The sequence below is a fragment of the Drosophila eugracilis genome, unplaced genomic scaffold (genome assembly GCF_018153835.1).
Source record: "Drosophila eugracilis isolate 14026-0451.02 unplaced genomic scaffold, ASM1815383v1 contig_415, whole genome shotgun sequence".
NCBI lineage: Eukaryota > Metazoa > Arthropoda > Insecta > Diptera > Drosophilidae > Drosophila > Drosophila eugracilis.
In genome coordinates, this window is record NW_024573278.1 from 2,161,218 (window position 1) to 2,300,765 (window position 139,548).

The 139,548-nt window shown below is 39.5% G+C and overlaps 22 protein-coding genes, 1 long non-coding RNA gene, 1 other non-coding gene and 1 pseudogene across 28 annotated transcripts; 9 read left to right on the top strand and 16 right to left on the bottom strand.

The window, feature by feature from the left end:
• Window positions 1-2,648: 2,648 nt before the first annotated feature.
• LOC108116954 lies at window positions 2,649-8,165 on the bottom strand. Of its 2 annotated transcripts, none has more exons than XM_017229109.2 (2): window positions 8,010-8,165; window positions 2,649-3,490 (listed from the first exon to the last, which is right to left on the bottom strand). In XM_017229109.2, the coding sequence occupies exon 2, from the start codon at window positions 3,466-3,468 to the stop codon at window positions 2,713-2,715; it is 756 nt and encodes a 251-aa protein (XP_017084598.1). In that variant the 5' UTR covers window positions 3,469-3,490; window positions 8,010-8,165; the 3' UTR covers window positions 2,649-2,712. The 2 variants fall into 2 exon arrangements, with proteins under 2 accessions (XP_017084598.1, XP_017084599.1); XM_017229110.2 differs by lacking the exon at window positions 8,010-8,165 and adding an exon at window positions 4,986-5,112.
• Window positions 4,044-4,117, bottom strand: Trnai-aau. Its single transcript has one exon. It is a non-coding gene; the product is annotated as a tRNA-Ile (tRNA).
• On the top strand, window positions 5,973-10,500 carry LOC108116953 (mitochondrial dicarboxylate carrier). Its single transcript, XM_017229107.2, is given in 4 exon segments — window positions 5,973-6,288; window positions 8,709-9,132; window positions 9,456-9,732; window positions 9,735-10,500. Coding segments are annotated over 3 exon segments (846 nt in total). The 5' UTR covers window positions 5,973-6,288; window positions 8,709-8,731; the 3' UTR covers window positions 9,903-10,500.
• A 737-nt stretch (window positions 10,501-11,237) lies between these two features.
• LOC108116846 lies at window positions 11,238-11,894 on the top strand. Its single transcript, XM_017228901.2, has 2 exons — window positions 11,238-11,517; window positions 11,579-11,894. Exons 1-2 carry the CDS (start codon window positions 11,287-11,289, stop codon window positions 11,888-11,890), a joined length of 543 nt encoding a protein of 180 aa, XP_017084390.2. The 5' UTR covers window positions 11,238-11,286; the 3' UTR covers window positions 11,891-11,894.
• Window positions 11,895-12,728: 834 nt separating this feature from the next.
• On the top strand, window positions 12,729-13,530 carry LOC108116828. Its single transcript, XM_017228879.2, has 2 exons — window positions 12,729-13,025; window positions 13,142-13,530. The coding sequence occupies exons 1-2, from the start codon at window positions 12,795-12,797 to the stop codon at window positions 13,451-13,453; spliced, it is 543 nt and encodes a 180-aa protein (XP_017084368.2). The 5' UTR covers window positions 12,729-12,794; the 3' UTR covers window positions 13,454-13,530.
• Window positions 13,504-14,797, bottom strand: LOC108116827 (lipase 3). Its single transcript, XM_017228878.2, has 3 exons — window positions 14,714-14,797; window positions 13,940-14,659; window positions 13,504-13,884 (listed from the first exon to the last, which is right to left on the bottom strand). Exons 1-3 carry the CDS (start codon window positions 14,795-14,797, stop codon window positions 13,504-13,506), a joined length of 1,185 nt encoding a protein of 394 aa, XP_017084367.1.
• An 847-nt stretch (window positions 14,798-15,644) lies between these two features.
• On the top strand, window positions 15,645-16,135 carry LOC108116975. The gene is made up of 2 exons (XM_017229135.2): window positions 15,645-15,777; window positions 15,904-16,135. The coding sequence occupies exons 1-2, from the start codon at window positions 15,683-15,685 to the stop codon at window positions 16,115-16,117; spliced, it is 309 nt and encodes a 102-aa protein (XP_017084624.1). The 5' UTR covers window positions 15,645-15,682; the 3' UTR covers window positions 16,118-16,135.
• A 13-nt stretch (window positions 16,136-16,148) lies between these two features.
• Window positions 16,149-21,100, bottom strand: LOC108116973 (mucin-5AC). Its single transcript, XM_017229133.2, is given in 9 exon segments — window positions 16,149-17,130; window positions 17,208-17,337; window positions 17,394-17,485; window positions 17,547-17,877; window positions 19,243-19,371; window positions 19,751-20,137; window positions 20,257-20,642; window positions 21,012-21,069; window positions 21,071-21,100. Coding segments are annotated over 9 exon segments (1,662 nt in total). The 3' UTR covers window positions 16,149-17,011.
• A 1,823-nt stretch (window positions 21,101-22,923) lies between these two features.
• Window positions 22,924-23,411, bottom strand: LOC108116935 (28S ribosomal protein S21, mitochondrial). Its single transcript, XM_017229081.2, has 2 exons — window positions 23,155-23,411; window positions 22,924-23,096 (listed from the first exon to the last, which is right to left on the bottom strand). The coding sequence occupies exons 1-2, from the start codon at window positions 23,299-23,301 to the stop codon at window positions 22,980-22,982; spliced, it is 264 nt and encodes an 87-aa protein (XP_017084570.1). The 5' UTR covers window positions 23,302-23,411; the 3' UTR covers window positions 22,924-22,979.
• A 271-nt stretch (window positions 23,412-23,682) lies between these two features.
• On the top strand, window positions 23,683-27,104 carry LOC108116934 (dnaJ homolog subfamily A member 4). The gene is made up of 3 exons (XM_017229079.2): window positions 23,683-23,838; window positions 25,040-26,155; window positions 26,467-27,104. Exons 2-3 carry the CDS (start codon window positions 25,055-25,057, stop codon window positions 26,575-26,577), a joined length of 1,212 nt encoding a protein of 403 aa, XP_017084568.1. The 5' UTR covers window positions 23,683-23,838; window positions 25,040-25,054; the 3' UTR covers window positions 26,578-27,104.
• Window positions 27,105-27,465: 361 nt separating this feature from the next.
• On the bottom strand, window positions 27,466-30,539 carry LOC108116933 (WD repeat-containing protein 36). Its single transcript, XM_017229078.2, has 3 exons — window positions 29,279-30,539; window positions 28,783-29,214; window positions 27,466-28,717 (listed from the first exon to the last, which is right to left on the bottom strand). The coding sequence occupies exons 1-3, from the start codon at window positions 30,435-30,437 to the stop codon at window positions 27,540-27,542; spliced, it is 2,769 nt and encodes a 922-aa protein (XP_017084567.1). The 5' UTR covers window positions 30,438-30,539; the 3' UTR covers window positions 27,466-27,539.
• A 2,373-nt stretch (window positions 30,540-32,912) lies between these two features.
• LOC108117006 (neuropeptide CCHamide-2) lies at window positions 32,913-37,844 on the bottom strand. The gene is given in 6 exon segments (XM_017229174.2): window positions 32,913-33,254; window positions 33,305-34,619; window positions 34,790-34,849; window positions 34,851-35,023; window positions 36,698-36,778; window positions 37,585-37,844. Coding segments are annotated over 4 exon segments (396 nt in total). The 5' UTR covers window positions 36,774-36,778; window positions 37,585-37,844; the 3' UTR covers window positions 32,913-33,254; window positions 33,305-34,532.
• Window positions 37,845-41,754: 3,910 nt separating this feature from the next.
• LOC108116848 (cuticle protein 16.5-like) lies at window positions 41,755-42,172 on the bottom strand. The gene has a single exon (XM_017228903.2). It carries the CDS (start codon window positions 42,143-42,145, stop codon window positions 41,819-41,821), a length of 327 nt encoding a protein of 108 aa, XP_017084392.2. The 5' UTR covers window positions 42,146-42,172; the 3' UTR covers window positions 41,755-41,818.
• Window positions 42,173-42,908: 736 nt separating this feature from the next.
• Window positions 42,909-43,339, top strand: LOC108116852 (annotated as a pseudogene).
• A 386-nt stretch (window positions 43,340-43,725) lies between these two features.
• LOC108116960 (GILT-like protein 1) lies at window positions 43,726-46,975 on the bottom strand. The gene is made up of 4 exons (XM_017229116.2): window positions 46,755-46,975; window positions 44,675-44,809; window positions 44,239-44,598; window positions 43,726-44,173 (listed from the first exon to the last, which is right to left on the bottom strand). The coding sequence occupies exons 1-4, from the start codon at window positions 46,824-46,826 to the stop codon at window positions 43,988-43,990; spliced, it is 753 nt and encodes a 250-aa protein (XP_017084605.2). The 5' UTR covers window positions 46,827-46,975; the 3' UTR covers window positions 43,726-43,987.
• An 848-nt stretch (window positions 46,976-47,823) lies between these two features.
• LOC108116961 (dolichol-phosphate mannosyltransferase subunit 3) lies at window positions 47,824-48,347 on the bottom strand. The gene is made up of 2 exons (XM_017229117.2): window positions 48,107-48,347; window positions 47,824-48,040 (listed from the first exon to the last, which is right to left on the bottom strand). The coding sequence occupies exons 1-2, from the start codon at window positions 48,254-48,256 to the stop codon at window positions 47,906-47,908; spliced, it is 285 nt and encodes a 94-aa protein (XP_017084606.1). The 5' UTR covers window positions 48,257-48,347; the 3' UTR covers window positions 47,824-47,905.
• Window positions 48,348-48,434: 87 nt separating this feature from the next.
• On the bottom strand, window positions 48,435-50,072 carry LOC108116959 (protein yellow). Its single transcript, XM_017229115.2, has 3 exons — window positions 49,677-50,072; window positions 49,229-49,622; window positions 48,435-49,161 (listed from the first exon to the last, which is right to left on the bottom strand). The coding sequence occupies exons 1-3, from the start codon at window positions 50,022-50,024 to the stop codon at window positions 48,671-48,673; spliced, it is 1,233 nt and encodes a 410-aa protein (XP_017084604.2). The 5' UTR covers window positions 50,025-50,072; the 3' UTR covers window positions 48,435-48,670.
• Window positions 50,073-50,352: 280 nt separating this feature from the next.
• Window positions 50,353-52,144, bottom strand: LOC108116977 (protein yellow). The gene is given in 4 exon segments (XM_017229138.2): window positions 50,353-51,507; window positions 51,784-51,931; window positions 51,933-52,035; window positions 52,099-52,144. Coding segments are annotated over 4 exon segments (1,308 nt in total). The 5' UTR covers window positions 52,101-52,144; the 3' UTR covers window positions 50,353-50,452.
• A 3,110-nt stretch (window positions 52,145-55,254) lies between these two features.
• On the bottom strand, window positions 55,255-61,462 carry LOC108116976 (major royal jelly protein 1). 2 transcript variants are annotated; one of them, XM_017229137.2, is made up of 3 exons: window positions 61,340-61,462; window positions 56,706-57,529; window positions 55,255-56,121 (listed from the first exon to the last, which is right to left on the bottom strand). In XM_017229137.2, exons 2-3 carry the CDS (start codon window positions 57,515-57,517, stop codon window positions 55,341-55,343), a joined length of 1,593 nt encoding a protein of 530 aa, XP_017084626.2. In that variant the 5' UTR covers window positions 57,518-57,529; window positions 61,340-61,462; the 3' UTR covers window positions 55,255-55,340. The 2 variants fall into 2 exon arrangements, with proteins under 2 accessions (XP_017084626.2, XP_017084625.2); XM_017229136.2 differs by lacking the exon at window positions 61,340-61,462 and adding an exon at window positions 61,051-61,264.
• A 5,308-nt stretch (window positions 61,463-66,770) lies between these two features.
• On the top strand, window positions 66,771-69,725 carry LOC108116798. Its single transcript, XM_041818955.1, is given in 5 exon segments — window positions 66,771-67,062; window positions 67,065-67,499; window positions 67,630-68,524; window positions 68,592-69,114; window positions 69,212-69,725. Coding segments are annotated over 5 exon segments (2,658 nt in total). The 3' UTR covers window position 69,725.
• Window positions 69,726-69,857: 132 nt separating this feature from the next.
• Window positions 69,858-70,463, bottom strand: LOC108116823 (C-type lectin 37Db-like). The gene has a single exon (XM_017228873.2). It carries the CDS (start codon window positions 70,461-70,463, stop codon window positions 69,858-69,860), a length of 606 nt encoding a protein of 201 aa, XP_017084362.2.
• A 3,347-nt stretch (window positions 70,464-73,810) lies between these two features.
• On the top strand, window positions 73,811-76,054 carry LOC108116882 (actin-87E). The gene is made up of 2 exons (XM_017228979.2): window positions 73,811-73,906; window positions 74,514-76,054. The coding sequence occupies exon 2, from the start codon at window positions 74,535-74,537 to the stop codon at window positions 75,663-75,665; it is 1,131 nt and encodes a 376-aa protein (XP_017084468.1). The 5' UTR covers window positions 73,811-73,906; window positions 74,514-74,534; the 3' UTR covers window positions 75,666-76,054.
• Window positions 76,055-76,868: 814 nt separating this feature from the next.
• LOC108116881 (mucin-5AC) lies at window positions 76,869-83,102 on the bottom strand. Its single transcript, XM_017228976.2, is given in 11 exon segments — window positions 76,869-77,795; window positions 78,211-78,768; window positions 78,942-79,135; window positions 79,239-79,393; window positions 79,453-79,572; window positions 79,706-79,840; window positions 79,905-80,110; window positions 80,112-80,974; window positions 81,051-81,227; window positions 81,294-81,441; window positions 82,155-83,102. Coding segments are annotated over 11 exon segments (2,952 nt in total). The 5' UTR covers window positions 82,380-83,102; the 3' UTR covers window positions 76,869-77,624.
• A 16,634-nt stretch (window positions 83,103-99,736) lies between these two features.
• On the top strand, window positions 99,737-114,072 carry LOC108116927 (hemicentin-1). Of its 3 annotated transcripts, none has more exons than XM_017229071.2 (18): window positions 99,737-100,194; window positions 101,597-101,836; window positions 105,696-106,215; window positions 106,636-106,955; window positions 107,406-107,609; window positions 107,667-107,818; window positions 108,070-108,214; window positions 108,296-108,426; window positions 108,784-108,943; window positions 109,753-109,922; window positions 110,003-110,126; window positions 110,208-110,368; window positions 111,000-111,141; window positions 111,228-111,351; window positions 111,420-111,781; window positions 112,125-112,336; window positions 112,673-112,897; window positions 113,564-114,072. In XM_017229071.2, the coding sequence occupies exons 3-18, from the start codon at window positions 105,842-105,844 to the stop codon at window positions 113,615-113,617; spliced, it is 3,060 nt and encodes a 1,019-aa protein (XP_017084560.2). In that variant the 5' UTR covers window positions 99,737-100,194; window positions 101,597-101,836; window positions 105,696-105,841; the 3' UTR covers window positions 113,618-114,072. The 3 variants fall into 3 exon arrangements, with proteins under 3 accessions (XP_017084560.2, XP_017084561.2, XP_017084562.2); XM_017229072.2 differs by having other exon boundaries at window positions 99,737-99,994; XM_017229073.2 differs by lacking the exon at window positions 113,564-114,072 and having other exon boundaries at window positions 112,673-113,055.
• LOC108116928 lies at window positions 113,859-117,014 on the bottom strand. The gene is made up of 3 exons (XR_001772868.2): window positions 116,056-117,014; window positions 114,560-114,616; window positions 113,859-113,965 (listed from the first exon to the last, which is right to left on the bottom strand). It is a non-coding gene; the product is annotated as an uncharacterized LOC108116928 (long non-coding RNA).
• Between the last annotated feature and the right edge of the window lie 22,534 nt (window positions 117,015-139,548).

A 139,548-nucleotide genomic window follows, 5' to 3' on the forward strand; every position in this document is an offset into this window, starting at 1 on the left:
TAAAATTGCATGCATTTTCTGCTGCGCTCTGCCGAACGAGATGAAATTCAACTAAAATGTGGCCACACGACTGTGCAGAAATTTAATTCGACAAAAGCTTCGAATTTAGCACTTTATTTTTTGCATTTCATTGAAAGAAACCATTCCAAGGATGCCTGAAAAGTTCTTTTTTGTTTTTACAAATGGAGTTTAAACATTTTAATGTCTTAAAACTGTAAAATTTAAAAACAATAAAATTCCATTTTAAAAGATAAATATTTAATTCTATGAAATTTGATATTAAAGCCACATAAACCGAGTCTGCCTTAACCTTAACTTTGATATATTATTTATAACCCTCGTTGGTTGGTCGTGTTGTCTTTGGCAATACTTTTAAACAACGTTCCATAATCCTTCTGGAAAAGAGAGTTCGCGTTGTCACAGGCAGCTAAAAGCATCTTCAAGTTTCCACGCTTAAAGCAAAAGTGTGTGCGTGTGTCAGTGGTTGTTAAATAAATATTACACATACGCCCTGTGCGGCAGTAGCAAAAATAAGATGATGGCAAGAGCATGGCTGCTGATAATTCAGCTCGCGATACAATGGCGATGAAAATCGGAAGATATGGCATCATATCAAACTCTAAAAAATGTACTCTCTCCTTTTTTTGGGGCGTTGAGAAGGGTGAATATTTTCGGGCATTAACGGGGTACTGAGGGCATGGAAGGCTAAGGATGACGTAGGTGTCTGTGTTCTTTTTCTTTGGTCATTGTACTCGATTCGCTGGCCATCCAATTTTTTTTCAGCCTGGACCGCACAAAAATGCGACGTTATTATCATTGATGAAAGGACAGCCTGGCGAGCCGAATTTATGTTTATGACGCTCCTATGTGAATAAATTATGGCCTGTGCAACCATTTTCTTTTTTTTTTATATACGCTTTCTGTCTGTTGTCATCAATTCATACATAAATATACGTATACATATGTGCAGACGGCTGCATATTTGGGCAAACACTCATTTCCGGCTTTTTCCCAAAAAGTATGCAACAAAATTCGTATATTGCGTATACGGCACTGTCATTAACAGAGGGACAAGTTCGTAAAGGGGCGTGTCCTAAGCACTCTCGATGTAACATCCTTTCGTACTTCATGCGAGAATACACTTCCTTTACCCCATCATTATTTTCAGTTACCGCTTTTTGCGTTTGCTTCTGTCGCTGTGAAGGACAAACCGGCAATTGGATTTTCCCGTTTCCCCACCAGGAATTTTGGCACTTTAAAAAAATATTTTTGCCATTTATGAACATTAAATTAAAAATTAAGATTCTTTAATGATAGATTTTTAATTCTTTCAGCTAATATATGTTTATAAAGTCCAAAACTACTGAGATGAAGACTTTGAAATTCAACTTCATGTGCCCATCCAAGTATAATATTTAAAAATTCTTTCTGCATCTTCTTTGTGATTTCAAGGAGAAATCAACAAAAATGCACCTGAGTGTATAAATGTTTAGAAACATTTCCGGCTTAGCCTTCCTCCAGTGTATATATTGATAACCTTCCGTTTCGACAGGCGTTTGGATCTTTTCCTTTTTTAAATTTCTTCACTTTTAAGGCACATCCTGCGATTGGCCTCGATATCCTGGCGCTTCGCAACGCGATAACTTTCAATAAGCGACATTTAGCGCTCGGGTGCACAAAAAGCATTTGCGTAATTAATTAAGTCATCTGCTGGGTTTGTTTAGGGGCCATATCTTGAAGATTGTGCGGCACCGCCAAATGCAATTCCCCGTTTACGCCTGGCTTGGTCTACGCATTTCGAGAATTTGCGATGTGAATGCCAAATGAGCAAATACAAATTTGTGGCTCACAACATGGGCATTTAACACTTGCCAAAGTGTTCCAAAAGGAAAGCCACAAAAATTACAGGCATTTAAATAGAATCCCCATTAATCAAGGACAAGACATTAACTCGTCATCTTGTATACCATTAAATATCAAATTTCCTTCTGGGCATTTCTATCAAAGTCTGTCATAAAGTGTGTTTGTATGTGTGTGGGGGGATAGGAAAATTTCGAGTAATTAACAAACTGGAAAGCCATTATCCCGGGCGGTAAAACACAATCCAATTCGAGGACAACACAGATATAAATAAATCTTCTTGGGACTGGACCCCAAAAAGTCTTTGCCACCGAAGCACATTTTTGGCCTGCGACTCAGTCGTAGTTAATCAACTTCTTTTTTTTTTGCTTTTCGGTTTGGAAAAATTCAATTGCTTGCTTTTATTGTCGGCGACGTCGTTTAGCGTTTATGTGGGCCTACGAGTTGGGGCCAAAAACTTTTCTGGCGCTGACTTGGGTTACCGCCGCCTCAAATCATTTATACTGGCTCCTTATTGATCGTGACCAGACATAAATTCATCAATATTTCGACTCGAAGGATGACGTCAACAGATGCTACCAGATAAAACATGGACAAAGGCAATTAGATTGAATGGCGCATTGGCTATTGAGGGAAGATGACTCTTTGGCTCTAACCAATACCAGTTCATCCTTTAAATATACAAAATATTTCTTAAACCTTGAATTATTTCTTATCTTACAAACATATTTTCTGAGTATAACAGATGCCGTTAAATTCCTACGAAAAATGAAACCTTTGACTGGCAATTCTCAGAATATACAAAAAATGGCTTTATTAAAATTCATATAATTATTAGAGTTCTCTCCACCTCTACACCTTCACCCCAATTTCGCCCGGTGTAAAGACCTTGACATTGCGATCGTTGACCTTATAGAGAACCTCCTTACGCGTCTCCTCGCACGCATAGCTGCCCACGTCCAAAACCCGTTCGATTAAGAGCTTGCCATCGACCTCGCGGAACACACCGCTCTTCAAACGCAAAACCTGGATGCGAACCTGACCGAGCTTGGCCACATTGTTATCCGTTAGCTGGTAGATGTCGCTGTTGCTGAGCTTGGTGATCACCGTCAGGTTTTCCCGCTCCTTGGCAAGGGCAGCCAGATCTTGGCAGAACTGCTGGACCTGCAACTTGCTCGCTCCCAGATTGAACAATATGGACAAATTATCAATCAAAACAGTGTAAGAATTTCGACTGGCATAATTGCTCTCCACCTGGGCACGAATGTCATCCATAAGCTGCTCAGTTAATGTCTGACCCTCGGAACTACGCAGCCACTTGGAGGCCAAACCCTCGCCGGCCATGTCGCTCAGAACATCGATAACAGCCAGGGTTTTACCCTGGAAAATGTTGGTGTTGTAGCCCAATCTCATGCCAGCATTGAAGTAATGTTGATAGTGATGCTGCAGGCAGACCAGTAGGGTTCCAGCGTTCGAGATGCGTAATCTCTGACCCAAGATGCAGCTGATCAGGAAGCTGCCATCCACATTGGACTCCTCGCTAATGTGCACGAATCCTGGCAGTTTCTGCTCATTGAGTCCACAGGCTAGCAGCACTGAGGTGGCCATTATTTCGTCTGGGCGTGCGAATCTAAAATAGCATGAAAAAGAACAACCATGAGTCAATTTGTAAATGTCATCTGCGGAGTTCAATTAATTAAGTGCGCAGTATTTTTGTTCGTTTTTTTTTTTGTTGCTAGCACGGGTCACGTGGGGACCAAACCGATGAGGTTAAAAACACTTGAGCGGGGCCAACAACTTGAAATTTATTGGCCAAAAATTGTGGAGGGAAAATGAATAAGAAGGGTATTTCCATCTTGTCACTTCATCATTGCTGTCAGCGGCACACGTGGCTACCATTCAAGAAATTGTACTTAATATACAAAAAAGTAAATATACCGAGCTATAATAAATTGTAAAGTATTAATAAAAAGTGAAAAATAAATGCACGTTTTGCTTTTGCTAAGGCTATCTTTGCTTAACATCTTGTAAAAGAATAATTTCTAACTTGCGTTTAATATTATTCATCATATTTTAGGTGCTAAAATACTGTAGATATTCAATAATTGAATTAATACAAAGATTTAAAGGAAAACCTCTTACTACAAAATCAAAATTAAGTGAAAAATAAAAAAAAATTATTCTGGCCCATGAGGGGATCGAACCCGCGACCTTCGCGTTATTAGCACGACGCTCTAACCAACTGAGCTAATGGGCCGTTGTTTCAAGTCCCGACAAATGCCCACTTAAGCCCCAAAGCTCTTAGGATTCCCCAACGTGAAAAGGAAAAGCTTTCTAAAGAAGCTTTCCTAGGTTATTTTTGAAAAACAATTGCTTCGCAGTTCTTTTCCACAGTATTTAATCAAAATTTAACACTAGGGATAAAGTTGCTAAAATAGCTGGGAGATACTAAAAGCGTTAATGGCGGGACATGCTAGAAAAACGTGCACAAAATATTTAAATAAGGTTTAAGCATGCTGTTAATAATAGTTGGTAAAAATATTTGCCTTTTCATTCTCGTTATAATTCCTTATCACGACAATATCCCGGACCAAGATTACAGGCTAAGCAACAGATTTTCCGCTTAGAAGCGCTAACTATTTGCAGTACAGACAAACAGAAAACATTCTAATTAAACCTTGACTCCGAAGTGCATTACACAAAACGACTTAAAAGAAATCGAGCTGTGTTTGTAATGCCCATAGAAACTATTTAATTAGGCATAAAATTAAAATGTTATGACAATTAGATGACTGAAAGGCAGTCTCATGATTAATGTGTTTTGGCGGGCACACGCCTGGATTTTCTTGCAATTACATAAATGTTTGACAAGTGGAAAAATTGAGTCATTTCCACATGGCATTTTCATGATCACACCATAATGACCGAATGGAAAATGAGATAGTGAATGGGTTTACCAGCTATTCCTGGTAATATATTACAAAAGCTCACGATTACACCGTAATAGCCATGTATTATGAGTTCTTATGTGAAACGATACCATCATCATAACACACACACACTCACACACCCCCAAAGTTTGGAGAGCCAACGCGTTGCGTTGTCAATAAAAAAAAAGCTCTCACCACTTTTGTTTGATGTTGACTCTCGATTCGATCAGTGTAGTGTACCGCTTGTCGTACCGCTTTCTCTCGCTCTCTCACTCTCTCGCAGTGTCGCCCTGCTGACCGCCAACCACCGACTAACTAACCACGTCGATCCCGCTCCGACATCGGGAATTCGAATCCCCAGATCCCGGTGACTGTCCCAGTACCAGAACACTTCCGACATGCTCGCCTTGACCGCGCGATAAATCGGACCTGAGTCAAATCCAGAGCGCACGAGGGACACTCGAAAAAAATATTTACATTTTCTGAATATTGAATTCAAGAACGTTTGGAGAAAGTCATATTGTAGTTTCTTTCTAAATATTATTTTAGTACTTAAGTACTTTTTTATACCATTTACACTCAAAGCTATAACAAAATTTGATATTGGAAATATTAGCTTATATAATTATTTAAGTTTTGTTAATGTGGGTATTCTAATTAACATTTTAACCCATCATATATTGCATATTTTTCTAAATTGTATGAATTTTTATTAAGTTATTATATACACACTATAATGTGCGATTATATCCGATTTATGTGTCAGCTACTTAAAAACTTAAAAACATTTAAGTTACTGATTGACAGGTTGAGTACTTTAAACTAAATTGTGATTGACAGATAATTGTTTTTGAACAAATATTTAAATGCATGGCTGTGAAAGCAAGTTCATAAAATTCAGTACTTATTGATCTTTAAAGATTGTTTGTAATTTATATGGATAAATAATAAAAAAGAGGAAAATATCTATTAGCGAACGTTTTAGTAGAGGTTTTATAAAACTTTGCCAACCATACTCCAACCACAACTCCATGATTTATTAACTTTAACCCTTAAAAATGTTTATAAAATATATAGGTAGAAATATTATTGAGTTTCTAGGTTTGCTTTCAGCTCTCTATTTTTTCTAGTGTAGTGGTTGACTGTTGCCGGCTGTTGTGTGGGATATGGCGCGCTGCTGTTGGCGGCGATCAGTCCGCTTTCGGTGCTCAAGCATTGCGTTTCGTTCGCCTCCAGCAGCAGCTAACATACCCCTGACCAATCCCATTTCCCGAAACCCAGACCAGACCAGTTTGTGTGACCAGCGATGACGTACTGAGGTCTCTCGATCTCTCCTCTCTCTCTCACTGTCTGCTTGGTTCTCCCTCTCTCTATCGCGCTCTCCTGGTGTGCCAAAATACAAATTATAAACTTATTAAATAGTTTTCTTTGCGGAAAGAAGACAACAAAAAGCCATCAACACCAGGAAAAGCAGAGGCAGCAGCGTTTCTTGTTCAAGGTAAATACGCCATCAGCTGTGGCCGCTTTTCCACATGTACATTTTTTTTATGTTTTATTAGCAATTTAGCAATTGCAATTGCAATTGCAGTGTCAGTTTATTTGTTATTCAATTTGCAAGGCAAACATGCGGCTTCGAAATGGGCAAACACCCGTAGAGATAGTGTTTCAGACGGATTAGTGAATTATCATGCGATGTTTCGCGCCCCGAAAGGTTATAGAACGATCGGAAAAGTTTAGTTTTGTCCCCCCAAAAAAATCAGCTGTTTTGAAGTAGTAAAATCCATTATCAGCTTGACTTTTTTGGGGGCTCGATTAAGAGCGAAAACAACTTTTAAGAATACCAAAAACTGATCATGTGATATTTGTTATTAATTCGACTTTGACCATTGCCACTCATTTTTATATTCAGATAAAATTCAGTCAAAAAAAAAAACGAAAATAAAACAAAACAAGAAGAGAATGGCGGCTTATTCTCTGCATATAATTTATGAAGCAATCGATGCACGTGTATGTTCCCAAAACAAAAATAGTAATTGAATAAATAAATAAAAGCGGATGGGCCGGGAAAAACAGAAATACAGAATCTAACACATGCTGGCAATAATGTTGTGTACCGGGATTTCAATCGATGATAAAAATGTTATCTATCTATAAACACGACCCGGTTACCGGGTCCAACTAAAGGTTGATAAGGCAGGGACATCAAACGGGTCTATAAAGATTGTTACTCCCGGGTTTCGGGTTCATAAATAGCAGCAAAAAAAATTAGAAAAAACAATTTGTCGATATGGATACCAACTGAACACACACATATATTATAGCTGAAGATAATGTGCCCTTGAATTTGGTTTAAGCCAAAGTAAACTACTACTTTAACAATGGGTTAAACATAAAGAGGTTGAGACTCGAATTATACGAGGTAGTACCTCAAGAAGTTTGGATAAATATGTACAGATAACTCTATTTAAACAATCTTTTGTTTGCCTGAATATTCATCAAAAAACATAAAATTCTATAAAATGATCAAAATGAACATCTTTATTTTGTATCACTATTGAATTATTTGTAATAAATTTAATAGACATACGAATTGTAAATCTCTGTTGTTTTATATGATCACATTACTTTTATTTTTATTTAACTAAAATCGGAAAACTATATATCCTCCTATATAACCATGATCAGCAGGACAAACTTGACATAAGAACGTTGGTATTAGCCACCAAATTACAGTCTACCTGATTCTAACCAATTTTGATACGAATTTATCGTAGAATGAATACTCAGTCCTGAATAATTTAATATTTTAGCTGAATAGCTTTTAGCTGAAATAGTTTTTAGCCCATTAGTTAGCCAAAATTGTTTATCAAGAACCTAAAAATTACGTATAAAAACAAATCACTTGAACTCTTCGATAGGGCCATTTTGCAAAGTAGAGTATAGACAACAGATAAGCCAAAATTTTGCAGCCCTTCCTCTCCACTTTTGTTCCCATTCTGATGGCCTGCATTTATAGATTTTTTATCTCAGTCCAAATATAAAACCATGACCGATGTTAGTAGCAAACTTTGTCAAATGTGCAATTCCAAAATGTAAACAACGTTTGCGACGATCAAAAACAAATTAAAATAGCCAAATCGCAAATTGAATGACGCTGCCCGGCAATGGCGACTTGTTGCGCAAGTTTGTGGGCGCCCAAATATCGGGTCAATTACTTACTCGTGGATATAGTGGGCTGGCGAATATTAAAAACTCTTCACTGCTGCCTGGGAAAACACTTTTTCTGTTTAGTTTACGAAACAAATATACAAATTTGACATGAAAAACATGTTGTAGGTACTAGTATGACCATAATTAGCAACGATCAGATGTTTTCCAGGGCTGGCAATGCAAAACGGGTGCTGTAAAACGCAGAACAAATGGTGTTACAGTTAACAGAATGTTAAATGCATAGTAACGGCTGTACATTCAAGTTTTGATTTGACTTTTAAAATTCATTGTTTTCTATTTAGTTAATAAACTAGTTTTTTAACTATAAATGTTTTTAGTTTACTTTTACTTTAATTAATTTATAAATCGAAATGTCCTTATGGACAGTTAAATATTTCCCTTTCGTAAGAACCCTATGATAAATATTTTGGGCTACGCCCTCAGATAACAGTTACCACTTTTTGCCAAAGCTTTCAAGCTAAGCTTTCGCGCAACCGCCCAGCTGTTATCGCAGTGTTTGTGGGTCCTTAAATTCCGCCAGTTCCTTATACATCAGCCCACCGGCATGACATAACACAACCAACCCACTGAAAATGCCGCCCCTCAAAAGGGATTATATTTAGGCGCCGTACCAAACTTTTATACATAGGTATAGGAAAGATATCCAATTAAGAGTTTGAATAAAATATAATTTTTATCGACTTTCAGTTGATCGAACAGTCGACCATAAAATGGCCAAACAAGAGAGGAAATCGAAGTGGTTCTTCGGCGGATTGGCGAGCGTTGGAGCCGCAATGGTTACCCACCCACTCGACCTCATCAAGGTCACGCTGCAGACGCAACAAGGACACCTGTCGGTGGCCCAGTTGATCCCGAAACTAGCCCGTGAACAGGGAATATTGGTTTTCTACAACGGCCTCTCCGCCTCGATGCTCCGACAAATGACCTATTCCACGGCACGATTTGGGGTCTACGAAGTTGGAAAGGACTACGTCAGGACGGACACCTTCTCCGGCAAGGTGGCCCTGGCTGGACTATCGGGCCTCGTCGGTGGAATCGTGGGAACTCCAGCGGACATGGTCAACGTGCGGATGCAGAACGACGTAAAATTGCCCAAGGAACAGCGACGCAAGTGGGTTTTTAACCTTTAAACAGATTTACGAAACTTTCCATTTGGGTATTTCCTATTTGTATAATAGTTTACACTATAAAGCAATCAACCAATTTTTAATTTTTATTTATGTTTTTATAACACGCGATTATTGAATATGAGTAGAATTTACAAATCACGCGATTGATTAATTTATTCAGTTAATGATATGAATTTGAAGTGCAGCTCGTTACTAACCACAATCTAGTTAGTTTAAAAATAATTTAGCAAATTACTCTTTCGAAAATTTGTATTTCTGCAACCTTAAAAACAATACTTAAATCTTCGATTTTCTTAAATTTCAGCTATAAGAACGCCTTCGATGGACTGTTCAGGGTGTATCGGCAGGAGGGATTCGCGCGACTCTTCTCTGGCGCCACCACAGCGACTGCCCGTGGAATCCTGATGACCATCGGCCAGATTGCTTTCTATGACCAGACGAAGATCTACCTGTTGGCAACACCTTATTTCCAAGACAACCTGGTAACGCACTTCACCGCCTCTCTGGTCGCTGGAACGATAGCCACCACTCTGACCCAACCGTTGGATGTACTAAAAACGAGATCAATGAACGCGAAACCCGGGGAGAATATGCTGGACTTTGGGATGTGGTCAAGCATACGGCCAAATTGGGACCTCTTGGTTTCTTCAAGGGCTATGTACCGGCCTTTGTGCGTTTGGGTCCTCATACGATCATCACGTTTGTGTTCTTGGAGCAACTGCGTCTGAACTTTGGCACCAAACAAAGCTAGCCGGGATCCTGAACTTGATTCGACAAATAGGCAATAATTCTCCCATGGCTGGCTGGCAGATTCCCTTGAGCAATGCTAACATTCCAGCTGCAATTCGTTCACTACAGTATCGAACATAACTTAAGTATAGACAGTTCCAATTGTTAACCAAGATGCTTTTATGATAGCAAAATATTTGTTGTTAAGCCTTTCATGACCGTCTATATCCCGAAACATGTTTGCTTTACCTACAGGACTTGATACATTTTTAAACATATTTTTCCTTATTTGCTTACAATTCGTCATGAATATTAATTTATAGTTGAAATATATACTTTAGATTTTTGGTAATTCGTTGCTTATAAAACTACTTTTTCACAAAGGACTAAAATATTTTTTCCGGAACCTGAACAAACTTTCGGTTATTATAAAAATAAGGGCATGAAAGGTCTAAGTTAAGCTCGATCGTACTTCATCGTCATTGCCGTTAGCCGCTGTTAGCAATTAACTATAATCTGAGCATTTGCTTGTTGTTGCTTTATGTGTTAAGACTGCCATGCAATAATTTAATAAAAACAAACGCAAAAAAGTATTTTGTTTTGAGCAGTAGTTATCAAATCTTACCTTAACAAATGGTTCTAAAAAAGAATTATTAAAATATTAACTATTTCGTTGGGCTAAAATTATCATACATGGTAACTTATCATCAGTGCCGTGATGTTACCAATTAAATATAACTCCTTATCAATGGCTGACCATCAGCTTGATGTAGTTGAAAAGCAGTGAAAAGCGTCATGCAAAAATTACAACAAAATCAAACGAATTTTAACCTGATATCAATTTTAGTTTTTACGGCAATTTGATTGTTGGGTCTCTCCGGTCTAGATACTTATAAGCCCTCGGAATTGATGATTAATAATTGAGCATCTTTCCCCAGAGCCGTTTTTTTTTGATTCAAAGGAGCATCTGTTGGTGCTAGGAGTTATTTTACTGACCACTAATCTTCTAGCGGTTAAAGCAGAAAAGGTATGGTCTCGAAAGATTGAAGATACCAATTATTTGGAGAGTCTCGTAGTTATCGACCAACCCCAATAATAGAGTTAGACTTAAGAATCGCAAATCCATTTAAGACCTCGTCGTACCTGGCCTCAGTGCCGTGCTATTAGCAGTTAAATATATTTCATCACCAAAGCTTAGCTGATTGTAGTTCTATTGGTTAAAACCGTCAACAATTATACAAAACGAAATCAAACAGATTTTATCCCGATATTAATTACACCACGTACGGCAATGCCCTGATAATTTCCGGTACATGCTATAATGGGATTTGTGGACCACGTCCAGTTCAGAAACTTATAAGCCCTCGGAATCAGTTGATTGAAACTCAGCCCTCAAAGCCGTTAAAATGGGTTTCTCTTCTGGCTCAGCTCAGCATTTTGTGGTGGTGCTGGGAATCATTTTACTGACCACCAATCCTTTGGTTCAAGCAAGAGAGCTAAGACTTCGCAAGTTTGAGAAGAGGAACGAGGATACCGAGTATCTGGAATGCCTAGTAGGTGTCGCCAGGTCCGAGATAAACTTATTGGAAGTTTATGGAGAACTCAAACTTCATCATCATATCGACAACGATTGGACGGCATGGATAAATACTTACTTACTTAAATATATAATATTTATAATATATCATCCCTTTACAGATTGAATTTATTATTTTACGAGCCGACGAAAGCGATGGCGAATACGACAGTTTACTTCAGATTGAATTGCCAGTGTGTGACTTTATGGAGAGCTACTATAAAATATTCTACGAACAAATCAAGGATTACTCGAATGCTCCGGAACCAGGCACATGCCCCTTACCGAAGGGGAAGTATCGCTTAAGGGACTATCCGTTAAACGTTCATCTGCTAAAGAAATTTATTGCTCCTGGTCACTATCGTCTTAAGTATAAACTAAAAAAAGATGACTCCCCAAAATTATATTATAGGATGGAAATAAAGTTAGACTAAAGAATCCCCAATTGTTTTTGTCTGTTCCATTAATTTCGGATTTAAAAAAACCTATTCGTTGGATATCATCTGGTTCAAGACCTCGTCGTACACATATTATATTTCCTGGTTTAGTGCCGTGCTGTTGGCAATTAAATATTATACATCACCAATGGCCTGGCCGTTACACGTAGAGTAAAAGGGTATATTGTATTCGTTGAAAAGTATGTGTTGGTCCCAAAGTTGGGATTAAGCATACAGATTCCTGAGGTGCCCACGCAGCGCAAGTTTATTTCACTATCCTGCCATGTCCATAAATCACGAGAACCTAAAATCGGTGATATCTCTGGAGCACTAAGAGCTAGAAGGTCGGTGGTGGATTATCCGCCCAGGAACCACTATTTCGGACACCAAGCCCAAAAAATGGGTTCCGCTTTTTTAGGAACGCTGAGATCTCGATAACTATAATTGATAGAAAATTAGGATTAAGCATGCAGTTTCCAATGATGCCACAACAGCTTAATTTTACTGCATCTGGCCACTCATAATCTATCGCCGACAAAACGAGGAAAACCAAAAAAGACCTCGGAAACTCTAAAAATGACTTAACCATCACTTATTAAACAGCTTTTTCTGACAAAAGGTGGCGCTGCGTTTTTAAATTGAAAAAGGCAGTAACGGGTATCTTATTGTCGCAGCCCTCAACAAAAGCCTCTCCTCTTGTTATATTTTTGGTTAAATCAGTCAACAATTAAATAAAACAAAATAAAACGGATTTTATCCCGTTACTAATTATACCATTTACGGCAAAAACATGAACATTTCCGGTAGGTGTTATAGTTTGATCTGTTAGGGGGTCCCCAGTCCAGATACATATAAGCCCTCGGCATCAGGTAATTTAGCATCAGTCATCAAAGCCGTTCAAATGGGTTTCTCTTCTGCTTCAGCTCAGCATTTTGTGGTGGTGCTGGGAATCATTCTACTGACCACCAATCCTTGGGTCCAAGCAGGAAAGCTAAAGATTAGCCAGTTTGAGAAGAGGATCGAGGACACCGATTATGTGGATAGCCTAGTAACTATCGCCGAGGCCGAGACAAATGTGTTGGATGTTAGCGGACAACTCAAACTTCATCATCACGTCGACAACGATTGGACGGTATGGAATATATATTTACATATTATTTTTATCCCTTACAAATTGAATTTATTTACACATATCTGATGTATTTTATGATATGTATGATAAATAAATATCAATATTTCTCCCTACAGATTGAATTTATTGTCTTACGAGCCGACGAAAGCGATGGCGAATACGACAATATACTTAAGATTGAATTGCCAGTTTGCGACTTTATGGAGAGCTACTATAAAATATTCTACGAAAAAATCAAGGATTACTCGAATGCTCCGGAACCCGGAACCTGCCCCCTGCCGAAGGGGAAGTATCGCTTGAGGGACTATCCGTTGAACGTTCATCTGTTAAAGAAATTTATGGCTCCTGGTCACTATCGTATTAAGTATAAACTTAACAAAGACGACTCCCCAAAATTATATTACAGGATGGAAATGGAGATAGACTAAAGAATCGTGCTCTTTTCTTGTATGTTCCATTTATTGTGGTAGAAATAAACCTATTCGTAGGATATCATCTGCTTTAAGACCTCGTCGTACACGTATTTCCTAGCCTCAGTGCCCCAAATGAAATCCAAATGAGCCCACTTCTCGAAGGGAACCAGATAATCCAGAGCCATGTTGGGCAGTTCATCTCTCAACTTGCGAACATCACTCACGTCACACATCCAGTCATTGGCTCCATAGTACAATAGAACAGGTGCCTTGGCATTCTTTAGCTTGTAATCCGGAGGGAAGTAGCTGCCGTACTCATAGGGGTTTCGCAGAACAGTGTAATCAAATTTACGGAACTTGCCGGAGTTGTATTCCTGGCAGAAGTGAAGGTTTTGGTTTACAGAGGCGCCCGCCGGAGAAGTGGCTTTGATATGTTCCAACAGAGCCTATATAATTTCAATATATAAGAAATGATTCTAGCAATAATATGTAAATACTCACATAGTCCAATTGCTCGGAATCGTAGCCTCCAATTAGGAAAATCTCATTGGCGCACATATCAGCATAGGGTGAAGTTGCCTGGCACATCTCAATGCCCATATCCTGCTTGAATTTGTTGCTCGGCATGAACTCCATGGATCCACAGAGCTCGACGATGGCATTGGGTTGACCCAGTATGGGTGCAAAGGCTCGGGTCATCGGGCTCTTCATGTTGCCCATGTAAGCGGCGGGTCCGAGGAGATGGGCGGACTTGATCTTGTCATTGTACTCGGGTCTTTCGGATACCATTACCAAATAGACCGTGGTTCCCTGGGAGTGACCCACATATTGCACCTTCTGCTGACCAGTCTCCGCCAGAACATAATCAATCATAGCCGGCACATCGTACATTCCAATCTCATTCCAGCTGAAATTCCAGAAGATTTGCCAGTATGTTGGCCAGAACTTGTGAGCCTTGGAATAAGTGTTGCCTCGGGCATTGCCCATCCACACATCATAACCAGCATCAGCCAGCATATAAGCCAAGGATCTCTCCGGACCCATAAGCACCCAATCGGAAGAAGAGCTCAGCATTCCGTGCATGAGGAAGGCCACTGGGCGATTTTCTGAATCACCAGTTTTGGGTGAGTATGGGATTCGGTGCATGGTCAGAATGTAGCTGTCACTAGTGGTCACCACGTGGCGCTCCATCGGATAGCCATCGTCCTCAATCCGTTCACCCTAAAAAATAAGGTTTAAAGTGTATTGAAAAGATATGATATTATTTATACTAACGCAATCGGAAATTGGACGCGTACCGGCCAAAACCAGGCCCAAACCGAACAGTAAAATTGTTAGCTTTAACGTTCCTCCTTTCATAGCTCTTACTATGTTCCTAATGGTGTGGGATTTTAGCTTTTATAGTCTTTTGACCCATTATCTGTCTTTTGATAGTCCCCCGCAATCAGATTTATTGGCTAGAACGTTCGAAGACCCCCAAGAAATCAGTGAAATATATATGGGATATAGATACACCTGGCCTAATCAGCTTCTTGCTATGATAGCAATCGCCCAAATTTACAATCTAAGGAACCCCCAGCAAACCTTTTGATTTCTTTATCGCTTTTCAATTATTTTGTTACCTACTAAGCATACAGGGAGAAAAGGGATATTCCATTTTGATAGCTTATGAGTCTCTTTACTGTGGTTTAAACCTTCTTAGTCAATTTTTCATCCCATTTAATAACTAGAGGAAATAAATTTCAAAAACGTTTAAAATAAACAAGACTTAATATATTTGTAACCATCTAAGTAAATAAGAAATAGCCAGGGTATCTTGAAGTCCTTTCCATTCAATAAGCCAAATCATTCTTACTAATATTTTCAAATACGTAGTTTATAAAAGATAACTTTTAAAGATAGAAAGTGCGATTGCAAATGAAAACAATAAAATGACTGAAATCATACAAGCAACATGTTGCTGCAACAATTATCTATCAATATTGTCTTGTTAGCTAGTTAGCTCCTCTTCATAGCCCTGTCATTAAATCAGGCCGAGTGTAATATCGATTTATAGAAGTCACATATGATTGGTCTGACGGCTGGTCTATAATACACGTATCTTTTTAGACGGCTGCCCATGACGACGAGGCCACAACATTACCAAGTTAAGTCCAAATGGATATGCCCATATCACACTTATGACAGTTTAAGCCATAATTCAGTCTCGAGTGGAGCTAATCTTTAAGGGAGCGAATTTCCAAAATGAAGCACCAACAAGTTACAGTGGACTATTGGACCATGTTCAAGACATCCGGAATGTGCCTGCTTTTGGCCATTTGTGGATTTGTACTTCTCAAGTATGTATATAATTTATAGTTAAGATCAAGAAAACTTATTTTGCAGGTGAAAATATACCAAAATGAAATGATAATGTTAGATAATTCCCTGACAAGCTATATTATTTTACATATTATATTTCTTAGAATGGTGCAGACTGCTTTCTGGTTACCGGGTCACCTGAAGAAAAACCAGCAGCGTCTTGAGGATCTGGCCAAGCTATATGCCAAGGATATGAACGAAGACGAACGGGCCGAGATTGAGAAACTCTTCAATAGCAAGGAGCCATTGACAGAGGAAAACATTAACAAGCTGCTGGACAAGCCAGAATCATCATCTGTGCCCAAGAAGGAGCAATAGTCACAAGAATACATATTTAACATATTTTATATATATATATATAATTATTTATTGATGTATATTGAGTGTATAATCGATAATTTGTTGATACAGGTTTCTAGTTCTTATTTGCATATCGTATATGTAACTCGCAACACAATCAATCATTTAACCAATCCATCAATAATGCAATAATGCAATGCTCAATTATTCGGGGGAGAACATATAATATATGGTAGAGTAATAACTATTTACGACATTCGCTTCGTCTGTGGAGCGTTTATAACCATATTAGCTACTGATATAGACGGACTCAGAGCCCATTCCTGCTTCAATCGGTCGTCCCATGGCGGCCCATCGATTTTGCCAACCAAAGCGACCTCTCTTTAACCTCAACCTCTCAATGTATCTAACTAACAAACTCATATCAAATATAAGCAAGTGTGCCAATTCGTATGCATACAGTGGACATAGTACATACACATAATAGATAGTCTATTTTTTTAATTTTTAAAAGCTCAAAGGGGCGCAAGTCTCTCTCATCAGTTTTGGTTCGGTTACTTTTATTTATATATTTTTTTGATTTTCTTATCGTACCGTAAGTGTAAATGGTTCGTTCTCTGAATCTTGCATCTTGCATTCTGCACCTTGCACTTGCATCTGATCAGAAAATATCACGAGAGTATTTTGCTATATTACACGTAGGCTAATCCGTTAACCAAAGTGAAAAATGCCAATAGATCGGGTGAACTTAGGGCCATATTATGAATTCAAGTTCCGAGAGAGCGCCTCCCCAGAGTAGCGCCGATCAGTGGATATATGCCATTTAGCTGATGCGGATTATGCGTGTTAACATATATATATATATATATAGGGACTTGTTTTAATCTGAGATAGCCGTCCAATATATTATCTCTATTGGCTGGGTGTATGCATTGGAAGCCTGTAAAATGGGTTGGCCAGATTAACCCGCGCCGCCGGCAGCAACTCTGGATGTTCGGTCAGAGTGTCCGACAATGCACTGAGCAGCACTTCTAAAATTAATCAAAGAAATTTATAAATTAATTTATTTTTAAGAATTCAAAGATATATCTCTCTTCCCCATACTTACTTAAAACTTTCTTCTGCAAGTCAATGGGTATAACACCCATGTTGCCCTCGCGTTCCAGAAACTCGGTAAGCTTTTGCAGCTCCATTTGAGCCTCATCGGAACCATGTGATAGCGATTGGGCAAACATTACCTAAAAGTTAAATGCAATAAAAACTAAATTTTGGTAGTTTTAGTTAAGTAAATTACCTTTGCCAGCTTGTAGAGGATCTCCTCTAGGGAGTACTCATTATACAAGTACTCCACAATCTTAGCCCGTCCTTCGTCATAGTCATTTAAATCTAAGGATTTCAATCATTTTATTTTATATGATATATATATTATGTAATATCATCTTCCCACCTTGCTGTGCCTCGCTGTCCAAAACTTTTAGTTTATTCCAGAAGGTGAAGCTATCGAAGCTCTTCGCGGGCAAGACTCCTGAACCTCTTTCGTTTCCTGATACGAAACCGGATTCGTGGACTTCGGGAAATGGCTTTTCTGTGGTTGTACTTGTAGTTGTTGTTGTAGTTGTGGTGGATGTAGTTGGAGGCGTGGTAATAGGGGGGCTGTGGCGCTTTAGCTGATTCTGGCGAACCTCCTCAGGAAAAATTCGATTGGCGTAGGATCGCTGCAAGAACTCGATTCCCAGCCGAATGTCTTGCAGGAACTTCAAAGCGCTCTCTCGGGTGATCTACAAAAGCAAATAAAGCGTATAGTTATTTATTAATTCCAATTATATTATATAATATAAATAATACATAACGAAAATCTAAGCGTAGCTAAGTTCTGAAAGAACTTTATTTAACAAAGCCATTTTACTGTTCCCACCATGAATCTTGTCCAATATCACCTATCATCTCTGATTTGTAAAACATATCAGCGTTTTTGTTTATAGTAATAAAATACTTCCAACGCCTAATCTTAGTAGCCCTTAAACTGAACCACTAAACCGTCACAGGCAAACCGGTTGCCTAAAAATAAAACAATATTGCTCATAGCAATTTCATATGGATCTTGTAGTATTTCTATTACTACCTTTAACTAATCTCAAACGTAAACATAGGAAAAATACGAATATAAACAATAGAATTACTAACACCATTGGCATCATGAAGAATGTAAATGACAAGGCAGAAAGAGAAGAGAAGGAGAGAAAGACTACACAAAAATAGCGTAATATTTCCAGTCATGAATGAAATTCTGAAGTCTGATATTTAAAAGTATTTAATAATAAAAGTATACTATTCTATTAGTAATTACACCAAAATATTGGAATATTTCTAACTCTTATAAAGCTTGAATAAATGTCCGATAAGACAATGCAATGAAAAATAATCTAATCGCTGAATGTTTGCCCCGTGAGAGTTGTTTTGGCCAGCGGAATATAAAAGCTTTGGCTTTAACAGTGCCAAATCAGTTCGCTACCAACAACCAAACAGAGAAGTTCTCTGAGGCAAAACGAAAAAACAGCTTATTAACAAAAATAATAAAAAATAAAATGGTAAAAAATCCGACAAATATGGAAGCTCCACAAGAAAATCGCAAATTTGGAAAGTTCCACTGTGGCCATCATCAGGAGAAGCACCATGAACATCATGGTCACCATGGACATCATGGACACCATGGACATCATGGTCATCATTGGCACTTTGGACATCCTTGGAGTCATCATGGAAATCATCACCACCATCATCGTGGACCACCGTTTGGCTGCCACCACCACCACCAGCACGGACCTCCTCAATATTTTGGACCTCCGATCATGAAGTCCCACGGATTCAGTCAATTTTATTACAAGGCAATGAAAGACTAAATATAATAATGAAACTTGACCAAGAAATCTAGGCAGACGCGAAAAACCTTTTATGTCAACAGACCACAAACAAAAAACGCAAAACTGAAAATCGGCCCCTTGCCTATTAGTCAGCTGATGTGATCTCTTCTTGAGAAAAATTCTTATAACAAAATATAAAAAAATTAAAAAATTTTAAAAACAAATTCAAATAAACTGTTTTACTTCATTTTAATGGAATTATTAAAATTTGGTCTAACTTACCACCTTTCCCTCTACCAGTTCCTCTACAGCTTTCACCACAGCTGTCTCATCTCCAGTCCAGAAAATATATTGTGCCATGTCAAAGGAAGAGTACTGACCATTGGGACTTCGCAGCAAGCTATTGGCTGTCTGAAAAATTTAAAAACAAAAGTCTTTCTAATAACATTGACTAATAAGTCTTAAAAATAATGAGTATATATGAAGAAAGTACTAATTTAAATTAAAGTTATAAACAATTTGTTTTCGATTTTGCCATGTGAGTAAAAAATTTTAGTTTGCCAATTTTCTGAGAACCACAGTTTTTGTTGCAATTCGTTCTAAAAGAATTTGATTTTCATGTTTAAACAATGTCTAAAATTTTAATTTTTCCATGATATAACCAGTCCATTGCCAATAAAAAAAACTTATTTTTAGAATTTCTGAGTGTCCAATCATTGAATTTTCTTTTTATCGACCAATTAATCAGTCCGAATGTTTGGATGAGTTATCAGTAATTAGTTATAAGAACCTTGGCCGTGATCTTAGGCGAACTGGATCTTCGCTCCGTGGTTCGGGCCACCACATCAAAGACGATGTCCCCAATAGTCTCCTTATTCGATTCGTGGTGATTCTGCTTGGTTTTTGGGGGATTCAGGGCAGTCAATTCAGTTTCGGCCACTTCGCCTATGGGATCCTCCGCCTCAACTGGTTCGCCAGCCACGTCTGGAGCTTTTTCCGTATCCGTATTCTCTGATTCTTTATCCACCTGTTCGGCAGGTGCCTGGGAATCAGCTTCTGGCTCGGCTTCAGCTGCTGGCGCTGCCGTCGTAGTCGTTGTAGTTGTGGTTGTGGTCGTGGTCGTTGGTAGTACCTCTGGATTTTGGCCAAAAGCTAGACGAGCCGCCCCGTAAAATGCCTGTTGATTTTTGGGTGGTTTCGTAGATATACACTTGGATTTGGCAAAAAAGGAGTTTTGGAGTTTACCAAGCGGTCTAAAGAGGGATTTTGGCTGGGATTTTGGGTTGATTCACTTACCTTGGCATGGGCCGTCGGTTCCACTACAGTTTTGATCTGTGTCTTCGGCTCTTCCAGCTGTGATCGCTCACCCTCCTCCTTGGATGTCGCCGTAGTGGTGGTGGCCGAAGTGCTTGTGGTTGTAGTGGTCGAAATAAGAGGCGTGGCCACTTCCAACTGTCGTTCCAAATCGGGAAGGATATTTGCATTTGAATTGGAATTAGGTTCCGGAGCAGCAGCCACATCCTCGACGCTTTCCTTGGTGGTTGTAGTGGTACGGGCGGTACTGCCGTCGTGCTGCCTCTTGGCCACCACCGCTCCCGGTTCATTTCGCAGCTGGTCCAGCTCACTCACATCGTCTTCGATTTGGGGGAAAGTCGAATCACTGTTGCTTCGCTTGGAAGGATCTGATTTGGGAAATGGTAAATTATTATTGTGGGTTTTTCTTTTAAGCTATGTGGTGAATTATCCATTATCCTATTAATTATCTATAAATATAAATGACACATTTAATATGCGCATCAGATAAAGTGCAAAACTGAATAATAATCCTTTTGCATCAGAATTTAAAACACTCTTAATAAAAACTAACAAAACAAGAACGGAACTTTTAACTAAATCGCATAATTTATCTTATGACTCTGCAAGGGTATTAAAACTTCGACTAATTCTGTTTTGCTTAAAATCAAGTTCGTTGCAGAATGCAAATTAGCTTTTAGAGAGTCAGAGAGGAAGGGAAACAATAGAGGTTGCGAAAAGAAGAAGGCGGTACTCACTGTAGATGTAGGGCAATAAAGCCGGATATGCCTGGGCCATGCAGATGGTGGCCAAAAAAGAGGATGGCCCAAAGATTCCTCGCAGCCATGTTGTTTAAGCCCGAAGTACTGAAAGTGACACAAGACGTAATTCATTTGATTAGCAGCCAAGATTCGATTACACCAAAAAGCCCACACACCAACACAAGCCTAAAAAGGAAACCGAAAAAGGAAGTGCAAAAACAAGCACAAACAACATGGACACACACAAATACAGAGAGAGGAATAAAGCACGCACATACATACATATGCAAATCACGCTAAAAATAACACAAGAAATCGATAACACAACAACAAAAGCAGGCACAGTAAAGCAGTGGAAAATAATAAAAACGCCAAGAAGCAGGCAACACAAAATAGCACGCCAACTTTGCGAATACGGACCACACACACACATGTCTATCTATATATATAGGATATGGACTCAAGTGTAAATTGAGTAAATTGGCCGCATGAGCGAATTATCGATGCATTCGGGGAACACTTAAGCACGTTTGGGAATCCATCGAATTAAAGGGCCACCGGAAAATAACTCAAGTATCTGCACTTGCCACTTTCACGCACACATTAACACTCACACAAAGCTATGCACTATTGGGAAAGTTCCAAAAAAAACTGTAATAACTTTTCCTATACTATAAAAATCACGACTTCAAAAATTGACAAAACTTGTGAGACTAGGAACTTAGTTTTACCTTTTAGATTTCTAGATTGTAAGAAATAGAAAACGCGTCTGCCGCGCTTGAGGAAAGAAAGTGTTCTAAGTCAAATACCGTTTGAAATCGGTGCCCACATAACCAAAAGCTCTCTCCTGTTTTTGCTCTCTTTGTCTTGCTTAAAAAAGCTGTCAGAGCTCGTCTCTTAAAGAGAGGAATCGGACCTTGTTTACCGTTATTATTTCGAATTTCTTTATTTTGAAAGTAGACTTAAAAAACAACTTAAAAACAAAATTTTCAGTAATCAATTAATGCTCTAGGCATTTCCAATTTGATAAATTAAATATTTTAATATATTCAAGTAGACACAATTTTTTAATAATTTTTATCATTTCAATACTATAGCTACACAGTTCTTTAAAAACGTTCGTTTGATATGATCGAGGTGGAAGAGATTATGATGTATGAGGAACTCGAAGTGAAATATCAATATCATCGACCTACTGCGACTCAAAACTTACGTAATGTAAGTAATGATTTCATTTTTGATATAATTAAGAATAGGGATTTACCACCTTTACCCTCAGTATAATGATCCGGTTTCATATGATAACTAAGCTCAGTATTTATTTTATTTATTGTTTTTTTGATTCTGTCCAAACAATAACAGTGATTTCCGCTTGGAAAATTGGCACATGTTCCGGCGGTCCCCTGATGACCACCATGATTCTGGGAAATCAGTAAGTTGCATTTGTTACTGGAATCATCTCATTTGGGTATTATATGTATCTGCAAGAAGGAAACAACCCAGGGTATTATACAAAAATTTCATTTTTTCGGTTGAATAAACTCGAAACGCCATTGGACAAAAAATTGGACAACAACCATATAATAGACTTTTTAAAAATTAAAGTTTTCTGAGATTACATTTCGTTTTTCCAAGGCATAATCATATAATTTTAAATATTCGAGTCGGTGGTATGGTATTTTTACTTTATGTAAGCTATGTATAACTGTGTTGTAGGGCGTAAGACATTCAGGTTAAGACATTTTCAGGAAAGAATCCAAAAAATGAATCAATATTGTATGCATTCTTTTTTTTTTAGATTTAAAAAATTACAAAGAATGTTCGTTCTCTGGGACAGCAATCGAATATTACTGTCAAAAATCTGAATTAAATTTGAAAATATTAAAAAATAAACACAACACAAAAAAAATTTTTTTTCCTTTTTCTTTTTTTTTTTATTGACACAATAACGATTTAACAAAGCAACTAACTGCATCCAGGAAAAGGTTCGGTGCGATTTTTTCGCAGTACAAACTGAATTTTTCGGTTCATATCCTCGTTATAAATAGCCTTGCACTTTTCAAAGTTGATGCGGCGTCGCACCTAAAAAAAAGATAATAGTTAATAATAAAAATCATCAATAATTATTTAAAATACACACCTGATAAGGCTTTTCGTAGAATCGCGTGCGGCGAAATTGGTCCAAAAGTTCCTCTTTTCCCAACACACGGTTTAACAGGCGACACGCCTCCTCTACATTGTTGTTTTGGACCAGAACGGTGCGGGCCAAAAATTGTACGTGTCTCATTTGGGCGGTCTATTTATTTTACTTTTATTTCATAAAATTGTATGAAATGTTTATTAAATAACCAAAGCAATGTGACCATCCACAAATCAAGACAGCTGATAAACACAGTGAGCTCCGCACAGGGTTGTCAGCACTTGAAAAGTTTTCTATGTTATTAAATCCTACTTATTAAGTATCGTTAATACTCTTTTTCAATAAATATAAATATGTATAAAGACAGGGAGATATAATACGTGAGAAGGCAAAAACATTATTTGAGATATAAATTTTATTGAATAGATCGTTTCCACTGGCTCTTGCGGTGCTGCCAGGTAATTTCACTTTGTATGGATTTTTAAGGCAATTATTGGCTGGTGGTATTTTGGGGATGTTGCAGCCTGGTAACTTCATTATAGTTTCTTCCTAGCGTGGCGGCCATAGTAAGCTGTTGAAAAGTATTCGACGTGAATTAAATTTGTTGTAAAAGTGTAACCTCAAGCAACCCGGCTGCAAAAGGTTCCAATTTAATTTCAGACACGACAAAACACAAATAAAAAGGTAAGTTCCACTTCATAGGGTTAGTTTCCACATTTTGCACATTTCTTTTCCCATTGTGAATATGAGTGTGTTTGTGTGTGTACTTGGTAGACACTTCATTTCGCTTTGATTTTCTTTACCGTTAAGTAATCAGCGGTAATTATTTTTTGCTAGACATTCCTCTTACATTTTTGACCATAGTTTTGCAAAATCGATGGCTCTCTTGGGTTTTTGTCTCTTTGTTCAATCAAATTATTCTGACGCAGCGTCTTGCGCCGCACATGTTGGGACCCATACAGGCGCATCTTTGCATATATCTGTGTTTGCTAGTTTCTACGGTAAAAATATAATTGATTTTTCTTCAAAATCAATGTCAGTTTCTTGTATCTTTTTCTTCCGTTTTTATTTTCGACAGTTGCCCTTTCCCCTTTGTCCCTGTGTTTAGTTCTTTTTCCCGTTTTCCCATCACATTATCACGCTCTTCGCTTTGCGGTCGCCGTTCTTAAAACCAGGGCTGCATTGTGCTGACGAAATTTTCTAGAAACTGTGTGTATGTGTGAGTGCTTGTAAACGATGAAGAGAGGGGGGAAGGAGGGAAAGAGAGCGTCAGCTGCTCGTCGTATTGAAATACGAAAAAGTTCTAGAAATCGGCCAGAAAACGTCGCACTTATTTTCGCAAACACATGGCGGCGGTACGACCTTGAAACCCGGGCTCTGGCTTCCGGCATTGCCTCCCTCGTACTTTCCATCAGTCGGTAGCTCCCCTTCTGCACTGAGAAAAAAGCGTGTTAAAATCAAGAAAGAGCTGTAGAAATCAATAAACAAGTGTTTAAGTGCTTCAGCAACAACAAAAATATATGTGTGTATGTGTATTTTCTAGAATCATGAAACAAAATTACAAAAATCTTTATGTATATATGCACAAAATCACGCTATCAAAAGTGATCTATAAAAGCGATGAATAATATAATTATATATCAGTTCATATTATAAGTAAATGCGTGTATGCGAAAAATATAACTTCATTGTTTATCATTTTAGTTAGTTACACATTTTCAACAACCCTCTTAACTATATAGTGGAAAGTCTAAGGACGTGTTTGGTAATAATTTGGATAGTAAACTTACTGTCATAGAAACGATCTAACAAAATCCGAATATAAAAATTGAATATATTTTCGACTGCCAGGTAGTAATACTCCCACGCCTTCCTTTCTTTTCAGTAAACAGCCTACAATATGGTCAAGGAGACTGGATACTATGATCTGCTGGGTGTCAAGCCTAATGCCACGCCCGACGAGCTGAAGAAGGCGTACCGAAAGCTGGCTCTAAAGTACCATCCCGACAAGAATCCCAACGAGGGCGAGAAATTCAAGGCCATCTCGCAAGCATATGAGGTGCTGTCCGATGCCGATAAGCGTCAGGTGTACGACGATGGCGGCGAGGCGGCCATCAAGAAGGGTGGTGCCGATTCCGGTGACTTCCGCAATCCTATGGACTTCTTCGAGAAGTTCTTTGGCGCCGGATTCGGTGGTGGCGGCGGTGGACGTCGGCGCGAGAGGCGTGGAAAGGATGTGGTGCACCAGATGTCCGTACAGCTAGAAGAGCTGTATAACGGTGCAACACGGAAATTGCAGCTCCAGAAGAATGTAATCTGCGACAAGTGCGAGGGCCGCGGCGGCAAAAAGGGCAGCATCGAGAAGTGTATGCAGTGCCGGGGCAACGGTGTGGAGACCAGGGTGCAGCAGATCGCCCCTGGTATCATGCAGCACATTGAGCAGGTGTGCCGCAAGTGCTCGGGAACTGGTGAAACCATTCAGGAGAAAGATCGGTGCAAGAACTGCAGTGGCCGGAAAACTGTGCGGGAACGCAAGGTACTCGAAGTGCACATCGAGAAGGGAATGCGGGACGGACAGAAGATCGTGTTCACGGGTGAGGGCGATCATGAGCCGGAATCTCAGCCCGGTGATATTATTATTCTGCTGGACGAGAAGGAGCATGCGACATTTGCGCACGCAGGACAGGATCTGATGATGAAGATGCCGCTCCAGCTGGTCGAGGCGCTTTGTGGATTCCAGCGAATCGTCAAAACCCTGGATGATCGTGATCTGATTGTGTCTACGCAGCCTGGCGAGGTTATCAGGCATGAGATGACCAAGTGTATTGCTGAGGAGGGCATGCCCATCTTCAAGAACCCGATGGAGAAGGGCACACTGATCATCCAGTTCGAGGTGATCTTCCCGGAGGTGATGAATCCATCTGTGGTGCCCACGCTCAAGCAGTGCCTTCCACCGGCGCCGGAGGTTGACATTCCAATCGATGCAGAGCAAACGGTTTTGGTGAGTATTTCTTTTAGTATTTTTGGGTATTATAGAGCTCTTTCAAGAATAGTTGTTTAATATTAATTCTATTAAAATTATAGAAATTATGATGATTATCATCTAGTTAATTATAGTAGAGTGGAAAACTAAAAACCAGAGAATGATCTCACAATTTGACATTTCTTAAACCTATTTATTAAACAGATTAGCATCAATAATCCCTTAAAAAAAGTTTTTATAGTAACTTATGAAGGCATAATATAGTTCTCATGTTACCAAATAAGGCATTTAATGATTTTGCTAACCATCCGATTCATTTTCATTTGCAGGAGGATTTCGATCCTAAGCAACGCCGCCAGCAACACCAGCGCATGGCCTACGATGAGGACGATGGTGGCTATCAGGATGGCCCTCGTGTCCAGCAGTGCACATCGAGTTAAGGCGCTTAACTGCGTGTTGAACCTCCGGGCACACACACACACCCCCTAATAATACCCCCAATCAACAAGCAGTAATAATATGTAAACCAGCTCCCGGAACACTGTAACTGCGCTTGCAATGGCCGAAGAACTCCAAAAAAAAAAAAAAGCACCTAAACACACCATCCAACACACACTAGGATACCCAACCAATCGAGATCTAAAGTTATTTCATGCAAGCTACGATATTTAGGTATAAATCAAAGGAACTTATCAGATATATGCACTATGTCTATAACGCGTGGTTGTTTGTAATGGGACATTTTTTTCTTTTCGTTTATGTTGCGTTGGATTGTCATAGAATCGAAAACGGAAACTGAAACTAAAATAAACTGAAATTGAAAATCAGCCGCCACTAGAAAGAACCGTATCTAAAGTCCGCGCCAGCGAACGCGTCTAGGAACAAGTTTAAGTTATTTAATTCCAGCATAAATAAAAGCGTTAGTTTAAACGGATATAACAAATAAATAATTAATACACAATTTCAACCCAAACGCTGTACTTTGTTCCTCACATTCCAGTTCCAGTTTCATAATCACTGCACCGTCATCTTGAGTGTGAATCATTCGCCTAACGTTAAACGAAAGATATCTAGCTTATAGCAGCCGTACAAGTACCTGGCGTGATTAGTTTTACTTTTGGGTAGTTCTGGGTAAATTATTAAAAGCGTTATCTGGGATTAGTGGTAGATAAAAATTTAATGGGCAATGAAGTTTGGGGTACCGGTTACTTGGACATCTATCCATTACTTCATACCCATTGTTCCTATCTTTTAGTTTTGAGAAATTCTTAGAACTTTATTCTCCTTATATATCGAGGGAAGTTGGCCAAAAAATCTAAAATCGGAAATTTAAAATGTCTTGTAAATTTATTTACAAAATTTTAAGGTGAAGTCTACGAAATAATATTGTAGAAGCCAATAACTAATGAGCGAAATTCCGAAGTGCAGCCACAACTCCAGTTCCGTAGATTAGCTTCTCCTCCACGCGCTGCCAAGCTTCCTGTTGTACCTGGGAAACACTGCGCAGCTGCTTAACCAGCTCTGGAGACTCCGTCAATCCAAGTCCATGCGATCGCAGGTAGACACTAAGATAGGATTGAGCCAGCTCAAAGTTTAAATTGGTGCCAAACATAAACTGCACCAGTTTTAGGAACTGCAACATGGCGAGTAGGGTTCCTCCAGCCTCTGGGTGCAGCGATTTGATCTCAAAGTCGACCATCGAGGGACCTAATTGTGTTAAGTGCGCCACAGCAGGAGCGAAATCCTGGCTATCAGAAGTATCCTCAAGCAACTGACCAAAGGCAGTTAGATTGTTGAGCGTGGAAGCCTTTCGGATGCGGGAGTTGTCCTCTTCCTTTTGACCATTCTGCACATCGAAGCGCAATTCCAGACCCGAGACGGTGGGCAAGAAAAATGGAGCCTGCTTAGGAGCCTTTGGTGGCGCCTTGGGTTTATTGCGTTGCTTGATCAGCTCCAAATCCAAAAGATTCTGCCAGCGCGATGCCGCTAATCCAGATAGCGTTATTAACTCCTCAGACAGCTGAGTTGGAGTCTCGTACTTGGCATCGACTAGCTCTCCGAGTTTTGACTCTTCGTCTTCATCAATTTCTAGTTCCTGCATGCCATCCTCCAGTTCGATAGCTTCGCACACATTGGTTGGTAATCCTACATAAGGAGCAGCCTCCAATGGATCGATAGAGCGCAAGGAAATCTGGTTAAAGAGCGTTTTGTTGGCCCATAGGTAAATGCCCAAAAGACCAACATGTGCGGTAGCTAGAAAATCACCGTTGGGCGACATGCTCAACGATACGCAAGGCGCCTCCACTTTGAAGTGATCCACCATGTAGGAGGAGGGTATGTCCCACACCTTTATCGTGGAATCCATAGAGGCGGTGATCAACCAGCGACTATCTGGACTAAAGGTGAGGTCGTTTAGTTTTGCTGTGTGACCGACAAACTTGCGGACAATCACCCTCGTGTGCATGTCCACCACAAACACCTTAAAAGTTTCGAGACCAACGGCCAGCATGGAGCTTTCGCGATGCTGTCGGATTAGAGCAATTCCATCCGCCAGGCGTAGAACAGCCAGAGGTTTGTCAACTGGAAGAAGAAATAAATTTGTAGAAAAATAAAATACAGCTTATAGACTGGATAGTGTTCCTTACCCTTTCCTTTGAACGGCCAGAATTTGAGCAGACCCTCCGAACAGCCAGAGATGACAGTCTGGTTGAGGTTGTCGCTGGCTAAGCCGCGCACTGCCATCTTGTGTCCCGGGGAACCATAGCTAGCTCTATGAAAGCCAGACTGGATATTAAAGCGTTCGATATCGCCACTGCTGTAGCCGATGATCACGAAGTTGCCACAGTGCGTCAGCACGATGCAAGTAGTCTCGCACTGGAAGTTAGTGCGGTTGCTGTTTTGAAACTGCTTTGGCACCAGACGGTGCTCGCCCATACGATTATTACCAAACGTCCAAGTAGTCGTCTGAATAACTCCAGCATGAATGGCAGCAATGTTATCCCACTCCTTCTCGCGGGTAGTGTCTGAGGTGAACTCCAGGATGGGCGGCATGCTAAACTTGTCGTACTGAAAGCGATCTGCAAGGAGCAATTTATTTATAGAAATTTCTTAAGGTCCGCACCAAATAATCTAATGACTTACTCTTCTTTTTAGTGGATATTTGATTGTAGGTTGCTCTGCCCATACTTTTGTTCAGTGACTCCGAGATGGTGGAGAATACCCTCATTGTACTGTCTTCGCCGGAGGATAGAATGGAAACTCCCGAATTGCCATGGTAGCGTATACAGAGAGGTGGCTTTGTGTGCCCCTCTCTGATCCGCAGTTGACGTGCCCCACCATCTGGCATATCGAACACAAACATCTTCATAGAGTTATCCGGCGAGGTGGTGAAAACCACTGGCTCGCTTGGCGGGCAAATGGCAGTGGTCACCGACTCTACATGAGCCTGTAGCTGACCTGCCAACTTGCGCTCCTCCAGATTCCAAAAGGCCATATAACCATTACTGCAGGCGGACACCAGGATCGGAGGACCGTCGGTGCGGAAGGAGAGGCTGGTAACTAGACCCCAATCCTGCTGGAAAGTCATCAGCACCTCATCAAACTTAAGGTTGAGCAGAATGATGGCGCCATCTCCATGGCCCACGGCTACGACATCCAAGGCAGGAGACGGTTCAACGCATGTGATCCTGCTATCATGGTGACTTAAAGTGCACACCACACTGTTCTTCTTAATGTTCAATATTTTTAGTTGACCCTGTTGGGAGCCCAGTACTATTTTGTTGATGTACGTTGGCGGATGTGCCACTGCGGTGATCTGGAATTCTTCGGGACGGAAAGGCACTTCGAGATAGACATCTTCGGTGGGAATATTCCATACTTTTAGTACGTTTGCCCGATCAATGGCTATCAAATTTGAACCAAAAGGCAGCAATAAGTGAACATCCTTCTGATGGCCACGGTAAACGTGCCGGATGTGTTTGCCCGCTCTCCAGGCGTAGATGCACTTGTTGCTCGCCGTGTAGGTGTGCAGGCGATCAGTGGCCAACGCCGTAATCTCGTCCGGATGCAACCCGCTTACATGCAGCAGTCTGAAGTGATTGGCGGTATACACCTGGAAGGATCTGCCAATGCAGGTGATAAGCAAAGTGTCCCGTCGACGCTGCACATAGCGAGTGACCGCCGGAACCTGGTTGCTCACGTAGCCCAGAGCTCGATTCCGTCGGAAGATGCAGCTGCTTTCTTTAAATACGGATTTCTGCTCATGGGGCTCCGGCTTTTCCTCCGTTCGCAGGTGAGTCATTCTATCTTATTTTCTGTCACTTTTTCTTAACTTTATATGCTAAAACCACGATTTCTAAAACATGCCGAAAATGTTTACGAACGAAACACGTGTGGAGGAGTGTGCCCGCAGACAAAATATACCATAATAAATTAAAGATACTAAAACAGAAATTTAACCGTTTTCATTAGGGGTATTCTTATAATTAACGGATTTATGTTGATTTTTATTTAAAATATTCACTATAAGAGAAATACTGATATTTTGGGCGAGACATTAAAATTGTGAATTTTTAGTAAAATTTGTAATACTTTCCCCCAGTGTTATGCTTATAACTTTGTCAAATTAAGAGCCACAAACAAAAGGAATCCGTTTTTTTGCAGCTAACGACCCCAGAAAACTTTCTATCTGGGTATGAAGTTGACTTTCGGAAATTACAATTTTTCTGAAATTTCACTTTTTTGTAAGGGGTACCATCATCATTTTTTCGAAAAATTGAAACATTAATTTTTTCTTCAGATTTGAATGCCACTTAAATATTTTGAAAATAGATTCAAATACAAGCTCAACGACGTATTACATTCCAAATTCCGACCATTTTTGGCTTTGTTATAGACAAAATACTGATATTTCGAGCCTCAAATCGGGAAAAACCGGTTTTCGCATCTTTTGAACATCATAAAAATTTACGAAAAATCTCAAAAAAAATTTATTTTTCAGTGTGGTACACTGTTCGACGGGGAATTTAAATACGAACTCAACGAGGTATAACTTTCCATCTTACGATCATTTTTGGCTCTTTAATGAGGGAAATACTGATATTTTGAACTGAAAATCAAAATTGTGACTTTTGAGTAAAATTTGAGATATTTTTCCCTAGTCTTATGCTTATAACTTTGTCAAAGGAAGACGCAGAACCAAAAGAAAGACAGTTTTGTGCAGCTAACGACCCAAACAAACTTCCTGTATCATTATGGTGATGATTTTCAAAAGTTTAGTTTTTCTCAAATTTTACATTTTTTTTAAGGGGTACCATCATTATTTTTATGAAAAATTGAAAAAATATTTTTTTCTTCAGATTTGAATGGCACTTCAATATTTTGAAAATAGATTGAAAAAAAAGCTCAACGAGATATAACATTCCATTTTCCGACCATTATTGGCTTTGTTATAGACAAAATACTGAAAATTCCAGCCTCAAATCGGGCCAGACCGGTTTTCGCATTTTTTGAACATCATAAACATTTACGAAAAATCTCAAAAAATGTACTTTTTGAGCCTGGACCCAAGGTATGACATTCTATATTCTGACCGTTTTTGACTTTTTGCTCAACATCATCAAAGCCACAGCCTCCCTCTCCAAATATAATAAAAACACTACCCCCCAATCGTTTTCCCACAACTCTTCTAGTCCCTCAAATCATCCTATCCTAATCACAACTTCATCTACACAGATGGCTCCAAAGCCAATGATATAATAACCTACAGCATTACAACCGAGCGCGAAACCATAAAAACAGGCCTCCTACCTATCTTCTCCTTGGTACTATCGAGCGAGATTATAGCCATCCAGGAAGCCATAGTCATCTGCGCCAAGCTGCCAGGCAAGCATGCCATCTGTACAGACTCCCTTTCCTCAGTTACCGCGATCCTTAACCACGATAACCATTCTCACTATCCAACCCTAGCTCGTAATATGATCACCCAACACTTCCAAAAAATCAAACTTATCTGGATCCCCAGTCACATGGGCATTGCAGGTAACGAAAAAGCTGACTTTGCAGCAAAACATGCTGCCAAATTCCCCTTAACCTACACCCCTAACCTAAGCCCCAGAGATGCATCCCATTTCTTAAAATCTCTCCTACATGCAAAACAAACACAACTGACTACCTCCGTTTGGTATCAAGAAATACTCAAGTTATCAACGTCTACCCAGCCCCTCAAAAACTGCCTCCTAAACAGAAGAGATCAAATCATCATCACCCGTCTCAGACTAGGACACTGATTCTTAACAAACGCCCACTACCTCGATAGAACAAGGAACAACGTGTGCCCATTATGCAACATCTCCCAGATTGACATCCACCACATTATTTGCTCCTGCCCCTCCCTTTCCACGCAAAGATCCTTATTCCTCAATAATCCTGATCCAATCAGCACCATAGCTAACCCCACAGATACAAACTCTTTAAACATTCTCAAATTCCTAAACAACTCCCATATCACCTCCCAAATCTAACTAAATCAAAGTTTTTGTAAATAAAATGTAAATAGTAATCCATAGCTTGTATATACTCATAAGCCAAACATTCACAAGCCATATTCTAACTTAAGCCGAGCTGAAGGCCCTAGCTGCTACTGCTTCTAGCCATTTGTTAGCTCTTAGTTTTAACTAATTGTTAGCCTTAGATAAATAAATAAATAAAAAAAGAGAACGATGAAATATAAAAATAAGTTATTCTTCTTTAAAGTCTACAAAAGCAATGCAAATACTTAAAATGCATTAATTTATTTTAAAATTTCGTTTTTGAGTTGTTATGTTTTTACAATTCATTTGGAGATAACATAGAAAATGCAATAGAAATATAATGATTCTATTCAATTAAAATGTTGTTTACCATTTTTTTCTAAGAAGCAACAACAGGATTTCCCTACACAATCGCCGTGTGGGGCACCTCGATCCTTGCATTTATTTATGCATATCTGGATTGAATAATCTGAGTTTTTATCGCATCTCTGGTATAATTTGTTTCCTCCGGCATTCTCACATGGACCGGCTGATACCAACATTAATGAGTGGCTGACAAGCACACAAACCAAAATAAACACAAGAACCTAAAAAAACAAAATTATGAGGTTATACACTAACGAATAGATGTATTTACCTTCATTGTTATGGTTGCTCTTTGATTGCAAATTCTCTTTGAAATTAGAAGCTATAATTTAGACTTCAGAAGTACTCTTCGAACTTGTTCGGTCACCAAGCGATCCGCTAAGACTGTGTTGAACATGATTTTAATGTTGCTTTATATAGCCAACTTAAGATTTAACAAAACGTAGTTGTATGCACCTAAATAAATACATTTTTCGGATTCTTTATTTTCTTTGCGTTGATAGCTAACGCTTATCACTTTATTTGCATTGGTCCCTCATGCTGAACATATGTGGGTTGATCCCTAATGCTAAACATATTTACGATAATCAATATTTGCGTTGATTCCTAATCCGAAACATATGTACTACTGTAACCCAAATCAGGTAAATGTAAGTAGGTGAATCGAAAAATCTCTTTAAGAATCCAAGGGATAAATCATAATTTTCTAAAGATAAATACCATTGTAATGTATTTACCATTTGATGGGTTATTTTAGAACTTAAATCAACCACTTTGGTCGTGAAGCCAAATATGTCTTTGCCAGATTAGATTATAAAATATAAAACAATAGCTAATATTGGATTTTTTTTTGCTTTTACAGCACATTATCTTATTTATTTAACCAAGCATCTCTTTATAAATAAAAATGTGAACAATTTGTTTGTGCTATGCTGCCATAATATACATACATACATAATATACACCTATAACGTTTAACATACACAGTTTACAAAGTTTTTCAATATTTTCTTCGAGTTTTATATATATATATTTTTTTTTTTTTTTTAAAGTAAAATTACAACTACATATAGTCTTTAGCTTTCCTCGTAAATATACATAAATAAAATATATGCATTTTATATATAAAGAAAACATTGAAACACGCTGTCTTTTTGCCGTTTTCTTCGATTTATTCTTTGTCGACTTTCCCAATATTTTTTTGACACTGAAATCCTTACCAGCCCCTAAAAATTTCAGTTGTTTTTTTTTGGTTTAATGTTGGATGTTTATGCAATTAGCATGGAAATTGACTGCTTGGTAGGTGTAGACATTTATCAAACATTTTATACAAGTCGCGAAAGTAATTAACATTCATAAGTAATTCATGTGTTTTTGCTGTTGTTGTTGCTGATGTTGTTGTTGTTCTTGTTTTTGCTCTCGTTTTGCTGAGGTTTTGTTCATGTTCTGGTTTTCACTGTAGATTGTGGAAATTGCGACTTTTCATACATTTTCCAGGCTTAGTTTAAAGCATTTAACTCGCCGGAATTGGCCAAAGGATAATCGAGTTCACCCAGGCGGGCAGACGGTCGCCGAGGTCGGTTAAACTAGAAGTTAAAAAAGGAGTACATTTAAGTACAAGTTTGGCATCAGCAATATAATTTTCTTTTTAAAATCGATGGTTTATTTCTGCCAAATTATAATGACTGTTTACCTGCTTAAATTCATCTTTAAATATTGTTAAAATTTAAAATACAAAAAAAGGTAAGGCACTTACCCATGATCTCATGATTTTGTAGAGCACCTGACGGGCGGGATAGTCATTAAAGTCGCCCTCTGGGAGCCACCGCAACCTGTTCATTCGGCGTCATCATGCCATTTGGACGCAGGTAGTCCTGTTCTTGCCCACCGGAGGCTGTCTCGCCCACCCCCGTTCCGGACCCAGATCCGGTGCTCAGGGAGCGTTTGCCATGACCACCATAGCACACATGACCGTAGGCCTGGCATCCCTCTGAAAAATAAGATTAAAAACTTGAATTGGTCAAACAGTGTTGTCTTAAACTATGAGCTTTAAGGAAATTTACATGGAAAAAAAACTTAATTTTAGATAGTTTACAATTTAGTTTGTTTATGAGTACTAAAATATATACAATAATAATATTTGAATTTTATTTTAAATTATTAAAATTAAAAGGAATTATTTCAAGGAACTTAATTTTATACAAAATATTAATGTAACAAATAATAATTCTAATTTAATTAACTTTTTACTTTAAGCATTTCTATAATTAAGGGCTATTCGAAGGCAGTAAAAACTCATTTTAAATTGCAACCCAGCCACAAAATGGCTAAAAAGGCAGGCAAGAAATGGGAAATTTAATCGATTTGAGGACCCCCATTGCTACTATAACTTTGTGCCACATGCGTGTGCATTTCCCAACGCACCACAATATTTTCTCGATTACTGGGAGGATAGATTGCTCCTTTGGATTTTATTACTGCCAAAATCTTTAATCGCTAGCCAAAGCTCAAGGGAGACATCCGGCGATAACCATTTGACCCCATGACGGTTCAGTTTCGCTTCGTTTTGTTTTGTTTGCTTGTCTGGCTGTGTGTGAACAAACTTTTGACTTTGTTCCCGCTTTTGAATTTCCGCCCACACAGGCAAACATAAATTTTCCTGTTGCACACTTGGGAGTTGTCCTTGACATACGCTGGATTTAAGTAGAGGATGGGGCACTGGCAGGACCTTACCTCCTAAGCTGATGAGTTTCTGTCATCTCAAGGACTTTGCTTATTTTATGGAAACCTATCGAATTTGATTGCTGCATAATATTGGCAAAAGTTATTTTATATGTTTACCATTAACAGTTCAAATACTTTTGGTAATTAATATTATTTTTTATAATTATTTTAAAGTCCCCATCTTTGCAACCAATTAATTAGATATATCCGAAATGGGCTACAAATACTAAGCTATAAAGCAGTCATAAGTTATAAGGTATCTCTGATTGTGTTTACCCTTTAATATAGTCCAAGTAATCGCTTGGGGAGCTCTAAATAAGTTAGCTTGGCAACATCTTAAATGCCCTTTCAAAAGGCAATCAAATCACAAACTTTTGGTAATGGACCGAATGGGAAAACAGATGGGTTCTAAGATGGAAACGAGATGACTACAAGTCAGCACTTCTTGACATTCACTATTAATAATTTCAAGGAAAATGTTGTCGCACAGGGTTTGTGTATCTGAGATAGTTGCAACTTGCAAGGGAAATGGAAATGGCTACCCATTTAGCCCATTTTGCCATTTTCACAGCACCCTTGTTGCTTCCATTTAACGTTCCCACAGCTGGAAAAACAAAGACGCCCGTTTGTTTGCGTTGTATTAAACTGCAACAATTGATGCTGCCTCGTTGGTGTGGATCGAGTGTCCGGACTCCGGATATCATGCCACCCATTCGACACCCATTTATGACTTTGTTTTTCGCTTGATAATTTAATGAATATTTCATGGCAAGTTTACCTGAATATTTTCAATGGAAGAACTTTAAAGGTAGGCACATCAGGTTCACAAAAGGTTTCTTACAAAAAATGTAGCTATCCAAAACATTATATTAATTTTGAAAGACATATACATTGACCAAAAACAAATGATTAAAAATGATTATTCAAAAATTGTACTCACTTTTCGCTTGGCTCTGTTGCGCGGCCAGGACCACAGTGCAGATGACGACCAGCAGCAAAGAAATTGAGGATTTCATGTTACCTGTAAGGAAGAAGCGAAGGTAAAAGGATAAGCACCTGTTGAAATCTGGCATTCTGGCGATGACAATGTGGCTTTTCGGCCCGGGGGGCGATACACTAATTAGGAAATCCGAGCACAACGCGACGAGCGAGTTGAAATCGAATCTCAGCCCTAGAGTTCACATGCAGTTAAGAAGCTAATCCTGGGCGGCAGAAACTTTTGAACTTTGATTTATGTAACGCCCACACAGAAACACAAAGACAATTAGCCTGGGCGTATGTGTGTATGTATGTGACTTGAGGGCAGAAAAGGTGGAAGTTCCACAAAAACATTTGTTTATTACGTGCTTTGAATTCCTTAGGTGTCCATCATCTGGCGAATGTCTTACCCAAGAATATTCATAGATAAAAGATAAGTCATTTAATTGGCTAGAACCTACATGAGTTTTCTACTAAATATGAGTTTGTGTGTGGGCCTAGGACTAAAATTAAACCGATTAAAATATTGCCAACAGCTGATGCTCCTTTTATCCCATCAATCATATGACATGTGTTCTTAATTAAGTATGTTTTTAGGTATCGAAAATGAATATTACAAGATGTTAAGACCAATTAGAAAAGTGTTTTACTTGTATATTGAACCAAACTAGTGATTCTAATTGTAAAAGCTCACAAAATTCTGATGAGTACAATTTAAGATCTTTAAAGATATAACACCTGATGCTGCTAATTCCCATCAGTCTTACGGCCTGTTGGCGTAATTGATATTTGTTATTTAGAACCGAACCTGGTCGCGTGTCGCTTTCAAGTGCAGTTTGAATAACTCACCTCAATCTTAAACTGATTGGCTGAACTGAGGTTTGTGCAATTTATACGGCAGTTTTCTTTGTTTTTTTTTTTCGCTAGTTACAGCTACTATCAGTATTAATTTAAAATGATTTTTTATTTTTTCGTTAGATGGCTATATATAATCACAGATATGGTTGTGGCGGATGTTTTTGCCAATATTCCAATTTGATATGGCAATTCCACCGGCCGAATCCCTGAGCGCGATTTCACATTTTCAAGCGCCCGTCAGCGACTGAGACCGATCTATAAAGTGGCCGGACCTATATGCCATATTCGAAATCTCGCCTAGCTGATAAACGCCGATCTTTTCCGTAATCTCCGCTCAATCCGTGTCACGCGTTGTCACTCCCACACTTTCCCATTTGGCCCCTGGAATCTCTGGACTATTTTCAGTCACTGGTCGGGGCTAAATTTATGACCAATCGATAAGTGAAAATTAATATGTAGAGCGCTACTGGTAGGACAGTAAATAAAAAATCAACACGAAATATATATATTTATAGGCACCCACGCAGTGCGAAAACAATAACATCATTCTCATTACATGAAAAAAACACAATATATACGAGTATTTAATAATAATAATTGTTTACCAAGATGGCAGGGCCATCATGCCAACACTCGACCCTAGGGCTTATCAATTTTCCCAGCTATTTAGTTGTGATAATAATGCCTTAATGAGCTGTTGCTGCCACAACTCTGTCACTAATACCCGTTCCGAGGGCCGTAAATCCCGAGTTTCGAAAACTTTCCGCAGGTGCTAGTGCTCCCTCTTATATTTATTACACTTTTAAAAAGTATTTTAATAAAATAATTCTTAAAATTTGAGTATATTCATATGATTATATTCTTTAAGCTAAAAGATTCTAAATTCACAGATATTTATATTTCATAAATTGATTGCATTTTCAAAACCAAGTGGTTCGTGTATGTTTTATGTTAAATTTGCCCTATAATTTTTTTACCTATCAATATATTTTCAAAATATTTTCTATAAAATTTAAATATTTTTCTATGTGATCTGGCAAAGTTCATGATTAGCCGGCCGATCGGTTTCCGTGTGAAATTTTCTAATCACATGGCTGATAATTCGCGCAAAGACAGAACAAACAGCTGCGAACCAGGTCATCCAATGGAAGCGTGCCTTTGGCACAAATCATTTTAAATCGGATCAGATCAGATTGTTCAGATTCAGAACAATTGTCAATAGATTAACAACACCAAGTCAAATGGAAAGGGAAAGAACCAGGAAAATTAAATTAAAAGGGTCAACAAGTCAGGTCAAGAGTTTGTGCGGTTTTTCGCGATTTTGCAAAGTCTGAAGCCTAGTTGAAAGTTCAAAACAGAAGTCTTGAGGAAGGTTAAGTTTGGAGTAGATTGACAGTCTGATGAAGTTTGCAAGAAAAACAGATAAAAAAGTAAATAAGTAAAGTAATACAAATAGTTTTAAAATCAATTACACTTAGTGTGTTTTAATTTATAATATTTCTCAATTGTTTTAAAATAGTCTTGACTTTTAAAAAGTTTTGTATGTTTTCCGTAACTGAGTAAAGTTTTAAATTTACTGTTCTGAATGAATTTATTCGTTGAGGAGAGAAAATTCCTAAAATTGAGTTAAAGTTTTTGCTAAGTTCTGTTTTCCAACAGCAACAAGTTGTCGGAAAATTCCCAGCTATCTGTTATTCCTGCGCTTAGGATAATGCATGATTTATACAGCTGCTAGCACGAATGTCCTGAATTTTAATATCTTTAACTTTGTTTGGGGAAGTGGTTCGTTCTTACAGCGATTTGAAGTCTCAGTTTTGGCAGCAAGCACAAATAGCCAGAAGCGTTTTAGTGGGAGTTATTAAAAATTAATCAAAGCGGATAAGAAAGTAAGAAAACCCCTGCCACTGCCACCGAAATCTGCATAATTATGGCTTCCAAACCTAATTTTATTCAATTATATTAGACAAATAAACAAAAAGCGAACAAAGTCGAAGCCAACCCGTAGGGCATTCGGAAATTAATTGACCAAGGCAAGAGGCCAACAATGAATGTAAACAAATGTAAATGAACGTTATCTGGAGAGTACTTATGCTGATTAAGATGGACTTTTCAAATTGTTTAACATTTAACATTAAGTTAAAACTCCCAGCTTTAAGCTCACACAAACCTTGATTTCTGGTATTAAGGAAAACTCTAACTAACTTTTAGAAACCTCAAGAATTTTAGAGAGTTTCTCTTCAACCTATTTAACTTATATCACTTTCAGAGTTTACTTTACTTACTCCTTTTACCAATTATAATTAACTTGTATCACCTTCTGTCCAACTTACTTGCACTTGACTGGTGAACTGCTGTCCAAAACAAATGTCCTTGCCTTTAGTCCTGGTCGTCGTCCTCGTCCTTGCCGGATGGTTTTGCTGTTATGCCGCTGATGCTGCTGTTCGACTGCAAGCCGGAGTTCTTTTGGTGCCGCCAAAGGGAAATCAGCCAGCTTTATAGCTGTACCACTACCTCCTGGCTGTGGGTGCTTGTGTGGGTCGGTGTGCGAGTGTGTGCGTGGGCTGGTAGCCAGCCGGCCAATCAGAAGCGCACAAAAAGCCGAGCGGTAAACGAAGCACTTTCGCCCAGAGAAGTATGCAGCGATATTTTTGGTCGCTGGCAAATTCACTTTTTACGTGGGTGCAAAAGGCAAATAATAAAGAGAGGGGTGAGGAAACAAGGACGCTTCAGGGAACGTCAAATTAGCAGCGGGCTCAGATTTATTTGCTCGACATCGCCGAAGCCAGCGGATATGAATGAATGGCCATCATTGGCAGTCACGAGTGCCTGCTGACGTAGTTGCCAAAAATTGGTATTTGGACCCAGTGCACTCCGACGCCCCGACGCGAACACCCCTTTCACCCGCTACCACTAAGTTGGCCAAAATCCGCTCAGAACTTAATTATGCCTAAATCCAATTGACCAGGTCCCAAAGCGAAGGACTTACCAATTCCCTTTGAGTTGGTCATGCATTTTAATTTTATTTATGTTTGTTATCCCCTAGATAAGAATCAATGCTTAGGAAAATTTAAGTTACAGAGAGCAAGCTATCGAAGAAGATGTTAGAAAAGAAAAAGCAGAGGAGATACTAAAAATCTTAGACGTTTTAAATTTTATATTTAGGTTCAAACGGTTTGCTAAAAAAATTCACTTTAAAAAATGTGTCAGTGATATTTTAAGTATAAGTTTAAAATTGTTGAAAGCTTAAAATCATTACAAATATTGTTATACTCTTTACATTTATTTTTTTCTATAAAAATTACTTAACACATTTCTAATTTCTAGGAAGTTGCCATCGACTATTTGATTTGAATTTAAAACATTTTATATTTTTCTTCTTACTCAGCATTTAATATTGAACAGATGTATTAATTAAAACAAAATCTGTAACAAATTAAATTTAATATTTATAATTATAATAATACTAAAGCTAATCCTAAGCCAATATAGATTTCTAGTAGGAATTATTTTGAAATATTTTCCTATTTCAGCATTTTGGTTTGAAGTTTTCCCCTGGGTCATCAAATCTGGCTTGCACATCAACAGGGCAAGCAAATTGATTCGCCAATGACTTGTTTACAACAATTGCCGCCTCCACCTCCGATTCGATGTCCATCTGGTGTAATCTGTCCGGTTGAATCCGATTTAGCTACTGTTTTTTAGCCTGTTGCTACAGTGAATATCGCCTATCTCGCCCATCTCCCCCGCAGCTTATCGCTTGGCACCAAAAACAAATTAGCCGATAAGCAGCTGACGGTGCTCCAATGCCCAGCGATCAAAATATTTGACAACAAACACTGAAGCAGAGGTCTCACAATTGCACCACATTGTTCAATGATGATCATTTGTCATCTTGGAGTATGCCAAATTTTTATCAGCAAGCTATATAATTTGGCCGACTTTGAAATCTCACATGCATTTTCATGAAAACTATTTCTATAAACTAATCTGGAAACTATTCAATGATTATAATTACTTTAAGCCTATCTGATAGGTATTTAATGATTATTATAGTGGGGAAATCCCTAGATAAGAAAGGTTTAGTTACCTTTAATTATAGTAATTAAAGTATACGAGTAGTATATATAAATCAATACAAAACTGTTTCTTTAAAAGTTTGTTTTTTCGAGTTATATATTTTATTCAAGTGATACCATTTTCAACTTTTCAATTTCATATTTTCTGTTTACTTCTTCTTCAGGAAGGAGCTGACAACAGCCGGAGCAGCATAGGTGGTAATAGGAGAGGCGAAGGCAGCACCAGCGGCATAGGTGGTCACCGGAGCAGTATAAGCAGGAGCACTGTAGGCGGTATAGGCAGGAGCAGCAGCAGCATAGGTGGTGTAGCCAGGAGCAGCATATGTGGTTACTGGAGCGGAATAGGCCAGAGGAGCAGCAGCAGCGGGGTAGGTGGCAGCATAAGCCGGAGCAGCGGCATAGGTGGCCACAGGAGAGGCAATGAAACCAGCCTGGGCGGCGGCAATGAAGAAGGTCAAGCAGATGAGGAACTTCATGTTGATTTGGTTGTTTGGGTTTGTTGGTTGGTCAGTGACTGATGCTGTTCACCAAATTACTGAACCATTTTATAGGGAAATTTTCGTCACTTTACCAAACGGGTTTTGAAATATAGAAACCCTAATTAGAACACAATTGCGTCCGCATCAAGATTTTTTGTACGTAATGTTCGTTGAACGCGGAAGCCGCACCTTGGGTATTACCAGCCAACGGCGTGTCAAATGGATTACTCTTTTTCAAAATTCGCTTGAGTAGATGGCAACTAGTTAACTGCTTATCTTTGATTCTGATTGGTATTGTCCTAATTATTTAAATATACATTGGCTGGAGAAATGTTGTTGCTGTAACAAGTTTTACAAATTAAATATTCATAAAAATGCTTTAAAGATAGAAAGTAGTAATTTTTTTTTTTTATTTCAGGTAATACATTAAGAACCCTTCTGATAAAATACTTTTATAACAATTTTTGAGTCTAAAAGGTTAAGTTCAAAAATTTAAGTTTTTCTTAAGATTTTTAACCATATAAAATAAACACTTAAATAATCGAATTCAATTATAACAAAGAAATCATGAAAACCATAGTTAAATAACCAAGTTTATTCTATGGAGTAACATAAAGTTAAGCCATTTGATACGCCTTTCATTGGTAATAAACGCCAAGCGTTCAAAAAACGTTACTCAGCAGAAATCTAGTTTCTGTGACAATTCTGTCATAATTAAGATCTTGCTTTGGGAACACGTTTAATGGACAATTGCTATAAAATGGTGCAGCAATTTGGTGAACAGCATCAGTCACTGACCAACCAAGCAAACCCAAACAACCAAATCAACATGAAAGTTCTTCATCTGCTTGACCTTCTTCATTGCCGCCGCCCAGGCTGGTTTCATTGCCTCACCAGTGGCCACCTATGCCGCTGCTCCAGCTTATGCTGCCACCTACTCCGCTGCTGCTGCTCCTCTGGCCTATTCCGCTCCAGTAACCACATATGCTGCTCCTGGCTACACCACTTATGCTGCTGCTGCTCCTGCTTACACCGCATATAGTGCTCCTGCCTATACCGCCCCGGTCACCACCTACGCAGCTGGAGCCGCGTACGCCGCCCCCATCACCTATGCTGCTCCTGCTGTTGTCAGCTCCTTCTTGAAAAAGAAGTAAAAATGTATTGCCCACCATTTTTAGTGACCTATCGCAGAAATCCAATAGACAACATTTAAAGAAATAAAATCAAGATAACCTTAAACTCGATGCTATTACTCTTCTAAGTGGTGGTCTTATTACCGATTCACTAAGATCCAGCTGTGAATCAATATTCTTGCATACTTTTCGGCGGAATGTAAGCATGGGGATCTGTCGCTCTAAGCTATATCAACACGATTTATTAAATCTTGAATACATTTTAAGGTGTTTTCCTATTAAGAACATAAAACCTGACTTAATTATCTATCAATTTAACAAGATAAATGTTATAGCACAATCCATTTAAAAACATCATTGGTTAGAAAGCAATTTGCCTATTTACCATACGAAGAGTTTAGTAAAACCAACATAACCAATAATTCAATAGAAAAATACATTCAATTATGTTTTTGTTTTTAATTTTATTAAATTGTTACATACTGAACAGCTCTTGGAAAACTAATTTGATTTCTTATACACATAATCGAGCTGGATTATTGGACGGCTTGCGTTTCAATTGGCCTAAAAACAAAACCAATAAAAAATTCAAGAGTAAAACATAGCATAAAGTGTTGAGATTCCCGATTGCCAGAGGTCTGAGCTGAGTTGGAAGAGTTATGTGGAGAAATCGAAGACAGTGGACAGTTGTTAAGCTTAGCTTAGCTTAGTAGAAGGAGCGGATAAACCAAAGACCGATCAAGGAGCTAAGGATGGCGCTTACGCTGGCCAAGGAAGGAGTGTTGGCTCCATTGTGCTGGTTGCAGATGCGAGGCTGAGGGGCGGATACGTATTTGCAGATGGTGCCAGCGAAGTTTGTCTGGGCGCGATCATTAACCTGCTTGTCAAATTGCTAAATAATAAGAAATAAAATACAGTTTAAAAAATATTATATAAATTTTTAATTCAATTTCTAACCTCATTGAACAGAATGGTGGGCACGCTGGTCAGTGGCTCCTGGAGTCGCTGGGTGGCTTCACCAGCCTTCTTAAGCAGGACACTTCCCTCGGTGGAGTTAGCGCAGCTCTTGATGTTCTCCCAGTTGTTGATGTGGTTTTCCGTTGCACATCGCTGGCCGGGATAGACGTTGTCGGGGAAGTTCTTGCCCGCCTTCATTAGACAGTTGATGAAGTCAATCGTCAGGGACTCGCGGGTGTACTCCACCTGGTAGGAGTTGGCCTGAATGTGTTCGATGGCACAGGCGTGTACCTTGTTTCCATAGCACTCATTCGGTCCATGATGGCAGGTAAACGTCACCTCGGAGCCCTGAGTGACGAACTGTGGAAGGAGCAAGCAAAACAGCCATGCAAATGAGCCATTGTCCTGGCGTTAAACGGGGTTATGTGCCACTCACTGTTGACTTTCCGAATGGCACGAAGGTGAGTTCCACCACATCACGAAGCTCTCCTTTAACTGCCGGGTAAACCTGCTCCGTAATGAACTTGGCACTGTCCGGACACAGGGATTCGTAGTAGATGGCAATAGGGACCTATAAAAAGTACCATGATATAGTCTTAGCCTGATTTCTTAGAAACGATATAGTCTTAGCCTATTTTTTGATTAAGTCAAAGATTGACTTTGAATTACAAAATTTTCCCTCTGCTTATTTCTTTCTGTGTATAAATGGGCTGCACTCGTTTCAATAGCAATGTGGGTGGTTTTTCTAATTTGCATTTTTCGAGAGTGCATCCAAACTAAGGCATGCAAATCACATGCGGCTGAATGGACAGGGTCCAAATATTGCTGCTCTTTGTTTATCAATTGGGGACAACAGCCACATGCTCCAATCAACAAGCCAAAATATTGTTGAACTTGAACCATTATACATGCTAAAGTTATAGATAAGAATAATAAATAACTATAGTTAGGTTTCGAAACGAAAAAGGGTTTTAAATTTGATGCAAAAGAAAGCAGTAAGTTATTAATAATTTATGTTATTTAAGCCTTTTTAATTTCTTAATATTTGACTTGTGATATTTATGTTTGTACACTTGGTTTGGACATGTGACTTGTTATATCTTATTTACTTTACCAATTTAAGTGAATTCAGAAATGCCGGCAAAGTGGATAAAAAAGCATTCAAGTGCCAAAAAAAAATGATGAGTTCTTATCTATTATTTGTCAAACACCCAAAATTGACTTTTTCAGAAAAGATCTAAAGAGTGCGTACAGTCGACCTGAAAATCACTTAGTATACATTTTTATCACGTTTTTCCATATCTCATTAAATTTTAAACTTACGTGATTGTAACACAAATGTTTATTTATTTTCAAATCTCACTCGATTAATGCAATTTGAGTTGATTATTTTACCCCAAATTAAAGCTGTTAATAGATGATTCTCAATAAATGGGGGCTATCTCGAATGAAAAAAGTACTATTCATTCTAATAGTTTTTTACAGCTCGTGACTGAAGCGCAAATCATTGAACAATGCCAACCAATAAAAATGAAAATAATAACAAATATATACACTTCTATATACTCAAATGCAAATTGTATTTGCTGAAGTTAAAGTTATATAAAGCTAATGACACATCGCTGAAAGAACCCTCCATTCTTCTCGATCTAAACAACAACAGAAGCAGACACAACAGAGCTCAGTTGAGATGTGCACACAAAAAAATTAAGACCATTTGATACGTGATCGAGAATATATATAAGTAGTAATGAGGCATATATATATAAGGTGCGAGTTATTTATATTTTTAAGGTATTTAAGAGATGACAGCGTATAACATACTTTTACGTTATATACTTTAAAAATATTTAAAATGTTAAACCAAATTTTTAATGGAATATTTTACTATTAATAGACACCTTTTCCTTTTTCTAAAGTTATATCATTCGATTAAAGCAGATATATAAAAGGTTTGAAAGTCTACGAATGATATATAACCCGATTGAAATAACTACAAAACATATTCAACATCGGGGTTCACCTATTAAAAATTTATTCTATGTGTAGAACGAAGTTGCAGTTGGGTTGCCGGCACACCGGTTCCCTCTATGAGAAATCGAAACTGGTCGTAGGAAACCGGTTCTTGTATTGAAATGAAAATAACAACAGAGCAAGAGGGCCGCTCTCTGGCTTATTTATAATGTCAATTATGCTCTATGCTTTTCCACAGCGGCATTTTCCGATTTGTATGACTGGTGGTGGTGGCACAGTTCGTTACACTCTGCATCCAAATGCCACTTGTTGCTGCCACGAAAAGGGTGCAGCTTTTCTATGGGTTTATTTTTTTTATATTTTTTCCTCTACCTACTATTTGGTTTTTCAACTTAATCACGTCTTCACCTAGATGGTAAATGCTTTTCGGTGCCCCTGACACGCTTAGCTGTTGTGTAATGATTTAAGTTTAGCCCGCTGTTATTTTTGGCTTGTCTATTTCTCGCGGTTTTTCCATTATAATGCATTAGCCGGAAACTCACCTTTGCAGCACTATAAGCGGAGGCAATCAGGCAGCTCATCAGGAGGCACACAGCGACGATTTTGTGACTCATTTTCTGGCTTCTTGTTGTTCTGAGAACTCTTGAAATTATGTCTTTTTGTTATATATGTATATATATAATTGTCCACGAAACGAACAGCAGTCGTGATGTTAGCGGTTCGGTGGCTAAGCGCGAACTGTTGTTTGTTGTAGAGAGCTTGGCGTTATAGACCCGAGTCAACAGCGGCTTTCCAGACTGGAATGAAAGCGGCAGAGGTGCAAAGTCAGACCTGCATGAATTTTGGGCTGGGTTTGGTTTAATCGTAAGTATTTATGTACACATGTATGTTTGTATATATATAGAGTCTTCAATATTCCGGAGTGTCGATCGGTTGTTATTCCAGTCAGAGATGGAGTTTAAGCTGAGAGCATTGGGGGCAATGAGAGATGGAGTGGATCGATTATTTGATTTTATCGTTAGTTCATAAAAAAAACGGATCTTGATACTCTTGTTAATCTTTTTTCATTCATGCTATAAACTTTTTTTTACCATATATCTCTATTTCAATTAAGCTTATAATAATATTAAGTCCTATACCATATACTATTCATGGTAAACATATTTAAAAACCTGAGTTGTTCTAACAAAGTCCTTATTTTTAGCCTTAAAATTTTGAGTTAATGTTGGGAAGGAGACATTCACGTTCCAATAATGTATTCTTGAGATGTATTATAAACGAGTGATAAAGCCATGTCCGTGTATTTCAATACATTAAAACACTTTTAACAGAGATCAAACTTCTTTACCGTATAACTCCATCTTGGACCTCAGCTCTTATTATATTGTACATCACCAATTTGGCGGTCGGAAGGCTATATCTTACATATACAATATATTTGTTTCTGTATTTGCATACAATCCGCAAGGACTCCAAATGTTAGCTTTGCAATTATTGAAAACTTTCCAATCCCTTAGAACAAAACCTCAACAGAAATGTGTTCTCCAACTTTTGGCACCTGGGGAAATCAATGCCTTCAGGCCGACCGCCCACCCAGAAAGCGGTATCTTGTACATTTGCGTGAATTTTTATAAATAATGGAATTACAGATTAACATGCACAGGTCCTTAAAGGACGAAGTGTCCTCATTCCATCAGTCGCGAAACCGGAATCCCTTTGCTATTAAATCTTTACGAGCCTCCAGAATTTCATCCTGCAGTTCCTTAGCGGCTTCAGGGCAATCATTAAAGGTCAGAGTTCGATAGAGAACAGTCCAAACGGAATAGATCTGAGGGTAAGATATTATCATAATTAATATCTATTCTTATCTACAGTAATAATCCCAAAAACTTACACCAAAAAGCACGAGCAGCAAAAGAGGTAGAAGTTGAATATGAAGAAAATACTTGTTTGTAAATTGAGTTTGCACTGTTCCCAAAACAATTGAAAGGTAGGGAACCGCAAAGAGCGATGCGTAGAACAGCCAACGTTGTAGGTTTGTCATAATTAATAAGTTCTATTGATAAACAAAACTAAATCAAAAATAAATACACGTAAACATAGAACTTAAATCGATATTTGTTCAGACTATCGATTACTGACAGAAGTGCCAACCTATCACAAACAAAAAAATATAGTATTTTGCAAAATACTGACAGCAGCGGATAGCAGTTTTTGGAAGAAACTAGATTGAGGAAAGTCAATACTGAGCAACGCGCTTTACTTTATTTTTTTTGGTCTACTTCTTTGAACTCTGAGTACGGAAGTTAAAAATGCCGCTTTATTAGCTTGTCGGTCGCTGAAAGTCCCACAAGAAATACTAAAGTAAGTTCCGTAGCAGTCAGCCTTGCAGAGTTAGCAATTCAAATAAAAATTTATCGATAGAAGTAGTTTAAAACTAGTTAAATCTAAGATTTATTTAAACATTTGTGGGCGTGTCCTCAGCAGCCCCCACTGTGCATGGCGTATTGGCAAGGAGGTCAGCCGTTCGGCAGCCAATTATTTGGAACTTGACCTCGTTCTCGGGCAAGGCACCGCCCACAAAGAGTTTCGGCTGGCTACTCAAGGCCCAGAGCTCCTCCTCTCCCTTGGAATTCCGGTTGATCTTTAAGCCCGTAACGAACTTGATCTTGTGCGGATTGTAAGCCACCACTTGCAGATCGTCCGCCGTGTAATTGGATTTTTCTTCCCATTTCACGAGTGCCCCCAACCTGATAAGGCTGCAGTAGAGATTTCCCGACTGATCCATCACTTCTGATTCGCATTGAATTCCCCGGGTGCCCAGGGTTCGAAAGTGATCCTCGATATCGCTGGCATTCGGTGATTTCCAAAGAGTTTCGTTGTTGATAAGGGAAAGGGAAACCCTGACCTCGTTGAAGGCATTCAGGGTATGGAAATACAGAAAACGATCTGTAAAGGATTATAAACTTATTATTTAAATTTTTCAATTTGATGATTAAGTTCAAATATTCTATACCTTCCACTTCACTGGGACTCAGGCTTACTGTGAATATACCGGCCTGGGAGTTGCTGGAGCGCGCCAATCCTATTAAAGGTGTCGGCTTCATGGACTCGTGCTCTATGCGCCACGATCGACCCGACAAGGAGTCGAAGACGATCAGACCATATCCCCAAGCATCAGCTATATAGGCCTTACCACCGACACATCGATTGGGCGTTCCACTCTCTGCAAGATCCACCACCAAAGCTGTGAAGATAGACACACTGGGTGTGTAGGATTCGGGAGGAAGTGAGTGTCGTTGGATTAGCTCGTCCTTGACAAGGTCGAAGGTGAGTATTTGGGGAGGACATAGTTGAATGGAGTTGACCTGCCCTGAGTCCACCACCCAGAGTCGCCAGCATTCGTCGATCTGACAAAATGGAATATATATCTGATTTTATAGGTTTAATATTATAGCACTCACATAGGTCCTAATTGCGGAGGTGATGCCAGAACAATTATTAGGAGGCACATGCCACTCCTCATTGGGATACGGTTCCAGCCTAGGATTATCTACCACTGCATTGTCATCCGCGATCACGGTGGCCAATGTAAAGGGTGTGGTCATCCCAAGTCGCGGAATTGTGAGGAAGGTGCGATGTCTGCCCTTATCGCCATACTCAATGTCCACATCCACTGGCAAAAAGCGATTTCCCTTGGACAAATCATCGCTCAAGCTGAGGTTCGTCCACTGGTGCAGAGTGTGCAGCTCCTTGAGGACCAACTGTTGGCCCTGAACTGCACAGAACAAGCAGATGAGAATGGTTATCATGGCACTAGCTGAGGACCTGAAATGTGACAGTTCCGCGCGGTTCAAACGGTTTCCGAAGACTGAAGATGCGCAGGTAGGCTCAAAAGTTCTTAGCCCTCCAATAAAAGTACACCTGAAAAAATGAACCTAGAACCTATATATACTTTTAAAATGGAACGAAACCTTCTTATGAGCTCAAATTTTAATATCTGAAAAACTAAATAAAAAATACAAAAAAATTAAAAAGAATGAACAAAATTCGAGTAACATCCTTGCATTTATTTTTTCTAGTGTAATTGACCATCAAATCAAAGACAAAGGTCGTGTACCTGTGGCGGCCGAGCAAACACTTTCGAATAGTCCCAAGATTTATGGGATGGACATCTTTTATGTCGGCTTTAAGAGTGTTTACATAGATCTTAAGGGTCTGGGCAATGGGCATTGGACATCTAAAAGCAGCCCCGCCCCTGCAGCAGGTCTTCCACATCGCATCGCATCACCCGATAATTGATTTCCCTGTAGTCAATAGTTCCGGCAAATATCTTCTGCAGACGATCGGACAGCAGCCATAGTTCCTCTCGGCCATCCGAGGGTCTTTGGATAATCTTCATACCACTCACAAACTGTAGGGTGACCGGATTAAGAGCCACCAGCTGGACATTTTGCCGGTTGTAGGGCTTTCTTATGTCCCATGCAAAAATCCCGATGGGATCTAGAAAACCACAGAACAAGAATCCCTGCCTGCTAATCGCATGTGAGGCACACTGAATGCCCCTCCTGCCCAGGGTAACAAATTCTGTAAGCGAAGCACTGAGTCCCTTTTGCCAATTTGTGGCATTATTGAGGATATCCAAGGGAATGGCCAACTCCAACTCGTTGGACAGAGCGTGGAAAATCAGATGGCGGCGCAATCCAAGGCCAAGAGGAGTCACCGCCAATGCCAATGGACCATCCAACAGCTCGAAACTCTCACCCGCCACCGTGTGAGTTCCAAATTTGGCATCCGGATATGTAAATTTGTTCTCGATGCGCCAAGAGTTTTGACCCAAAACATCATATACCACTATTGCCTTGCTTGTAGGATCTGCCAAATAGGCAAAGACATCCTTGCATTGTCCCCGGGGAGGCGGATCCCTTACATCCGCGTAGATATTCACAAATCTGCTGACTTTCGCCTTATAGGAAGTTTCTGGTAAACGATAGCGATGGATCAACTGGTCGGTGGCCAAGTCAATGACCACTACTTGTGGGGCACAGTGCTGCATAAACTCTATCTCTCCACTGTCCAGGATCCACATCTGACCACAGGGATCAATATGAACCCGATAAACCGATGTTAAGCCATCGCAATTTGCTCCATGGCTACTGTGCCATTGGTAACTGGGGTAGGCCTGGATTTCACTGCCATTTTCCCGCTGCACGTTGGTTACATAGGCTAAAGAGTAGGGAACACCTTGGCCAAACCTTGGTGAAGTCACAAAGTGTCGAGGTGGACCACCGTTAGCTAAAAATAAAAGAAAGATTAGAAATATCGTATGAGACATTATGGGGAGTGCATTCAAATTTGACTTTATTATAAATAAATATAAACTTGATATTTTTTTCGTTTAACACCTGCGGCCAAAAATAATGATACAGCTGACCGGCGACAAAGAAATTTTCAAATAAATAACTTGCTAATTAACCGTAAGACAATCCATTTATCAAAATAAAATATAATCATTAATCGACTTTAGAATCAACTTTCTGCGACTCCCCAGAATATTTCAGATCTGCTTACCTGGGTAATAAACATCAATATCAATGGGTATGGGACTGTCCGGATTATAGCGGCCATCTCGGAGCACCTGTTCCCGTTCCTGTTCGCTGGGGAAGCCGTATTGCAGGTTCTTCCACTCAAAAACTCTTGGAATATCCCTGTAATCCGTACGGGAACTTGAAATCCGGAAAGTTGGGCTTTGGGCGATTAATGTGATACTGGGCTAGGCAAAGATTCGTGTGAATGATACCCAAAATTAAAGGTAGAATAAACCTAAAAGAAAGAACATTGTTATTACTGATTTTTGTCACTAAATAGAAAAGATAAACTTCTTACATTTTAAGATTTCTTTTGCACAATAAGTGATCCTTACTCGAGGGCTCTTGCCATTATACTAAACTAAAAGATGCCAAAAAACCATAAAAATTGTGAGACAACAAAAAACAAGAGTCATTTTAAGATGGTATATATCTTACTTGCTCCAACTGGTTTTTAAATTGTATTATGTATCAGTTTGGTTGTTTATATTCGCTCATTTCTCTAGAGTCTCATCTTTTGATATAATACTCTGGAAGAGGGCATGACTATTTTTTAAAATAGTTGGTAAAGAGTTACATTATTTAATAATTTCTTATTATACAGAGTTCATATAATCTGAATATTTAGCTTAAAAGGAATTTAATTATATAAAAGTCCATTGCAAATATTAATTAATATTATTAATTAAAAGTTAATTACTTCAGCTTTTTTTCTTTACTGTAAAACTTTAACTATTTTAACAAAAGTGTACAAAAATCTTCGACTAGTGGAACTTAAAGGATTTATTAGATTAAGATACAAACATAACTATTTAGAGTTCAACAGGTACGAAAGTGTTGATTTAATGAATTGACATTGAAAAAACCACGGACCAGTCATGGACTGATTTATGTCAAAGCTCTTATCACCAGTGTTGCTAGCCAAGCTTATGAATATTCAAACTGCCTATGATTCAGCTTGGTGGCTTTTATAGTTTAGTAGTTCAAACAGATTTGAGAAGTCTTGATTGCTAAAAGAAAGATAATCTATTTCAAATATCATTATTATTAATCTTATTTTTAAACTACTTAAAAAGTTATATTTTTCTTGAAAATTTATGAATATGAAAACCACTGGCGTTTTATTAATATTTAAATGAAACTTAAAAGGGTAGTCGTTTTGTTTTTGGGCTATCGAAAAATACAAATGGGCTAACATTATTATTTGACTCATTTGTTGGTTTATCTCTCTGATTTCTAGGTTGTAAAAAAAACAAATAACAAATTCGTGGAAAGAATGTATTTAGGGTCTGAATAAAATTAGTTATGTCCGATAAAAGGTTTAACATAAAACATTTTCGATTATACATTTAGTCTACCATCGTAAACGGTATAACCAAAATTGGAAAATTGGAATTGTTATTTTTAGCAATTAAATAAGTAACAACTGAGGGCTTACATCTTAGTACTTACTCACTTAATTGACATGTAACTTTCCATGTTCGAATTAGCCTACAAAATGATGTCAAAACAAAACTCATAATCGCTAATGAATAAATCATTGGGTGTTTATGGGCTTATAATCAGACTCGGCCCGTTGCCTTTTATATGCAAACTAAAGTGGCGGAGGCGCACGCCACTAAGAATTATACCGCAAACCAGAAAAAATGAAGAAATCAACTCATTAAATGTGGTAAAAACTAGTTGGACTGTCATTTCACGCCTCATTAATGTGGCAGTTGAGTGCAGCGTTCGAGCTTTTGCCGGTAACTTGCTTTAATTTGTTTAATTAATCAAAAATCATTTTGTCCATTGAGAAATTCTGTCCACTTCGGTCACCAAATACAACTTTTTATATTGGGCTTTCATAATGTTCGAACAAAGCTTTATGGAAGGGGGCTTATGCATTCAGTTCGAGCGAGCGCAAAGTCATAAAATCTTTATGAGTTCGAACTCGTCACTCACTTGGGCTTTAAAATTTTATTAGCGAAGGGGGAATCTTCGAAGTGTTTCTGGATTTCATTTTTAATCTTATTACGATAAGTAAATAACTCAAAGAAAGTCAATTATTAGCATGGTTTTAGATATATTGATTGATATACAAGGAAATTATTATTTTGATTATTACAACTTCCCAAAACCAGTTGCACATTTTCAGATTATTTTAATTACCAATCAGGAATACGTCTTTAAATATCAGCCATATAAAATAAATTCAATTTGATACAGTGATTCACGATCAATGTGGAGTTACCTATATTAGAAAGTGTTTCAATTGATTGGCCCCAAAACCAAATTCATAATCAATTAACCAATCCCATACGCTTGACTGCATGCAAATATCGCAGTCTGGTATAACATACAAATCTGTCCACCTTGCCCCTGTGCAATTTGTTTCTTGTTTTCCCATCAATTACTGACTGGAGCGGGCGATACTATCTAATCCCACCGACGCCTGCCATCGACCGGTTTAAGTTTCAAATTAATAATGGCATTTAAAACCGAATATTGTTTGATGCACGAAACTGGTCGTTTAATTTGGAATTTGCTAAAAAAAAATACAAATAATATTCTTCGCACAATTTGAGTTAACCTTACTCCAGTTTGCCTTAAACTCAAGTGCTAATATAAGAAATATGGATTTTATTTTCCAAATTAAGTAATATTTATAGCCAACGAAGCGCAAAATAAAACAACTGCCGGAAGCAAGAGTGTAGTATCACCTTGCGAATATTCAACAATCTCTAATACCCTGTTCCAGATATGGCCCGATATTGGTTACCACACTAATCTGCAGCATGTGTGGAAAGACTCGTTCCGATATTATATTATAGTGTCTTCGTTAATCAGGTAAGCTGTGACACTGCCATTCAATGCATATTAATGCGAAAATAATCCACGGTAAAGTGTCGCCGCCGATATTAACGTTTAATTAATTGGTTTGAAAGTCATAAATAGTTAACTTCATTACCAGCATTAATCATGCTTTGCAGCTTAGCTTTCTTGTAAGCGAAGAGAAACTATGAATAATATTGGCTAGGGTTTAAAGTTGAATGTGGAAAATAAATTATTTATATATTTCCTGTACAAGGATTTATTATAACTATTAGTTAGGATATGCATTTTGTAATCTCAATAATTTTCACCAATTTATAAGACTTTCTGTCAAATCTCTTTTCCTGAACCAAAGTTGTCTTGGGTTATATTATATGTTACGTGTCGTATTTTAGACACTTTGGCAACTCATAATTAAGTTACAATCTCCAACTTGCGGCACAGAAGCTGTCAGAAAATAAATCTCCAGTTGGCAATGTACTTGTCTGAGGAAAAAAACGCCTTTTAATATATGTTAAGAAGTATTAAAAAACTATTTCGCAACCCAAGACAAGTCGCCTACTTTAATTAATATTCTTATCAAATTATTTTTATTTTGACATGTACAAAAATCAGATTCAGATTAATACACACGAGAAACTGTCATTAAATTAATTTATTCAATTTACATTTATAGAGCATTATTTACATTGCGTATACGCAGCGTCTGCGCAAGTTTATTTCTTTTTACTGCTGTCCCAACGATCTCGTGGCTCGCTGATAGTAGTAACCACTATGGCGACCGCTGTAGGCGGTGGGTGGCACCGAAACCACTCGGGTGGTGGCCGCCGGGGCCGTTGTGCCCACCAGGGTGTCCAAATAGGAACGCTGATAGTTGTCCCTGGTCGCTTTGCTGGGCGGAAAAGCCTCGCCTTGATTGAGAGCTGTAAATGGATTTCGTGCGGCATAGTTGACGATTCCTCCCGTTTCGAACTTAAAGGGCGATTTGGTGGTAAAGGGCGTGGTCAGCGCCGGACTGGTGAAATACGTTTGCAAAGCATTCGTCGAGGTCTGACCGTGAGTATTGTAAACGCCAAAGTTCAACAGACTATTGTGAGTGGGTGCTGGAGGGAGAGCAACTCGATGACCCAGCAGAGAGTTGCTAGCAGGCAGTTCCAATCTCAAAATACGATTATTAAATTCATTGGGATTTAGGTTCTTCAGGAAGAAGCGATGGAACTTGGAGGCTATGGCATATATCACACCTGGTTCCGATTTCGTAGTGGTTATATCAGCCACAAACTGCAACTGATCTCTGTCAAATGCTAAGACCGATTGCTGATTAGTAGTTGGATTCCATGAAGCGATGGCTGTTTCAGTCAGGGGACTGAAGATCAGGCTGCTGTCAAATGGCGATACCGAGAGTCCAATGCCCTGGGAACTCTTCTTGCCCACCAGTTTGACATCCAGCATTTTACCATCTGGCAAAGGACCAGCACGTAGGACATTCTTGTGAACGGAGAAAACTCTGAAAGGTTGAGAAAACTCCAGTTAGTGATTGATCTGAAATCTGTGTTAAAAACTAGAATGTAATAGGTATCTCTTAATTATCATTTTAATTATAAGCCATCACAGTCTATTATTTAAAAACCGATTAATTTAATTGTACTTTTATGCCACTTGTTACTTTTTGGTGCAGGAAATTCTAAACATTAATTCAAACTGGCCTTTAATGGCCAGCAAACCAACTGTGTAATTATCAACATTTGTTTCTACTTTTTAGAATATGTCTGTTCATGTTTAAAAATTTGCTAATGAGAAGCCTTACATAACCGAAAGTTTCACGAATTAATTTAAAGTTCATTATTTAAACACAAGTTAGGCTAGCATTGAAACTTGAAAGTTTCTGTCAATGTAAGACATTATAGATAATCACACCTTCCTGAGATTACGTGACCAATTACTTTAAGCCAATAAAATAGCTTTTATGTATTTTCAGGGTATATTTATCTAGTTTACTGTTTCGTTTATTTTTAGAAATGGTTTTTTATTATATGAAAAGAGTTTCGATGAGTTTTTGGGAAAACTCGATCGGTTTTAAAGATGACTCACCTGTCTGTTGCCAAGGGCTGGAAGTAAACCACACCGGTGCGCTCATCGAACGTCAGACCAACCACTCCGTCCATTAAAACAAAACGATGCTCATGGATCTCCGACTGGGCGAAATCCGGATCGGGATACATGGCTGGATGGGATACCCTCCAGGTGACATCCTTACCACTATCATACACAATTATTCCCGGCTCAACGGTATCCGTGATATAAACAAATACATCATCACATCCCTTGGCTGTTGTCTCATCAATCACCATGTTGGTGAATAGGGATTCTCCACGCAGAACCTCTGGAGGAAAATCAATTCTACGCACCACGCGATCCGTAGCCAAATCCACTACCAAGATCTTGGGCGGGCAGGTGATTTCGTAGTCCTCTAGGGATCGTGAAATTCCAGCATCCAGCAGCCAAATGCGATTGCAGGAGTCCAGACGGAGGCGATAAACTGATGTCAGGACGAGATCACTGCAGTTGAAGTCACTGCGTCCTGTGTTGGAGAAGGACCAATCCGGAAAAGCCTGCAATGTGGGAGAATCCCCAAACTGCGCCTTGGACACCCAACTTACGGTTGAGGGAACTCCTGAAAAGAGCTTCGGTGTGGCCACGAAGATCCTATCATCCGTAACAGCAATTCCAGTAATTAGAACATTTTCGGGATTATAGAAATTAGGATCAGTGATCGGGGCCTGAGGCTCAAAGTTATAGCGTATGAGTTTCCACTGCTTGGCCACCTGCAAGCCAGGACTCAGAGCCTGGCTAACCGGCGACCAAATGGCGAAGCAAAGCACTCCAACGAGGATACGAATCATGGCAAGATGCGGCTGGAAAGTAGTAAAAAGAAAACCAGAATTACTTGATGTTGCAGTCACTGCAAGACCAGAATTTAAACTGTTGCAATTCAGCTGCGACTCGGGCTTATCTATCATTTCTATTTCCGGACAACCGTCATGGGAGGAAATCGGAATCAGAAATTTTCCCAACATAAAAATTGATGCCTATTGTATTTATTGATCATTGAGAAATTCTAAAAGCAATTAACAGAATTGTAACTTAAATAAATGCTTAAGCCTTCAGTGATACTATGAAAAGTAAAGAAGACCTCATGAATCTAAAATTATTTTAATTTTAAATGAGATTAGGGAACACCGCAAACTGTAATCTTTATTATATAATCTTGTCCAACTTAACAAAATAATTAAAAATGATTTATTTTTATTATAATTTTACTTTTATTACAGCTTTTAATTTGCTTTTGATTGGTATTTAACTATTTTATAGATCATTTAATGGTTAATGAGAAATTTTAAACTTGTTTTATATTTCTTAATCGCGTAATATTTTTAAGTGTACAGCCTTTGGAAACCACAAGCTATAAATGAATAACCAATAAGTAAAGTACCAGAAACCCTGGTTCGTGCTATTGAATGAATTAAATCCAAACGACTAGCAAGTCGTTTTAACCAATTGCAGACGATGCATTTCTAATTGCTGATTTATAATCTGCATACAATGTTCTAACCTATTTTATAGGATTCCCAGACAATTCCATTAATTTAAATGGTACCATGGAAGGTAATAGCCTTAGCTGTCACATCAAAGCCCTTTCTAAATATATGCACATATATATATTAAATACCTATATCGAGGTTGATACAGATTACATGCAAATGTGCCAATTCCGGTGTCGATGCCGGTATGTGGATTGCGGATTGCGGACTGGGGACTGGAGATTGAGTGGGCTTGGCGATTGTATTCAAATGAGTTCGCAATGCAGCCGGGTCAGTCCAGATTGAAGTGTCCGTATCCATCAGATACTTGCGCTTGCATCTGCAGCTTGCTTTAATTTCTCACGCCAGTGGTATCCCACTCGCAGTCACGATCTCAATGAACAGTTGCAAGAATTGCACTAAGAAAAATATGTATATTTATAGTGGTTTCTCTTTCAAAGGCTACTCTATTACCTATTCGATTACATTCATTAAGTTAATTTTTATAGATACTTGCTGGGTATAAACTGTGAACTTCTGGTATGATGAATATTTTTATAATTACTTAGAAATTCTTAGCTAAACTCAAGTGTTAGTTAGCAAATGCAAATAAGTTGAGGGTTTTATTCAGTACTCAGAAAAAATATGTATAATTTTATATGAAACACAATTTTACAAAATGACAAAGAAAATGATTAAGAAACAGATTTTGATAATTTGTAATATCTATAATTTCCTTATTTTCTTCTAATATTTCTGATTACTTTTTCAAGTTTCATAGTTTTTCCGGCAGTGTGCCAGCAAAACTCATGCGTTTTTTAATTGCTAGCCAAGCTTTGACACCGCAAAGACACAAGGAACTGACACTTTAATTTGCTAGCCACTCGTATGAGGAAAACTCAATGGTCGACATTTGAATATTTTGGCCAACTCGCTGTGGGCAGTTGTCTCTGATTTCGCTCAAATCATATGCTATTAAATGTCGGAGCCAACTCCAAGACTCGTTTGGATCTGGCAAATTGCTGGCAAACATGGCCAATGACGTACTGCATAAAACTTTCATTGGCGCGTGCCACGCTTAGCAGTTAAAGATAATTGAATTTTTGTAATTTTCAAACTAGCAACTGGCATTTGATGAATTACATAAAAAAAATAAGCTAAAGTCAAGGCTGATCTCGGCGCCACATGCGTAAAAGAGATTTATTTCTGCGTACTTGCGCACTTTTACATAACACTTGTGCAACTTCAAGCGGAAACTCGAGCAGTTTCCCAAATCCACAAAAAAAGAGAAGAGAAAAGAAAATAAATGAGAAGAAGAAAACTTGGATGGGGTTTTTGTCACCATTATCGGGCTCAAGCGGAACAAACAGTTAACAAAAAGTTTACAAGTCAAGAGTTACAAGCCACAAAACACGCAGCCACTTGGCTTTTTATAAATTTTATTATTATAGGTTTTTTTTTTTGACCGAAGTGCGCATTTCGCTTGATAGTTAGTCATTCACGATGATGAGCTATGGCAAGCTAATAAAATTTCGCTTAATTTTCGTTTAATTTGTCTATTAAATTTGAACACGAAGCGGTTCGAAAGCGTTTGCTGAAAACAACCTGGCTGCACGATAGAAACCTCTTGGAATAATTATTAAGTGCTGTGTAGTATTTTAAGAAATTGTTTGGCTGACTAACCTTTGGAAAATGGTTTGGTCTTGCTTTAAGACATGTAGTTTAGATCAATGATAAAAGAAGTTAATAATTAAAAGATTAAAAAGGTTACGGTTGATGCCCCTTTGAAATTGGTTTGCAAGAAACAGTTTACTAAGGCGTGGTTAACCAATTTAAGCTAACTAAGTAAATAAGGTAATTTACTCTAAGCTACTTTTACTTTTTGTATATCTGTAAGCAGATATATCTAGATACCAAAGCATGCTTTAATAAATATCTCTATCATAAATTCAGCTGAAAAATGTCTACAATAAATCGTCTTAATTAATGAAATATTACAAAAACCCTATTTCCAACAATGGCATAATTAGGTTTGTTTCATTCATTTAAAATATAAATCTTTTTCTAGACAATTGGGGTAACAAAAGAAATGAATACTTTGTAAGCCATATCTTGACAGGCCTTTTATTAACAAGTCCCTTTGAAATAGTTCCATAGCCAGAAGTGATGCAACGAAGTGTATGATTCCCTCGCTTGGACGCCGGAGGCCAATTAAGAAAAATAACTTCAACCTAGTTGCACTAACTAGTAGCACACACTCTGTGAAGCCAATGCAGAGCCATTCGATCGTGTGTTGCCTTATCTGAATCACAATGTTTTGCACCTTGTCTCTGAGCGAATTCTCACGCGTTCCACAATGGACATGAGACCGAAAATGTTTAATTACAATTGAGTTGTATTTTTATATTATTTGCGTTGAGCTCATTTGAAACGGCTACTCATTGGTACTACTCATAAAACATAAGAATCTGCTAAGAAGTTTGAGCGGAAGGCTAGCTCGTCGAAGGCTGATTAACACCTGCTTGTAAATTTGGTATTTTTGCCAGTGGCGGAAAAGGTCGCCATTTCAGCTTCCTTAAGTCCAGCAGACATGCGCACTTCGATATGCGGTCATAAATCCAGTTCGATTCAGCAGTCACGTAGTTAGTGGTTGCACTATTCGGCAGCGATCGATTTTAATTGGGCCCAAACAAAAATACAAAAACACAAAAATAAGTAAAATGCGTTTGCCAACAAAACTTAATTAACACAGTTCCGTTCTCCGGCATCAGCGGCTTCTTTTGGCCAGACACACCAAAATGAACTACAAAAATCACACTGACACACGCGATTGGCGAATTTGGCTAATAACTCACAATGTGCAACAGCATACCCTTGGCTACGACTATTAATTTGCCAATTAAAAATGATGGGCTCTATATATGTTATTTTTCAAATATTTATTGTATCAGATATGTAGAGACAGAGAGTGGCATTGGCAACGCCTCACAAAACTGCAGTCGAGCAGTTAACTAAATGCACGGCAATTTGCACTTTAACCGTTAGAAACCGCACTTCGCGTCGTGGTAGCAATTGCCGCGTTCGTTGCCTAAGTCTTTTGTTTTGTGGCCAAGCCAATTTGTGGTACATCTGGCATTAGCTTACTTTTGATACACTTTTAAGCTTGCTCCAGCTGCTAACTGAGAAGTGGCTGCTATATCTTACTATATCTTTAGATACTGTTTTTTTTTTACTGATCACGCGACACGTCTGAGCGTTGCGGTTGCCGTTGTGCGACTGCGTTCCGTTTGCCAGGCGCACCGAATTTTATAAGAGTTTGTTGTTTTGTTATTTTGTATTTGCCTAACAGCAAAGTTGTGACGGCTCCTGCTGCAAGCCAGTAATGCCACTCTTATACTCGATGGGCGGACATTCGGAGCAACTTTTCAGTGTGGCACACATCGCTCATACGGTCCGTTGTGCCAGCTTCCGCACATTTGCATTTAAGTTTCACAGGTTATGAGTGCTGGCAACTCGCCGGGCAATTGTTGTAATTCAGTTGTTATTTTACAGCGGCAATTGGGTTTTCTCTCTTTACAAGTTCATTATCGCTATGCCAATAAATAACTCATTCGATTTTATTCACGCATTTGTGAATTTGTTATATTAATATCAGCATATCAGTGGCGGCTGTTTTTGTCAATGGAGAGTCCATTGTACCTCGTGGTGATGATACGGAATTTAAGGTAAACAGACAGTTATAAATTAAATGTACTCGGGCGGCAATTAAAATACCACAACCAGTTCGAAAGGCCTGTTCAGCTTAAATGAAGATTTGTTTTATGCATATTTTTAGGAACCCACAATACTGCATTTGAATTTTCAGAAATTGCCCAGTCAAATTTAAGATTTATATTGAGCCTTCTGTTGAATTTGTTAATTTCAAAAAGTTCCCTAGTTGTTGGTCAATACTGGATTTTCAACAAAGTTCTCCAGCTGAGTTCAGAATTTAAAAATGTGCATACTCGTATCTAGGGTGTATATACATTTTCGTAGCCCCACAATTGATAAGTAATTGGCCAGTCAAACTGATTTTATGATTTATATGCCGCCTTTTTAATAATATTTATTTATTGAATTTAATATTTTACTAGTCATTAGCATACGGACTGGATTTTCATCGAAGCTATCGATCTAAGGTGTATTTACAATGTTTCCACTCAAAATGATAATTGCCTCGCATATTCATATTCCGCCTTCTGTTGACTATATTTAATTATAAATAAACTTTTATCTGCACCCTTTCGTTTCGCCCGTGGTAAATGCAGGACAGGTGTGTTAGAGCTTAGCACACAGACTTGATTTCCAGCGGAGTTGTCCAACCGAGCTGAACTGGAATCGAGTTTCATAACATGCACACAGGAACCCATTTACATTTGACCAATATTGGAGTCAGTGAAAGCCCATGAGTCCAAAAGAGCCGGCTCTTTGGAGGGATCAACTTGTTTGCTCCCAATTGAAAATGGAAAGTAAGTCGAACGATTTGAATTTTGGGTCTTTGGATGCGGGGGAAGAGGGGTGGCGCCCCAAATCGAAAATCTCAAAATGTTCTCTGCCGTCGACAATTTTCGTTTGTTGGCTGTGTGTGCGCTAACCCAAAATAAAAACGTGAAAAGCCCCACTTAAAAGGGGTTATGCAAAAAAGGTGACTGCAGTCTGTATATATCGAAACTGGTTTTCGGGCAGAATTAGCCAAGTTAGCATTAACTGCCTTCGGTTTGGTATTTGTTTGCATTGTGACACATGGAATTTGTTTACTTGCTCTCGAAATAACCAATTCGTGGATGAGTGCTGGCCGTTTGGGTCATTATCATTCGATGATTACTCTAATTTACACATGCTAATGTATAAATTCACTGCCTTGGTCCACGTATCTAATTCGACATTCACTTTGTTATTGACTCTCTTTCTGTTTCTGTTCTTAATTGGGATAATTTCGGAGAACACTTGGTCCAAAAGCTAATACAATGTTACGATCTAAATAAACGTTTATGTAGTACCGGTTCTAAGCACGCCGGTTCAAGGCTGTGGCCATTGGCCAATGTCAGCCGATATGGCCAGCAAAAGCAGGTGATATAACCAAGTAATCCGAGTCCGATGTTACGACATGTTAGCCGGGCGGAAACGTAGGTGGCTTGTGCCTATCCCGGGGCGTTTCGCGGCTATCAAAACTATCACAACTATCACAGTTTCCTTTCACAACAACGCCCTGGACCGATGCTCATTAGCCGTTTGTCTTGGCCATTTCGAAAGTAACCAATCCGCGGGGAAACAAAATCTCTGGCAGGTCTGTTTGGCCACTCGCTCCATATGACTGGGTGACGATGAACACTTCAAGATTAATAGCCGCAACGCCTTGCGATGGCTTCAGTTTGAACACAGGCAAAAAATGTGGTTGGTGAATTTGATTTTTTAAGAACGTTTGGGTAAAAATAATGTATTTAGAAATTTATATAAAAATTTATTTGAGTCTATTTTTGTATAAATTTTAAAATAAAATATTATTTTAAACTTTTAAGATTACTTTCAAAAAGCATTCAAAATTTGTATGAATTTGTTTTGCCTGTACCTAAAAGCCTTAATAACATATCTCCTCTTATTGTGTCCATTACGAAATGAACTTTAAATATGCTTCAAATTGAGGCTCTCCGGCTGTCCGCTGGCATTCTCCAAATGCCTCGTCATCGTCAACGTGCAATTGCTACATTTTCGCATTCTGTGCGCACAAATGTGAGTTTAATTGAATCAATCCAAGCGGACGGAGGCGGCTCTTGCTGCCCGTTGACAGTTTCATTACCGGCTCTGTCATCGACGACAAGGTCTTGATGAATTTGGTAGGTTTTTTTTGGTAAACAACATTTCGGGCAATTACCTCTGGGTCTGGGAACCTTTAAGTCTAACCCTTCTAAGCGCCGGATCTAAATTAACTAATATCTCGATCAGCACTAATTCTTAAGAGCTTTTAATGGGTCTACTGCTTAAGTGCTTGGCTTTTGGTTTTCCATAAATGCAGACCATTAAACCAATTAGGCCAATGTGGCTTGAAGGCTCCACCTCCGCAGAGGGTGTGCCAACAGCCGGTTTCGGTTTCCCATAGACACTCACAACTATACAGCCACAATTGTTTTGTATTATTTTATGAGGCCCATACTTTCGTTTTCCGTAGATTGTTAATACCATCGGATTATCAATATATCCTCCAATAATATTCAAGCACTGCGGTTGAGAGTTATTATTACTCTACCATTTGCTCATAAATCAGTTTGGAAGCATATAAAGCCACAAAGTTACCCAAAGAAGCATTGAAAAAAGTAATGGGGGTCATTTGGTATTTTTCATTAATGAAAAATGATGTGCCAACTTATAAACATAAACGATTTTGTTTTAGCAATTAATTAATATTTTAAAAGATATAATTATTTTGTGTTAAAATTTACTTTCTTCTTGAGAACCATTCATGTTTAATCGTAATCTTTTTTTTAGGTGCAGCTATGACCGTTTCTATTCTCTTGACGAAGGTCAGCACCATGCCAAAAGTGCTGCAACTGACTCTGACTTTGACGCCTGTGGCCAATGCGAAGTATGGCAGACTCAACTGATCCGATATACTATATAATACAGAGGGGGGAAGAGGGGTTGAAGTGCGCTGGACATGCATGCTGGCTTTGTTTTCAAACGTCAAGCTAATAAATTGCCCGAAAAGCACGCTTGTGGCATAACGAAATTTGAATACCTTTTTCAAATCAGTCACTAGAAGTATTTCTATGCTATGGCAAAAAAGATAAATTGCATTGAGTGGTGCATTTTTAAAATGGGTCTATATGGGTCATAGGACCAGCGGGTGAGTAATTTTTAAAAAAAAATAAAAATCTTGTAAAGGCTTAAATAGACTGAAGCTACAAAGTTCCCAAGCCAGAATCTTAACCCAACATAACATACTCTTGCTTTTCAAAAAGAGTAAAAATATATTAAATTTATGTACTTATTCATTAATCCGCCATCTATATTCAAAAGTTAAAAAACAAGTCTATTTCTTTTGTGCGATAGACAGAAATATGTTTTAACAAATTACCATACCGACTAGGCAACTGATTTTTCGTTTTATTTTTAGTTACCTACATAAGCATTTCAAATAATTTAATTTATTATTAATTAAGGAACAGACAGGAGAGCGTTGAAATAACAAAAAGCGTCACAAATTCGATTTACTCGCCTGGCTAATGCATTTCATATATTCTACATACTTAACATATTTTGTAGCTCATGACCACTGAGTACAAAACTGGCTCAACTTTTACCAACAGCCATGGCAATAAAAGCTAACTTGGACTACCGACTGATTGGAAAATTATTCAATTGATTTCGATCTAATACACCTAGTCTTAGCAACAATCTTATCTTAATTGAGCTTGATTGACTAATTGGATGTTTAATGTCTCAAATTTAATAGTTCCGACTAAGAATGGATTGTTTTTAATGTTTGTGAAGGTGTTAGCCGTAAAAAATTTAGCAACTTTGTGTACAAAATGTATTGTAGACTATCTAATACCGTGTATGGAAATTACCAGCCCCACTATTTGCGCAACACATGGCAATAAAAAAAAGTGCGTTTATGAAATATGTTTGCCGGCCAAGAGATAAATAAAAATGAGGCCAATTTGCTGGACTCGAAATGTAGTGGCCACCAATATTTTTGATTGCATTGCATGTGCTCTTGTAGTTTGTTTTTTGGGCTCACGCGGTTTATTGAATTTGTTTTTCTTTTACATTCGGCGTGATTTTATTTATGACTCCAAAATGTCAGGCCTTGCTTATCCCACTGGTGGCGTGGCTATAACTTTAATGTCAAATGGGTAAGACTCTGACCGACAATGGTAAGGAACGGTCTTTGGGTAGTGTTAGTGGAATTAATCTGAGAAAAGGGTTAGATATATTTGATATTTAAGATAGCTATACTAGGTAGATAGTTGTCCATTTAAAAATTTGGATTTAATAAAAAAAAAGGATTCTTTTTAATTTTGGGTATAATGTAATTATATATAATATATCTGATTTATCAAAAGAAATTATTATCAAGAAGACTTTATTAACTTATTTAACTTAATATAATTTTTTAAAGCTTAAAAAATCTTGAGTTCTGAAATAGTTTGTTGTATATATTATATATATTAACCAACAATTTAGCAATAAAATAGCTAAAATGCTACCACTGAGTTAGACCAACTGAAGTTGCAGGCAGAGTAGCATATTGGCTCAAAGAGATTTTAGATAAGACTTGTCGCAATTCAATTGGAGCGTCAGCGCTTATGACTCGGCCATAAAAAACGCGGCCCAAACAAACAAACCAGACGGAATGGAGGGAAAAATATTATTCATGCCCAACAGTCACAGCCAAAGGGGCCCAAATCAGTCAAGAGATTGGAAAATTAACATAATTGCAGTATAATAACAGAGTGGATTCCCTAAGGGGAGTGCGTTACACGCCTCAAAGGGGCGTGGTTAGTGGGCGTGGCACATTCAGTCAGTCGTTTGCGGCATGTCTACACCTGTGCAACGTTTTTGGGCAGTGGCGACCTTGTTACTCCTCTTGAGTCAGCATTCCGGAGTCCATGGATTTGGAATAAATTTGATGAAGATTCCAACTGAGAATAAAGGACAAGAGGCTTGCATCTTGGCTTTGCTGCGAAAATATTTCGATTCCGGAGATGGACTTTCTGGCTCCGTGTTGTGCATCAATCGGAACTATCAGTTACCTAACATAGAAGACCAGTTAATAAGAGGTATGAACACATACGAAAATTATCCTTGGAGTCTTTTGATTACCAACTCAAGGAGGGTTCATCCTCATCAAAGTTTCTTATGAGCGAAAAGCCACAGTGCTATTTCCTCATCGTCGAAAGTCTAGATGATGATGACTTGGATGAGATATTCGAGCACTGGAAGAGCATGGTGAACTGGAATCCCCTGGCCCAGTTCGTGGTCTATTTGGCTAGTTTGGAAGAAACAGACGAGGAGATGACCGACCTAATGATGGAACTTCTTTTGAATTTTATGAACAAGAAGATCTTCAATGTGAATGTTATTGGACAGAGCGAGGAAAATGAATTTTTCTACGGGAAAACTGTATTTCCCTATCATCCGGATAACAATTGTGGTAACCGCGTGATATCCATTGAATTATTAGATGCTTGCGACTATCCTGGTGAAGAAAAGGAAAAAGATGAAGAAGATGATGGCGAGGGAGAGGATGAAGAAAATGAAAATAGTCAGGAGAATTCTGATGAACAAGAAGAACAGGAAAGAAGACTCTGATAGTGGTAATAAAGAAGACGATCAAGAACCACATGAAAATAAAAGTGAAGAGAAAAATGAAGAAGAATACCCTCAAACTGAAGAACAAGAAGATAAGAATAATGAAAATAATATAAATATAACCACGGATGGAAATGAGGAGATAATAGGAAGTGGAGAAAGTGTTCAAGATAATTCACAAAATCAAGAAGATAATGTTATTGAAAATCAATCAAAAGATGACCAAGTGAGCGAAGAAATTAAAAATAGAGATGAAGGAAATGATCAAAATTTTAGTAATGAAGAAAATCTAAATGATGACACTCAGAATGGAGGTGATTATGAGGACAACTCCCGGCGTACTAAGTATGTCTCTTCCAAAACCAAGGATAACTTGATCAGAAAAGTTCGATCAGATCCAACTGATGATTATTCTGATAATTCTTTAAGCGACGGTAATGAAACTATATCTTATACTACAACTGAATCATACAATCATAATGAAACTCAAAGTTCAACCGAGCCTACAAATGAGGAAATAGGTGATGAGTCCTCTGAAAAGAACGATTTAAATTCGAACTCCTCAGAGCCAGAAGCCACGGTCGAAGAATTCTATCGGGCTAAGTTTGAGGATAAATTCCCCAGTGATCTCAGTGGATGTCCTCTCACAGCATCGTTTCGTCCTTGGGAACCATATATATTTCGCAACACCAACGAGGAGCCCGTCGAGGATTACTACTATGGTTTACAAGGAGATGGAGATGACTACAATGACACATTACCCAGCTATGGGGAATCTGAGGACGAGACTTATGGTGACCAAGAGGAAATGGGGGATAGCAATATCCCTGATACTGAATCTCTGTCCGGTGGAAAATTCAAGTTGAGCGGAATCGAGTACCAAATGGTGCAGACCATAGCCGAGCGTCTCCATGTTAATATCGAAATGCAAAGTGAGAATAGTAACTTGTATCATCTATTTCAACAGCTGATCGATGGGTAAACCATATATCTTATAACTTATTCAACATTTTCGAAACATAAATATTATTGTATATACCTACAGAGAAATCGAGATGATTGTGGGTGGAATAGATGAGGATCCCAGCATCAGTCAGTTTGTCTCCAGTTCCATTCCCTATCACCAGGACGAACTTACTTGGTGTGTGGCAAGAGCAAAACGTCGGCATGGTTTCTTCAATTTCGTGGCCACATTTAATGCGGACGCAGGATTCCTGCTCGGACTCTTTGTGGTCATCTGCTCTCTGGTGGTTTTAATGGCACAACGTGTTTCTGGCTTTCGGTTGCGGAATCTCAGTGGATATTTCCCAATTTGCTTGAGGATTCTGGGCATCTTACTCAATCAGGCCATTCCAGCTCAGAACTTTCCTATGACTTTAAGACAACTATTTGCGCTTTCTTTCCTGATGGGCTTCTTCTTCAGCAATACTTATCAGTGTTTTCTGATCAGCACGCTGACCACTCCACGAAGTTCTTATCAGATTCAGACTCTGGAGGAGATCTACAGCAATCGGATGACCATAATGGGCACCTCCGAGCATGTTAGGCATTTGAATAAGGATGGAGAGGTGAGTAATTACAAAAATGTACCTTAACGTTCTTACTATTTTATACTTTATACTAGTACTTCTTACTATTTTTATACTATGTTTACCTCGTTTTCAGATCTTCAAATATATTCGCGAAAAGTTTCAGATGTGCTACAACTTGGTGGACTGCCTTAATAATGCCGCCCATAACGAACACATCGCAGTGGCTGTTTCACGCCAGCATTCCTTTTACAATCCAAGGATCCAACGGGATCTTCTTTATTGTTTCGATCGCCGAGAATCCCTATATGTGTATTTGGTGACCATGCTGCTGCCAAAGAAGTATCATCTGCTGCACCAGATTAACCCAATAATCCAGCACATCATTGAATCGGGTCATATGCAAAAGTGGGCACGGGATCTGGACATGCCACGAATGATTCACGAGGAGATTACAAGAGTGAGAGAGGATCCCTTTAAGGCTCTGACTTTCGATCAGTTTCGGGGAGCTATCGCGTTTTCTGCTGGACTTTTATTAGTGGCGAGTTGCGTCTTTTTCATAGAGTTGTGCTACTTCAAATTTTTATATCGATCCAAAAGAAAAAGAATGACAAAACGTATGAAACAGCAGAATAACAAACTTTATTAGCTTTTAGATGTTTTTCATAATTGCTTAAATAATTCATTAAAAACATTTAAACAAATTTATCTCTACTTGCCTTTAGATATTTTTTAATTCCTGAGAAACTAAAAAATCTAAACATTTTATAGGGATTACATTCTTATTTTTCTGACTGACAAATATAGAAGTAGTATTTTTCGTGGCAAAAGTCATCGTGCATGTGCTGCCAATAGAGGTCAACGCAGTGTTCTAGATTATCAAGATTATTCGGTTCAGTATGAGCCCACATCAGAAAAGGGGCAATTTGGCCAGTGGTTACGGACATGAACATCCCCTCTTCGGCCAGGTCGTTTATATCCAACCAGTAGTGTTCATTAGGGTCGCGTTTTGGATGTCTTTTGATAGCAGTGAACTCCTCATCACTTTGGATACTGGCCAGAGATCCGCCCTTTTGCCGACAGATATTTGCTGCCGAGAACCAATTCTCTTTACGATTCTCCTCAAAGTAAAAGTACCTGGACCCAATCTTCTCGAAATTCTGCGGTATCTCTTCCTTCATTGCTTCTAGCTGCTCTTCAATCCGGTCAAATCTTGTATTGGTGTTGTTTATTTGAGTGGCTTCGCAGGTCTTTATTTGCTCTTGAATGGAAACCATCATATCCAGCAATGGCTTCACCAGATGATTCTGATCCGCAGTGTCCGATAGGATTCCATTAGGATAATACACAAAAAATAAGCAGAACGCAAGAAATGTGTACTTCAGCATCTTGAAAATGAACCAACACTGATTGCTTCAAATTCTGTGCAGCTGTATTTATTGGATGCTGATAAGCGCGCATTGGTGCATACTTGCACTTTGACTTTATTTCGGTTTAAGAGATAATATACAACAGAGAGAGATAAAACAAAACTACTTACTGAAATACATACAAAGACTGTACTTATCTATGTAAAAATTTTCCAAGAAAGGGTACAATAATCCCGCATAATAATAAAGATTAAGACATTATGAACAGTAACACGTAATAACATTTTTGAGTTTATCCCTTCTAAACCATACAATTTTTGTCATAGTTATTTATGATAACGACAGTCAACTCAGTCTTAAGCATTTTATATTTTAAATTCTATAGATTTCAATATAAATCAATTTCTGCCAGAAAGTATGCAATAGATTAAACGGTCAAGAAGATGGTTATAAATCCAGTTATGTATAACATCGAAGATCGTATAATCTTATTGATATTTAAGTAAGCAGATTTTTTGTGCATCACTGCTTCGAATTATTGATCTCTCGTCGACCGGGTGGAACCAAACATGTGCATTGAATTAAAGGCATTAAATACAAATTAAATATAAATAATGTCGAAATTTCCCTAGAAGATATTCATAAATATATGCTTATATATTAATATTTTCTTGGCACAATATTCAATTTATAAATACAGTATTGCAATACACCGTGGAATGCAGTCTGCGATGTTGCTGCACAGAGAGAAAACCGTTGGTTTTATTCGTAAATTAAAAATCAAGATTGCTTATGTTTTTAGACAATTTTTTGATAACACTTTTGAAATGGATTAAAAAAGTAATATAATACTTATGATAATGCTGTCTATATTTGTGATATCGTATCAAATGTTAGTTAAGTCTTTTTCAACCTCGAAATATTTTCTCCTTGTGTTCCTTGTTCATATCCGTAGAAATACCCGTACCCATAGCCGCTGGCGATGCGGCTGGTTGTCAAAAAAGCCAACAAGCGCGCACGCCGCCAACGTCAAGCTGTCGTCGGCACTCTCCTCTGTTGTTTGGCGCATCCTTAAAAGGTGGTGGCCCAATGTTCCGACCTGGTCTGTTCGGTGCTTTTTTGTACTGGCCTGGCCTGGCCTGGCTGGCTGGTGTCTCCGCATCTGATGATTCTGCCCCAAACCATATCTCGTATATGCTGGCTTTCACAGATTTTTATAAATAATATTTTTAGGCAGCACATTTGTTGCAGTATCATCAAATTGGCAGATTTGTGTTGTTGCTGGCCAACACAATTCAATCAGCTGCTAGCCAACTAATGTGGGCCGAAAATTTCGAAAAAAAATATATAAAAAAAGAAAATAATAAATACACAGGCGTTAACATATATTCATGGCGTATTTTTATATTAATGCTGACCAACTAAGCGTCGTGGCAAACCAAATGAATGGCGCCCAACAAGGCGTTGTGAAAATGTTTGCCGATTACTCAGCTGATAGTGAGGAAAATAGAGTGAATGAACATCGTAATCTTAAGGAAATTCTATATTTTTATCAAAAAATCCATCGATCTAAGGGACACGGAGACAAAATAAAAAATCAAATGAATGGCACTTTCCAGTTATGTTTAATATTTAAATGGTTCCAATAATCTTTAACCGATCCCAACTATAACCTATTTAGCAACAGGGTACTCAATTAGCCCTATTAAGAAATTTTACTTCCTCACCTGCGATAACTGGCCAATCACATATTTATCTAAATTTAAATATAAGAATTTCGTGAGTTCTTTATTAAAAATAGAATTCCATACTCTAGATACGTTTCTGCGCGTAAGCGTCAAAGAATCTCTTGCAAAAACGTGAGAGCGCACGATTTTCGTTTTATTTATTTTTGCTTTTCCCTTCGATTTCCATCTCACACACCGATTTCCCAGCCATCCACCCACACAGGAACTCTCCGAAGCTGAGAGAATATGTAGTGTAAACAACAAACGCATTTCATCTTTTTGTTATTATTTTTAAAAATTCCCATAGCACCATATAAGTCAATTAAGAGTTTTGATCATTAACTGAATGGATTTTAATGATCTAGTTTGTGATTAATGAGGATATGCCAAGAGAGAAAGAAAAACGAGATGAAATATTAATGGGCAAATAAGTTTTGCCAACCAAAAAAAAATCTGGCAAATCTATAAATGCAATGTGCGCTCTATTAACAATTTTTGGTTTGCGTTTATGGCTTTTGAGTCCCTAACCAGCAAGCACAAACACCCACCCACCCAGCAGAATGGCCCACACCCACCAAATTATGGCCGAGAGAATGCGGCGATATATAACTTTTGGTTTTGTTTTGAAATTCTTATTTCTAATTGCGAGTGCGTTCTCATCATCGCTGAGAGATTTCCATCGCAACCATGTATGGATTGGGCCAACGTGCAAATGTTGATTAAAAATTAGACAAAACAAAAAACGAACACGGCACCCATACAAATCCAGATACGTTCGCAGCTGCAGACACAGATACAGATACGGATACAGATTCATATGGAGAGTACTACGAATACTACCGCCTACGATTGGGATGCTCCGATCCGGAGGATCTTCACGGGTGTGTGTGTCTGTGGGTGAGCCATCGCGATGTTGTTTACCAAGATGCTCAGCATCGTCTGTTTCTCTGTTTCTCCGTCGATACACTGGGGAAAATGTTGATTCAACTTTAACATAATATAACATTCATATTCTAGCATTAAAATTTAAATTATATTTAAGACTTGAATTTTCGAAATTAATATTTAATATGTATTAAATTCTGTCATTGCTTTTAATTATGGTGTTAAATATTTTTTAGTATATTTCATCAAAGTTTTATAAGTCCATATAAAACACTTTCGTCGAAAATATCGTTTTTCATATATTTTTTAGTAATTTCACTTAAATGATATTATCCCTCAATAATGGATGCTTATTGTTAGCCTACAGCTTCTTGAAAATCTCAGAATCAACTTCTTGCTCTTTTTCCAAGTTAAAATCGTATTTAAAATTAGAAAAAAATATTTTGTAATGAAGCAGGGCATATTTTAATAAACAACATCATAAGACACTATTCAAATTCAATAATTTTGATAGTTCCAGAATTCTAAACAACTTTCCTTCCAGTGCACCATCTCAGAAATTATGAACGAAGCGAACAGAAGTCCAAAAACAAAAATCCAACGAAAACAAATTATTTTTAAAAGAAATTCAAAATTTCCCCCCGTCGGCGCAATGTGCATCCATGTGCTATGTGCTGCACGTATGTACACATGTGTGCCGCGAGACGATTGAGTATGCGTGCGGAAAATATCTAAACCGACTGAGGGTCGCCTGAATGGTATAAATATTAGCGCATCTCGGTCCAGCGACCACTCGCAGTTCTACAGCGAAAGTGTTGATTTGGATTTCTAGTTTTTCTTCGTCTAACGGTTAGTATCCACCAAGTCTGTCCGTCTGATTGACTTTTACCCAAAACGAGTCTGGTTCGAGTGTACAGTGCCTGATTTTCTTAAAAGTACAAATTTCAAAAGGATAGAAATCACAAATTTATTGGTGTATAGTAAGAAAAATTTTCTCAATATAAATTTGGAATTCCAGTGTCGAAGAGACATCCTTTTAAAAAAGGAAGCTCCCTAAAAAATACTTTTCCAAAAACATTTTCGTAAATATGATAAAGTTTTGAAAATTAACCAGTGTATTTAATAGGAACGAGAAGAGACAAAACGATATTTAAAAAATGTTCGAAGGATTCTATCCTTTTTAAAATTATATACCAGATATGAAAAGATTTAAAAATATCTAACTTTGCTCTTTAGAAGAGTAGTTTTAATTTTTCTAAGCAAAATGTTCGAGATTTTCCAATGTTAGATTTCTTTTGAAAAGTGTACTTTTTCCTATAAAGTCATATATGTTTTGGTGTAACCTCAACACGAACACAATTCAATCTCCAGTAAAAGTCAAATCCATCTCCACTACACAAATCCACACTTAACTTCTCCTTCTAAAAGACCGCCTCCGTTCTTCTTGTTGTTGCAGTAAAAACAACCAATAGCCAAAATGTGTGACGATGAGGTTGCCGCATTGGTCGTGGACAATGGATCCGGTATGTGCAAGGCTGGTTTCGCCGGTGATGATGCGCCCCGCGCCGTCTTCCCCTCGATTGTGGGTCGTCCCCGTCACCAGGGTGTGATGGTCGGTATGGGACAGAAGGATTCCTACGTGGGCGATGAGGCCCAGAGCAAACGTGGTATCCTCACCCTGAAATACCCCATCGAGCACGGCATCATCACCAACTGGGATGATATGGAGAAGATCTGGCACCACACTTTCTACAATGAGCTGCGCGTCGCCCCCGAGGAGCACCCCGTTCTGCTGACTGAGGCTCCCCTGAACCCCAAGGCCAATCGCGAAAAGATGACCCAGATCATGTTTGAGACCTTCAACTCGCCCGCCATGTACGTCGCCATCCAGGCTGTGCTCTCCCTGTACGCCTCTGGTCGTACCACCGGTATTGTGCTGGACTCTGGTGATGGTGTCTCCCACACCGTGCCCATCTATGAGGGTTATGCCCTGCCCCATGCCATCCTCCGTCTGGATCTGGCTGGTCGCGATTTGACCGACTACCTGATGAAGATCCTCACCGAGCGCGGTTACTCATTCACCACCACTGCTGAGCGTGAAATCGTGCGCGACATCAAGGAGAAGCTGTGCTATGTTGCTCTGGACTTTGAGCAGGAGATGGCCACCGCCGCTGCCTCCACCTCGCTGGAGAAGTCGTACGAGCTTCCCGACGGACAGGTGATCACCATCGGCAACGAGCGTTTCCGCTGCCCGGAGTCGCTGTTCCAGCCTTCCTTCTTGGGAATGGAATCCTGCGGCATCCATGAGACCGTTTACAACTCGATCATGAAGTGCGATGTGGATATCCGTAAGGATCTGTATGCTAACATCGTGATGTCGGGCGGTACCACCATGTACCCGGGTATTGCCGATCGTATGCAGAAGGAGATCACCGCTCTGGCGCCATCCACCATCAAGATCAAGATCATTGCCCCACCTGAGCGCAAGTACTCCGTCTGGATCGGTGGCTCCATCCTGGCCTCCCTGTCCACCTTCCAGCAGATGTGGATCTCCAAGCAGGAGTACGACGAGTCCGGCCCTGGAATCGTTCACCGCAAGTGCTTCTAAGCGATCTAAACATCACAGACACTGCAAACCACACGGTCAATGAGACCCAAACCAAAACACCACACCACACCACAGAACACCACACAACAACAACAAGAACATGAACAGCAACAACCAAATACCAAAACAAGATCTATAGCCTAGTGCTAATGATGATTAATCTTAAGTTAAAACCTCTTGCTGCCCTGCCATCCAAAGAAACAAAAACGGAAAACCGAAGGAAACGCGAATGTAACAGCATGTATTATACTTATATTAATATTTATTGGAAGAGCCGCTAGCTGGCGATGAAGGAGAAGTTGAGGAGACACAAGAATGCAAAATTTTACAGTTTTTAAAATAAATTATACTAGCATCCTCTATAAATTAAATCTAAATTTTAAACGAAATGTATCTTTTATTCGCTGCTGCAAGCGGTATATGTCTTGGTGCGATTATTTTTAGCGCCGCACAGGAAATTACGAAATTTTGCACGCCCACTGCAAAGAGGGAAATCTGGAGGCGGATCTCCTCGGCTAGGGGTGCACACATATGCGCCTGTTATTGGCGTGGGGATCTCTATATAGACGCCTCCAAAATCAGTCCATTTTTGCCCATTGCCAGTCGGCACAAGGAGCTACCCCCTCGTCGAGGATCTAAAAATATAGCCCACAGAAACAACAGTGGAAAATCAACCATGCCGCAGCAAAAACAAATATTTTCTAAAATTACAGTGAAGTCTGAATAGTTCAACCCAATGAAGGTTCAAAAAAATATTAATTTTGTTACAAAACAATTTAAAAAAACAAATGTCTTCAGATCTTCTTATCCTCAATTTTCAGGTTTGATAAAATTCCTTGAATTAATAAGTGTGCTGTGGCCTTGTTAACAGCACATTACAATTTTTCCTTTTGATCAGATGTCGATTTATAGCGTTATTAGATTGCATTCCTTTTAAGCACGCTTCACTGTACCCATCTCATATAGAGAGATGGCTGTTTTCTTTTTTGGAATCAACATACTATATGTAGCTGCTGGGAGAGGCGACCGCCGGCTGTCTTTTTAATTGCAGTGCCACGACCTCGGGGGCTGCGAAAATATCTTGGAATTTCAAGTACATGTGTGAGGCTGGGCCGCTTGTACTTGAAGATCGCGGAGGCAGATGGGCCTCCTCAGGATTCCTGGAATGGGGTGCCTAATTCGAAAATAGACAAGATATTTCCATTCTCTACTGTATACATAATGCATAAATGCACTTTTTATTGAATATTTTATACATTTAAATGCTTCAACATCGTCGCTGTATGCTTAGACAAAAAATAATTGAGTGGATTGCTTGCACTTAACATTTTCTTGGTGAGTGGTGGTATATCAGTTTCTCGTTTCTGGGACCCCTTGGTGGGTGTACATTTTAAAAATACTTGCATTCATTTTCAATTCATTTTGATATTGTATACACTTTCAGTCAATTTTGCTGTTGCAGTTTAAATTTTCGTTGTTCTTAGTGGTCTGTTACTTGTTAATTGGAATACTGCACATAAAACGATCCTCACACATCTCTTAGCTATAATATAGGCCTAGTATATTAAGCAGAACGCCCATCATCACGTTTGTTTTTCGTTTGTTTTTGTTTTTGTTAAAAATCCAGTCTATACACTTACATTTAGCGATTGAATACTTTATTAAGTACACACGGTTTAGCACATTTCGTTCCTCGATATCGATATCAGTGTATATGATATATATGTAAAGTATATAAATATAGATCATTAAGGCACATTTATGGACAGTTTACTTTTGATTGGACCTGCTCTCTCATTGTCTTTTTGTCGTTGCTCTCGCTTGGAATGCTTAAAACTTGTCTAAGTTTGTCTACGATAAAATACGAATACGTTACGTCTGCCTAAATTTCCATAGCTACCAATTATAAATAAGAACATTTAGCTTATACGCGAAAAAGGGAATACAGTTAAACAATAATTACAACTGGGTTGTAATAACGGATTTGCGAATGATGGTCGGCTCGCGTCCCTTGGGGGCCGATACCACCTCCGAAGAAACCAGCCAGGGCGATACCATATCGTTGCTGTTGTTGCTGCTGCTGGACGGAAACGGAATGCGACTGTTGTCCGGATAATTGCTCGGAGATTTCTGTGTCAAAGATCAAAACTAGGGTTAAAACGGCCAGCCAAATGGGTCAATGGACTTAAAATGGTTAGTGGAGTGCAGATTGACATGAAAACGAAAAGGCAAGACAGGCAACTTCGGCAAAGCCGGAGTTAGTATACCCTTGCAGATTAATAATTAACAGGTTTTGACTTCAAAATATAAAACTTAAATGGATCATTATTGAAATTAATAGGAAAAAAGTTAACTAAGAAAGCCCAAATTAACAAGGTCTTGAAGGTAATAAATCAGACTTGCAAAATATAAATATTAGATTCAAAATTCAAGTATAGTAATAATACCCTCTGCAAGAGCATAACCAAATGTTAGTTAAAATAGTTGTAGGCCAGTTTAGAGACAGACAGTAAAAGCATAGACATAAGCTGCGTGGTGCTCAAACCTTTTCACTCGGCGGCGCATCTACTTCGCTGTGGTTTTGATTCAGATTTAGATTCTGATTCATCTGCTGGTTGGTTTTCTGCGATTCCAGACGCTCTTGCTCACTGAGCGTGGAGAAGAGCAGAGTGCCAGCACTGGGCGTTGAGCTGCTCGCCGGTTTGGCAGCGGTTTCGGCAGTGCCACTGCCGCTGGCATTATTGTTTATGATGTTGTTAATGAATATTTCATTAATGAGTATTTCGGCAGCCGAGGCGTTGCTCAAAGCGGGAGCCGTCACTGACTCCGAGGCAGCAGTGGTAACACTGTTGGTGGGGCTGCTGGGCGTGCTTATGGTGGTTACGCTGGTAAGGGTTGAGGTGCCACCGTTCCCAGTGTTATTTAGATTCGCCGGCAACGATGACGGCGGAGTGAGTGGTGCACTAAATCCCGACACAAAGGTGGCATTGCTAAAGGGTGTAATTCCATTGGTGGTGGTGGTGGAGCTTAAAGTGCTGGAACTGCTGCTACTGCCCGTCGCTGGTTTATGTTCCGGTATGCTGAGCGTCAGCTTATCGCCTCCCTATTTTTTGTGGTTTAGCAAGCATACAGACACAAGCACACGGAAACAACACACGCAATACCACGGATTAACATTAAGTGCGGACAACGAATGAAAATAAGAACGTACAAACAGAAGGCATGAAACGAGTGCAATGCAGTGGGCTTAAACTGGTTCGCTGGCCGACAACTTACCACTGATATGTAGGTGGCGTTCAGGGAATCCGGTCCATCGCTGTGTGCATGGTTGTTGTTGTTGGTCGTGGTGCTGCTGCAGTTGCTGGTGTTCGTGTTGCTCGTATGCATGTTGCTGCTGTGGGCGGCCGGCACAAACATCTGATTGGTGAGCTTGGCGTTGCCTCCGGCACCCAGTTCCTCCTCAACGCGAGCTGCAGGATTAGTAAATAAATTAATGTTACTTTCTAATCAACGTTGGTTTAAAGGTAGTTTATACCTTCTTTTTAAATTAACGAATTAAGTTAGTCAACTTACCTTTTAGGATATTGCACTTGATGTTTCCAGGCGGCAGAGCTGTGGTGCTCACATTGGCCAGCTTCACTTGGTTATTGGGTTTCTCGTTGGCGTTCGAAAGACGCTTTAGTGTCTCCGTGTTGTGGTCCATGTCAAAAGTCTTGTTAATAGTCACCCTGCCAAAATATAACACTCCCCTTAGTATATTATAATATCTAAACATTGGTTACGCTACCTGATACTGTTAGCATCGTTAATGGCTTCATTTGCTAGCACTGATGGGGATGGATCTTTGACAATGGACTTAAGCAATGAGTCTAGCTCTCTATCTTTATCCGACAAGCCGCTCTTAACACTGCACAATGATATATATAGGCAACACAGAAAGACAGGTGAGAAACACACAGAAACAGGCAAATTAGTCAATTGGGAAAAGGGCAATATGTTTATAAAGGAACACTGATAGGTTAGCAGTACGAAAGGTTTACCTGAGCTGGCCGGAGCTAATGGAAGCCTTGCCAAAGCTGCCGTGATGGGAGACCGATGCATTTCTAAACGGATTGGTCTCATCGAAGTTCTTTGTAGCGTTCGGTGAGTACGGCGGTGTGTAGTCTTGATCCAATCTGGAAAAAGCGAGTTAGTTAAAGAAGTGGGTCAAATTGTTAATTTTATATATTTATTTCTTACTTCACAGTCAATCCTGCTGCCTTTCCAATGGAACCAATCTTGCTATACGCTGGATCGTCGTTGCTGAAGTTAGACTTCAGGGAGTTTCGGCCCAGCGAGGTAAAGTTGGCTGCCGCCTGGGAGGAGGAACTGATAGAACCGCTGCAAGCCGCATCCGGTTCAATAATGGCTGAGTTTTGGATGACAGTGAGCACCGAAGGCGAAGGGCGTTACAGTGATAAACTGGTCCGTGGAAATGAGCGAGTCGAAGGCATCGTTATTGTTATCGTTGCTGGGAGTTGGAGTGGAAACGTGGGAAGATATTAATGGAGTCACTGGTGCAGGCGGTTGAGATGCAGCAGCAGCAGCTGCAGCGGCAGCAGCTCGAGCATTAACAGAGGCTACAGCCGATGCCGCCGACTCCTGCGAAGCCTTCTGTCGTTCTCGCAAAAGGTGGGATTGACGACTGGCAAACCGCTGCGAAGGTCGCCTCTCAAATTGCACGGTTCTCCTGGCTCGACTCTGCTGAGTGGTCTGGAATTCAGTACGACCTGAATACCGGAAGCGCGAACCCATGCGGAAGAAGTTTTGACGGGCAGATGGACCTTTTACAGGAGCCCTTAGCCGGAAGAATGTGTGGTGCTCCACAGCGCACTTCCACAAATGTTTGCAAGCCTTTTCGTTATACAAACGGAAGACGAATGTGTGTTCTTGCTCCCTGCCCTCGTCGTCGTCCTCAATTACAATTAGTGTTAACTTCTTTTTCTTAAAATCCAGCTTGCTGATCTTGGGCCAAAAGAAAAGGCCGATCTTCTGATCTCGCTCGAAAACCAGTATGCCAGTGGGTGTGAGGCCTAGGTGGTATTCGCACCCATCCTTTCCAAGAACAGTGTGCATGTCAACACCGTACATGTCTAGCCACTTGGCCTTGTTCAAGAACGCTGTCTCTGCTTGGGCAGGCGTAAGACCCCTGCATGTCTTGTACTCGTCTAGTATGGCTATCTCCAGATCCTCCGTTTGCTCGGGCACAAAACGGAATTCGGAGACGGTGGCGGCCGAATGCTCCTGATTATCATAGTCGCCCAGTTCAGCTATAATGAAAAGAAATAATATCATTTATATAGAGGAAATTTATACAACTTTAAATTTAAAGAAAGTAGCACTTACACTGCAATGCCAAAGCGCAGAGTTCCGTTGACTTGTCATCCGGACAGTCTAGACGTCCCTCGAGAAGATCTTGTTTTAGTTGCAGAAAGAACAGGTAGCGAGTTAGTTCTTCGCGCAGTGTATTCGGTTCCGAAGAATAGAACTTCACCTTTAAACGAAACGTGTAAGGCGGTCCAACTGCGGGAAATGGTAGAATAATTAGTATTGTTTAGCCCACGTAATTGGATTCACACATCAACTCACTTTTGACCTGCTTCTTGATGGGTTTAGTGGGATCCAGCCAGTGCTTAACATGGTTGGCATCCGTGAACTGCAGCCCAAAGTAATCCTTTTCGATGATGTCCAGGGCGTAGAAGACCTGTTCATACAGGAAGCTGCCCAACGCTTTTTTCTGCAAGCACAAAGTGGTGAAAATTAATGCCTTCGGTGGGGGGCAAGTGTAAATCAATGCGACCCTGAACTAATCACGTTCGCTTAGCGGGTTAAATTATGTGCTGATCAGCAGCAATTTGCTTATTTTTATCACACAAGGTGAGGCAATGCAAGCTGTCGAGTGTCTACGTTAAGGTGGATCAATAATAAAGTTTATATAATACAATTATATAAGTGTAAAGTCGAGTTTACGTTACATTATTTTGTATTAGTTTAAAAGATGATCTTGATCGAACATTAGTTTTTTTTTAATATGAATATTATTTAATACTTTATGTAAGCTTCTTTTGATAAAAAAAAAATCAAGCTCTTAAGCCTAAAAATGAAAATGCTTATAGTTTCACACATTTTTAAGTGCTAATAACAATAATAATATTGACTTGAATTGCACTAACAATGGAGTTATGTTAACGAGAATGTGTAAATTATTTGGTAATAGAATCTGTTTCAATCGTTGAAGTAAACAAAACCTTTTCAGTCGAGCCGAAGCACCCTGCTATCTACCAATATACATTTATCTTTATCTCTTGTCTACTTTGGCCATATACTCTTATAAGATTTAGACCGTTTTATTTGTCTGTATTCAGCGATTTCTACCAACAGCAGTTCAAGCCAAAAACAAAATCAAAAATGTGCCAAATGTAATTCGATGTGGCTGGGAATAGTACTCACCGATAATTCGATGGAAAGGTCAGTGTTGTCCAGTAGAATGACGCGGCAGTCGATTTTGTTCTTGTTGACCACGATACGTTGCGGCTTTATTTGTGAACTGCCGCCACTGGTGACGGCACCACCACCCCCAGCCACGCCCACCGCGGAACTGGCAGCACCACCGCCCCCTCTTGAATTATCCACATAGTTGTTGCGCACCTTGCGACGGCTTAGAAAACGCAGCATTTTCAATGGATTGTCGTGTGTTTTGTTTAGGTTATATTTGTATATGTGTATGTATGTGTTTAGTATATGGGTTTAAGGTTGATGGTTTTATTTTGTTTTTGTTTTTTTTTATGGAACTGTTGCCAAGGCAGCCGAATGCACCGATAATTCACCTGTGTGCTCACCTCGGCTGGGAAAAAAAAGCAGCGCAGACATCAAAAAACCCCTCGAACGCACACACTCGCACACGCTGGCAACTTGTTCTGGCTAACACACATACATTCACTCATCATACCACTTATACAAATGCAAGCGTTATAGACGCCCCCGTTTTATTTTAGTTTTCCTTTTAGTTTTGAGTTATTTTTTTTTTGTTGTTGTTCACTTCTGGATTGGGGAGTTGAATTGAAGTTGCTGCCAAAAGTGGGTTTCTTTTCTACGGGTTTCCTTCCTTTCAGCCGCGTCCCCGGAAAAATCACTGTTAGCCTGTTTTTTTTTTGTCTTTTTGGTGGCGAAAAAGAAGAAAAAAGGCCAAGTCAAACACGTTCGTTTCGGGTTTCACAAATAACTTTTCTTTGTTATTTTCACTTTTAATATTATGCGCGGGAAATTTGTTACACTTTTCGTTTGTTATTTTGTTATTATTTTGGGCTACTAAGTGCACTTTTGGTGTTTTTTATTAGAATGTAGAATGACCGTAGTAGTTGTTGTTGATGTTTAATGAAGCAGTGTGACCAGACTGACTGACCATCAACAATACCAAATACAAATAAGGTGTTTGCCGAAAATATACTACTATCCTATATGTTTCGTTGAGCTGGGACGCAAACCGGGTTGTGAAACAGCCTAAGTGAATAATTGTCTTTTGAATTTGAATTTTAACGATATTTTTAATTTATTATGTTTTACTCATTTTTATTTCCTAGAAGTAAGTGTACTCTTGTTAAGTGATGGTTTAAGTAGTATATTGCAGATGAGTAATTTAAAATTGTATCTACTATTTCTGTGAACTTTAATCTTACTATAATCTTACTTTAATCTTTATATAAAAATTAAATTAAAAAAAAAAGAACTTGTGTGGAGTAATAAATAGTAACAGTTGATCGATTGTGGTGTTTGCATTAAATATTTAAAAGTAACTCTTACAGAAATTAAAAATGTGGCATTCAACAAATGGTCCCATTTGTGTGATAACATGAAGGATGCTGCTGCCTAAAATATTATTGTCTAATAATAGCCAAGGTTCGCTTTGAACATCTAATATTATTTATTTAATAAATTATTTCGCAAGTTATAAATAAATAAGCGGAAAAAGATACCAATAAAACAAAACGTTTAAGATGTCTTCTAAGCAATGTTTAAAAGAAATATTTTCAACATTATTTCGGTTTAAAAGGACAAGCCCCCAATTTAATCATAAAAAACTGACTTTTGCTGAAGGAGCGTTCAGGAGCGGCAGCAAAACTTGTTGGCACTTGCGGTCGCGCAATTCTTTAAGTTTAGTACAAGCAACTAAACTAGAAAGAAGTGCACAATAACTGTAAAATAGGAAACACAAGTGGGTTCCGTAGTTGCAGCCGGCATTTGCAAAATCCTTTTTATGGGCAATTTATTCCTTTATTTGTTAGTGGATTTAAGGCCGAAACAGTGTCCACTCCCACACAACCCGACCCAACAACTTCCCCTAACTTCCGCACCCATTTCCCTCCGATTTTCCCTCGATTTTCCACACCCCCATTGGTAGTCGTATTTCGAGTTTAAAGGTAAATGGGAGATTTATCGCCGGCGATTTCCGGTCTACATATATATATATACCTAGTGTGTGTGTGTGTAGAGTAGGCGGTGGGTGGCTTAACATCTTGGCTTCGGGCCCTGTTTATATCGGGGTTTTAGTGGGCCCTCGAGAGGCTCGGTTTTTGGGGCCGAGGGCTTTACAACATTTGCGAAAAGTTGAAGCCATTGGGCGCCAATTGCATGATTCATTTTTGCTTATTGGCCATTAATTCTCAATTCAGATTGAACAGATTGAGGAAGATATATATGTGTATATATGTATAGGCATTTACATTTTTATCGAATGCATTAGAGAATCATATAGGCTGTAATTACCCGAATGGCCGTTATAACAGGTCGGATGATTAATTACTGACTAATACCTGAAACCCGATCCGTGGCCAGGCATCGATTGGAATCGGCCAGCAGCATCCCATCGCATTGCATGGCCTCATCTATCCACCCATCCACCCATCCAACCATCCTCATCCCCATCCCCATCCATCTATAATAACTAGACAGGCGACGATGCAGGTCTTAGGTGCCAGCTGCGGCAACTTGAGCAGCCTGTTCCGTAATTATGACAGGCTGCCAAAGGCCCAGACCTCCAGTACTCAGTTCTTGGATCCCCAGATCTCCAGATCGAGGTCCGGTCTCGATTTTCCCTGCCTCAGGGGTGTGGCAACAATTAACAAATGGCTTTCGTTGCCAATGCCATTGACCAAAATAGACATGTTTGCAAAGGGTTATAGGCTCATACACACACACGCACACACATACGTTTGCATACATAAGCGAAACGCACAATTACACTCAAACAAATGCATATGAAAATCCAAAAAAATAGATACTTGAAAAAAAGAAGAGTAATTATCATAGGTTAGATGATTATTTTTTTTTTAAATATTTTCAACAAATCAAATATGCAATAAAGTGTCAGGTGATTTCACTCAAAATTCATACATTTTGTTTATATTTTGAGATTTTGAGTTAATCAGTAAAATGTGGCTAGATAAATCCAGCTGACATTTCTCAAATTTTCCCAAAATGTTGGATTATACAAAAGAGAAGCTTGTAAAATTAAATAATTGTATATATTATGGGCTGATAAATAAATAGTGCCAATAATTTAAGGAATACTTAATAGATTTCTTGAGTTTGTAAATAAGAGCATTCCCCTACAAACTCAAACTCTAGGACTGCTTATTTCTCCCTGTACCATTTGCGGCTTTTGTATTGTCTTAACGATAATGGCAAGTCGTGGGTATGTAATACGAGGTGGGCAAATATTTGTGTCTGTTTGAGTGAGTGAGTGTGTATGTGGTGCGGTGGTGCAGAGTGGTGCGAGATGGTGGCGCAGGGAACTACAAAAGCAAAGGTAAACTATTATATTTATATGGACGTCTGCGGATGCTGCTGGCACGGCCCAACTGTCTGCGCACTTATCTGCAGCTGAGTGGAAAATAAATTCCTTTTAATTAAAACCGCAGCACAGCTCGTGATTTAAATGGCTCACGGCTCAGCCAGAATCAGTGGAAAAAGCAGGATCCGAATGCGAATCAGAAGCGCTGTGCAAATTTATTGGCTTCCATCCATAAATCAGCGACACAGTTCGACTTTGGCCATGGCCAAAAACCAAAAAAAAAAATAAAGGGGAAAAAAATAAAATAGGTATTCATTTTAATTAAATAGAAAAATGTTTTGTTGTTGACTCGGCTGATGGTCTTGGCGCTAAACAAAATAACATACTAACAAACTGATAAACCAAGAAAACTGGGCATGAACCCTTCCTTGGCCATCGAATGGGGCGAAATTCATGGCTGGGAATTCCGAGTGTTCCAAGTTTTCAGTAATTGGCTACTTAAGGTCCTTCGATTGGGGACAAGGACACAAGGACACTAGGACAAGCAGCCAGTCTGGGGACGAGTGCAATAAAAAACATCCTCGTGTTGTAAAATTTTATGTGTGATTGTGTGTCGCTTTACGATATCCTCCTGCCATCCAGCCTGTTCATTCTCCTGCTCCTCCCGCTCCTGCTGCTCCTCTCAAGTTCCGCCCATGGCCAGGACTCGTTACTGTCCGGAATGGGAGGCCAAAACGTGGGCGTGGTCGATAGATAGGCGATGGGTGGCTGGCTGGTTGGTTAGCTGGCTGGCTGGCTTGCTGGTCGACATTTGTTGTCTCAGCGAATTTCAGCCAGCAAAACGATGCGATTGCCGTTACCTGCTCACCTACGCCCTGGGGGAATATTTCACGGCTATTTGGCAAGTCAACAGCTTGTTTTATTTTGGCATGTAATTTTCGATGAGTATTTTTATGACAGAAAGGCGACAGAGAGCCAAAATCAATTGGAAATCAATGTTGCACTAGTTTTCACAGCTTTCCTTTTCACTTACAAGCTTAATTAATGAGTCGCTTTTTAATTAATTAACTTCATTCGCGTCATTATCAAGAAACACTTCTAATTAAAAAACCAGAAATATTTCTGAAGAGACTTTTAATTTTGGTACTAAAATAATCTTACCTTCTAGAAGATTGATTTCACTTTCACTCTAATATTTTCTTTACTTTTTTGTAGTTTGTTTAAATGAAAATATAAGAGTAAACATTGTTATTTTTGGTGACAAAATCAACAGAAAACCAATTTCACAATCACTTTTATAACATAAAAGAAAAAAAAAGTAATTAGGCTTACATTAAGCTGCTGGCAATGAAAAATTCTCTGCCCTGCAGGGTGATATTTTAAATTACGCACAATTTATTTTATTTTATATTCAATTTAAAAAGTGTCAACTTTCTTCCTCATTTTGTCCGAATTTTTGTGTAGCCTGTGCGTCGACCTTCTGTCCATATAAAAAGCCCATATGAAACGCATAAAAAAAGTTATTTATGCCCCGCGGTCGGTCGCTTTTGTTGCAGTGCGTCGGGAGCGTGTCCTCGTTGGGAAATCGCTCCCTGATTTTTCTACAATTTTCCCTTAACACCACCCCTTTCAGTTTCCCCGGCGGTGACAAAAAAAAAAAAAGCGAAGCTGGAGGCCTTTTTCCGCAACTCGTTCGCCTTGGCCGGTGAGGTCGAAAAGTTTCGCAGCATTGCAACAATTAAAAGTGGCACAAGGGTCATTCAAACAATTGCCCATTGTTGTTTTCGGGGCAGAAGTCCAGGCGGTGGGTTTGAGGCGGGGCATTTAATTTATGCCACTAATTACTTTAAGAGCTTTGTGGCCGCTGCAATCCTGCAGATTGCGTTGCCTTGTATAAGATTTTCCAAGCCATTATGTACGCCAAAAGGTTCCAGACCATTCACAAACGCCACCCCCTCCGAAAAACGGAAAACTGGAAACGGGAAGAGCACTGGCCAAAGCCAAATAATATGCAAATTAGAATTATATTCAAACAGTTTTTTCTATGCCACTAGGTAAACGAAACTAAGCCAAAACTTTTACAACATCTTTCGTTTTGCTTCACTGTCTGCGGCTTTGTTGCCTCAAATGACTTTTGCCAACTTACCAAGCTATGCCACCCATCTATGCTATACTCCTCCCCAAAAAAAGGAAACCAAACTTCCAAAGGTTTTTCAGGCTATTTACACTCAAGAGCTTGCTGGCCATCTGGTCCGGGAGTATCTCCTACTTTTTGACCCAACAAAATGCCATCTGTGCCCCCTCGGCGGCAATAAAGCTGCAAAACTATAACCAAAGCACCAACTTTAAATTGTAGTTTATTTTATTGACGTGTTCTTATAGCCCTGACAGAGACCTTGACATGTGATTTGCCTTAATTACAGTGGGAGTGTTCCAGGAAACGAGCTTTGTCAGGAGGCACACTGAGGGAAATTGTTTTATAAAAAGATTTGTGATTTCTTTGATGGAAAATATAGAATTCAGCATTGTTAAAATAAAGATTTGATTAGGTTTTATACTTAAGTATATTTTTTAGAAAACATTTTATCTTCAAAATAGTTTATTTTCTCCACAGTGCAACTGCCCTCTGGCCATATAAATCTCACCTCCGGCATATACACAAACACACACTCACTCAGCCACATCCTTGGTAGGCGGCAAGGATGAAGCTCATCATCATCGTCGATGTGCAATATTCTGCTTATCATGCGCTTTTTGTCCGGCAACACACAAACAGAATTACATGGATCTAACGAGTGGCACTGGAAGAAGTGCTCAAGGAAAAAGTGGGACCATTGAGCATCACAATTTGCTGATTGCTCGAGTTTTGCTCATCGATAGGAAATGAAAACCGAAACCGAAACTCATTTAAATCAATATTTTGTTGGGCACACGTATATACCAGTTGTTCCGACCGAAAGATGATGTGTGGATCGAAATGGGATCGAAGAGGGGGAAAGAGAGGCGAGGAATGGAATTCCCTGGACTCAGCACAATTGTCGAAACTTGGCCTAGGCGTTGTTTCCTTGTCTCTTTGTGTCTTTCTGACCAGATGACCACCGCAAAACCCCCAACCAGATGACGCCTGCATGCAAATGTCCCTCGAAACACACACGCAATTATATTTGCCTTAGGTCGGCATTAGTTCGTTGTCCGGAATTGGGAATCCCGGATACGGATACGGCCTCAGCATCGCTGCTGGCCTGCTGCTAAGAGTCATTTCCGTTTCCTTTACGGGCGACAGTCGACTGTTTTTCATATGCTTGATGTTCATGCCTCATGTGTGCGGTTTGCGGTGATTGTTGCGACATCTATTTGATCGAAATGGGATTGTCGAGAGTCGACTGGATTGAAGATTGCCTGACAGCGGAAAGATTGAAGATACTCCTAGTATATATGTATATAGAGTCCATAGACCACTTGGCCACATCACATCCCACATCTCAGTCCGTATCCTCCATCCGCATGCCGTCTCTACGAGAGTCAGTCAATTATTTGGCCCAAATATTTGCCACTGACTTGACATATTTCTCCACTTTACGTAGAGTGCCGAGCGATAAGCACTCGACAGCCTCATCTCGTTTGGCTTTCGGTGATAGTGTTTCAGCCAATGTAAATAGTCACAAGTATAAAACTTCATAAATTGGCAAGGGGGAGGTCGGATGGGTGAAAATGTTTGGATTGCGATGGAAACTTCTGATTTCAAGGGATGATTGCATCTTTAAGCCTTTCAGAAACCCTCTTTTCTTGCCAGAAATTGAACGGTCAAGGGTTATTTCTTTAAAGGCTTATTGAGCCTTCTTGTCTATTGTTCATTATTTCCATTACGATGTTCACTGATTTCCTCAATGTCTCTAGACAATAATCATAAAAATGTTTGCAATTTCCTTTTGATTCAAGATTATTTGATTCTTCAGTTCTAAACAGAATCTAAAATATATTTGTATATCATAACGTAATACCCTGACTTAAGGTCTTTGTGAAACTTTCCCAATTATAGAACTATAAAAATCGTTCTTCATTTCGACTGCGGCTTTTCAATTCATGGATTTAAATGCCTGACTCATCGCTCGTTTCCATCAAAGAATATTGTCCTCTTTTGTGGCTCTTTCGTTATATTCTCCACAGGACTATGCCAGGATTCCCCCGGGTGAATGTCCCGCTTTTTCGATAGAGAGAGACAGAGAGAGAGAGAAGAGAATAGAGGACTTCCAGGCTGCGTTTTTTCTATTCCGTTTTCAGGAATCCAAGGAGGACGTCTGATATCTTGTGCATTCAACTCGGTTACTACGCACTTATCTCATCTCCGTTACTGTGCATAGAATTTTGACAGACAATTAGCAGTGGAGCGATGGCAACGTTTCTTCTTTGACTCCTGGTTGGAAGCTTCGTACTCCATGCTCCAAAGCATGCCAACCTTCACTTCCATCACACCATCTCACATTGCACAGTTTTATGGGTGTTTTTCTTTTTATTGTCCTACGCATTTTCTATGACATTTTTGACGCTTACGATTTGAACATTGTCTTAATTGCTGCTTTATGATGTGTGCTCTCAAATGACACGCAGCATTTGCCAACGTTTCCCGTGATTATGATTTAGTTCAGCAAACTGGAGTTTCTTTTTTTTTTTTTGGGGTAGGAGCCAGAGGCGCCATAAAGATTAAACACAAGTGTAGTAACAAAGATTGTTGCTTTTGCACCCGTCAGTCGGCCATAAAACAGTCTCTCAGCCAGTTGAGAGTTCACATATCAAGAGTGTGAAGTTCTTTAAATATTTGCCGGGTGGCATAAAATATTTACAATGTGTAGCATGTGTGGCAATTGTCAGTCGAAACGGTTGTAAACGGGATATAACTTTGTTATTGATTTACCAATTGTCTGGCAGAATGTATTTCGAAAATGGTTTGGGGTTTGACTTTGCCCAGAGTGTTTGAAATAGCAAAAGGAAATTTGTTTTTATTAGGTAAGGAAAATAGTTAAAGGTTTTTATTGACAAATTGACTTGAAGAATATAGCAAAGGTTGTATATATTTATTTTCATTACCAAATATTTTGTTTAAGAATCAATCCCTCATTTAAGATCCTCTAGAAATTATATTTACCCTGACTTAATCACATTTGATTCAATTTGGAAGGCCATAAGATGGATTGGCTTCTGCGGATGCAAAAATTCAATCCGCAAATCCTGACGCCGCTCTCAAAGGACATACACATAAAGTATTTCCATATTTACGCAAATGAATGACTTGGACAGGGTCAGGGGATTGGGGCTTGGAGTTTGGGGAATCCGGGTGGATTGGCTGGATGTGAATCTGGGATCTGGGAGCCGGATGGTTCCAGTCAATTACCCGCAGCGCATGCATCTAAATCAAAGGCCACAAAGGCAATCGCAATCTCCCGGGCTTAGCAGTCCCGGAATCCGGAGCCATTCCTCACCTGCTGCTGCCTCTGCCGCCTCTGCCGCTGCTGTTGCTTCTCCTATCTGTGGCAAATTTATAGAAACCATTTATATTTACGTACCCAAAAACGGGGCGATACGTATTTGTGCATTTGTGTTGTTCGCATGAAAGAGTCGTATATTCAAAATTTGCATTTCAACATAAAATTATTTGGGGAAAATTTTAATGACAAATTATGGCCGCGTAAATTATGGCTGGGTAGGAGCCAACCAACCTCCTTACCATTTCCACCTTTACTCCTATTTATATTTATTTTTATATATCGTAAAGGCGCCTATACAGATACATCCCGCCCACGTCGCCAAAAATGGCAATAAAAATATTTCGCTACAGATCTTATTCAGCTTTATTTCGCCATTTTTATTTGTTTTCGTGTCGGAGTTATGAGTGTGTGTGTGTGTGTGTGTGTTGTTGTGCGCGTTGGTATTAGGGGGATTCCCCCTCCCCAGCTTTGTTATATTTGTTTTCTTGCTCGACGGTTTCTTTCCTTCTCCTTTTTTTTTTTTTTTTTTATACATTTTCCAGAGTTGCCGGCGAAAAACCTCTTTTATATGTATGCTCTGTATCTTTACGCTTGCCTGGCACTTATCCCGGGGTCCTGCTGGTCCTGCCATCGCCGGATGCCTTCGTGTTGGCAGTGGTTCTAGCAGGAAGCCAGGCCATGCTCACCTTGCGATTTGTTTTTAAAAGCCGCTCAGCTGTGGCTCAAACAACTTTCTGTTGGCTGCCTTTGTTAAAACAATAAAATTATTATTATTGCTCCACATGTTGGAATTCGAGGACTTAAAATGTTGTTTCGCTCCTGTCTTTTCAGCCCCTCCTTCACCTTCACCGGCCCCCGCTGAAATTGGGTCTATCTCCGTCTGGGTTCCTTATGCTCTTATAATCATCGTCCATCATTCGTTTGGTCTTGGCCCGTTCGTCTTGGGAATTTGTCATGCAATTTATTTTTTTTTGTATTTTTTTTTTGCTGTTTTGTTGGCCCTCTTTTTGCCCGTTTTTGCGCCATTTCGACAACAATTTTATGTCATTTGTTGATTGTGTAAATTTCGCGTTCAGTCGGTGAGCCATTCCTTTGGCCCAATCGCCCTGAAAATCCCTTCGTCCTCGGATTCGAAAGGTGCTAAAGGATTTTATGTTCGGCCTAACCGTTGGCTTATTTGCGTTTTTAGTAGCCCCGGCCAGCTACTTATGGTCGCGATGTCCTCTCCCGACTCTTGGCTACATAAAAAATGATTTACTATATGGCGGGTCTCCCTTTATGACAAGTCGTAAATTGCATTTTATGTCGCATGGTGGCGGGCTTTTTGTCTTTTCCTCAATCCAACCTCATCCTTATCCACCATCCGCTATCCGCTATCCGCCATCCTTGGCCACCAGCTCCTCCCTTTTTCAGAGCTCGCACTTTTATTTCGTTTGTATATTTGTTAATTAAGATTGAGAACGATGTGCGGCAACTGCACACAGAAATGGCCAATTATGCAGCGTGTTTGCATCTGCATTTGCATTTGCATTTGCAATTTCAGCAGCAGCAGCAACAGCAGCAGAGTAGCAACAGCAACTAGCCAAGTCGGACTAATCCGCGACCTTTCTTAGCCTCGTGTTGGGCCAAGCTGGCAGCTTGCTTATTTTAATTAGACTCTCTGTGTCCCAGGATCTGGGCACAAAAGATCCTAGGTGGCTGTGTGGGAGCAGGGGCCAACACCCAAAATATTTTAATGGGGGGTTCTTAGGGGTTTTGGGTTTCCATTCGGATATCTGGCTAATTGTATAGATATTGCGGTCTCGACCCTGGTATTCAGAATTTCACAGCTCGGCAAACGAAAGCCAGGAATCCGAAACGCAATTAAGACCTTTTTTAGCTAAACCATTTGAAAATTATATAGTTTTGTTATAAATAAATATAATACTTATAATATATTTAAAGTAATTTATATTTATTACTATATAAAAATACAAAATGTTGAATCCTTGGCTAGCGATCCTGATCCTAATCTTTTGGTTTTGCACAATTCGATTCAATTTTGTAACTTGCAATTATAATATAGAATAAAAATGTTTGATATTGTTCATAAAAATTTAGATTGTAAAGGAATTTCTTTACATTAAGCTTAACAAATTCTAGAAATCTGAAAAATTACCCATTAAACCCCTTTAGATTTGCCACTGGCTAGGTGCAAATGTGCTGCCTTCCGCTGCGGAAATAGCATCTCCTTGAGGAGTCCTCGAACAGCACCACCTGCCACGCCCTCTTGCAAAATGTACTTAGATGCAGGTATTTGCCTTCGCATCTGTAAAATATATATATATATATATCTGTGTATATGTTTCTGTTTCTGTTACTGCTTTTATTTCTGTTTTTTAGCTGCATCTGAATCTGTAACTGGGCTTCTTCGAGGATGCGGTGGCGTGTGTGGTTTGTGGTCTTGTGGCCTGTGCCGTCGCCTGCTTATGGAAAATGCCAGCTAAAGAAGCCTTTCCGCCAAGAGATTACGAAACGTGTCACAAGTGCAGTCTGCACCTTTTTGAAGTTATGTTTAGAATGGCAGCGGACTCTGTGCGCCGCCTAATGAGTGGAATTAGAATTCAACATATGGCAAAAAAGTCACGTTTTGTGAAATTAATGATTTGGGGCGACGGTGTCATCCTCATTGCCTCTGACAGATACTTGACGTACGGATTCGTTGGACGTCGTCTTGCAATTGGCCAGAGAATGGCAGAACTGAGATAAAATTTTTAATTATCTCGAATATTTGAAGAATTTCTAGAGTTTTTTAGGAAAAATGCTGTAAAGTACATAATCTTCTATATAATAGTTTATGTTTCAATAGTATTATTTTATATTTTATTATGATAATATCATATTAGTTTCTAGTATTGACCCATGATTTTTCCAGAATTTTTCCTTTTTAATTGAGATTTTTAAGTTACTCCTTTTCTGATCGATCAGAAAAATTATGTAAATTATTTATGAACACTAATTTTTGTTTATTTCAATGCAAAAACCAAAACGATTACCAAAAACTAACCCTAATTGTAGTTCTTAATAAAAAAACCAAAGAATTTTAATAATTTCTCAGTGTACTTAATGATTTTCTAAAAGGTCTATCACTTTCCCCCTTTGCTGTTGCATCTAAAGGCGTTATAACGCCATGATTAATTCTTGGCATTGCCTCATCTTTGCAAATCATTGACTTAACCTTTTTTTAGTAACCCATTCAGGTGAGCTATTTATGAATGAAAGAAAAAACACAAAAGCACTCTCTTTTGTGGCGAAAATTTATTGAATGAACGTGTCCGCCATTAAGGAGCGTTGAAATCAAAAACCAAATTAGATCATATTAGACCCCAATTTGGCTTTCAAACAGATCAAGCCAAACCGGAAACACGACGAATGTCAAAACTTGTCCCATACATAACAATCAGTTCCATAAATTTATAATCTGCCTACTCTGCTCCGTTTCATAGCCCTTTAATGATGAAGTGCGATCATAAATTTTAATTCCGTTGGCAAGGCTTAAAAACCTGATTGAATGTAATCTCAATTAAGATATTTGATTTGATTTTATTTGATTTGGTTATAAAGGTTTCGCAACTTAAGCATTAAAAAGGTTTTAAATCGGTTCTTTGTGTTGTTTGTATTTCTTGACTGTTTGGTTTTTTGGGTTAACAATTTGACTTCAAAGAAGAGAAGAATATTTATAGCATAAAAACCTAATTGCTTTTATAATATTTACATATTTTGTAAACAAAAATCTGACAGATAAGTAAATACAATTCCTAACATTTTATATAATATTTAACCAATGCCATACTTATGTATAAATCTTAATTAAATATCAGTCAGCCAAAATCTACACCAAACACCCAAGTTACCTGTTTTCCTCTAACTTAATTTAGAAGTTTTCCATTGAAACTCTCCCCTTTTTCGAACTCAAAGAACTCTAATCTAACCTGTGTGCAATCGGACGAATAAATCCACTTTCGTGTCACATGCCCAAATCAATTTCTAATAAATAGTGTGTTTCTTCTGATTAAAACCATTCCGAAATCTATCTAATAGATACACATGCTCGTGAGCGACTGAGGAACACGCACACAGACGCCTAGCACAGACCGCCGAATGAAGAAATATGAGTATGCAAATAAGCTTAAAGCGCACAATCGCAATCAGAAACGACAAGAACAATAACTAACGTAGCGGTAAAGTGTTTAGACACGCAATGTCAATAAAGTATCTTATCTGTGGCGGCGCATGGATACGGATACGATACTCGGATACTCGTATACTCAGATACTCGGATACTGGCACTCATTCCCATTCCGAATCCCATATATGGCACGACATCGGCGTTATTCTTTTTTTTTCTTCTCCCCTCCTGTTTGTTGAGGGTGGGGAAAGGGGTGGAGAGGGGGTAGGGGAACCCAGAACCCATTCAATAATGCGTGCCTACGAATTCTGATTATATATCGCACGGGTCGAGCGCTGAACAAAAACCAAAACAATGTCAAAGGGTTCGGTTTCTGTGGCGGCCAGTCGGCTTTAACTCGAAGCTTGCGTGATGCACTGGGAGAAAAAGTTATTAATTAAGTTTAAGGTAGTTATTACCGCGAAACGATATTATGTGTAATGTTAAGAACCTTTGATAAATTGTTAATTGACAATACCCTTTTCTCCTATCTTTTCAATAACTAGCTACTTAATCTTATTTTCTCAATAGTTTTCTCAGTGTACTCCGGTATTTATGTGACTAGAGGAGCGTTTATGTTTGTGGCAGTGATCTTTGCATGTTTGAAAAACATTTTAGCATGCAGGGCGTGGCAAGTGCGTAGCGGACATACCTACCTACTATACCAAACAAACCAGGACAGAACCTGGACGGGCTGGGATGGGGTCAGGGGCCGAGTTGAGAGACGGATTTACCGGCGGATAGACAGACAGCGGGTCGAAAATTGCAAATTGAAATGTTACAGTTAAGCACGTATTTGGCCATGGAGCCCGGGGCTTCGTGTATGTCTGTGTTTTCAGAGCGATAAATCGATGCGATGTATAGATTTCAGAGGGATTCTCATCTCGGGACGAAAGCGGTTCCTATTCCCCATAAACGCTAATGAGCCGCAGCACGGCAACGTTGCCGTTTCGACTGTCCGAGATGCAGATACACTTAAAAAAGTAAAAAACCGAAAAGATACAAGGTCAACTCGAGCTGAAGAACTCATTCAATATGCATTTCCATCGATTCCATAACTCATTCGAACGTGTGATTTCCATGCTAATTGGTGGCATGTTTATGGATGGATTGGTTGTCCTCCCACCGAAAGAAATCAACTTTTGTAAGCCAGTGTTCCCCATTGATATGCTAATTTTAATGGCCAAATAATCGCATGTATCTGAGTTGTAAGAGCCTAATAAATTGATTAAATTCTTGTGGCTTTTATTAGGAAGTTGTCATTAAGTCATCGTTGCGATGCTGCTGCCATTAATTGCTGCCTTCGACAAGCAATTCGTTAGTCAGCAAAAACAAACGCGCAAACACGCCGAAAAACAAGCCAACATTTGGCATGCTCGTATGTAAATTAGCCCGAAAGACAAAGTCGTAGACTCTCCGCTCCGCTCTGCTCCATTCCTCCAGCGATTGGTATAATAAATGTTTGAAGCTGTGGGGGAAAAACACATGTAAGGCATGTGGAAATGGGATTTTAAACGCTTAAGCCGAAGTAGCTGAGCGGCTTTCTGCCCCCCGGTCCTCTAGTTCCAAGAGTTCTCCAGTTTCTAGAGTTCGCCAGTTTTGCATAGATATCCCCAAAAGTATCTGATGCTGATGAGACCCATGACGAATGCCCGGCAAATGCAAATGCGAATGGAAATGGGAATGCTCACCGCTCACCGCTCACCGCTCTACGCTAACAACAATACACAATGGACTCGAGTTTCCAAGGAATCGCCCCCGGAGTATCGCCTGCAGTTGTTCCATTCCATACAAACATCTATTATATTCTATACTTTCTAGCACGCGATCCATTAGCCACACACAGATGTATCTTTCGCGGCGGTTTGTTTACGTGGCGCAGATACATCTCGCTATTTTTACATTGCATCCCGCATAACTCCGTTCAATTCTAAACATTCCGTGTATTTCTTCTTAATTTGCTCGTTGCTCTTCTTTTTATTGAACAGAAACAGTCAAAGAATATTTATTGACGATATGACCACACCTATTTTATGGGCCAGCTCTCTCAGTTTTTCAGTATCTCAGTCGGTGCCAAAAATAGCCACAAATCCCTGGTGTTAAGTCCAAAATAAAAGCCAAGTCGGTGGGTTGTGGAGAATGTGACTGCGGCTATGGCAGCAGATTGCTATTTGTGCACTTCGGGAAAAACTTCAAACTAGAAAAATAATTTGAAATTTTAAGGAAAATAATTCTGAAAGGTTTATGAGAGCTTAAATGCCCTGACACTTCTGCAATTCTGTACATTAAAGAACTTAACGATCAAATAAAGTTTGTCAAAAGAGTAATAAAGTTTTAAAATATATAATAAAAGGATAGTCGATTTTATTATAGCTTCCCACGGATACTAGCTATAAACTTAAAGAAGACAATGAATCAACTTTTTAACAACTTTCATGTATTTCATATCTCAAAAACCATTTACATATGCGGAGATTCTATTTTAAAATATTGATAAATTAGGACTAATAATAAAGATCGCTTTTCTGGTGGTTAATTTCCCAAAACAATTTGTTCTTTTTCTAATTATAAAAGTCATTTTTCCCCAGTGTATTGGAAGTGGGAGCCTTGGGAGTGGGCGGTGTTTGTTCTGTGGGTCTGAGTTCACTGCCATCTCACTTGAGAATTCTCACACCTCTTGGCTGTCAGTCCAGGTTTTTCGGGAGTTCGGGAGTTTTCAGGAGTCAGTTTATATGTGTGTGGGGATGCGGCGTGGCGCATTCACGTGCCAGGCTTTTGATCTGTTTAGCATTCCATGGCACATCGGAAAGTCGTAACTATTGACAAGATCTGGAGCACCACCATCGAATAATACTCCCGGGTCATTGGATAGAAATTGCTGGGACTCTCGAATGCATTTCATGCAGCACTCGTGTATTTGTTTGCATTAATTTGTATATGTTACTTTAACGATTTAATGCCCAGCACGGCACCGACCCGACGCAGATTCCATGGTATTGTGTTTGTGTGTGTGTGTGGGGAGATACGATTCTGGACAGGGGCATGGATACGGGCACGGGCATGGGCACCCAATGGAGTTCGATTCCCAGGTGACTGCACCCGGCGGGGAATTTTCCTTGGCTTTTTGGTTTTTGGCCAGGCGCAAATTGGTCGGCCCCTTCTTTACAACTTCCTTTCCATATCAAATTGTGTGGATATTGCGCATCAATCACTTGATAAAGAACAACAATGGCGCACTCGCATGATGAATAACATCTGCTCTGCCCGAATCTGAATTAAGGCGCAATGTTTCGCCGCAAATATATAGTATGTCTGCCCAATATCTCTATACATATAAATGTGTGTTCGGGGGAGTTTATGGAAATCCACTTGAAAAGCCGCACCGACTTATGGACTTGTTTCGTCAAAGAATAAACACATTGATTGATAAGTGAATAATTCAGGCAGAGCAAATATTGTTCGATTTAATTAATTTCCAATTGGCTGTCTAGGGGATTATTATTCATCCCGAAGACCATTTCCGACGGACCCCAATTCCCGGTGTGTAAAAATATTTGTTTTGGCTTTAATTTGCCTACTAAACGAATATATCTTATACTTAGGTGGAAAAGATCTTAAACAGTGGCGGATGTAGGCGTACCATTTAAATTTAAACAAAAATAATCCATTTACGGTGGCTAATATTTATAAAAGGAGCAATAAAGATAAATCTTGGAAATCGGTTTATTGCACTTTTAATTTCTCTTCTTAACTTTTTCAGCGGAAATCTTTTGAAATTTTCCCTTAAAGTATTTCTGTTATAAGAACACTAAATTAAGGAATGTGCAATTTAAGTTTTAACCAGAATTTATTATCTTTGTTTTGATCTAAACAAATATTTTTAAAAATTTTACTATGACAATCTTGTTATTATTATTATTAATCCAAAAACCCTGGAAACCTAAAACCATATTTCCCTGAACGTTAACTTAACAGTAATTTTCATAAATAGTAAAACCCATCTTTTGGCCTAAATGAACATTAACTGCCTTCTAAATCCCAATACCCAATCCCCCAAAACCTCCTCGTGGATATTTGCCAAAACAATTATTCATCTGTTAAGTGGGGAGTATCTTGTGCCGATATGGAACATGGTGTAATCGTGTCTAGCTCTAATTACTTTTACAGCGACAACTTTTATCGCCCATCGCAGCGAATATCGCCGGATTGAGGGGCAATCTTTACGCATAAATAAGCAAAAAGTTCCCCAGAGGGGCGGTGGAAAAAGGGCAGCCAGAAGAGGAAATTTGTCAATCCAAAACCAAGTTTTTGCTTTGCTGGACTTTTAAAGACTACAACAAATACGATATACATAGCTGTTAAGTTAAAGCATTCGTTTATCGTATGCCAAGTTTCGTTCGCCCTGTCTCTCTCTCTTTCTCTCTTTGAAAACATGTTCTCTTTAGCCGACTGTTTCGAATTTCGAAATTCGAAATCAAATCAAAGCGAACGTCGCGAGGAAAACGCATCGTCGAGTGGAACGCCGACGATGGGTATCCAGTAGATACGCGAAGCTATAACGGTACACATGTTGCTGTCGGAAAACGCGAGCGGTCCAAGTGGAAATGTAGCCCAATCCGTTCGCTTCAGGGTTTCCATTTAAAGCGCTCCCTCGCACAAATACTCGCGCACACATCAACACTCACAAACACACACAAACACACCGTCGTAGACACAACGCAACGCACACACCAACGCGCATTCGCACCCACACAAGTGTTGTCGGCTCCTTGTACGCACCAATACAAGCGCCCAAGTGCCGTCTATCTGTGTGAGTTAACGTAGAAGAGGTGTTTTGGCTCAGGATACAGGATTTAGGGGCCAAGTGCTTAATAAAAAACCATCACAAAACCATCAAAAACCATCAAAAGTGATAAATGCAAATTATCCCTAATGATAACCATATAACCAATCGCAAAAGTGTCTAACCTCAAGGATCCAACTATAAGCCCAACAACAAATGGCAAAGTGGTAATGCATCCCCGGAGTTTATCTTACCGGTTTTAAGCACTCGAAAGACCTAATAGGCCTTGTAATGTAACAATAAAATGAAATCTCTTAAAATATCTGCGAAAACGTGGACTTAAACATGTGCTAAAAACTATTCAAGTTATTCAAATCGATTGTAAAAAACACACTTAAACTATCTTACCAAATTGCCCATTCGTTTGCATTTGAATTTTTGTAAATCTTCTATTAGCTGCTGACTAAAATATACTATAAAGTCTTTTAATTTGGTAAATTCTATAATAACAATAAAAAGAATAGTACTTACTTTATGGGTAAACTTCTTCAACCAGGCACCTAAAGACTTTCTTTTAAAGACATTTTATAACTAATTTAGTATTTGATTTTCCTTGGGGATTTATCAAAAATAAAGGAATTTATATTACTAACAAAATTCCAATAAAAAAAATTCCGAAGAACATCCATTGAATTTTCTTATAATATAGTAAAAACCTTAATAGCATTTCCTGAAAACCGCATTGCCTAAAAAGAATTTAAATTATTTGACTTTAAAACCCCCACAATACTTGGCTAACTTGTTTGCCTTTGAAAACCTCAAGGATTAGCCCGTAGGAAAAACCATATTTAAATCAAAAAAGAAAATGAAAAAAAAATCTTATAAAAATCCCGGCAGACTAAAATAGCAACAAAACGTTGCCGCGGCTGACTTTGAAAATCGCTCCACTCCGGGCTCCAGTTGCCACCACTTCAGCGGCTCTCCACTCGAAGGAAGGGCTGGCTGCTCGGTTTGCGGTGCCGTGCCTCGAGTTCGTCGATAATTGGAATTTACGACTGTGGCATAAAAAAATACAAAAAAAAAAAAAGAAGAAGCAAGAATACGGACTACAAGGCTGCAAGGATATAGCCGCGGCACGGGCTCGTCGTAGTCGTCGTTGTTTGGTGACTCGTGCTCAAACTCAGTTCCCATTCCCATTCCCAATGACATCCCGTAGTATCCCTATCCCTTAACCATTCCAGTTTTCCCCTTAACCAACCGACCCTTCCTCGATAGTGCCGTGTAAATATTTTTTTGTCGTCGCTCCCTGTGCGGTTCAATTGGCCCTGTCAGTGGCAGGCGCTCTGATTTGTTATGGTAATAGTTGTCAAAACGAGAGCAGATTCGAGAGATCCTCTGCGGCACTTGATTTGCACACTTGGCCACAATGGTTGATGGTGGTGGTGTGGTAGTAGTGGTTAGTGGTAGTGTTGGCTTAGTGTGAGCTTAACGAAATCAAAACTAAATTGCAGCCGAAGGTGCGAAACGTAAATCTTGGCCAATTAGGAAGTGCAATCGGTTCTGTGCGAGTTTCAAGTTCGTTAAGAGGTTCGAGTTACTTAAATCATCTATCTTTCGGTTTCATCGCAGATTCAGACGGCGTGTCTGTGGCTCATTAGAGGAAACGAAAAGCAAAAAGCAAAAACAAAAACAAAAACAAAATAGAAGAAAAACTAGCCAGAAGCTGGCTGAAAACAAGAAAAGCAAAAACATATCTAAATCCAAACCCAAATCGAAATCAAACAAAGCGAAGCAAACTAAAGCAGTCCAATAAAAACAACATGGAATATTGAATGAAATCGGCTGGCATATATGCACATACATTAGCAGGTGAGTTATCTGGCTGCTTATTTCCCTTAAAATTTATGCTCATGCATATCTGCATAATCGCAAATTAAGCTACATAATTAATAAGCCAGGAGCCAGCCTCATCGCTGTCACTTGACAGCGTTGATGTAGCACTTTGGGGAGCTATCAGCTGCCTTCTGCCACCTACCTTTGCTTTTCCTTCTGGCCATCTCGGATTTTCTGTTTTGTTTTTTTTACTTACATACCCACATATCGGTTTATACTATATAGCAAGGGGCTGGCTATATGTGTACGTGCCACTGCTTTCCGAAAAGTATCGATGTCTGTAATCTTAATTAGCAACACCACAGCAACCGGCAACAGAGACAACATCGCCCAGTAAACGGGGCCCACAAACATCTTTTAGCATTTCAAGCATGGCGTTTACGTACGCCGCTGTCTTTTCCTCAGTTTTTCTAAGCACTGCAAAAAATATTAGGAAATTGTTTATTATTAAAAATTTCTAAAGGTCAGTGGATCTTAAAAACTCACTAAAAAAATATTTCTAAAGAACGGGTTTGATTGCACATTGTTCATAATATTAGAATGGAACCAGTTTATAAGTCTTCTTAAGACAATGAATTATGTTTTTATTTTGGTTAAATATCTTTTTTAATACTACATTTCAGTTTAGAACAAAACTAAGATTATAAATATTAAAGGAAAAGTTTTTAAGTTGATCATTTTTAAAGACAATTTCTTTTTTTCCTGTGTAATACTTAAAGCTAGTTAGCCACAAATAAATATCTAATTAAAAAATAACTTTCAATTTAACGATCAGTACTAATTATTCTCTTGCAAATATTATAATATTTTACATAGTTTATAGGAAAAGTTACCCTAGGACACATATTTTTTCAAGTGTTAGGGGCTTTTTCTGGCTATTTCTCACAAAAATCACATTACTCCGAAAGCCGAAACCGGTTTCGGTTGATTTCTTGTCATATTTCGTGTAGAAACTATAGGTGTTTTGTACAAATGGCCAGCAGACTAAACAAACCAAAGTCGCCGGCCAACTCACAACCGGCTGCCCATCAAAGAGTTATTTATACTTATTAATGCCGACGATGAGTCCGTGGAGTCCCAAGCCGTCCAGCCCCACTCTCCAGTTCTCAATTTTCCCCCAAGAAAGTCGTACGACATCCCTAGTTATAGTTCGTGCAGGTATACTATATGCAAATATCTTTGATCTGCTTTCGAGCTGAAAAATTCGCACCTCGATGTGCGAACAAAGCGCCCATGGGGCCATAGATTTGAGTGCATAGGAAATCAAGTTTACGACTTCTGTGGATGGGTTGGCCGAGCCATTCCTCAGAGGTTGGAGAAAGGGTAATATATTTGGCGGGGGCTGACGGTTTAATTGCTGCCATTAGAAACCGCTTAGCGATTTTAAGTGGCAGCCGGCGGACGGGAAATTGAAATTACAGGTGTAAATCGAAATTCCTGTTTATGTACTCGGGTCTCTTCAGATTTGCTGGCTTTGTTTTTTATTTATTCATGTTAACTTCGAATGCGACACCTTCGATCAAACAATCGGAAAATCGCTTTGTTTGCCTTTGCGAGAGCTTTTTGTGCGAGTTGGAAATAATATTTGATTATTTGTAAAGTAAAAACGATATAAATAATTAATAAATCAACGCATCCATTGTTTATTCTATGTGGCAATAAAAACAGATAAAAGCTAATGAATTTTAAATAGCGAAGAATTCAAGTTCGTTTCGGATAACCGGTTCTTATTGGTAGGGTCAGTTTGTCAGCATTCAAAATATTTTGTTGGAATTGACCAAAAGTGCCTAACAATGGCAGAACTAAAAGGGCCACAAAGGCAGGCCCAAAAAGATACCCTTGGAAATCCATCAAAATAAAGGTAGTTGGGTGATTTAAAAGATACATGTAATTAAATGGCCACTTGATTGATATGATTGTATTTGAATTTTGTTTATTATTTGCCATGCTTCTTATTATATTTATGGTTTCAGGTTTTTTTTTAAGAAGTCATAAGACCCTCTGTTCAGGGTATTTGTTTCTTTTGTATACCCTATCCCTATTAAGACCATCTTGGATCTCTCGAGTCTGGGCCAAGTGTTTGTCTATCACATTCATAGGCAAATTGCGTATGGAATATATTTATGAGCAGCTCTTTTTTTCGACCCGGGGGAAATGGAATATCGTAATAATTAATTAAGTTATAACATTAAATGGCCATAAAGGGGCATTAGGCCCATAACTTTGAGTGGACATATGAGCATGAGCTATGCCACTTGACTGGAATCTCAGATATTTGTTACCGAAATACCCATAACTCTTAACCCTTTTGTTATCGTAGAGGGCGATCTTAGCCGTAGAATGACATAGAGTGGGGAATCTTGGCCATATGCTTGACTGGCTTGTTTTGGCATTCCAGCCATCGTCATCATCATCTTTTACGACCAAGTCCAACTGACTGGTCAATCAGGGCCATACTTTCCTTAGCCAAAATCCGCCCAGAGAGCTCACTTTACTTTTCTCGCCCTGTCAGTTTTGATTTTCGGTTTTTGGCAAGTTTGTCAGCCATGTGCCAAACAAATGACTTCACATTTTTAAAGATATTACGTTGACATACAGCGCCGCAAATTGAGTGAGTCGACCGCAAATGCGTCATGAATTCTCCAACCTGGCCATGAGCTAAGAACCTCAGACTTTCGATGAGTTATGAATACTTCTAGGGGCCAGCATCCGTACCATGATTACCTCAATAAAAACGTTAGTTACACTTAACCGACTTTCTAAAGAGACTTCATAAAAAAAAAATCGCGAAAATGAGTGGGACGTGTTGATCTCAGAACGCATTGTTCGTTTAAAGTCTTTTGATTTATTGGCCAGATGAATGGAATTGACAGCGGTTATTAATTGTGCTTTTGGGCAGACAATGGACACGTTTAACAACAAAAATTATTTAAATTTATGCCCTTGATGCTGACCAAATAAAGTTTACCAATTCTTGTAGAGTTTTCCATGTGATAAACTTTTTCAAATGCATCGTAAAACACGTGCATTGCAAATTGAGTGTTCGATTTGGGGCTTATTAATGCTACGATTCATATCTTAATTGCTTTCCCTCACAGGAATATTTCGAAATATTTCACTTCCATTGAAGGTAAATGGAGTTGAAGGTATAAGCCTCAATGCTATCTGCCACACAAATATAATGCCTTCTCCAATTATTCACAAAGGCCACATAAATTTCGTTTCTGTTTAAAGTTTAAAGACAATTCTTGCCGTAATGGAGTGCCCAAAATTTGGTGCATATTAATTTTGTTTTCAACTGGCTGAGTAAGGAATATTTTAAATATTTTCCATGCACAATAAATTTAAATTTATTTCTATTCCATATCTTTATAAATTTTTACTGTTTCGTTCTGATGCCAGTTTATTAGTTTCATTAGTGACAGCCTGGAATTTACAATATAATTTCCATTACCAAATATTTTTTTGATGCTGGCCCAAAAATAAAATTGTGACCAGCGTGTTATTTAAGCAAGACATGAATACGAATTTCAAAAATAATTTACAATTAAATTGAGAATGTTGGCTATTTTCTTGATGGGACCCTTTTATATTAAAATTTGGATATTTCATTTTGAATTTCTTTTTAAATTAAAAGGCAAAGTAAAGTGAGTTTTCTGTCACAGTAACCTAAAATAGAGATGAATTTGAGTAAGAAGAGGGTAAATTTCTTTATTTTACACACACACTTTCAAGTCTTCTAATATTCAGTTCAATTTAAGCTGAAAATAAATCAGCGCTTGATTTCTATATAGTCAGTGTGATAACTAATGACTTGAATTATTGCATTGTGCAGCTAAAAAAGGAAAGCCAATCCAGCCCGTTTCGCCCACAAATACCGCATCATGGATGAAAATGCGATAATCTATCAATGGCTATGAAAAAGGTCAAAGGAAAAGTCTTAGCAAGCGATAAGTTTGATTAAAAGAGAAAGCGAAAATCATGCATCAAGAGGAAACATACCAAGTAGTTTGCCGACTGATTGAAAAGGAGGACCTGGATGATCGGGAGCATTGCTGCCGGAGAAGGGCCACTCCACCCCATTCATTGTACTCCAGCCCCAGTTCGAGTTCGAATGCCTGGAGGCAGTTACTCCTTCCCCTGCTTATGCTGTCTGGGATCAGCCAGGTGTTTGGCACATATATAGAACAGGATGAACTCATGCAGAATCTGGACCGACCGGTTCCACTTACCACAGTTCAAGGTGTCCTTGGACGACAGGCGATGCTGCCCTGCGATATTTCGCCGCAGGAGCGGGACGATGCCGTCTATATGGTCCTTTGGTTTCGAGAAGGCGATGGCGAACCCATCTACAAGTAAGTACACATTTTGATTTTGATTATAAGCTGAGATTTTGGATTAGAGATTATTTTTAGAGGGATTCAAATTTGCTAATTCCTTATATCCTATTCAAAAATGCTAATTTAAATCAATTCATAAATAACAGATGTCTAATCTGCCACATAATATGTTATGCAAAAAAAAGGTGTCAACAAAGCAAAGCCCGTGGGTATAATTAGATACTATGCAAACAATTTTTGATTTGATTAATGACTGAAATGCATTATGGGAAAAACTTAAACTGAAAAGTTAAAAAATGGATGAAAAAGAACATAGAATTTTGCCTGATTTTAGGTAATTACATATTGCAAACCATGTTTCCCATGACATCAATAATTAGTTTAGTACCTCAAACAGTCTGACTTTATTGTAATCTTAAATCCCTTTCATTACAGCTTCGACGTTCGAGGTCGTCAGTTTGGGCAGGCGCGTCTGTGGTCCTCGCCCTCGGCCTTCGGCACCCGCGCCCACTTCAGTAGCACCACCCATCCCGCCCAGCTGAAGATCGATAATATACGGATCGAGGACGAAGGCGTCTATCGGTGTCGCGTCGACTTCCGCAACTCACCCACCCGGAATCTAAAGATCAACCTCACCGTCATCGTTCCGCCGGATAGACCGATAATCTATGGCCAAAACAGGCACGAAAAGGCCGGAAATGTTGAGTCCTTCAACGAGGGCAATGACATCGTCCTGTCCTGCGAAGTATCCGGAGGTAAGAGATTTTCGTTGCACTCAAAAAACAAAAAACCCCGGTTTTATTTTATTAGGGGTCGATGGACACAGAAAAGTTCGAAACTTTGTCTTTTGGGTTGTCAGCTGAACAAAACAGTTTGTCGTTCGGTTCTATTTTACAACAAAAGGACACGTAGAGAAAAGGATTTTTTTGTTAGCCCAATATCCTTGTCCTAATTTCCATTTAACAATTCAGATTTCAGCTAGGTATAAAAAATCCTAATCATGTATTTTAAGGGAGAATTTACATATATATTAAGTAGAAGTAAAAAAAGATGCAAAAAGTAAATTGTAAATCAAAAGGCAACATAAATTATTAACCAGGCTTAAAGACAAGTTTTGCTCTGCCTTAATATTTAAACTTCATAATTCCAACATTTAAAAGCTAAGTAATTCATAAAATCGCATTTATTATTCACCAAAAATCCAGGCCGCCCGCGACCCAATGTCACTTGGTACTTGGACAACACGGCGATTGACGAGTCCTTTGAGCAGCGACCCGATGGCAAGACCATTAACCACCTGTCGTACCCAAATGTGGGCAGGCAGCACCTGAATTCGCGGCTAATGTGTGTGGCCAGCAACACGAACCTGACGCCGCCCAACAACAAGGTCGTTATCCTGGACGTAAATCGTAAGTTAAAGATTTAAGAATCGTCTTAAAGAAAATTACTTATGAATTTTACTATAGTAAAACCCATCGCCGTGCACATACTCACCAAAGATCGTTTCGTATCTGCGGATCGGACCTATGACGTGGAGTGCAAGAGCTCGGGATCGAAGCCACCGGCACTCATCACCTGGTGGAAGGGCAGCAAGCAGCTGAAGAAGCTCACCAAGAACGTAAGCCAAACTCGTAATGAATGCGCCAAAGTCCCAAACTCATTAATTAAACACAAATTAATATTGTGTACCGTGTGCGTCGCTTATAATTGCCACAAATTTCCTTTCCATTTTCGCCGGTCCTTTGCCGTTGCCGTTGCCATTGCCTTGGCCTTGGATTTCCTTCACTTTCCTTTCCATTTGGTTACTTTCGACCCGCTTCCGTTTCATTATTCATTTCCTAATGGACTCTGTTTGCGTTTCTTTTTTAGTTTAATGAACCCGATAATCAATCTCTAAGTATACTGACGTTTACGCCCGGACGCGAGGACGATGGCAAATATTTAACATGTCGGGCAGAAAATCAATTCATCGACGGCAGCGCCATCGAGGACAAATGGCGACTCATTGTCCATTGTAAGTAAAGCTGCTGTTGGAAAACTGTGAGAGGGTGAAGGCCTAATTGCAAAAAAATCGTTTTCTCCCATGTGTCCACAGACCAGCCGACCACCACGCTCAAGATTGGCTCCTCGCTGAATCCCGATGACATCAAGGAGGGCGACGATGCGTACTTCGAGTGCATTGTCCTGGCGAACCCGAAGCCTTACAAGATGTCCTGGTTTCATAATGTAAGCATGTCCCTGAATAATGGGTGCCAAATATTTGAGGCACTGCGAGAAAATATTAAACGAAAAAGAAATGAATTTAAGTGCTTAAAAAGACAACTTAAAATATGTAAAATCTTTTTAAAATTTAAAAATTTTGTAAAAAAGCGCAAGAAGATTACATAATCCCCTTTAAAACTATAAATGTTGTGGTATATAAAATGCAATCTCTTAATTTTTGTAATTAAAACTTTAATAACCCTTTATTGACTTGCTAAAAGTTAGATTCCAATATCTCTCATACGCCCTGTATAACAACTGTTATTTATGATTTTTACGAAATTAATAACTAATTCATGTGTTTTTTTTCTCCTTGTGCAGGGCAAGGAATTGCAGCACAACATATCCGCGGGCGTCATCCTGTCGGATCAGTCGCTTGTCCTACAGAGCGTCTCACGTGCCTCAGCCGGCGACTACACCTGCCTGGCTGTCAACTCGGAGGGCAAGGGACCCAGTAATCCGGTCACATTGCGCATACGCTGTAAGTAAATCGCAGCCAAATCCCAACCATCTCCATCTCCGAAAAGCCCCATAGCCGCCATCGAAGTCAGCCAAGTTTTGGCTTTGAACTAACGTCTCTGTAATTTCCAATTTAATCCTTGAGTTTGAATGGCTCTTAATGTATTTAGAGTACGGGGCTCAGTGTTATATATTCTGGCCGAAAGCCAAGAACAAAGGCCGAGTAGGTGTGTCGGCCCAAGTCCCCTGCACATACCCAAATCTTCTTCATCCTCCGACCCGCAGCCCTTGCGACTCACGTTAATGACCAAGATTATGGCGCAATGAATGCATTGCCTTGGCACTTGTCCTGCCTCCTCCTCGGAATTCTCTGACTCTGGCATGAAATGATATTCCAAATGACCAGAAGACCGGGTCGGATTCCGCCTTACCACCCTCCCTCTCTGGCTTAGGCATCGTCATGCCCGAAATGCGCCAGCCAAATTCGAAATTCGGTATTAATTCAGGACGTTTAAGGTCTATCACTGGGATGAAAAAGGGGTTTATGAATTAGGAAGTTTGGGAACTATTAAGAGTCATTCTAGTTTTTAAATCAGCTTAAACCATTAAAATGTAATAATCAAGTGTACCTTGAAATTATACTAAAAGTTCCATTACACTTTAGTTAATATTATTACTTTATTATTTTTCATTCTACTATCCATTGACCCCATTGTTCTGAGTGCATTGTTAAAGCGAATGCCTGCATATCGGCAATCGCCTCGTTCAAGCGACTTGATAGGGCGTTAAATATTTCAATAAGCGTTCTAATTACTCATTTGGCTTCGATAGATGCCCCGATTTGTGCCACGGACCATGAGGAGCTGTTGGGGGCCCTCAAGCATGAGACCCTGCCCCTGAAATGTGAGGTGGACTCTTCGCCGCCGGCGGACTCCTTTCACTGGACCTTCAATTCATCCGGCGAACAGACGGAATTACCAGCTCGCCTGCACTCCAGCGAGGTAGGATTTCTGTCTAAGGACAGCCAGCCACTTTGGAATTACTAACTAACTATCTTGTGTATCTGTATACCCCTGTTAAGACCGGCATGTCGCGATTAAACTACACACCGAGCACGGACCTAGACTACGGAACAATATCCTGCTGGGCGAAGAACTCCATTGGCACGCAGAAGAGTCCCTGCGTGTTTCAGATTGTGGCAGCCGGTAAGTACCCATCATCATCATTGCCGTCATCATCATCAGCATTATCCCAGTTAATCGGGGTGAACGTAACTCTATCCGCAGGTCGGCCGTTTCCCTTACAAAACTGTTCGGTGACCAATCAGTCGGTGGACTCACTGCAAGTCGACTGCCTGGAGGGATTCGATGGAGGTCTTCCACAGGGCTTCATGCTGGAACTGGTCGAGTTGAATACGCTGCGTCTGGCCAGGAATATCACGGTTTCGGTAAGCTTTAGGATTGCGGTTAATAACCACGGGAATCTTAATTACCCAGCAAACCACCATTAAACCACTTTATCGGGGATCTTCCTCTAATCAATGGGGGTTTAAAATAATTAATTGCCTTGAAGTGTTCAGTAAAAGTGGAGATAAGCGTAGGACGGTGTCGCATACTTTAGGGCGCTTTATTTACATTTTTTAATTCCTCGAAATATTATAATTTGTAACTCCATATTAATTGGATGCATAAATTATTCAAAATAAATAATGTCGGCGGGATTAAAAGCTAATGCGCCTAAAAGCACGCAATGAATTAGTATCATCAACGGGAAATTTTCATGGTGCATTTGTATTAAGAAATTTTTTGGGAGTTACCCCTTTTAAGTTTCTGGCTTCTGTGTTCATTTCTATTCTAGCCCTCATAAAGTTAAAACATTAAAAATTAAAAATCACTTTAAGTCTCTTTCATTTATTTTCTCCTTGAACCTTGAGGTTGGGTTTCTTTCGTTGATAACAAGTTAAATTGAAACAAAATTCTGGGAACTTCTTAATAGCTTCTATACATTTTAAAAGTTCTGCCTAAATTTATTCATAATTCTGTTTTGTTTATTCTTTTCTTCTTTTCTAAATTATTTAGCACACGCCAGTGACCTTTGTGATAGACAATTTAGACCAAGCGGCCACCTATCGCATGGTGATATTCGCCGTTAATGCCAAAGGTCGTTCGGAGCCCACCATAATCGACGACATCAACTTCAAGGGCGTGGCCAAGTTCACAGGTAAGTTGGGTCGGTGGGCAGTGGGCGGCGAGAACCGCAGTAATTGGGAATTATGTGGCAATAATTTAATTGCGGCCTCTTCGCAGGTGCCTCGACCGGCCTCTCGATGCCCCTTTCACCATTCCTGGCCGGGCTGACCCTTTTCTGCGGCCTGCTGTTCGCCATCTTCTGCATCATGCTGGCGGCCATCTACCGGAGGTTCTCCAATCGGTAAGGACAGCTAACGGCTAATGGCTAATGGCTGCGGCTTTACCCTAATGGCCTCATTTAAATTGCAGGCGCAGCGACAGCAATCTGAAGGTGGCCAAGCACACGCAGCTGACGATTCCGGCGGACTGCCAGCTGGACCCGCTGCATCCGGGCGTTCAGACGGACGGATCCGGCAACCACCAGCCGCACCACAGCCTCCTGCCTCTCAATTGCGATGGCCGCAACGCCGTCGATTGTGCCGCGCTCGGCGATGTGGGTGTTGGCGGTGGGGGCGTGGGTCTAGATGGTGGGATGAAGGGCAGTTCGCCCATTGGCCTGGTGGCCATGCCTGGCGATACACTACGCTCAAATGCCCGCACCCGACACAGTCCGATGGCCGATCAGGCCGACATAGACGACACCGATCCCGATGTTATACCAAATCAGTATGGTGAGTATCGATGGGTGTTTGGTGAAACTTTTAGGGAAAGTAAAGCTAATCTAGAGTTTCAAGAAATTGTTAAATGTAATTATTAAATATTTAATAAATAATAACGATCTACTTATAGTAAGTTCGTTAATAAACTTAGCTTCAAAAAGTATCTCAGCTTGAAAGCATCCTGCTTATGCTTGTACTGGCCACTTTTAGTATCCTGAAACATATGAAAATAAGAAATCTTGCTTAAAGTCCTTAATTTTTGTGCTGTGTTGAAATCGTAGTTTGTTGCACCAGCACTTAAATACCAGCTAACCTTCTTTCATTCATTTAGTTTCCTTAATTAATGCATTTGCAGAAAAACGTCCGCTGAAGAGCCTGGTTTCCCCGCCTGGCTTTGCCAGCCCCTCGAATCGCCTGATGCAGCGCGATTACCTTCGGGAAACGGAGCTCACGAAAGGCACCAGCGATGGGGGACTGGGAGCAGCGGAAGGGCTGTCCAGCATCGGACTGATGAGCAGCTCTGGGAACGAGGTTCTCCACTACACCTTCCGGCCCAGCAAGCAGATCGTGAGTATTTAAATCCGTAGTGTTAGAGGTGGCAAAGTTTCGCCAGGGTTATCGAAAAAATCGATTTTTGTTATTTTTAATAAATAAAAAAAACTGGAAAATATGTAAAAAATTTGTTACGCAGATATAAACTATTTCAGTTAAATTTTAAATATCATTTTTTTTTATATTATGCCTATCGAAGCCATCGATAACCTTGCATTTCGATATTTTGCCAGCTTAGTCTTAAAGCTTTTGGTGTTGGTTATATCATGCCTTACTTCATGGTGTTCATATCGGGCCTCTCTTCCCCGCTTTCTTCTTCCCCAAAACAAAAACCACACACACACTTCACAGAGCTATGCCACACTGAACAAAAAGGGCATCACCACGTGCAGTCCGCCGTTGGGTTCGCTGAACTACAATGTGAGCACCTCGACGCCCTCGTCCTCGTACCACCTGACGCCACAGCCCATGGAGGTCAGTTTGCTGAGTCCGAACAATCCGTCGGTGACGTCGTCGCTCAGCGAATACAGATTTCGCACCGGTCCAGAGATCGTCACCACCTCGAATCGCATACAGGAAAGTTGTATATAAAGCTCTCACACGCATACTTACTTCTGAGTGTACAAAAAAAAAAAAAAAAAAACAAAACAAATCGAAAGATAAACCAAATGATATAGAGTGGAAAATGTATTAATACATGAGTATCGTACCGCATCGTATCGAATAATATCCTAGCAGCTAGACGTATTTATTCGCATGGTTTGAGGAAAGACTTCTCCTAGCTCGTAAGCATCTTGTGTACTTAATGCAATGCCAAAAGTGTAACTGCAATACACTCGTTTTGTAAATAATCGTTGTCATCTGTTGTTGTAATTAAGTCTTAAAAAGGAGTATATATATATATATATTCTTGTTGAATGAAGAACGAACGAAACTACTTCTTAAGAACATATCGTTTAACGTTTCACCCATATCCAAACCATATCCTTTATCCAGTATCCAATATCCCTTATAACCTCTATATCCTTTTCCCAATTCCGAAAAACAAACGCTGTCAACTTAACATATCGCCGACATCCTAATGCTCGCTAAGCTAACCCGAGGTCATTGTTGTGCGCAAAAAAACAAGCAAATTAAACAAACAAACAAAAATAGCAAACTGAGCAGGCCGATAATGCAACTAATTTACGCCATATTTAGTATACCAATAAACGTATAAATATATCCATTTAATCTGAACAGGACCTGCACTCTTCCAGAGTTCCCGGCAGAATACTGCGGGAGTCGCATTTGTGAGAATATCATGTCCATATCCTCTATGAAAGTATTACCTATTGATTTTCGTTTCGATTGACTCGAGTGTTTAAGTGTAGCTACCACATACGTGTATTTAACTAGAGCCTAAGTAGTCCTAATTAGCGGTCTAAGCAAAATTGTACATACATGATTATACAGCAGTCCGGTGTACTCCGGTATTCCTGTACTCCTGTACTCCTGTACTCCAACACTCCGTGTGGTTCTCCGAGATTCCTCCCTGTAATTTGAAATTGTCTAACCGCTCCGAACCGACAACTGTATATAGTTCATAATTTATTGTGAGGACGAAATGGCCGTTCGCTTCGATGTACGTTGTGTTGCCCCCATCTAGGAGTAAAATTAAGCATTTATAGAACATTTGCTAAGCTGCAACATATGTACAAAATCTTCGGAGCGATCCGGAGGGAGTGTGTCCCTTCCAGAGCCTCGCTCGACATTCAACATTTGAATATTCTAAATTCGAAATTCTGAATTCAAGTCACCGGCAACAGCGGCGTTTCTTCCCTGGAGCGGACACCTTACAGCTTGAGAATAGTATATATATCTGATTAAAAACAAAAAAAAATGTATCTTAGAGAATTGCTGCCATTTAATCTGAAAATGTAAGCGGGGGCAGGCGATACTCGGCGCGATACGAAAAGCAAACGCAAAGATTAGTATAATTTGTCAAGCCTAGTTTTTGTAACTATTAGGAGAAATATTAAATACAATTAAATTATAACTAAATGGAATCGAAATACTAGTGGGTCTTTCAATTTCTTTGTTGCACAACTCGCCGCTTTAATAAGCACTTGGGCAGCAGGAGGTATTGCGGACACGAACCTAACTCCTGCGGCACTAGTACTTAGGAAAGCGAACTTGGTAAGTAGACACGATATAACTATATATATATATCTACGATTATATATATCCAATACTCACCTTTGATCTATGAACCTTGATACTTAATCCCTCCTGATTCCATGGCTCCAGCATGTTCTGCAATAATAAATCAATTAGTGTGAAAGTAGTTCCTCTGGATCTCTGTCACAATTGACAGCTTGAAGATGCCTCTCATCCGCTCCACAAGGTTAATGTATTCTGAACTATGCACTTCATCGTTTGGTTTTTGAGTTATTAATATCTGTACGAGATACTTAACCTTCTGTGGCAGCTGTCTCTTTGAAATGTTTTTCCTCCCCCCAAATAAATTTTAAATATTTCGTTCAATTTTCCTCCCTCGATTGCCCATTCGGAATCCAAAATGTAGATGTGTATCATTGCAAGTCGTGTACGGCTAGTAACCTCTTGCACATAATACATAAGTTTATTAAATTTAAATTGGCTTAATTGACCCTCATTCGTTTTCCGTTGCCCGATGCCCGTTGCCCGTTGCCCGTTGCCCGTATTCGCCGGCAGCGTTCAAAATTGCTCCATGACAGACGACGACGACAACATCGCCGATGTAAGTATATATATATATATATACATTTTGCTGCCTTCATTGCTGGAGCATTCAAAGTCAATTGAATTTAAACGAATAAAACGAATATAACTACGTACAATGTGTTTCTGCTACACAGTCTTATTGTTGCCCCATCGTCCGATTATGATTGCTGTTGCTGCCGGGGCAGAAGCGTCAAGTACTTGTCAAAAAAGCCAGAAGAGGACTCTCCGATTCGCATTCAACAATTTGTCAGCGCAAGATGCACAAAACAGTGTACAATAAATAGCTGGCTGAATGCATTCATCAGCTAAATTAGAATATACATAGATTAATCAGAGTACAATAACACTTAGTTAAGTGAGTCCAGTTTAGCAGCAGCAACAGCAACAGCAACAATTGCCGTCGTTGAAAATCTGTTGCACTTCCTGATTGCCATTAACTATGGCTTTTGTCATCGCCATCAATTTTGATTTGGTTTATTAGATTTTCATCTTTGAGGGCGTGATCTCAGATTTTAGGGGGGAACTTCGGTTTAAAATTATTAAAAGCAAAAAATTGTGGAATGAGATTATACTATATTAAATTTTTTTTAATAGAATTTCCATATAAATTTATTAATCATATATTTATGAAATTCAATGAATCAATTTAGAAAAGTTAAAACATACTTTTAATGTTTTAAAAACTCATTAAAAAAATCTTTTAAAAAGGTTATATATTTTTGAAATTATTAAGGATGTTTTATATATCTTGAAAAACAGATTAAAACCTGCAAAACATCAGGAATTTTTTTTTTTAAAATTTAAATAATTTGCATATTTATGATTCTTTTTAATGAAATATAACTTTTTACCTTTTATTTTAAATTTGTAAATTTAAGTTTAAGCGGCGTTTTGGCTTTTTAAATTTCGTAAAATTATAAAAAAACTGAATTTAGTATAGTTGAGATAAAGCCAATTATGTAGAGAAATTACATTTATCACATACATACGTTTGCATTCCGGAGAATCAAAAGAAGAGAGTGGGTGTGAGATAGAGATCCGCACGCTGAGAAGACTCATCGCCGATGTTGATGCCGTAGAAGTTGCTGTTGTGCTGTTGCTGTTGCTGTTGCTATGTTGCTGCTGTTGTTGTTGCCGCTCGGCGACGAGCAACGTTGATTGCGATTATCGCGCCTTGGGTAGGGTCTTAACCCCGATCGGAGAATTGACCAGTAGCCGTCGATCTCGAAAACATATATATTTTCGTTTATACTTATAGAATTTTGTAAAAATTAATGAGCAACTCAAACAGCCAGAGCAAGATTGTGTGAAGCACCGTTTTTAACATAATTTCTCGATTTAATACATTGTTTCAAAGATATAAAGATTACACAGTGGCTTTTGGGAAACCAAGAGATCTGAGATCTAAAGGTCCGAGTTTTGAGAACGCGGAGAACATTGCCGCTCGAGGGCGATTCCACAACTGATTTGTGCAGTGATCGCGCGGACAGTCGTTGGATTTTTGAAAATAACCATCAATTCATTACTCTCCCAGTGTGTGTGTAAAGATGCGTGTATGTGCGAGAGATCGCCCTCATATATGGGTAGTCAGTGTGCATATTTAGGTGTATTGGTGCGAGTCAATTCCGCAACAACAAGAGCGATTTTCCCCGCCCACTTTCCACTCTTTCCACTCGGCACTTTCCACCCCGAACTGCAGTTGATTACTGACTAAGCCGGTCATCTGAACTATCCCGCATATAGTCGAATTGAAACTGAAATTGAAATAGAAGCATATGAACACTCGCCACGAAATAGCCGCCTCTTATTCATGTGAGATTATTTAATCGGACATTCATACATACTCGTACATACACTCTCTCTTCAGCTCGTTACAGTTCTGCTTGCTTTCCATCTGAGATCTTAAATCACCATCGCCGACGGCATTTTCACACAAACAGATTGTCCACTCGCATAATAGATTAGGCTGGTCTCTCCCTCCTGTCTCTTTGCACCCGCTAAACCTTTTCTCATTTCCCATTTTCCTCATTCCTGACCAAAATCCTAATACGCTTGCCGGGATTATATCCATATGCTGAGGGGAGATTCAATTTTTGTCCACTTCAGAATCTGGCATTATGCACTTTTAGCGCTTAAGATGATGATGCACGATGGATGATGTGGGTGCCCCTAGGAGGTGGCAAATAAATTGCTGAGACTCTTATATTCTCACACTTTAGATTTTGGGGATGGTCTGTTAAATCTTTTGATATATATCTTATTCTTTGGACATATTTTAAAATGGTAAGTTAAGGGTTTTACACTTAGTTAGTTACTGGAGGATTATGCTAGATTGATGATGGCATAGTGAATGTATTTATTTCTTAATTCGGCATTTAGAGACATTATGTCTCTCAATTATGTCACAATAAACTACAATATTTTGTTTTCCGTTTGAAAACATTTTTCATTTCTAAACATCCATAAACCTATCATGATCTTCTTAGGTCAAATGCCAGTAATTAATTCCAATTAGTCATCGAAACTTTTCAAATGCAATCTAGTGCATCAATTATTAAGCCTTTTATAGCCTTGATGTCTAAATTACAATTAAGTTTATGACTCAAGGAAAGTATTTGATATTTGATATGTCATTGTTAAGTTTAAGTATGATATAAGTTTACTGAAAATGAACAATAAACTTTAATTATTATTTTTAAAATTTTTCTATTTAAGGTCTAGTATATCATACATTCAGATATTCAAATGGCCAAGCCTAAAAAAAACATTTAAATACCTATTAAGATGTCCCCCACTGTTAAGCTGCCCTAAAAATTAAGTCTTGGATGAAGGAACTAAACTTGTGATTGCTGGTCGTATTTACAAGTTCTCACGAACACACAGATTCGCTTCTGTGTGCTCACTTAGTTGAGTGAAGAATTTCAATTAATTCAATTGAAGCGACTGGCCAAGTAGGTAGTGGGCACTACTGTCAACCTCGGACCGTCGTCCATTTCCATATCTAGTGTGAAGTCAAGATTCTTTTCGTATCTGCCATATACTCGTATATGTATGTACGTACAGCTTCCTTATTACGGCGCATACATCATCAAATAGGCCACGGAATATATATATATATATGTGAAGCACGTAATTCGGAATAAGCGATTGTAAAACTCGAGAGCAGGACAAGTCAACTTAAATAGCTCTTATGGCTACCGCTGGGATCTCTAGGAGTACTAAAAGCCCCACCCACTTTTCTCCTGGCCACAAAACCAATAAAAAAGGGACGAGGGCGTATAGCCCTATAACCCTTTCCCGGCCATAACCGTAGCCGGGAAATGGGCCAAAAGTGGTAACCCACTCAATAGGTACATCGATTTTCGCACACTTTGTTTGCTGGCTGTTTGGCTGAGGGGGAGAAAAAGCCAGGGCCATGAAAAGATTAAGGTGAAATCCACAAATTTGGCGCAAATGAATTTTCTTTTTATGTTTTTTACACATCTTAAATTTTTTATTATTATGCCATCCTTTGTTGTACGTTTTCGATCCTCATTCTATTACACTTTGCATCGGTTTCGCATCGCCAGATCCAGGTTTTCCGACCCCCCGCTCCATGACTTTTCCAGCTATTCCCTTTCTGTTTTTTTTTTTGGAAGCGAATTGGAGAAATTTGCGTGCGTGTTTTGAATGAGAATTTGTTGCATATTTGCCTGCCTGTTGGCTTTTTTGTATATTTTTTTTTTTGGTATCCTGGGCAAATGGAAAAAAATAGACGTGGTGAGTCGAAAGTGGAAATAGTAGGAGCAAAGGAGCCGGCGCCATCTGTAAATATATCCCTCGCTTTTCGGTGTCTGTGTCTGTGTCTGCGCTGTTGTACAATATATAAACATTTACACACACACACAGAACAGCAGACACATACGAATATACGCATATCGTAAAAAAGTAGCAAATTCCCCTGTTGCGTATGAATTTTTGGCTTCTTCACTGAAGTAGAAAGCATTTTCGCTCTGGGTAAATGTGATTTATATTGATTGTAATCGCGGGAGTGGCGAAGGGTGTCCTGGCTGAGGCAGGAACGCTGCCATCCTAACTACAATATCAGTGAGCATCCGACAAACAGCGATTCAGTTTGCAGAAATGAGAAAAAATATATATCCTCTCAATTTGTACACACAATCTATTCTACAGCTGTAGTTATGCCCTGCCGCCCTGAGGTAAAGCTCCTTCCTCTGCTCGTATAGAGTACACTTGGAGCTTGAAGTCTAAAATTCTAGGTTACTCTTATATTTTAAAACCTTTATCTGTAAAATATTGAATAGAAGGTGTCTTGAAATCGAAATTATAACTACATTAATAGTCCAATAGTAAGCGACTCTCTTTTTATAACAATTTCTGATCAAGATTTATTAACTTATGTTTCTCAGATTTTTATCTTTGGGTTTTTAGGTAGACACTTAAAATATAATCAGATCCCCCACATATATATTACAAACCATTTAAATAAATTAACAATTTTTCCAAAGTGCATATTCAGCGATGCCGATTCGGATGCAGATGCTGATGCAGATAGAGATGCAGGCGCACTCTGCTCGAAGCCCACCGTCATCCGTCAACCGCCGAGCGTCAACCGCCAGCAGCCTTGGCTTCCAGTGCCACTTACATTTGACATCAAGACAACGGTGGCGGCAACAGCAGCAGTGTGTGCGGGTAGGGAAATACCCCTGACCTCTGACCCCTCAACCACCATCCCAAACGGCGTTGCGAATCCCCCTAACCCCCCGAACTTGCCATTAGCATTAGCACGTTTTGTGTGCGCATTAGAGATGCCCTCATCTGGTCATAGGTGTACCATAATGCACTGAGAGAAATATATAGGTTATATGTAAATCTATGAAATTTACATAAGCAGTAACTACAGGACCTTTTTTCCTGATTATTAAAACCAAATTGTTTTTACGGAATGCTTTTGATGTCTCACCAATTTCGTATTCCTTCTATACCATAAAGTTATCCATCTAAGTAAGTAAGAAAAATTCGTTTTTAAGAATAAAACAAAACTTAAAGATCCTTTTTTTTAAGTGTGCCATGGATACGTCCATGTCTGAGTGTCGTTTGGCTAGAGGGCTGCCACGAATTTTGACTTTGTGTGACGTATCGCTGGCTCTTGTGAATGCCATGCCCCTGCGCCTCGCATACCCACCCGCTGGGTGGTCGTGTCAAGGACTCGAAGTCCTTTTTAATTTTAATTAGGTTGTAACACGTTGCTACGTGCTATAATTCGAATAAAGGCGGTAATAGGAGAAAGGGAAAGCGGATCGGATGGATTGACAAACCGTCTGCCTAATTGTCTGCAACCAGGACAGTGGAAAAGCCCAGGGACAGAACCGCCCCAACCTCAGCCCCAGAAAACGCCCACGCACCCAAAAACACCAACTCACACACGCCCACACATAAATCAATCCTCAAGAACGACGACTTACCAAAAACCTATATATATATATATTCGCATTCAGAGCAATTTGTCAATTTTTCGGTGCTGGGTTTTTTCGACTGTCCCGTGATTAACATAAACCGCAATTTTCACTGCCGACAAGGCGAGACGACAACGGGCTGGAAAGTTTCTTAATAATGTGACCCGGACAACCCCAACACACGCACATCCTATATATCTCCATCTCTATGCCCATAACCACCACAGCCACCTGTCTGAACCGAAAACCCAAAATATCTCTAGTATGTATTCGTTTCGCCCCCTCGAGGCTGTTGCTGTTGCAAAATTTATTGCCAGCAAAATAAATACGCAAAAGATGACATATGATTTGACCCGAAAGATAAAACTGTCTGAAAACAAATATTTCCGCTTAGAGTCCATCCGTAATGCGAGATGCGAGATGGGAGATGGACTCGAGGAGCGATTTGTGGAGCAGCGGTCATGTTTATTTAAGGTTCTGGTTTGCTCCTTCATTATTAAGGACATCATTCAACTAGTTGAATCGGCCCTTTGCCCTTTCACTTCTCAGTTCGCCAGGCTATCTGTCAGACCATTCTTTTTGGCCGTAATTTGTACACGCATATGTATGTGGAAAAGCGGCGCCACTCCACTTTTCCCGCCCCCAACATTTTCCTTCAGCAGCAGCGAGTTGAGCTACTTATGCAAATAAACATAAGGCAGCTCGCATATGCCGGGGATATATATTTTCCTCCCGGAAAGCTGGGCGTTTCTTTCCTTTTTTTTTTTTTTTTCTGCGGAAAGGGGTCTTGGTGTGGGAAAACTCTGGATTTTGACTTGTTATGAGCGGTTTGCGGCGCTCGGAAATACGATATTGTTAATTAATTTACGCCTTTATTGGAGCCCTTGCCTTGGCCTTTAGTCAGCACTTTCCCGCACCCATATCAAACTGAAATCAAGTCAGGGGTCAGTGTGTGTGTGGAAAAAGTGTATCAAAAGCTCGTTAACGAACTGCTGCTGCATTGGATCCGGATATCCAAGGTAGAAGGAGTGGGACTGGAAAACATGACTAACAAATGATTAGGAATGCTAAAGACGATTATATATATATGCGGTAGCTATGCCTCATCTACCTGGTAATTATATTAGCAACCGGATCACTGCATCGAATTACTCCCTCAAGCAAAGCACTTTTTAAGCACACTTGTTGATATCCATCCATTCAACTATTTTTTTTGTACAAAAAACGTAGGAAAATTCCTTGGCTTTGATAAAATTCTCTCCAATGCTTTGCCAGAAAATCAATGGCATTCAAGCAAAAATAGTTAAAGGCCTGTCCCTCTGATCCCGATAGTTAAATCTCTGCACTAATTCCAAGCGCAACTCAATCCTCGGAAATAGTTAATTAATTCTGATTGGCAACCGTCCAACAGATGGTTAAATAATTACCCTACATACACCTAATTAAAGCCCCTACATACACAATCTGTGTTCAGAACATGTGTAACCTAAAACTAAGTTTTCATATATATTTTTATAGATTTTATAGTGGAAGTTAAGTTCTATAGAAACAATAAGAAAAATGTAAGCTATTTAATAATTTTATAATCAATTATTGGGTATTCAAGATTTTAGCTTTTCTTTAGTTACTGGACTTCATAATGTTCTGCTGATCAATTTATGCATAATTTTTAATATAGATATGCAATGCAGAATCTAAATTGAAGGCGTTTCTATGGATTTTTTCTTTTAGAGTGTATTTTACATTTGTTTTTCTTGTGTGTAAAATATGTGCACATCTACATCTCATAGAGGGCGCCTCCAGATACGCCATCTAGCTTATGGAATTATCCGGCAACACTAATTAAATTTAACGGATTCTATAGGAAATTTCATATTTTAATATTTATAGGTGCCTAAAAACAAATAAAATATAAAAAGTTTTAAGAAAATAAATATTTCAAATTTTAGTTTATTTTTACATTTTTATTTCATTTTCTTTCGAACGCCAAAAGGGCTTTATTGACGTAACAATTTGTAAGAAATATTTAAAATATGTAAAAGTAAGCACTTATACTTAAAATAGTTAGATTTAAACTTAAATTTTATATTTAAAAAATGTAACAGTTCTATGAGAAAATAATGTAAATGCTTAGATTAAGATCTTTTTGTTGACTTAAAATAAATTTAAAACAACTACTATTGTGGATAGCACGACTTTTTCTAAGGTGCAGTTTATAAAAGTGATAAATTATTATACCAAATGAATACTGCTGGTACCTCCTTTAAATAATGCAACTGCCTAATAATTGCTGTCCCCACAAACACTTTTTAAAGGCCTTAACAAGCATGCAGGACACACTAGACTAACTGGAAGCCGAATGGGTAAATTATTAAAAATGATTTATGGCCAAGAGTGAGCACTTATTCAAGGCGTCTGAATTAATTGAAGCAGCTCGTTTAACAAAGTGTGAATAATGGCGGCCAAATCACAGACAATTATTTTGTTACATCCCTGATTGGCTGCTAACAAGATTGGCAACGTGCATCGCATTTTCATCCGCTTTCATAATATTTAATATCATATTTCTCCTCGCCTTCTTGCCAACTCTCTTGTGGCAATATATTTTGCAATTTTCTGCACAACACCTCGGGTTACCATCGGACATACTTATACTTGGCGGGGCTGGCCAATACATATTCATTGGCCAATCGATTTGTGCGCCAATATTTCTCGCCAATTTGCGGGTCTAGGTCTCCAGCCAGTTTACTAACTATATATATTGCCCAGTCTGCCAGTTAGCTGTGCCAAAAAGACCTGGACATCGGTGACCGGTAGGCGATCTAAAAGTGGCAACGGATTGGAGCGGGCCGGTTGACTGGTTCCTGTTTCGATGTTTCTGCATGGGCACATTTTTCAGCTAGTTCTTCTAATCAATTGCCCCAACTCGACGTCGATTACTGCCAGCGGTTGCTGCTGGCTCTCTGGGCACCGTGTCCTCTACGTTTGGCTCCCCTCCCGAATTCTGAATACCCCCATTCCAAGGTATGTGTATGTCCTGCTGGCCGTTGTCTCTGTGCGTCGAGCACTTACGGCATTTGTTGCCAATGCCAGACTCTAGGCCTGCACTCAAAAAATTTCATCAAAAATGCCTAAAAGCTCCCATAAATTGGTTGTTGATTTTAGAAAAGTGGAACGACCAAGTAATACAGTAAACTAAATGTTCCATTAACTATCAATTATCTTTGACTTTATTTAAATGGCTAATAATAAAAAGAAATGAGGTAAGAAATATATAGTTTCAGCTACACAAAATACTAGTTTTTCACAAGGAAAACTCAATGTAGGTCTTCTTAATAAGCATTTCAGAAGTCACAATTAAAACAGAAAGAAAATAGTACATAGTTCTAAAGACATTAGTAAACTAACCATAATTTAAACAAAACAGTATTAAATTACCCAAATACCCCAAAATCCTTTCAGGCCTTTGACTTTTTTTGAGTGTTGGCCTTAGGTTCAGTCTACCCCTGCCTTTGCCCCATCCCCAAACCATATCCCCCACCGAGTGTCCGGTGTCCGCCGACAAAATGTCCAGCGGCCGTCGTCATCGACCGTTTGCCCAGCGGGCGAGTTTCAAGCGCGTGTCAGCGGCAGCCGTAAATGATGTCCAGTTGGCCATTGCAGCGTATATGGCACGATATATGGATATATGTATGTATGGAGGGTCTGGGTTTTGGGTTTTGGGGTCTAGGGGATAGAGGATATATCTGGATATATCAGTGGGTGGGTCGGAGGGCGTTGGCTGGCGATTCCATGACAGAGTGCTTCGACTGGGCGGCTCCATGCTGCGTTTTGATTTCGAGTTATTGCAGACGGCGGAACAGCAGCAACAACCAGATGCATTTATGGCTTGTAATCTGAATCTCAGTTGGTCAAAAAAACGGCGAAAAAATTAAATTTGCACACAGAACAAGTTTAAGTGGCCAGCGATGGGGAATGGAATGGGGGAGGTGTGGAAAGGGCCAGTGCGATGGTTTTTGCTCCTTCTTGCCCCTTTGGGCTATTTTGCAAAACTAGTTTGCCCGGTAACAAAACTAAAAAAAATAACAACAACAAAAACAACAACTGACTGCAACAAAAACTGTTGCACATTTCTAAAAAGAAAAGCTGAAAAACTGAAAACGAGCAAAACAGCAAATTGCAGAACGGAACCCGAAGCAGCAGAAGAAAAATAGCAAACAAATTTACTGCCAATTTGCTGCTCATTTCGTTTAGAAGGTGACATGGCCATGGCCCCCGTGCGTGGTTTTTACAAGGGGGTGGGCGACTGGGAGGTGGTATAGTGGGTTTGCCATAAGGGGGCGTGGCAGCTGAAAGTGCGCTTTCGGTGGTCGTGGTCTTGTGTGCACTTTGCGCGTATGTGTTTCGCATTTTTACACTTAATTGCTCCGCTTTGCTCCAAATTGAACTGCCCAGAAATACATATAGAGAGCAAGAGAGGGCTGGGTAGAAGGGCGTTAAAGGGGGCGTGGCAGGACAAGCCAAAGCTCGACCAGAGCACAAAAAGCGCAACTGCAACTGCAACAACTTTTTGGCAGGCAACAGCAGCAGCAGCAGAAGCTCGCACATGCAACATGCAACGCACACATACTCACTGTGCTCCCCACGCCGGGGCTTATAAATTTTTGGAGCACACATATAGACGGGGTTTTTGGTAGTTTTCGGTTAGTTTCCGATAACGTTTAAAATGCCAATAGACCCAGCGAGAAACCTTTGAACAAACAGAGCACAGCCAGCAGAACAAACAAAACTATTTTCGCCGCGATAATCGCCGTCAATTGCAATGCAGCAGTAGTTGCAACTGCCCCCAATTTAACCCTCTTCCCCCCCCCCCAATACAATCCCATACCCTTCCTTTTTTTTTGCCTGTGCCAAACTTCCCAACGAATTGCGCAATTTGCGGCAAGTTGTGTAAAACATAATTTTTGGGCAATTTATTGCGTGTTTGGATGGGCGGGCACAGATTGTGGGTAAAATGGGGCGTTGCCAAATGGGTGGATGTCGGGGCGTTACCCACCCATCGCTCATCATCTGGCCATCCACACATTGGTAAATGGCACTGGGACCCATCATTTCATTCAATTTTATGCGCTAAAACTTCCGTTCATTTGGCCCTTGAATCGAGTCAAAAGAAATGTGCAAAGGAAATAAAAGAAAAAAAATGAAAGATAGTTGTACATCAGGGGAAAATTCTCTTAAATAAAAGAAAAGGTCGTGGAAACTGAGGCTAGGGCTTGAGTTGGCTCAGAAGGACAGACAATTTGTCAAGAAAGATAACTGCTGATCTTTGTGTCTTAAAATATATAATCTTTATTTTAATAATATTTGAAATAAATGTCCAAAAAATCCCTTCTAACTTTTACTAACATTCTCATAAGAATTTATCTTATTTTCAAGTCAAATTCTTTCACTCTTTTAAGATAATAATTCTGAAGTAAAGAACAACATATGTTCTAAAAAATAATAATAAAAAACGCTCTTTAATCCATTAGTCCAGTTTGTTGTCAAAATGAATCAGAATAAATCATGCAGAGTGGAAAACCATTTTATGTTTTACAACTATAGTTATATTGAGATAATAATAAAACATCACTAAATATAAGTAACAGCAATTACTAAAGCAAACCGAAAACCTTTAAATCTTCAACTTTATTAAATTTCAATCACGTTTTTCCCCCAGTGCAGTCAGAGAATAATAGAACCAAAGAGGTAAGAAATGGCTGGGTTATTCATTTAAATTATAAATGCATTCGGAATGTTTAATTTTTGAATGGTGTATGTGAGTGTGGCCAGGAATGGAGGAGCTGTGCTGCTGAGACCGGGGACCTGCACTCCTTTTCCTACTTACAAAGGCAGCACATTCGATTCGCATTAATCTTCATTTGTTTTAGAATAGACTGGCGCTGCTGGTCGGCTCCGCTGTCCCTCCGCCATCTCCTCACTATTCCCCTTTTCCATTCTGGCTAGAGCTGCTCCTTGCTGCAAAAAGGACAAATACAAATCTAAAGCAGAAATGTCTGCGGAATCGATGGACGACGACATGGTCGGATAGAAGAAGGAGGAGCTGGGAAAACGCAACGAACAGAAAGCCATAGGTCATAAATTAGATTTTCCATTAAGCATATAAAAGCACCTTTTGGTTATCCTCAAATGCGTTCACCCTGCCATGTCCCCACTACCCGTCGCATCCTCGACCGACAAAAGGCGAAATCCAACTTTGCTGCAGAATCGAAGAAAAGCATTGAATAAACGAGTGAGCTGGCATGCGACAAGCGGCAGCAGGCAGCCTAAGATTGTCCGCAGGAGGTGCTCCACCCCAGGACCTCCCGCATCTCACCTCGTCCTTTGCCGGCAGATCCTTCCCCAGCCGGAGCTGTTAGCAGGAGTCGCAGCCGGAGCAAGAACACAGAGAAAGAAATTTATTATAAAGAGGAACATATTATTTTATTTTACCATTTTTAGTTTCCTAGTAAAGTTTTCTCTTTAAATTTGCAAAATTTGTTCATTTTATAAAGTGCCTATCTATGTTTTAGAATATCGAAAAAGGCATAAAAACCTATCAATATTTTTTGACTTTCATCAACTTGATATTAAACAATATACAAAGAACAATAGAATTATAAAAATTTACATTTCAAAATGCAAATTCTAAAGCTTTTTATCAGCCCATGCCAGAATATTGTTTGCATTTTAGAATTTTATCTTTAAAATACTGATGTTGCATATATTTGGAGAGGCAAAAATGAATAAAAATATATATGAAAATTTGAATTTTATTACAATAATCGATTAAAAAATAAAACAAAAAACTATTTTTCTCTGTGCAATGGCAGCGGGAACGGCAGCCATATTGAATGGATTTGCACAAACGTGCAGAAAAACTTTTGCTGACACAAAGGATGCAAAAAAGGTGAAAGACGCAGCGCAGTTTCCCCCAAGGAAACTTGGACAAAGTAAATTTAATGCAATATTTTTACATACCTATACATATACATATACAAGTCGCTTGAAGTTGGCAATAAGGGAATTTTTCTCACTTTTCCTTTTGGCGGTACCCAAAGACTTATTGGTGCGAATTAGTTTAATCAGTGCACTGGCGCTCCATTGAAATCCCGTTAACGTAATGGCCCTTTTTGGCAGGCCATAAAAAGTCATATAAACATTTCAATTAACGAGTCGCCCACGTTTCAGAAGCCCTCTCCCTCCCAAACATACATCTACACCCACCAAAAATCCTCGATACCTACCTGACAGGCATCGACGAATGAGCCGTGGCTTTGATAAATTGAAGGCAATACCAGACTATGCCGGCCATCGGCAGTTAGTGAGCCATCTCCCCCAGAAATCAGGGATCCAGGGAAGCTACTACGCTCGTTTCAATTCATGCCATTGCCTGGCTAATTTAGTGAGGAAATGGACATGAGAGGGTGGCGGTACGGTACGGTACGGTACGCTATGTTACTGAATGACCGAAGGACTCCAGGACATCGACGACACAAAAGTGTCGTATTCAAGGTCATAAAACGTGCGTCATGGCCGGTAATCAAAGCATGAAATTAATTTCCAATTGATTTTGGCCCCTGTCGCCGGGCCAATCGCTGCAGGAAGTTGACCAGCGGAAGTGCGAAACGATAAACAGCAACGACCGACGACGTCGACGGGGTCGCAAAAGGAAGTCCACCCCATCCTCCAAAACGGGTGACATCCTTCACCGGGCAAAGGGAGCAGCTGGTGCAGCCTGGCTGGATGGGGAGAATAGTAGCAGTAGTTGGAGAATGTGCTGAGGGGGCATTAAACGGTCAGGCATTTAATGACACCCGGTCAGCCATTGATTTGCCAAATACATGTACGATGTACGAAAGTCCGTCTCCTGCCACAGAGCTCCCCTCTGGTCAGGATGATGAGGTGGCAAGGGAAGCAGCATTGGTGATGACTTGGACTCCGTTTGAGTCAACACAGCCGCAGGGATTGTCAATACCAAAAAGCCGGTCAGGCATGGCACATAGTTCACCAGCGAGGGGAGATGCAATAGGTGGGTTCTTTGGCAATTTTTATTGTTTTAAGACAAAGGAAACCGAAACTCAAAAACATTTTAAGAATTCTTTCAAACAATTTACTTATTTCTTTGAATTATTATAATTATTATAACCAATTAAAGATAACCTAAAGATGATTTGATCTTTTAGACTTCTTAACGATTGATTATTAAAGCAGCTTATTTCCAATATTTATCGGAAAATCAAATCTCCATACCTCCATACCTCACTTATTTGCAGCTTTTTCTTAAGATATTATTATGTTTCCATTATTTGGCTACTTTATTTTTATCCTCCCCAAATATTTAGTTGCTTGTTGAGTCTGGCTCTTGTGCTTCCAGAAATTCTTGATTAATTATACTATTTGTTTGCTTTTAATCAACTCAGAGAGCTGCCCTCGCTGTGCCGTAAAACTGGCGACCAACGGCGCAGAGTCAGTGGATGGCATTGTTGGGCGTCGCCATGACCATCAATATGAGCGGAATGCGAGGTAAGGGGGTTTGGAAGGATGGACGGCAGATGGCCATCTGGCCAGCTATGTCAGCTGGCCCGTCTCCTCCGTCCCAAAAACTGCGGCTCTTCATCTCCATCACCATCTACAGCCCACAACCCCGTACCCAGCGCCATCTCCATTTTCATTTTCATTTCTCAGGCCTAGACCACAAAGCACAAACAACTGAAGCGGGGCATTTAATGTCGCTCTGGCTGTCATCGCCAAAATCGAATAACCAAAAACAGAAAAGGCAAAAAGGAGCCAGTAGAAAGACCAAAAAAAAAAGGCCAAGTTGTGGAAATGGCCGGAGTGGCAGGCAAAACGAAAGCGAGTGCCTGACGAAAAAATATGCACAGCATCCTTGACGTTTGTTCGCTCGTTGACGCCCAAGCTGCTGCAGCATCGGGCAGCTGATGTTGTCCCGTTCCCGCTTTTCCATCTCCCGCCCCCTGTTCCTTCTGATTTTCCCGTTGCTGCCACCGCCGTTGCCACAACCACCAGCGGTCCGGTCCCCAGAGCTGTCACTGTCGCTGTGGCTCAGGCATAGGCTGTTGCTTGTGCTCAACTAGGCACTCAGAAAAACTAACTTTATTCCAAGCAAAAATAAAAAAAAAAAAAAATGAAAAAATATATTGCAAAATCTAGTTATTGGAAAGGTTTTTAAAAATCTATCAAATTCTTTTGAAAAATTATTAAGGCTAAGGTATACGCTTTTGTTTTCTTGAGAGCCTTAAAGAAAATCGAAGTAAAGTTTATTATTTCTGAGATTAAAAAATATTTTAATTAATGTCTAGCTTAATCAAATTATAGTTATATTTTTGAAATTTAAGATATAGAATAGATTTTATAGATATACCTAAGTAAAGCTGCCTCTGTCCCTTACTAGTATTCAATTCTTTTCTAAGTGTGGCCGCTGGCCGAGATGTGTTCATGTCTAATGTCGAAATGGTTAGTTTCACTTTTTGCGTCAGAAATCGTAAAATTGGATATAAAATTTTACGAGCGTGTGGCTGGGCCGCCTCCTCTCCAATCCCCCAAACCCCAAGACTAGAATCTCGAGTCTCGAGTGTTCTGTTAGCTCTCTCGTCCTGCGTGGGCCTCACACAGATGGAAAACACTCACTCACACACTGGTGGGAATTTGTCCTGCAAATGGCCGCCTGTTTTTGGTCACGGCACAAATTTTGACGCTTGACTAGCAGTGGCAGCTGAAGTTGAAGCCGAAGCTGAAGTGGCAGTGGCAGTGGCAGTGGCAAAAGCAAAAGCAAAACCAAAAGGAAAAGCTGCCAAAGACGACGAAAAGCAACGACGACGGCATTTTGTTTGCGGCTATAAATCATTTATGCAAGTTGCTCTGGCTGTTTGCGTGGAAATAAAAATTTAACAGAAATTTGTTTAGCAATTTTGCTGGTTAAAAATTTAGAAGCCACTGGCTTCTGGTTGCTCCTGCTGCTTGCCTTTTTGTTCGAACTTTGAATTGTTGCATTTGAGGGCTATAATATGCAATAATCTCACATCTCACACACAGGCACATGAGCTGTGTGGGGAATCCCTAACGGGGACTAAGGGGAAGCCAGCTCCGGCAGGATACATATGTCTATATGTATATTCATGAGCAATATATTTTATAAGCATCATTGTGCATATTGGATAAAAAATAAGCTTAAAATACAAAAATATTCCCTTGCAGGCAGCAGAGGCTGCACAGCCAGCTCTGGAAGCAGGCAAGTAAAAGCAATCAGACGCCTAGCCAGCCAAGTTGGCTTTTCCCAACCATTTTTCTCCTATCAGAAGTTCACCATTGTGGGAAATGTGCTGTGCAGGGCCTCAAACATCCTTTTCTCCCATGCAGAAGCCAGAATTCAGAACGGAGAACCCAGAACTGAGAGCCCAAAAGAACGAATACCCAAAAGGAGAGCGGAGAGGAAGGATGTGCCGAGTTTGGAATGTGTTTGTAAGTCTATTGTAACAGCAATATAAGTGCGAGGATGTGGGGGCGACTAAGAGCTCCAAGTCTGTCTACCAAGCAGCACCAGCAGCAACAAAATATTTACAAAATTGTAATGGAATATCAACAGATCATAAAATCATGCACATTTTATTTGTCGTAGTCGTAAAATGTAAAAAAACATCTACCAGCACACACACACACTCGCACACCACACCCACTTTGGAAATCCTGGCTGGGAATGGATAAAGTATATTGAAAATAAAATGAAAATATTTTATGTGCATTACAATGGCAGCGTGTGGCAATATCTCGAGTACAAGTACAAGTAGGATGGATAGAAAATTGTGGCATTTATTAAATGGCTTTGGCTTTAGATGGTGTTCCTTCCTTCTTCCCTTTTCATTCGACTCGGCTTATTTCATTTTACTACCGCACAAGGAAAAGGCCGGCTGCTTAGCTGCATTATCCTTACCCATGGCCACGCCCCCTCTCACGGCAATTACTTGATTGGGCGGCATATAGAGCCGGGCTTTAAATTGAATTAGGGAAATTGCAGTGGGAGTGCAGGAATATGGCCAAAACAAAATCCAAGCCACAAAATCGGATAAGCACTGAGAAGAAAATTAGAAAAAAGTCTACATTCATGTTTAATAGAAAAACCAAAAATATTTTAGAATCTTTTGTATTTAATCTAAACAAAATGTATTTAAATTATAACTGATTTTAGATTAATTTTAATTTACAAAAATATTTATCTCTCCGTGTAACGTTACTGACAGCAATAACAGACAGGGGGGCGAACGACTTTAACAAGTGTCGCCTTTCGAAACTTTTTAGCTAATTTCCGATTTTAACGAAGAATTTTTAAGCATCAGCCACGCCCTGTTTTCTAGGGCGTCCAAAAGCCTGGACAGCATCAAAATCACTTGGGTGCTCGCAGTTAACGAGAAAATGTCTGGCAAACACTTAAACTTTTACGATGAGATGCAGTCAACGCGAATGGCACAGTGGGCCAAATGCCCGAACTTTAGAACAGTTCTTGAACTACATTTCATTAAAGAATATAACACAGGATGGCTTAAATCAATGTTACAAAGTCTTAAAAATGTTTATGGGTACTGCAACTTTTATTATGTTTTCTGAAAAATGTAATAAAAACCAATTTTTTAGATCAAGTTACGGCGCGAGTACGAAAACAAAATACAGAAATATTTTGGAATACCCTAAAAACTAAGTTGAACCCACTCAAAACATGAATGTGAAAGCATGAGCTTTAACTGATTTTTAATCATGCCTTTTATGTTAGTAATTAAAATCAACGCTGAGATATACAAATGTGACCCATTCATAATCAAGAAACAATCTGGCTGTGTAAATCGCATAAAAATCCGTTTTATAGTTAAGATAACCATTCGAGAAAGGCATAAACAGTTTAACATTTATATACTCATACTTAGCTTTATATGTGCATAGATAGAGGAGGGCTTAAATGAAAATGTGATATGAAAATCTGGTTGTGTCCAATTTAAGCGACACTTTGACTGATGTTGATTGATTGCCTAACATAATGAGCTGCAGGTGCATTTATTTGGTCCGTGGTCAATGGGCTGTGAAATGTGAAATGTGAAAACTAATCCATTGGACCGCCAAATGGATTCATTGACAATTGATTGGGGACCAAAAGGAGGCGTCATGAGGGAAATCAATTAGGTGGGGAATATGGTAACAGCCGGTGGCCATTAGCAGTTAACAAAAGCCGAACACCGAAAAGGATTTATACAAATTAGTTTTCCTTAATTAAGCAGGTAATATATATCCTAAAACGAAATCCATTACCTTAACCACATTTCCTAAATTATGCATTATAATTTGCTCCAGTTTCTCGATCGTATCCCAAGTCCCAAGTCTCAATTCCAATTCAAATCCAATTCCACAGTGCGTTTATTATTCTTATTGGTTGAACGAACACCTTTCACCCAGTTTCCCACCCTAATGTAAAGCGGTTTACTGAAATAAAACAGTTGGCCCAGAGTCAGTTTACTGCTTGGGAAAGCATTCAAAAGCTAATCCCAAACCAAAACTATTAACAGAATGCTAATTATTGGCAGCACCTGGCAAGCTGGCTAAGGACCCGGCTATTTTTAGGCCATTCTCTGGACTGACAATTTCACTTTAGTGTCCGTTTTATGTGCGGCCACGCCAAAGGAAACAAAAACCTGGACAAGTGCAGAAACGAAACCTACGTAATTGAACACGACTGACACTAAAAATAACCAACCAACCAACCAACCAACCTACCGACCAACCGGCCAACTAACCGAGTAACCAGGCTTTCGACCAGGTCGACAACATCAACCAGAACCCCAGCTAAAGAAGCGATAAAAAGAAGATAAAACGCCTAAAAAAACAGTAAATAAAACACTGGAGTGAGAGATAGAGGTATCCATCTATCTCTGGTCCATCCGATACTGTAGTTATGGCCACAACGCAACTGAAGTAAATAGTCTTGTTTTATGGTTTATTTAAAAGTCAGCCGCCGGTTGGCCAGCAAAGCGATAAACAAGCAAGTCACTCCCAGCTTCCAGCTTCCAGTATCCATCCAGCTCCAAAATTTAACTCCCAATCCCATCTCCGGCTTCCACTCCACGTTTGACAATTGAACACTCAGTGCCGGTTGACCTGCAATTTCGGCCAGGAAGAGCCAGCCAGCAAACCTGCCGAACGCCTGTCAGACAGTTTCCTCCGCTTCCTCAACTCTCCCCCCGAAAAGCCAAAAATTCATTTGCCCGAAATTACAAATTACGGCACTTGCAGTCACTGCCACTATCGCCAGGCCATGGCTCACACACCGGCGATGAACGGGCACAGGGAGAAAATTTACATTTTAAATAAGGAAATATTGTGGAAAATTGTCTTAGCAGATAGATCATAGATAGTATTCACATTTAAGTTAAAAAGCTATTTATAAGATTTAAATTTACATCTCTTAAGTACTTAGTCTGTTTATAGTTAATGTGAAAGAGGAACTATCAACCACCTACATAATATTGGTAAATATCTAAATTAAAAAAGCTTGGACATGTCTCTAGAAATACCCTAGCTGTAAAAATAAAAAACAGCTGAAAAGCATTTGTAATCGCTCCCCAGCACTCTTTCCAACACAAAGAAGCTTATAATAAGTCCAAGAAGATTTTCTGATTTTTCTTTAAGCTGGGTACTTTTCTCCCAGTGCATTAGGGATCCCAGGATTGGGGGAGTAGAACGCACTGAAAGCGGTAGTTGGCAAGCAACTATTAACTCAACAAGCATAAAATGAAGCAGTCCCAGTCGAAGAGGATGCCCAGGTCTGATTGTGGTGGGTCTTTGGATGGGCTTGGGTTGGGAGAGATACATAGTTGGGTTCCTGGTGGCAAAGGTCGCAGCTTTGGGCGGCGGCTGAGCTGGCAAATAAGCCGACAGAAGCGGCAGATATCGTTGACGGGCGAACCCAGTGACAGGAGTCAGAAAGATCAGGGTGCAGACAACTGGAGAAAACTGGAGCCAATGCCAGGGTTATTACATTTGCATGTGGCAACCAACACCTTCTCTTTCTCTCTCTCTCTCCCACTGCTTCATCCGCATCTCAACCAGCAGGCAACTTACTTTGGCCCATATTTCAAAACTGTCGACACTCTGCAACATGAAAAAATACAAAAAGAAAAAAAAGAAAGAAAAAATGAACAGAGAAGAGAAGGAAAGCGCACAAGTCAAAAGGAGGCGCAATTATGACAAAAGTATGCCTGGCATAAATTTCCTAACAACCTCGTTTCGCACTTGTTAGTGTTGGTGTTGATGCTGATGGCTGATGGCCTTGCGCCGAGCCACCTACCAACAACCACTCCAGGCCGCCACCGCGCCATCATCGTCATCCTGCCTGCACCGCCACCCACTCGAGGATGTTGTTATGACATTTGTTTGCTGCTAAATAAAGCGAGGCATTAAAGTTAATGACGCCCGGGCAGGTTGCTTAAAGTGCCAACCACCCGCGGCCAACCACCAGTCGCCATATATATATATATATATATATAATATACACACACACTTAACCCAGAACCGCGGGGCAGGACAGACAGGCCCAACCACCCGGTGGGCGTGGCAACGCACCACTGGCAGGGCGGAAATTAGAAATTAAGTCGCGCGCTGTTTGAATATAAATTTAATTAATGTTACACAAATGCTTAAAAGCTGTAGTTTGTTTGCCCTAGACCGCCGACACGACAGCAGCACTAGCAGCGCCCCACTAGCACCACCCAGTCCACCAACATAACAACAACAATTGGATCCTGGGGACAAAGGATACTGGGGGGGTGACAGAGGAGGGGGGGAACTCCGAACCAGCAGTCAACTCTGACAGGCAACAGCACGCGCCTTCCGCCTTCCGTTTTCCATTTTCCATTTTCCGCCCGGGTTCTGTGAACTTTGGACGCTGTTTAATAGTTTTCAAACGCTTGTCTAACTGACGCCTTCCGTCACTAATATGTAACCGCAGGGCGAGGGTCGCTACACCAATTAGACGGGCTAAAAAATAAATCAATTTGGTTTAAGCTATAAAGTGTCCTGACATATTTCCCTAAGCTTTTAGATTCAAGAAAGTAAGTCAGCTAATGAAATATCCTTGGCTTAGCTTCGTTTTGGCCTTGATACTTTTCAGATGCATAAATGACTTGATTATCTATGACAATACTCTAACACCCTATAAGTTTATAATTAATCTATGAAACTGATAATCTATCAATCTGTAGAGCTCTCCTTGAAACCATAGAAATGCATTAATTGCAATTATGCATTCCACTTGCATTTTGTTACATCCTCGGGGCAGTGTAACCCGATATATACGAGAGTACTATGTACAAACACCTGGAAAGTTAATGGGGCGACCCTCTGCCCATTTGGATGGACTCACAGGGAAAGCCACTCGGAGTGGTCATCGCATACCGGATGAGAATGAGGAGTGGAAATGGGGAGTAGATAGAGTGGGTTTATTTGTACGTCGGAACTCTTCCGCTTGCGTCATGTGTGTGTGAGTTGCTCCACCTCCTGCTGATGCAGTTCATTAATTATTTGGCCGAAAGACCAGCGGGTTGTCACTGCTAGTCGCATTTCCCCAGCTGGCTTTTTCACCATTTTCCTCAGCTTGTTTGCTCGTGTGTGAGAATCGCTTTGGCCAGCGCAAAGTCGCTTAATTAGTTTCAGTTGAAGTTTATTATTAGCGCAAACTTTGACATCGATAACAACGTAAAGTCATTAGCATTTACAGCCATAGTTAGTCACAGTCACTTTTGGTAGTTCCACTTCTTCCGTGGTGTTGATGATGGACTAGGGATTGCTGGGTGGGTGTATGGTAGTGGGAGTTTTGGTGGCCACTACACGACAATGCTTTCAATGCCACTTGCTGTTTCTTCGCCCAACTTTGCATACAAGCCAAATTACATTTCATTCCCTGCTTCTGCTGCTATTCCTGCTTTGCTGCTACTGCTGCCCTTTCACTCTTCTTCCAGATTTTGGCCATTTGCATCTTACAGCAGAGCCCGCAGAGCATTTCATTAGATTCGGATCCGGATTCGGATTCAGATTCGGACGCTATATCTCTGTCCCCGCAGCGGTGTCATTAAATCATGCTAAATGTCAGTGACTGTTGCCGTCACTCTGAGTCGCGTTGCGCCAATTGCCACCGGCGTTGCATGCACCAACACCCGGAGAACCCCCTCGATTCTGATGACTCTGCTGCTGTTGCTGCTTCTGCCACTGCTGCTGCTGCGGTTTCAAATGCAAATAGCAGTCGCGCAACAGCATTTCCATGGAATTAGTTAACGTTTACCATCGCAATTTTGCTGTTGTTGCCATCAACAAAAACGACTAAGCACACGTAGAGAATTGGTGTGGCAGAAAAAAGGTTAAAGGTGGTTGGAAAACATACATTGTACTGTGTAAAGATATTTCAAAATGGCAAGATATCAAAATTCTTAGGTTGCTTTCCTGAGATGAGATAGTAACTGAGGTCTTTATGCCCTTCTGATTTTAACTTTGAAGTTAAACAGTAAAGATTATACCCCTTTATTAAACAGTTCCAGGGACTTGTATTTATTTCAAGGATATTTTGGAAGTCCTTTATTTACTTCCAAGTCTATGAACTTATGGAAATTGTAGTCAAACCCGAAATATAAGGAAAATCTTTCACTACTTTGATGTTATGTTTAAACAAAAAGTTGAGCCATCAACGATTTTAATAATTAAATATTGAAATATTTTACGGTGTTTAACCATACCTATTATTAAGAAAAACCCAACTTAGGTCTAGTTTTTTCAAAGTGCATCACAGTCCTCGGCTGCATGTCGCCACTGTAAGCCGGACAACAAATTGACAGTGTTAAATTAATTTGAAAATACATGCAAGTGCTTGATGGTCCGCTGTATTTCAACTGCCTGCTCAATTTCTGGACCACTTCCACATCCACATCCTCCAACATACATAGTAGCTACATTCTACATAGGTGGAAGTGAATCCGCAGCATTGTGGGCCAGACTAACTGGCAGGCGGAGTGGCAGGCCCTGATGTCAGTTAGATGCTTTCCACTGATTTTAATTAATTCATCTGTCAAATAAGATTAGTTTTATGGTTTACATTGTACACACACACACATGGAAATAGCAATAGTATGTTACTGCTGCTGCCAGTATTTGGTTGCTGGCTTTGTGGTTTTTGGGGTTTGGGTTTTTGGGTATTTTGGGTCAGACATTGGGGTAATATGGGTTATATGTTTGGGGTTCAGGATCCCAGAACTTTTGGTTCGTTTCGGATCGGTTCATTTCGGTTGTTGAATTTCAATAAAAATGGCTTTAATAAACGACTAATTGATGTGTGCCCGGGCAGCTCTAATGCTCTATTTGGCTAACAAGCTGGAAATGTCACTGATAAAGTTCCATCGGACATAGACAAATACAAACACATATACATATACAATTCCCAGGAGTTCAGTTTTTGTTTAGTAGGGTGTTTCGGGGTGGGGTTCGGAGGGTCAGGTGCCCCTAAACCAAAATCGCATTTCAGCAGGCCCATTAATGAGCTATAATAATTCAATAAACTGAAGGCAATATAAATTAACCTGTTGCTGTTGCTGCCCAAACAATCCCCAATGCCCGGGAATTTCCCCCTAGTAAAATACACAAATTTCATTTTGACATGCATTGCAGACCACCTACACATGTGTATTAGTATACACATACATATACATATATGGGTAAATATCCAGTACGACCGCATACTTCGGCCCACAGAGATAGCCATGGGTATTTATACACAGTCATACGGCCCATTAGCCACAGATTTTGTAAATTATGTCAATAATTCAATACAGATATGCCAGCGCTGCTGACATTTGTCAGCCACCCACCACCCACTTCCTACTCTCTCATAGCTTTTCCTAGCCCAACAATTCCGCCCACCTCCTCGCCTATCCTTAACGACACAAGCAGCCGTAGTCGTGTCAAATTTGTGCGCCGCTCATTGTTAATCGCCCGGCCATAAGCCCGAAAACAATTAAGTTAATCAAATGCAATTGAGCAATGTCATTTATGATTGTTCTGCCACTTGCCCTCGCCGGGGAGCGATCCCTTTCTTCCTATTGTCTTGATATCCTGCCAAAGGATATATGTACTTTGCTGCTAGGTTTGTAGCTTAAGATGATTTAAGATACTTTACTATCAAGAACTAAAATAAAATTTAAGTTGAAATAAACCTTAAGAAACCTAAATATCTAACATAATATTTAAGTTAAATACGTTAAGATTTATTTTATTTTATTTAAAATTGTAAAATATAATTCAAAATATTTCTGGTTATTAAAAACTTGAATTTTAAGAATATCTATTAAATTTAATGAAAGGCCCCAAGCATTTCGCTTTAATTAATTGTTAAAAGTAAATCAAACAGAAGACCAAATGGAAAAGTCCCATCTGTTAATTGCTTCGCTTTAAGCCGCACCTTGTTGACTTTGGGCGAAACTCAGGTGAGCCAGCGAATAATTCTGCTTAACGAGATCATACACACTTCGGTCTGCAGGATATATATAATATATACATATATATATATATATATATATATTCACCATCCTGTTTATTTATGCCGGCAAGTTGAACTATGAATGCTGCCCCGAGTTGCTGGCTTGCTCTTGTTATTAATAGGATTGTCAATCGCAAATTGTGGCTCTCTCTCTGTGCCAGAGTCACTATATATATATATATAGAAGGAAGTACCAGGAATCGGCTGGTTTTGGAGGTCCTTTGACTCCCGGTTTTGAATCCTAGCCGACGACATCGGCGTCGTCGTCGTCATCATCATCAAGAACATTGTCAGCATTGTTGTTCCCAGACCCCAAAATTTTCGGGGGTCTGCCGTTGCCAGGCTATGGCGTTGTGGCTGAAAATTATTATAGCGGTTATTATTCACAGTCAATTACATTGCCACACACA

Bases quoted from the DNA above. Each gene is read 5' to 3' on its own strand.
- LOC108116954 (XM_017229109.2), bottom strand. From the start codon at position 3,468: ATGGCCACCTCAGTGCTGCTAGCCTGTGGACTCAATGAGCAGAAACTG.
- LOC108116846 (XM_017228901.2), top strand. From the start codon at position 11,287: ATGGGTTTCTCTTCTGGCTCAGCTCAGCATTTTGTGGTGGTGCTGGGA. The intron at 11,518-11,578 runs GCATGGATAAAT...ATCCCTTTACAG, and splicing joins ATATCGACAACGATTGGACG to ATTGAATTTATTATTTTACG.
- LOC108116828 (XM_017228879.2), top strand. From the start codon at position 12,795: ATGGGTTTCTCTTCTGCTTCAGCTCAGCATTTTGTGGTGGTGCTGGGA. The intron at 13,026-13,141 runs GTATGGAATATA...TTCTCCCTACAG, and splicing joins ACGTCGACAACGATTGGACG to ATTGAATTTATTGTCTTACG.
- LOC108116827 (XM_017228878.2), bottom strand. From the start codon at position 14,797: ATGAAAGGAGGAACGTTAAAGCTAACAATTTTACTGTTCGGTTTGGGC. The intron at 14,660-14,713 runs GTTAGTATAAAT...CTTATTTTTTAG, and splicing joins CGCGTCCAATTTCCGATTGC to GGTGAACGGATTGAGGACGA. The intron at 13,885-13,939 runs GTGAGTATTTAC...GAAATTATATAG, and splicing joins ATTCCGAGCAATTGGACTAT to GCTCTGTTGGAACATATCAA.
- LOC108116975 (XM_017229135.2), top strand. From the start codon at position 15,683: ATGAAGCACCAACAAGTTACAGTGGACTATTGGACCATGTTCAAGACA. The intron at 15,778-15,903 runs GTATGTATATAA...TATATTTCTTAG, and splicing joins TGTGGATTTGTACTTCTCAA to AATGGTGCAGACTGCTTTCT.
- LOC108116935 (XM_017229081.2), bottom strand. From the start codon at position 23,301: ATGAGACACGTACAATTTTTGGCCCGCACCGTTCTGGTCCAAAACAAC. The intron at 23,097-23,154 runs GTGTGTATTTTA...TCTTTTTTTTAG, and splicing joins TCTACGAAAAGCCTTATCAG to GTGCGACGCCGCATCAACTT.
- LOC108116934 (XM_017229079.2), top strand. From the start codon at position 25,055: ATGGTCAAGGAGACTGGATACTATGATCTGCTGGGTGTCAAGCCTAAT. The intron at 26,156-26,466 runs GTGAGTATTTCT...TTTCATTTGCAG, and splicing joins ATGCAGAGCAAACGGTTTTG to GAGGATTTCGATCCTAAGCA.
- LOC108116933 (XM_017229078.2), bottom strand. From the start codon at position 30,437: ATGACTCACCTGCGAACGGAGGAAAAGCCGGAGCCCCATGAGCAGAAA. The intron at 29,215-29,278 runs GTAAGTCATTAG...TGCTCCTTGCAG, and splicing joins AATATCCACTAAAAAGAAGA to ATCGCTTTCAGTACGACAAG. The intron at 28,718-28,782 runs GTAAGGAACACT...TTCTTCTTCCAG, and splicing joins CTGGCCGTTCAAAGGAAAGG to TTGACAAACCTCTGGCTGTT.
- LOC108116848 (XM_017228903.2), bottom strand. From the start codon at position 42,145: ATGAAGTTCCTCATCTGCTTGACCTTCTTCATTGCCGCCGCCCAGGCT.
- LOC108116960 (XM_017229116.2), bottom strand. From the start codon at position 46,826: ATGAGTCACAAAATCGTCGCTGTGTGCCTCCTGATGAGCTGCCTGATT. The intron at 44,599-44,674 runs GTGAGTGGCACA...CTCCTTCCACAG, and splicing joins TGCCATTCGGAAAGTCAACA to TTCGTCACTCAGGGCTCCGA. The intron at 44,174-44,238 runs GTTAGAAATTGA...CTTATTATTTAG, and splicing joins CCACCATTCTGTTCAATGAG to CAATTTGACAAGCAGGTTAA.
- LOC108116961 (XM_017229117.2), bottom strand. From the start codon at position 48,256: ATGACAAACCTACAACGTTGGCTGTTCTACGCATCGCTCTTTGCGGTT. The intron at 48,041-48,106 runs GTAAGTTTTTGG...TCTTACCCTCAG, and splicing joins TGCTGCTCGTGCTTTTTGGT to ATCTATTCCGTTTGGACTGT.
- LOC108116959 (XM_017229115.2), bottom strand. From the start codon at position 50,024: ATGATAACCATTCTCATCTGCTTGTTCTGTGCAGTTCAGGGCCAACAG. The intron at 49,623-49,676 runs GTGAGTGCTATA...CCATTTTGTCAG, and splicing joins CCTCCGCAATTAGGACCTAT to ATCGACGAATGCTGGCGACT. The intron at 49,162-49,228 runs GTATAGAATATT...AATCCTTTACAG, and splicing joins GAGTCCCAGTGAAGTGGAAG to ATCGTTTTCTGTATTTCCAT.
- LOC108116976 (XM_017229136.2), bottom strand. The intron at 56,122-56,705 runs GTGAGTCATCTT...TCAACCTTTCAG, and splicing joins CAGCCCTTGGCAACAGACAG to AGTTTTCTCCGTTCACAAGA.
- LOC108116823 (XM_017228873.2), bottom strand. From the start codon at position 70,463: ATGCTGAAGTACACATTTCTTGCGTTCTGCTTATTTTTTGTGTATTAT.
- LOC108116882 (XM_017228979.2), top strand. From the start codon at position 74,535: ATGTGTGACGATGAGGTTGCCGCATTGGTCGTGGACAATGGATCCGGT.
- LOC108116927 (XM_017229071.2), top strand. From the start codon at position 105,842: ATGCATCAAGAGGAAACATACCAAGTAGTTTGCCGACTGATTGAAAAG. The intron at 106,216-106,635 runs GTAAGTACACAT...CTTTCATTACAG, and splicing joins GATGGCGAACCCATCTACAA to CTTCGACGTTCGAGGTCGTC. The intron at 107,819-108,069 runs GTAAGCCAAACT...TTTCTTTTTTAG, and splicing joins TGAAGAAGCTCACCAAGAAC to TTTAATGAACCCGATAATCA.